Source organism: Limanda limanda, chromosome 23, assembly GCF_963576545.1.
Source record: "Limanda limanda chromosome 23, fLimLim1.1, whole genome shotgun sequence".
In the NCBI taxonomy this organism is placed as follows: domain Eukaryota; kingdom Metazoa; phylum Chordata; class Actinopteri; order Pleuronectiformes; family Pleuronectidae; genus Limanda; species Limanda limanda.
This window is the reverse complement of record NC_083658.1, coordinates 6,337,062-6,478,905: the sequence shown is the minus strand read 5'-3', so window position 1 is coordinate 6,478,905 and position 141,844 is coordinate 6,337,062. Positions and strand designations below refer to the sequence as shown.

The following is a 141,844-nucleotide window of genomic DNA, read 5'->3' as shown; positions in this document are numbered from 1 at the left end:
CCGCGGTTCTGTGTGCTCAGCAGATGTCTCCCACTGATGACACACACAGACCCCAGCGTTAGGCCGGTCAGCTGGCTCCAGATCAGCGTTCAGCAGAATATAAAAACAAGAGGATGTTTGATCTCGGGTTCCTGTGATACCTTATGTCTTTATTTTATACAGCACAGAAAATAAAACCTTCATATTGTTCTTGTGTCACGATATAACAGTAATCTGCAGCTTACATCCAGGAGAACAGGTAAAACCAGGTAAACCCGACCGGTAGTTGGATACAGGTGTTAAATACACAGGCTCATGTGGCTTTATATCAGAAGTCAATGGGAGGAACTTTCCATCCATTCCTCGGTCATCAAGTTTCTTAACCACAGGGGTCTTGGCAGCTGTATCCCAGCATGCATTGGGCAAGGGCAACGCCCCGGACAGGTGGCAAGTTTTGAATTTGCCAGGCCATAAATACACTTTACCCAACAGACAACAATGCCGTCCATGTTCGCTGGCCGCTGTTGTTTACAAGCCGCCCCCGTTACCCACCGTGGAAAAGTTCCTCAGCTGCTCGGAGGCCAACCTGGACCCTGTAAACAGGCTTTTTATACCCATTATTTACAGGGGGCATTAAATCATTAGAGAGCTCTTCCTGTGTGCAGGACACACATCCAAGCTTCTACCCTTCTCCCTTATTGAGCAGCTTCTTGGTTTTCTCCCATGAAAAGTTCTTCGTTAATAACGTGGCGTCCGCAAATCCAGTTCCTCTCGTAAAAGTCTTAATTGCTCCTCCCGTTACTTCCGTGCGACCCCTTCCTCCCCTTTCAGACAATCACCCACACACATTTAATTGTCCAGCACAAGGCCAAATGGAAACACCTTTCAGATAAGATTGCCATCGCTTCAGGCGTGGAGACCGGACGCTTTGGCTTTATACGCAACGTGAACAACAGCCACAAAGCTCTTAAACACAAATAATAATCCCTTTATAAACCTTACAGGACCCCAAATACCAATAATTAACTTAATGGATATCGAGGTCCAAAACCTGCACCACACTGAGGGAGAATATGCAAAATTACATAACAGAGTGTTGAGAGTGCAGCTTTGGCCATCGTGGAGGAAAGTCATTTGCTAAAAAAAGATCTTTCAGTTATGGCTGGCATGTCCCCATGAAAAGACGGATTTGTTCCAGAGCCCTTTGGGGTTAAACATGTCACCGGTGCCACAGTGCAGTAGCTTTAAAAACAACTCAGTGGTACAGAGTTCCTTTATGCTGTGCCAACTCCCACCGGAAGCTAGTTAAGAACTGAGGGAATCGTCATTTAATTATAATACTAATATTATAATACTATACTGACGGGAAAAAAGGTGTTTTGTGACTGTAAAGATGACTTTAAAAGGAATTCTTGGATTTAAACTCCTGATCTTTTAAAAGAACAGTTGTCTGTGACTTCCGAGACAAATGCACAACACAACAGCCCCACATGAAGCCTCAATTACATTGAAGAAACCACAATTTAAACAAATGGCAGCGAGCAACCGTTAAAGTTGGAGGACTTTATTACCTCTAAGGTACAATCATACATATGTTGGCACTATGGAAAGAAGAAGAACCAGTTTCCTGCCGACTTTACAGAACATTCCAAGGGGATTAACCCCATTGTTGGTGAGACAGATAACCTGGGCTCTATTAGCTTCTTTTGTTGGGTCACATATTTGTCGCAGCTCGTTTCCAGGTGAGGCCACATGCCAACAGTGTTTAGCTCCAATACAATGAGCTGTTGCAATTGAATAGTGTTGCAACCCCCCCGATTGTCAAACTGACCCCCAAACCGACGGCAATATTTTGGCTTAATTTCTGGTTAGTGGGAGGAAATGCGTTGTCCATCTTTATATACAGGCTATAATGTCAGCTTGCAAACTGTAGAAATATCTACACACACAAAATATGGGAATTGTTAAGTAAGGGTGAAATAAGGTGAGATTTGTACTATCTTGGATCTGATCTAATACAATTTAAATGGAGATGATCTAATTTATTTCTGGAGAGCTGGAATAGAAGCAACAGCACCTCTGCCATTACTCTGGGGCATTATCTTGTTAGCTGCAGTAAATTAATAGTGTTTATGTATTAAATTCTGTTGTGAATCATTCCGTGTTATTTAATTTCCAGAGAGGCTCCCAGATCACGGGAGGGGCTGACGTCATCGGAGTAATTACTCCTAAAAGCATTTTTCTCCCGTGGCTTTGATTGTCCTTATGGGAATGTTGCTCATCAGCGGTTGTTATAATATTGGCTAAAACTCACCGTTTCGTGTACAATCACAGGGCTCCGCATTCCTCTGTGAAACGTGAGAGCGAAGGAGTTCGAAAAGTTAACAAATAACGCCGCAGCCCGCACCTGACAAACGAGCTGAGAGGGAGGACCACACAGTTTGCGCCCCGAGAAACTGGGCTACGAGATCTATTAACACAACAAACCACTGGGTGTAATTTCCCCACAGATGAGCCAGCTGCTCGCTGCCAGGGAATGTCCTGTGGATGTCGGGAGTAAACCTCAGCAATGCTCTGGGGCCGTGGAGCAGGTGAGGGGATTCACGGAGGGAGAGAGAGAGAGAGAGAGGAGCCGGGGGGGAGAGAAAGCCATTAGCCTCTAATTGTTGGCGTTCATCGGATAAAACCAAACAAAGGCGGAGAGTTTGGTCCAGACTTTTTCTGAACTCTCCTGGTCCTGGCCTCTCCCATTTGAGGGAATGAATGACGGACAAGATAATTATTACCCAATTAACCCTAAATTACAGGCCGTTTCCTCAGCGTTGTAAACTTCAACATCCGGTTTGTGGTAATTGTGTTGGGAAATGACATAATCTCCATCATCGGAGAAACGGCTAATAGCTGTGAAGCTGACTGAAGCATAAATGTACATGTAAGACATCTACGAAACAAAAGACACAAAGTAAACACAAAGACTACAGACAGACCAATTATGAGTCCTAAACACCGCTGAGTCTTTAATCCTCTAGACCACGGGTCAAGATGGAGACGGCCTTCGTGGTGCAGCGAAGACCGTGAAGGCCAAACTGAAATGAGATGGTCTGGTCTTTGGAGGATTTCCTTGATTCGGATCACCAGCTTGCCCCCCCTTACTGCTGTCCACTATAGCAACAGAGCTGTACTGTTGTACCATGGTTGAGTTGAAGCCTTTTACTTAAATCAAATATTTTGGTCTTATTACTTACCGTCGCCAGTATCTCTCTCGAAAATCACTTTGTCTCCGAATTAATTCTGTCTTCGTTGCCTGGGAATGGAAGGACGCATTTTCCGGCTGCTTTTGAATGACCCTTCGAAATGAGACAGTCTAGCAGCAGTTCTTCAAATGCAGCCTCTGAAGGATGTAGCTCCTGTGTAACTATTTATTTTAGTTACACTCAGATAGGCTGAACACATGCAAACAGATGGTGTGTGTTGGTGGGTGAGGATTACTAATATGTCTTGAATGTGAATTTAATGGTTCCCAGACATTTCTTCCATGACTGTTTATTTCTAACAATTTTTTTACCAGCAAGACCAAGAGGAACCCTCCTGTCCTGTGGTTGTTTGATTGTTCACTCAGGTTCTTTGGAATAGCATCACCGGTGAAACATGTGCCAGAGCCAGTCTATCTTCTACAAGGCTCTACGGTGACCTCTGACCTCACGAGGAGCGGAGATACTCAATTTACCTGAAACACATGGTTTTTATTTTGCCTCCCCCGTTATTGTTCATACATCATAGCTGATTGGAGGGAGGCTGGTGAGGTATTCCTTACACAGGATGATTTAACTCTTCATTAGAAGCACAGATCGTACAAAAGGTTTCAGCACGAGTTAAGGAGTTGACTGATGGGTCTATTTCTGTAATACATCACGGCCTATCAGCACCTCTCCAGCTTGCATGTGCCCTCAGGGTGAGTTCCCACAGTTACTAGAAAGAAATATGGACAACAAATGGAAAAATAAAAAAAACTCTCAAACCACAGGCGGTTACTTGAACTTTATGGAGGCACTGAGAATGTGCAGTAAAATATGAGAGAAGGGGAATGGAAAAAAACAGTGCATGGCGCAGATGTAAGAAAACTTCTGAGTTATTGTCTCGTGATAAGTGACGTACTCTCCTGGGATTCAAGGATTTGTATCTGACTCTGATATTTTATGGTCATAACTTTGATTTTGCAGACATAGGATTTGGTCTTATCGTTATATTTTATTAACACAAAACAACATATCACTCGCCCGGGATCTCGGGGCCATCTCGCCCAGTGTGGCCTGGATGTGAGTCAGTCCAACAGGTTGACCCAGATCCAAGTGGGTCTGATGAACACATTTCCCGCTAAATTGCAGGTTTTTGTTTTTCCAATATTGGCAGAGGTGTTCCTCGAAAACAGCTGCATAAATGACCTGCACAGTCTATTTCTGTACCTTAATTGCCGGTGATTAATGCCACATGAAAGCTCGCAAAAACAATCACAGAACCAGCTAGATCAAGTCATTTTCCAGTTTCTGCCTGACTTAAATTACACTTGCTCCAGTACTATGACTGGAGGAAAACAGGATGCCAGGCCTGGTTCCTTGAGGTCATCACAACAACCTGGAGGTAATCCCGGGCTAAGCTCTTCACGTCGACAGGTCGGCCCTGCACGCTTCTTAATTGTGACGGTAAATAAAGTGAGACCTTAAAGGACCTGACACCTCAGGACTTTCCACATCACCTTGGTATTTCCTCGTCGGCTTTGAGCTGAGCCGCGCACCGAGAGTGAGATCATAGTGTTGTTGGCGCACCTCAAATGGCAAGATGTTAATTGACCGTAAAGTTTTTTTTTTTATTGGAAAGTATAAAAAAAAAACATGCAGAGAATGCACGGGTTGTGATGAACATTCACTTCAAAGACACCTGGCTTAGGTATTTATTTATGACAACCTGACATTGCTTTAACCTAGTTTAATCTTTCCTTAGTGATTAGAGTCAATTAAATGTGAGTACACAAAAATGCCTCCTCTAGCATCTATAGATTTTGGGCTGGTCTGGGTGTGTTGCTGGCGCCGACACACACAAACATTGTCATCAGACACAAACCTGAAACTCAGACTTGGACTTTTATTTGCATATACAGCCGGGAAGTAGGATCCGATCACACGGGGTCACATGAGACACTTTCAGGACCCATTTCAAGGCCAGGTCTGAACAGGGTCTTTGTTATGCCGACTTCCTGCTGTTTACAACACCCAGCCCTGCTAATAAGCCAGGCACACTTTGAAAAGAAACCCCACGTCACACACCGTCGGGGTGCCGTTTGGCCGGAGCTGGTAAAGATCAGAGGTCAACGGTCAGTGTCAGGGTTAATGTCAAGATCAGACACCGAGTGGTTTGTGGTCCCGGGTTAAGTCAACGTTTGTTCATCTAAGAAAACTGAGCTCGACCTCAGTGTCAACTGCTTTGGTCTCGACTTTGCTTTGCACCAGTGGGTTGTCACTAATGATAAAATGATAATGTGTCACTTAAAATGATCTTCTATTTATTGAGTCTTTTGTCAACTTGAGAACAACGATAAAGCAGCATTTAGAGCAGCTTTAGATTCTGTGGGAGAAAGTAGGAGCGCTTGTTTTGCTGCCCTTAATTAAATTACAGCAGAATCGTTGTCAATAAGAAATGAGTTCTCTGAGGTGTGACTCGAGACTTTAATATGATTAGTCGTGCATTTCTTCGTTGAGAGAATGAGAAATCTTTTGCCTGTGTCTGTAGGAAAAAGGATTTAGAAAAAGGGAACAGCAGCGTAACAAAATCCTTGTTTTTTATTATTCATTAATTGCTTCCTCTGTGAATTCAGAGTCGCTCCGTCATCGGGGTCTGATGGGATAAATATCTTCTGTTCTTCTGTTTTACGCACCTGCTGCTTTTGGCTTTGTCCTGTGGGAGGCTGCCCATTAGACCAGATTCAATTACACTCACACACTCACACTTTTGAATTTCAGTCATTAGTCACCGCTGTATCGTTTTACTCTCGGAGTGGTCCGAGTCCCTCCTGAGCCCGAGAGGGGGGAGACATTTGGCGACAGAAAAGAAACCTTTGCTTTCATCCTGATGACAATGGAGGAGGAGACTGAACATGTTTTCCTGTAGCTTGTTGTTCCTTCTTCTTTTTTTTTTTTAAATTAGAGGCTCAGCCAGTGAGTTACAAACTCAAAGGAAACACATGAGTCATCTGCTTGGGTTACAAAATGTTTGACCCTGAGTGAAACATTTGCAAAAGTTTGCTGGAGCTTTATGGTTCTGCTCATTAACGTACAAAGACGGGAGGAAAAAAGAGAGGGACGGCCTGGGCAAACTTTAAGAACTTTTATGTGTTTATTTGTATAAGCATAAAAGTGTTTTATTAATGGCAAAATCAAACTTTTTATGAGCAACAGCACCCCCTGCAGCCACACATCGTGATTAATTCTGTTAGAGTGATTAAGTGGTTTTCATGCAGGAGAAAAAGCAAAGTCAATCAATCTCTGTCTGCGTAGTTTCGACTCACTGAACTGAACCATGAATATTACCCATGATCCCCGACCTCCTGAACCTGAAGAGCTAACGATGTAACAAATACACCAAACTCTGTCCCGAATTCTGGATATTATAACAGATTCCCGGCTGAATATCAAATATAAACTCTGGTTTTTAATGACCTAACTGATTTACAGTTCTGAAATGTTCTTGAACTCACTGGACCTGAGTCAGCAACCAAATTGGGAATAAAAGCAGCACCATTCTCTCTTTTCCCAGTCAGTGAATCATCAAACTAATCTTAAAGCTGCTGTTTAATGGTAACACGTTTCATAGAGCTGCTTTACGTTTGGATGGGGGATCAAAACCTGCAGGCGAAATACACACTTGCATTGATGCAGACTTTTATGCGAGTACCACCCTCTAACACCCATTGTGCAAATTGCCTCGTTTTCACCACCCACCACTTCCTCCGGCTCGCTCCGACTGCTTCGCTCCACGTTAACAGGGAACAATCAATCGGGATCATTTCCTGTGCAGAGTGGACGTCCTGTCTCACAGGATGTGGCTTAAGAGGGTCACGGGCACCAGGGACTCGGCGGGCAGGAGCAGCCGAGCCCTTCGGCGTTTCATGTCAGGAAATCTGTACATGCCTACAGAACACTGTGCTGCATGCGTGTGTGTAATGTACACGCAGGCACCTGAGTGCAATAAGGAAATATGTAGAGATTAGTTCTAGTTCATATAAAGCGTGTGTGTGGAGTCGGGAGTTAAGAGCGTGTTTAATGGGATGGGAAATTTGTGTGGTTGGTGCTTGTTAATCTCAATTTATATAACGTCTCTCTCTCTCTCTCTCTCTTTCTTTCTATAATGTGCATTGCCTCCCTTGCTCGTCTCCAGGTCCCGTTCCCCTGCTAACTCCCAGTAATGCCAGGGTGAGAGAATGGAAACTGCACATTAGTGTGTGTGTGGGTGCAGACGGCGCCTTCAGCATGTGTGTGTGTGTGTGTGAGTGTGTGACACAGGCTGCGCAATACCCGTGTCCACCACAGATTCACACACATATGCAATGCAGAGGCAGCTTCGGGCTTTCGGAGCATCTCGTAAACATGGCTTTCCTCCGCCGCCACAGACAAATGAGAGGAACGCCGGATTCCACAGGAGTCCTAAAATAAACATGTTGTAAAAATTAGCGAGAAAATGCTCATTAGGCGAGAAAGTACCACAACGCAGATCTGAGGCCTGGTTCAGACACTTGTAGCTCTTTACATTGGTGGTCTGGAGCAAATTGCATCCGAGTAAACCCTTGCAGAAATGGGGGGGAATCAAGGAATCAGTCTGGCTAGTAAAGAAGTTGAGACAAGTTTCACACCTCGGGAGGATGTCTGCCTGGTTTACAGACGAGAGGGTAGGAAGGTGCACTCTGGTGTCTGACTCTGAATGGAGATCAAACAACCGGGACAACATTCGTTTCACACTCCTCCTTCAATTCTTATTCCAGTTTTACCAGAAGAAGAGCATCTGCTTCAACAAATGGTTCAGGACTGACCTCGGAAATTAATGACGAGTGAATTTACACCCTTTTGGAAATATTACACAACCTTTCAGGGAGGGCAAAGGACGAGCCGGTTTCGGCAGGAAAAAACGAACAGTGGAGCGATTCACGTGAGGCCAAGTTGGGTTTTTTTAATGTGGAGATTTGTGTAGTTTAGAATGGGGCTGGGTTCAGATGCCATATGTGTCCCAGGTTAACCTAATGCTGGACTGGGAGGGGCGGCTCCCCCGGAGGTATTTCCACAGTAAATGTGTTATTGTCAGCCTAGTTTTCTAGAAATGAAGTCGCCTTGTGATTTATGTGAAGTGTTTACAATCAGTGTCCTTGAAGATACCTTAATATACTTACTCATACCACAGTGGCCATGTGTAGGAATTGTAGTCTCTGCAAATTCAGAAACTTCTTTCTAAAGTCCTGGGGGTTTGGGGAAGTCAAGTAAAGCCAACTAAATGGCATCAACATTATTCTGCCGCAGGATCCACATCACAACATGTTATTGAAATATTTGCAGTTTGAACTTTCATCAGCAGTGTGGGTGCAGCTAATGAAGACACTGACTGTCAGTCCCACGCATGCAGGCCAGTGAGTCAGCCACGTGCTGATCCACTAACACAGGAGCCATCAGTCAAACGCGGGACGACTCCCACTCTCACCCCACGGACCAGGCCTGCGATTATCCAGCTGCTGGCTCGCTGCCGCGGACACAGACCCCTGCTCCTGTCCTGGCTGTCCAACGGAGGTGCACAAAGAAACCGGGGGGAGAAAGCTGGAAACTCAATCCACGCTCTGTTAAATTGCCAAGTTCGGCTCAGTTTATAGTCATGTGTTTAAAAAATTACAGCTCAAATCCGTGTCACAACCTTGTCTGCGTTCCAGACATACAAAATAAACAATATGTGCATGAGCTTTGGGGATTTTTCTATGCACCTCGGCCAGTGAGGAAAAAAAACATACAGTCCAGTGTGCTGTGGGAAAGTTGGACGGAGAAACGTCGGGATCTCGACTCCACCTCCTTCAGTTGGGATTTGCAGCTCAGCGCCCAGAAGGAAAGATGGCTGAGAGTAGGTCGGATGTAGTCGAGACTGAAGTTAAGATGGAGAAAGAAGCCGTAGAGGGAAATAAACCAATTAGAAGCTTCATTTTTATTCACCTGGTATTTATTTGACACGTTTAGTGCCGCCGAGAGGAAAAATATCGCCCTAAATGAGACGTATCCATGAAAGTGTATAAATTCCAAATTCGAGATATGACAAACTGAGCCACGGAGCCGGGAGAGACCAGGGCTGCTTGATTTGCACGCCCTCTGGGAGGCCAGAGCGAGTTAAGTAAGAGAGCAGCTGCAGCGGGCAGGATCCGGAGCCAGCTACTCCCATGGAATTCCCCAAACTCCTTCATCTGACTGCAGCTCACTCCTGGGCCCCTGGGAGCCCATCACACCGGGCGAAGGGTGTAAAAAATTTAATTGAAGTCACTTAAAACTCTAAAATAATATCCCTCCACTAATTCAGTCTTTGACGGTCGATCAGAGACGCACATTTTCCGGAGCGGAGGGATGCCAAAGCTGTACCAGCGATCCCACCCAACCATTAGGAACAAAATACGGTACACAGCCTAAAAACGACATTCTTTCACAGCTAAACAGCACGTGTGTTTTAAAGGAAACTAGTGCCATCAGAATGATTTAATCTAAGAGAGATTTACAGTTTAATATGTAATATGTAGGCAATTCTTCACTTAAAAATGACAAGACCTAAATTACATACGTTGGCTTGTGTCCTTACATTATACAAAATGTTCCAACCCGGGAAGCGGGACGTTCAATTTTGGTCACATCTTAATTACATCCTCTTTAACCGTGGATTTTTCTTTCTCTGCTATAACTTCCAGGTTAAACAACGTACAACGAAGGTAAAAAAACAGAATTACAACGTGAAAACATATACTTACATATCGTTAGTGTGACTGCTGACTATTCACTTACAGCGTATTTGGTTTTTATTCTCTACATTATCTGCTTATCCTTGTGTTCATATAGATATATTACTTTTTCCTCAAGTCTCAGTTCTTGACAAGGATTAGTAAAAAGTTAAAAAACTGTTCATATCCTTTATATATATGCACATACAGAGGTAGATTAAGACCAGCAGAAACAGACACTGGAGCAAACTGGCCGAGGCCAAAAAGCCCAGTCAGCAAGTTCTCACTCTGGAGTTTTGTTGTGTCTTTGGACGCCCCGACTGTGAAAAGCCGTTTCCCCCGCAGCCAGCAGTCCAACCGATGAGAGGTGTTCTCAAATCCCACACCACCCTGAACACTCACACACAGACATTAAAAAAACACGCACATTTTATACTTGGACGCACACTTTTCCCAGCCTGTAGTGGGAACACAGAATCTGACATCACTCATGTTACACATTGAGACAGACAGCTCGTCCCACAGGATTAGTCTGGTGTTTCCCACACTCACAACAAACTGGTGCCAGTCGTAGCCATATATAAACTGTATGTGTGCGTTTATGTGTGTCTGCAGGCCTGCTCTTGTGTGTCATACATTTTTTTTCTGCACATTCGTGTTGGTTTTCCCATCAAGGAGAAGGTTGGAGAGGCCACCTGTTGCTGGCTCTGTGAGTCAGAGCAGCGTTCAGCACCTAAAATACCAAGGTCGGTCCAAACTGGGTTCATGGAAAAGTACTAAAAACCTGCCAAAGGTTTCTTGGATGTACCTTTTAAAGAAATAACAGCAAAGTCTTCGTCTCTGTGAGATTGTTTCTGTCTGTTTGACTTTTTTTTATCTCCAGCTCTTTCAAATGATATATTACCTTGAACTTTAAAAGCAAGACTAAGTAACTTTGTAGAAGAAATAACATAACATTTGCGGGTCCAGTATTGGTGTTTACTCGTCCATTAGAATGGTGTTCAGGTGTAAATTTAACTAAATCAATCAACTGTGTCCTCCCGACTCGGAATCTGAATTTCTAGGAATTTCATCCACATCTGGTTGTCTTCAGTGGATGGAGTTTGCGCCGTATAAAACATAATGAAGTCCACGTGGAAGACCATGAGGTTGAAAGATCTGGAAAAGGTTAGTTAGTGGATCTTGCATTTGGACACTTTTTGAAAAAAAGTTAGACTTTTGAAAAATAAACCCAAAGGTATCTGTTGATTCAACAACTTTTCCAGAGCCAGAAATGTGCAGAGGATGCAGAGCTGCAAATAATATCATTTCATTGTAATTTATGTTTTGTTGCCTCACAGCACCAAATACACAACAGTGCTGTATTTCTAGTGTCCCTGGAGTTTGGATTATATAGTGATGCTCTCAACGTGTGCAAACAAACACGAGGAAGACACGGACATGTGTGATTTCAATTTCACTCCGTGCACTCTAACTATTTCCCTCCAGTCTGACTTTCTCTCTCTCCAGCTCTCTGTTGTTTTCTTCTCCTTTGTCTGTCTTCCCGTCTGGAGCAGATGATCCGAGTCAGAGAGTAGAAAGAGGTCACAGGTGAGCGTGGGCTTGCATTTTTTTTGCCTCAAGTATTATTCTCTGCGTACTTTCTATCCCTCAAAGCAAACATCTAACCGAAGTCTATGCTTCGGGGGGAGATATACAGTTTCTGGCTGCAGCCCTTCACACCGTGTTAACTGACCTCGCTGACTGTCTGTCTGGCTCAGCTCTCTGTTTTGGTTTGGACCAGGCGAAAGGATCGTGCACACAAACCTGATTCCATTGTACAGTTGAAGGGAGTGTGGCATATGGATTATATAATCTGACACCACCATAGTCATTTTAGTTATTTACTCAGCAGTGTATCCCATTCACTTTATGGCCTGTTTATTGGGATGGATGCATTAAAGTTCACGTGTAACGATGTACAAGGTATTTTAGATCTACATTCTTAATCAAAAGTGGTGACAGAGTAGTGTGTGTGTGTGTGTGTGTGTGTGTAGTATTTAATGTGGCTTTGCTGACAGACAGGGAGGAATCTCTGTCAGGGTCCGAAAGGGGAGTAGCAACAGAAACTTTACACCCACACATACATTAGAAAAACATGTAGGAGATGGACACACATAAAGACACATGATACTTCAGACCCACACATGACCTGTATCCTCAACTGTTACCTCTGGAGGGAAGAGCACGATAGTTTAAATGAGTTAGTGTCGCAGTTTCATAAAGAGACAGATTTGAAGACGGTCCAAATTGAAACCGCAGGAGCTGAGACATCTTGACTTTGAGTTACTCGTAGGGATTAGACTCTGTCAAACTACATTTCCCACAATGCAGCTTGATAGCGTTATCCCATCAGATCCCCTCGGAATGGGAGCTTTCATATTGCGGATATTTTTTATTTCTTTAATGTCTGGATTGAGGAAGGAAGTTGAGATGTGTCGTCCATCTTTAGTTACAGTTTATGCTTCATCCCCAGACATCAGCAGTAGAGTCAAGTTGGATAAATGTGATTATAATCAATAGAAGGTATCACCAAACCATATACAATCCAAATTGCTCAGCACACACACACACACACACCCTTACATCCACACCTCTTCCACTCAAAACACATTCAGTCTCTTCAAGTGCCGGCCACAACTAACCTCTCACCCTCAGCAATCTGTCAGGACACTCCCTGCTTGATTAGATTTCCTGCTGCACGGGCGCACTGACAGAACTACGACGGTGGAAAAGTGCAGGTCAAAGGGATAGAGGTAGAGCGGGTGGGATGGGGGGGTTGGAGAGGAGAGTTTTGGAAAGAGTGTGAACGCTCAGTGCTTCGTACGTGGGCAAGTCGGCAGCGTTACCGTCTTTCCGTCGTCTCACACTCACTTTCTGTCGAGGAATATGGGTCAGAAAAATACATTCCAGCCTCCGAACGCTCATTCGATATCTGTGAAAGCAGGTGAGAGGGAGGAGCGGGGAGAGAAAGTGCACTTTACCCCACCACGCTTGAAAAGAGGGGTGAAAGGAGGAGAGGAGGACGGGCAAGCAGGTCAAGAGAAGGGAAGAGAAGGAGGTGCACAGATAATCATTAACAGGCTTATTCGGAGCAACAGTTTTCATTTGAGCAGCGACTTTATATCTGAGATAAATTATAAACCCAAGTCCCGTGGAGCAGACGTGCTCTCCTGCTGCTTTAAATAATTTACAAAGTTTCAGCTCAGATGATGGATTGATGATGGGTGACAGATTCCATAACAGTCCCCTGTTTTCCTGACTTTTAAAGAGTTCGGGTTCAACAGCATGTTCTCAGTTTTTCCACCTGCAGCCTGTGTGTGTGTGAGCGTAACTCCTGTATGTTCTTAACCTCTGGCCCCCGGGCCTGTCATGTTGAACTTAACCGTGCACCAGGCTCTGTCAACACAAGTTGCTATTTCAGCTTTCAACAGAAAAATGCTCACACACATGCAGCATGCACGATCTATTTATATACACATAAACAGGTGTGGAGTAGAAGTAGCTCTGCTCAGAGGCTGTATTTACAACTGCTTGTCTTGAAACCACCACAAACTAATTCATCAAGCAACCTGTGGAAATAAAACTAACACCAGAGATTAATACAAACTGGAAACTGCCCCTAACATAGACTGTACTGTATATAAAGATGGATGACGTGTCAATCATGACGTTTCAGCCTGATTTTATTGTATCACAAAACAAATTAATTCCAAACTTACTGGGAAAATTACATAACCATACAAAAGTCTGGTAAGAAGTACCTAAAATCTGACAGAACCCATCTTTCAGAAGAATTGATTTGATATGTACTTTTTAGTTTAACCCATGTCCCATATGCTGACATGGAGGAAGCAGGATTTATGATCTTAACTTGAGATGCTTTGGCTTCACCTTTAAGGAGCCGTCACGTTGTCCATCTTTATTCACAGTCTCCACTCATGAGAAGATGAAAAACACATGAGTGGAAAACTGAAAAACAGTTTTTCAAATATCAGTAGTATCCGAACACAGATAACTGTATATTATAATAATCTATTCTCTCTTGTTGCTCAGGGTCGGAATCTCCTTGATAAAATACAAAATACAAATTTGTTTCTTCAGCTTCAGCGACAAACATGTTGTTCTCGTCTTCACCTTCGTTGAGATTGTGTTTCCGTTGTGTGTTGAACATTGCTGGTGGAACTCTTTTCTCTGGGTGACATCCATCCATCCATCCATTATCTTTACGGCTTTAATAGTGGGCCAGAGGTGAAATACACCCTGGACAGAATGTCAGCAGCGCAAAAAAACTAGGGTAAGGTTCTGGATTAGTCAAAACAAAATTGAGAATCAACAACAAAAAGTTATCTGTGTGGTAATTTCTCAAGGACAGTTGTTTTCCCCACTGTTCACATGTCTTGTAGCTCACAGCAGTTTGTTGAGCGTCTCCTGAGACAAACTTTTATTTTGATCATTTAAAATGTTGCTCACAAGATCAGAAGCAATTTATTTATTCACTTTAATCTAATAAAATGTTCCAACTTCTAATTCTGGAAGGATTTGCAGAAGAGCTTCAGTGCTGTTGCTGCAGTGACTATACCCTACCGGTGCCGGGACTTTGTCGTGGCTAAATCCCTGAATGCATTCTGACGTGTTTAGTACTCGGTTGATGTCGAGGTGCGATGGTATGTGAGACAGCTGATAGAGGCATGTGCAGAAAGCCCCAAGTGACCTGCAGCCGTCGGAGTCATTGATGTTAAACGTCTCGCTGACATGATCCATGTCGCCGCTCTGATGTTCGGCCTGTATTGTATGTAATGAGATAGTGATAACATGTCTGGGTCGCTGCGTGTCTGCTTTGGAGGTCAGGGATCGTGTGTTTAAGATAATCATTTTTCCATGAATGTTGTTTTCTGTGATTTCTGGTTTAAGGGCGACATTTTCCCTAAAATATACACACTTCAAATACATGGTTTCGGCTGCTCTGGTCATTCTGGTTCATTACTGGCAGCCTGGCTGTTGCATGTGGGCGCTGACCTACTTCTCCGAAAGCTCACTGTCCTTCTAGGCCACTGACAATGATTTATCTGTGAACTGGGTGTGTGTGTGTGTTGTGGGTTGGTGGCTCGTGAGTGTGTCAGTGTGTCAGAGAGCTCTGGGCTTTCTCACAGGGGCGGGTGACATATTTTTGCCGGCGAGGCTTAGAGATTGTGTGTCACCAATCCCCATGGAACATACTATACGTAGAGGGTGTGTTGACACATGCGACAGAGATGGCTCTCGTGGTCGGCCGTCCTCCTCGGAGCCACACCCCTCCACAGTGTACTGTACCGTAACTCAGCCAGACAAGGAAGCCCCCCCGGAAGCTGACCTTTGTCCTGGAGGTCAGTGACCATGAGACCCAGACACACAACAACAGGAAGTGCTCCTCTTTGTCCCCCCTTTCGCTAAATCAGGCCAACCCGCCGCTGATCCTGCACGCTCATCTCCACATGCCAGCCACTACAGCACGCCATCATTACTGAGGCCCACAACCTCACCACCAGCTGGCCCGGCCGCAAGAAAACACAAACAAGCCGACTCCGAAATACGGGTGTCTTGTTATCAACCGCACCCACCGGCTTCTTCTTTTTTTCTTCTCTCTTCCTGTTTCAGTATCGTGTTTTTGCCCTTTGAAAATGCAAAGAATGCTTGAATAAACACAACCAGACCCTCGCACATGACAAATGTCTAAAGCTAAGTGGACTTTTGACCTGCAAGTCCAATAACATTCTTTCATGTGGGGAAGCCAAGTCCATAAGAGGAATTCCCACCTGACACCGAATAAACAGCCGGAGTCGAGGGCTGGCACACTGATGGACAGGAAGCCGGATAACTGAATAAGACCCGGACATGTCCACAGCATTTTCACAGCAGGTCACACTCAGAAAGAGCAATCATCGAATTGATACATGAAGCACATCAATTAGAGATGGACCCGTACCTGGACTTAGTGTAAACATAAACTGTAGTCGCCAGGACAGTGTACTGAGTCACACTAGTGCCACCCCTTTCACTTTGTCTAATGCTACACAACCGGAAATCACTTCACTTCTGCTTTGGAGCAAAGAAGAAGTGATTTCTGTGGGGAGGGAGAAAAACACAGTTTCATAGTAACCTATTTTAAAGACGTGGTATCGATGCCTGACCCCGGTATATCCGTGGAGTATCAGAGGAATTTCCGATGCTGGTATCAGAACATCATTATCCGTTTTCTGTCCATGTAAATTTAGTCCACGTTTTTAAATTGTTATACCTTGTCCTAGTTTTGCATCAAACTTTGAGGCTAATGCAGGGATACAAGGCAAAAATCATCCATTTCCAACTGACGTACAATTTCGTCTTCATTTCAAAGAATCCGAATGGGTGTGTTTAGTTTGTTCTGCCATTTGTAAACGGGGGTATTAGCGCGGTGGGAACACGATCCCGGAGGCTGGGGAGCGTCAGAAGCCATTAGAGGAAGGTGAGGGAAAACAGAGCGCAGCCTCTGGACAGTATCACTGTGAGTTCAGGGAGGAGAGGAATGAGAGGTTACAGTGGAGGGTGAAGAAAGAGCGAGTCCCCACGGCCCTGTAGGACTGGAGAGGACACGCTGTATCTGACATGTCAAAGATAGAGTAGCGGTTATAAAGGAAATGTGAGAGTTGTTCAGACCACAGTCCAGTTGGACTTCTGGCGGAGAAAGAATTAATAATATTTTGAAGTCAATTGGACATGTGTGGAGGAATGGAACCACCCATCTGGCAGAGCAGGGTCGTTGATCACGATTACTCAACACGCCATTAAGGCCGCGGCCGGGCCAGAGAAGCATCGTTCGAAACGCGCCCCATATTAAAGAACAACAACGCCATAGCATGAAACATGTCAGCCGATGTCTCGCTGCTGAGTGTTAAACTGCGAAGTGCAGAGTTCATTCCTGAAGTGAGGCGGAACCGGCCCTCCGCGGTGAAGTCATGGTGTGCTTCCAGGATGAGGACATGCAGCTGCAGCTGCAGCCTCTGACCTCGTCCGCTGGCCCTCGCCACTGCAGCAGGGCTTACACACTCCCAATGCAATGCTGCGAGAACGCCGGCTTGGCACCCGCTGCTGACATTGCCACACGCTCATGCAATGACAAAAAAAGGAAAGAAATATCATGTGCGTGTGAGTAAGGGAGCGTTTAAAACACACACACACAGTCATGTACTTGCAGAAAAAGAGGTTGTTATGTGAAACCACCGTGTAAATCACCTTCAGTTCACCGCTAACTCTCCAAGTCATCGCTCCTTCAAGTGCGGCCAGCGCGACCAACCTGACTCATTCTCTCTGTGCAGTTCTGTTACCGGCAACTTTTCAACCCCCTCCGCCCGTCGCTGAAAATCGCACCGTCAGCGTTTAAACATACACACACATAAAGACACAGGGACACGCAGATCGGGTCCAGATGTCTAATTGGAGAGACATTAACAGCCTGACAATGGCGACGGGGGAAAGTCACAGAGTCAAGCAGAATCAGATGAGAGGCTCGTGGCTGCCTGTCTGTGCGGATTAAACATGACTCACACATTCACACGAGCATAACGGCCCATCAGTTTACTTTGCATGATTCTAAAACCATGTACCATGTAACCAAATGTATTTTGAATGACACTCCAGCTGGTATGTGTCATCATGACTCTGCAGGTCTGGTTTTATCAGAAGACTGACAATGACCAAGCAACTTTCCAACAAAGTTTCTGATTCAAATGGTAGAACCAGACCCGTATGAGGCCACTGTTTCAATCTCACGCAACGGCAAAGACGAAACTGTTTCAGGTGAAAGAACCAAAACATCATCAGCACAAAATATGCCATGCCTATATAGACAACATGGCTCACAGGGAGAAGCAAACTGACAAAAACAGGTTTCAAACCCACAAATCCAAACAGAGCATTGTGATAATATCAGTCACTTATATCAGTCTCTTTTGTTTAAACCCTAGCCTGTGACACTGGGTGCAGGTTCACTCCAGCTGATCTGTGTCATCATGACTCTGCAGGTCTGGTTTTATCAGATGACTGACAATGACTAAGCAACTTTCCAACTAAGTTTCTGATTTAAACGTTTATTAGCACAAATAATCCGGAAGCGCATATATAGACAACATGGCTCACAGGGAGAAGCAAACTGAAAAAAATAGGTTTCAAAACCAACAAATCCAAACAGAGCAACGTGATAATATCAGTCGCTCTCTTTTGTTTAAACCCTAGCCCTTCACACTGGGTGCAGTTAATAAAACATATAACTGAAGTCACTTAATACTATAATTATACTTTAACAATAACTTGGCATTTGCATGTATTAAACAAACAGTAAAACTCCTGGACAATGGATTTAATTACATTTGACATTCTGCTTATAACAGCTACAGAAACTGCTCATACACACACACGCAGACGTGGAAGGTGCGTCTCCGGGTGGCGGTGAACGCTCAGGGGTCGGCTGGGTTATCTCTGGAACCAGCCGACTAATGTTGCAGGGAGGTTCTCACAGATCGTATCTGGACCGGGGGAGACAATGAACTCTCTCAGAGCTCCCCATTAAAAAGCTGCATGGCTGGACTTCCTCTGCCCATGTCAGACTCCCTCCCTGTTAAATGGGATTACCAGCGGTTGCTACTTTTTAAAGGCACCCGCTCCCAGATACCTCCTCAGACCTATGAAAACAATCTGTGAGAGCGAGCCCTGTGTTCTGATGCACAGCTGGGTTTTCTCAGCTGGGCCCATTTGATACACCCTCGTCTTCTTGTTAGGCAGAAACTTGTCGGTGAGGAACGGGGCTCCCTCAAATCAAATTTGTGCGATGGCAAGAGGGAGAGCAACGGGTCTGCTTATACTTAGACTGACAGACAGAGCAGAGGTTTAACGTTTTAGAAAGAGGGTGATTTGTATGGCAGCGAAATGATTGATGTCAAGGGTTGGGTAGGAGAGAGGGAGGTCAGGACCTGCTCCTCATGGGGAAGTGCACCTTCAATGAAGTTTGGAAATCCAACCAACAGTAAACTGTCTTCTTTCTGCCATGTTTCAGGCGATGCACGATGGGAGTCGACTCTGTGGAATCCCTCATGCTGAGCGACCCCAACAGGCGCCAGGTATTTTCCCAGCTCCGTTCCAAACCTGATCTCCAACAAACCTCCTCTTCTGTCTCCAGTACCGGCACCAGAGTAAGCAGCAGCACCTTAATGGACAGCAGTCATGCATCAAACCCAACTTGAGCCTGAACCCTGAAAATAGAAATGGATTTTCAATTTTTAACACATTTCCAATGGTTTTCCACTTTCTTCAACATTGCATCATAAGCATTTGGTGTTTCCCTTTGTTGTAACAGGTAAAAATAAATAAAATGTCAACAGTTTTCTTTATTGTTGTTCTATAATTTCATAAATGCAATAATCGACAGATTAGTATAGTATAACTTTATATAAAATTGTATTAGCTTTGTTATCAAATATGTTCTGCGGCTCCAGACAAATTTTATTTGTCGGAAGAGGGGGCAAAATGGCTCTTTTGATAGTAAAGGTTGCCGACCCCTGCTATAGCTCTATAGGAGGGATATCTAATGGACAACCTAAGAACTGAAAGCTAGACTAGTATGCAGTTGTAGACACAACACAGGGGGTCCCTGGACCTGAGAAGGGAAGATAAGGAGTTTAATGTGGCTATTAAATGTGACTAAATCTAGACTAAAATGTAATTAGTTTTCGTCGACTAAAACTAGACTAAAACTAAGAAGGATAAAAATGACTAAATGTGACTAAAACTAATTTGCATTTTCGTCTAAAGACTAAGACTAAATCAAAAATAGCTGCCAAAATTAACACTGATCCTCGTATAGGATTGTGTCACAGTGAATCGTACAACATATTTATTGTATCACAGCATGATTTTAATATAAGTTGGACACAGTAATGGAGCCGAATCCACAGCTGTAACCTGCTCCACTTTTGCAGATGTGTTTTCGTGTCCCACTCAACAACAAGGAGCACTACTCTTAAAAAACCGACAGGCGAGCTGACAGCCACATGGAGTCGGGGGAGAAATGATGAATGGGTGATATAAGGAAAAGGCTCTTGGCTAATGGGAGCAGGATGTTTTCTGAAAGAGAGAAGAGAGCAAGAAGTTGAGGACAGATAAAGATAGATTTGCTCCTCGGTCCCTCTGACGTGGCGAGAGACGAATACTGAGAGTAAGAGAGGAGAGAGGACGGACAACCTGCCAGATGTCATCTGGAAAACATTTCTCTCTCCCTCCTCGACAGATGTGGTGTCGCATCTGAGGAGAGGAGCTGAGGGGAGGGGAGGAAATCAGAGAAAGGAGAGAGACGAGGAAGGAGGGGAAAACACGGCGCGACCACATGTCATTGTATTTATCGACATTATTCTCCCTGGATGGGAAATAAAGGCATTCCTGTGACCACCACGGGAGCATGGACGCCCCCCCGATAATCCCCCCTTTATCGACACCAGGTGCTGGGGGTGCAAGAGGCTACAACACGGGACACACAGCCTGCGTTTGCATGTTGGTCACGGTTCATTCCGGCTTTCACATGTCCGCCGCATCAGAGTGACCGCTGGCCAGCTCTGTCTCTCTGCACCGAGATGACCTCTGACAATGACCATCAATAATAAAAAATAAAATCATCCATCGTTAAATGAGAGTCAGGAGGTGGAACCAGAAAAAAGCAGGAAAACAAGGATGTGTCAGAGGGAGAGAGCCGCCTGGAAAACTACTGCTCCTCACCCTGACACATAGTGAAATATGTCACGTTTATGTAATGCTACTGGTATGATGACAATATGACTCTACTCAGATCTTTTAAAGCCATATGTTTACTGGGAATCGAACCTCACATGTGACGCACAATATTTCTTCCACCCCTTACAAGATAGAAAATGTATGTCCCTTTGAATAAGATAAAGAAAATAGAACTACAACCCACCAGGGCACATTTTTCTCGAACCAGAACCACATGTCTGAGATTTCTTTCTAAGAAACTACCCCTGTGGAAAGCATCAACATTTTTCATGGTCATCTGCGCTGTGAGCTCAAACAGGCCTTTAGTGTCACGTAGGTGAAATGTCGCATTTATAGACGTGGGGCGTAACTATGTCCAACGTGAGGCGGAGGATTCTGGGTGGTTTTAACTAATGAACGGTCATTTTAAAGGAAGTAAAAACCTTGTGACTCATGCATGGGTCCTGCTAACGAATTTAAAAATGCTAATGTAATACGGCATTTGGAGCTTGGGAATATTCTTCAGGAGGTCTGGACTCAGCCAAGTTGAAATTAAAAGTGAAACGCAACAAATCAGATTCCACCGGCGTTGGAGCTGAGGGAGTAGTTCTTCATTCAGAGTCGATTCTTCCACAAGATGAAGAATGGCTAACCTACTGCAGATCAAACACAATGTGGGTGTATTGATATTGGCCCCGTGTGTGTGTGAAAGAGGAAGCTGCTCCTGTCACCGGGGGAGAAGAGCAATGTTTACAGTGTGTCGGTTTCCATGTGTGTGTGTGTGTGTGTGTGTGTGTGTGTGTGTGTGTGTGTGTGTGTGTGTGTGTGTGTGTGTGTGTGTGTGTGAGACCGCAGAAGGATCTCCCTGGCTGCAGCTAAAAGGAACCTTCAACGGCGGGACCCTCCCTTCCAACCCTTCCTCTTCCTCCCCCCACACCCTCCAGAACCACCCAGGCCTAGCTGGGTCCGACCCCGGGAAAGGGCAGCTCTTGCCGTTGCCATGGTTATTCCGTCACGGTTCTCGCCGCGTTGAATGTTGTGACGGTGTGTGTTCCGAGTCTGTGTGCGCACGTATGTGTTCATGCACGTGTGTTGGAGGGTGTGTCAACTCCCATTGGGGAACTGTGGCAGGAAGAGAACAAGGACATTGTCGTCATGTTCATCACAAAGTGTTGAAGTTCAATGACCGTTGGCCCTTCCTATTGTTTGGCTCCTCTTGATCTGAAGGAAAGTTTTCTCTTTAAGGAAATAAGGTATGGATATGACTTCATATTGTGTGCTTGTGTGTGTGTCCATGATCTCCAAGTCATCTATTACGTCTTTTACTTTAATAATCTTACAGTCTTGAGCCAATTCATATTTTTACTGACCTTTAAAATCTAAATACTACCAGAATGAAGTTGTACTTTTAGGCTGGGAACGTCAGAAGATCAGCCTGGCGCCTGCCTCACAATGAGGAATATGGAGCATTTTGTGAAGCAATACTTAAGTATTATTACGCAGATAACCAAATACTATCTTTTCTCACATCAGCAGCACATTATCATAAGTATCAGGACTTTGATTGAAGAGAAAGAACCACACAGGCTTGGAGGAAACTGTCTTTTTTTGTGGAGGATTAGATGTTTAGCTGTGGTTTACTGTGAGGTTGTTTACATCTGCGTGAGGATGGTTATGGTTGGTCAGGTTGGTTATATCCTTATTTCATATTTTTCTTCATTATGGCCACTCCGTCATTTTAGCCTCATCCATCTTCTCTTTCCCTCTGAGTGACTGGTACAAGCCTGGGAGGCGGTTGGAGCAAAGGTGTAGGTGGCTGCAGACTGATGGATTGTGCAAGGAGCATTTCTGTGTATTTTTCAGAAATGTTGTGGGGGGGGGGGGGTGGAGGCACCTCAGACTTTCACCTCTGCTTTTCCCACTACACACGTGCCACCTTCAGAAGATTGTGCGTGTGTGTGTGTGTTCCAAGCTGTGGGAAATGTAGCCGCTTAACATTCCACCTCTCACGCCCAAGGAATCCAAGGCCAAGCTTTATTTTCTCGCCGTGTTTTATGGACGCCACACACACAGGACGCTGAATGTAACCTTATGTAAATCTCATTCAAGAGGAATTATTCTCTGTGTTCGAAACATTCCATTTTTTTATTATTTTAACAGCAATTTTAATTAACTTTTTACTGGTTTTACATTCATCAAAAATCCCCCTATGTTATTACAGAGAGAGTCCAAAAGAGTTAGGAATATTCCATATAAAGAAGCAGTTTCATGTATATTCTGTAACTCGTAACAGTACGTTGAGTTAATTATAAGTTCAAATGTGCTGCACTAAGCCAACAAAACTGGAAAACATGCCTCCCTCCACCCATCCATCTCTCTGCCCCACAGTCTGCTGAGCTCTATACACAGAGACAGGCGGGGGGGTCAGAGGTCAAGCACACACACACATCATCGCACACATGCACTTTTCAGCCATAATAACAACACCGGGCTGCAAAACAGGCCTAATCCCCCGGCAGACTCTAAACAAAACCTCTCCATTGTCCATCTCGTCCTTTGATAACAGGACCGATGAGTGATCTGTGTGTGTGAGAGAGAGTGTGTGTGTGTGTGAGACTGTGTGTGTGTGTGTGCGGTGTGTACCAAAAGGGGGGGCTGACTGTTCACATGTCTCGTCAGGTGATGTATGTTGCCGGCTACCTGCGGCGCAGCTGTAGACGGTTTGGGAGCCCACGTCTGGCCCCAGAACCCGAGGTAAACACACTCACTTTGGGTGGAGGGGGATTAACTGACACACACACACACACACACACAGCTCGTCACGGTCATATATGGAATCTCTCTAATTTGCACAGACGATGCAAAACATTGGCGCTTACACACACGCCACAGAGGCAAATATTGGCAGTGTCACATGCTCAAGCTCGCGCGCGGGTTTGTTTTAATTAGTGAGACGTCAAGATGAGTGAGAGGCGGGATCGTGTTCCCGCCGTCGCTGAAACGTCCAACTTTATTTTTATGACATTAAAGATACTGACAGAGCAAGTTTAGAGCTTGATTTATGATAAACAAACTTTTTAGATTTTTTTTTTAATGTTTTTTCTGTTACTGATGGGACAGCATCAAGGCATTAATCATGGCGTGCTGAAAAGGGGCGTGTAAAGAGCAGGGCGAGCAAGCTAATGTGCAGTGACAAGATGGAGAAGGGTGTTGAGAGTGACGCCAGGGCTGCTTGTGATAAATGAAACCTGAGGAGACGGTTGACAGGGAGCCGGCTGCTTCTAAAGTGAACGTTCCTGCTGTCGTACGACTTGAAGCAATGAGTGTGGAAAAGAGGGATTGTGTGTCAGGAGGGCTACAAACCTGGCAACCGAGATAAGGGCAACAATTCTCTCTTTTGCAGCTCAAGGTATAACAAACACACACACACACACACACACACACAGTCGTATCTCCCCGACTTCAGAGGACATTAAATTATCCTCCATGGATTTCTTGAAGCCTTATTCTAACCCTTAACCCCAGTTAATACTTTTAACCTAAACCTAACCTACTGTATATCTATCCTTATCCTTAACCTAAATATAACCTGTAACTTTCCTTAATTGAACCTAAACCTTTCCTAAATCTTTGGCCTTAAACCTTACTTAACCTCAAAACATGTTTTCACCTTAAAAGTTAATCATTGACGTTATATGGACTTGCTTTGTCATTATATGACTGTGTCTAGCTTAAGGTCCCCACAACACGTGTAATACCTGGACCACACACACACACATCCTTTCTTATATGCTCATTGACATAGCACATACCTCAAGCTCTATTTGATACCAACCTCAACCAATTGTGTTATTTGATATAGAGCTAGACCTACTTCCCTGCCCTAAGGTCTAAAGTCTAACCATAACCCTGAATGCAAGTCTTTACCCTCAGATGGCCCTTTAAAAAAGTGAGGTCCGTCCAAAATGTCCTCACTCCGTATGGTCTATGCTCAAAATGTTCTTCACAAAGACAGAAGTCCAAGTGCACACACACACACCTTCACACACCTGCTCAAACTTGCACCAGAATCATTTGGCTGCAGCCGGTGTGGTTGTGGTCCAGAAGCAGCCGAGCCGCCCGCCAAAGAACATACCAGCAGGCCGTGTAGAAAGTGTGTGTGTGTGTGTGTGTGTGTGTGTGAGATGGATTGGTGTGATCGCAGGAGCATGAATAAGCATTTGGTGTGCGTGCCTTTGAATCGGAGATCACACACACACTCGCAGCGGGTCAGGAGTGTGTGTGTGGGCCCGGACCCCGGACGGCTGAACAGTCATGTCAACGGGTTGATGTGGTGAGGCCTGTCATGAGAGCGCTGTAGGTTCGCACCGTCAGCTGCGCCTCATCAGGGGAAACCCTCACCGCCAAACCGCCTCCCCCCCCCCCCCCCCCACTTTGAGCTTCCATCTGTTTCCCCTCGCCTCCACACCGTCACCTCTTCTTGCCCCGTTTCATTAGGCCTTTTCAGATTCTATAGCACACCCCTCCTCTTGTACATTTCCACTTTTGTATTTCAACAAATCTTCATTAAAAGCCACGCAACATCAACAAGATCTTCATCCCCTATCCTCTTTCTGTTTTGCACGTCACGAACCTCTGGAACTTTTTGCAACCTCTCACCTCAATACATCGCTGGTATCCATGCCAACCTTCGCCAAACACTCTCCTAAATGTGAGCATGTGAGTCAAGGCAGGGGAAGTGAAGGCCCAGTCCACATTTCCCAGAGGATGTCGGAGACTGTTTTTCTCACGGTGGTCTGGGTCGAGCTGAGAGCTGGCACGTCGTGGCACGGGTTGGCAGAGGAAGTGGCTGCCTGAACCCCGCAAGGGATTCCGGCCAGTTCCATTTCCTGTCAGACATCCTCCCAGAGGAAAGGAGCTCCGGGACATCAGAGACGAAACCCACAGGGGTAGAAGCAGAGAGTACCGTGCTCAATATAAATGTTTTATTTCACTTATACCCAACAGAAGTAACGGAGGAATTACCTTAATAAATCTGACAGACCCTTGAAGCCACAGGGATTCAGAAAGAACTTAAGTCGTTCTCTTAAATATGTTTTGTGTTCAAAACATCACTAATAATCTCCCGTAGAGCACATCCAGCTGGCATGTCATAATGTGGTGCGTGGGCTTGTGCAGCATCTCTTCTTATCAAAAATTTAAAAAACAGGAAGTAATACGTTTAAGTGACCTGTTTAGCGTTGAAAAAAAGATTAAACCACATTCACCTCCACTGTATCCGAGTAGAGGCAGAAATCTGGATAAATAAAACCCAAACCATGTCGTGATTATGTAATGATTCTTCATCTGGTTGATTTATTGAGTTTGCAGTAGGGCTATAATTAGAGACAGGGTTTTAATGTGAAGAACATAATGTAATACCTCTGCAGCACGCCCATTGAACTTTGGGCAACTCCTTAAAGTACACTCAGATCACCAACAGCTTGTATATATAACAGTGTCAAATTAAGCTGACACAGTGTTATAAGTTAATCTTCTACGTAAAGTAATTGGTCAGCATTTCCCTGCAGGTGAATTCTTGGAATTGTATTGTTTAAAGGTTCAGATTCCACTGGGCTGACTTCTTCCCTGTCTGGCAATTAAAGTTTACCCTGTAATTGCCGATAACCCGAGGCGTCGCTGCGTGTTTCCTCCGCAGCATATTTGATCCGCTATCTTCTACCGCTGTCTGGCCCTCTGTCTCCTGAGCTCATGTTTTTTTGATTGCAGACATGCGAGACGCGGGGCAGAGTTTGCCTCTGTGGTTTTCAGTCATGCATTCCCTCACTCGGGCATTCCACACATCTCCATACAGCCTTCTCTCTATCCCTCTTTCTCTTCTGTTTGTGTCTGAGGGCCGAATACCACAAAAATCACTGGCTGCCATTAACAGGCGTGTCACAGTAAAAGCATTACAGCGAGAGACTCTACAAATCATGCTTACGGCCCGATACAAATATCATAATTAAGACTTCCAGCACTTCAAATCTGCAAAATCTCCGATCGCGTTGGGATTCCTGGAAGTAGAAACTTAATTTGGGCTAAAGCTATTTCATATGGAGGCTGAAGCGCGAACACCGCCGAGCACAAGGGAGCCACAGATTCACGAGGAAAGCCGTTTTTGGGGTTTTATGACGTGCTAATGTCGAGGAATGCTATTCGCCTGGCTATTAAGGGCTTAGATAGGAAAGAGGCCCTTAACTCCAGGAAAAAGGGAAAAAAAAGAAGCAAGATTCTCTAATAGAAACCGTGAGGGGCGGGATGTCGTGCAAGGTCAATCCCTCTTCCGGTCTAGGATATCTGCGGATTCCAGGGTTTACAGCAAAATTCCTCTGACCTTTGTAAGGGTCAGGATAATTCTCTTGATGTATAGCTGTATTTGTGTCAGGGAGACTCAGAGAAAGTAACAGGGCAGAAACTCCTCTCATCACTGCATCACAGGGAATCCGAAAGGATAAGAGATCTCGATCAAGAAGGTTGCCAGATACAGACCTCGGGTGCCAGTGTTTCCCGGCCCTGAGGAGCGCCATCGCCTCGGCGAGAGAAAGGCGTCAGAGGACAGCGGGGGTCTATTGTGTCTGGGGGCAATTCATCACAAGGGAAGGTAATGAAAAGCCTGGAGCGGGACGTGAGGGGCGACTGTAAATCTAGCCAAGCCGCAACAACCTGCATGCCAGAGCATTAACTCATGTGGTGCCTGTCTGTCAAAGTTTGTAAAAGTCCGTTGTGTGTGTGTGTGTGTGTGTGTGTGTACCTCTAGTTTCCTTATATTATATCTTATTGTCTCTCTCTATCATTAAATTCCTTTAAGCCACTAGAATGACACTCAGAGTGTGCATTCCTCCACCAAGGCCCAACATTCCCCTCATAAAACCATATTTAAATGCACTAGGTCTGCTTTTTTCATGAGATTTGTCGGTTTTCAGCAATATCCATGAATTATTTTCCGAGGAATCAAGGAAAAGTGTTGAAAATGTCCCCTCTAGCCTGACTCACAATTGATTGAGTGAGTTTATTGTTAAAACGTCTCCATCCTCCCAGATTTCTACTGTACAAACTTCAAATCCGCAAGATGGCAGTGGGTCGTCTCTTCCCTTTTTTAGAGTTTTTCATCCTTAACTATTTCCTCAGATGTTTCCATTGTATCAACATATGATGAAGACAATGATGATGATGATGAAGTGTTTCCAGCCTGACTCCCTCACACTCCATATGTCCTCCCCGATCAGCATCTGGGCGCTGATGCATTGCTCGGGCAACAAAGAGATTCATAATGCGGACAGCGTGCAGGAGGTTACCATTTTTATTACGTAGCTCCTTTGAAATGAAACACTCGGGCTTTTCATGAATCACATCTCTGGCTTGGATTAGGACAAAAGGACGGAAACCACACAGGGGCCTTCATGGAGGAGAGCGGTGAGGTTATGATCCTCGATTTGGAGCGGAGGAGCGGAGCCGCCCCTCAGTCCTCAGAAACGACTCCTCTGGCTGTCGGCTGCTTTGATTACGTTCCTTGACACAAGTCTTGCATTGCAATAATCACTAAAGCATACATACAGTCCCAAAACCCATAAACACATCCCTCATTGCGTGACACCTCCCTTTTCTTCTCCGCTCTCCTTTAAATCTGCAGGTTTTTCCAGAAGAGTTTTTAACACACTGCAGTCGTGTTCTGGCAGCCGGACCACACTTGTTGATCACAGCCCTTTTTTTGTGTGTGTTTACATCTCAGGAATCCCTCTGTGCCGTCAGATTCCTCTCCTCCACCTACTCCATTGAATAAGTGATGGTCGTAGTGAAGGAATCTGTAAGAGTTTAAATGACAGTGAATAAGTTGTTAAGAATAAAGATAGTTAGAGAGAGAGAGCTTGAGTTGGCCTACATGACACTCCCTTGAGTTCTTGTTTTGGACCCTACCTCCGGCTGATGTTGGCATCAGAGAAGGAGATATGTGACGGTGTGTCAGGCCGTGGTAAACACTTCATGCATTTCCTTTGTCAGAGGAGGGAAAGTGTGTGAGTGTGTTTACACAAAACACGTTTCTTATTCTCACTTTAATAATAGAGATAAACAGAGGCTGATGGATCTGTTTTTTGTCCGTTTCAGTCATTTGAGTCAAATTTAAAGGAATGGTGTGTCCTCTCTGATTGACCTTTTCCAAATGATGCACACAGGCTGAGGGAAGGAGTTTGTTGATAATTGGCCCCATATGTCAGATGATTTATCGGTTTCACAATCGGGCCGATTTTGGAAGTTATTTATTACACTACAGTCGAAACGGGATGACACATTATGTGTTACTGATTATTCAGGGGCTCACGAGTTTGCGATTGTTTTCTAACGCTAACTAGAGATAATAATACATCGGCCTCAAAATGTAGCTTGGCAGATGCTGGCTGTGGTGGGAAGGACATGGATTTAATCAGTATCTGACAGTCAGGCCTTTTGAATCCACTGGATGAAGGAAACTATTCAAACCACCCTCTAATTTTCATGTTTCCCTCTTTTCTTGCCTCCACTTTGACATTTTATCGACCACTTTTTATTTCCCCCTCCCCTCTGCCACTGTGACCACAATGCTGCTGCGTCAAATAGATTTCTGTTTCTACCCTTCCACATTCCACGTCCCGAAAGAAAAAGACAGCAGAAGGAAAGATAACACAGTTACCAACAACTACCTCACTTGCTTGTTCCGGCGACTTTACCATAACTTTGGAATTCATTCAGCCAAAAATCTGTGTCAGTTTTTCCAGATATTTTCCAGAGTTCTTGCTTTATGTTGTCTCTGTTCTATTTTATCCAATACATCATTTATTGTTCATGACAGCAGCTCGATGAGAGAACCTGCAAAACGCTGAGTATGACAAATCATCTTACAACTCATCTGAGCTGTATAGACATGAATATATCTTCAAAATAAAATGTAAAAAATAGAGCCACAATTGAATTAGACCAAAGGGATAAAAAACAGAGCGAGATGTAGAGCGACGGAGACAGAGCCGGTCTTGTTGCAAAGGGGCCCTGCGCCCATAATGACACACTGCTTTGGCTTCTATCTGTCTCTCTCTCTATCTCTCTCTCTCTCTCTCTCTCTCTCTCTCTCTCTCTCTCTCTCTCTCTCTCTCTCTCTCTGCTCCGCGTGCTGGTGACATTTCTGAAGGGCAAAAGAGGTCAAATTATTATACATATCTTAGGGTGAAAAGTAACAGATGAAGATTTCCACATGGAACAATGTTGAGATTCGAGAGCTTTCGGTGATGTGGATCCGTCGGGGTTCAAAAGCCCAATGAGCACTTCTGCAAGCACTTACAATCCCGAGCAGATATTATTTTGAATATCTTGCAGAGGCCCCTTAAGACTTAAAACTGCTCGGGGCTCAAGGCTTCTTACCGCGGATGTTTCCCATCCAACACTGGCCCCTGGTTCTGTTCACATACCCCCATTATCACAGGGGATGCGTACCTCACTTTATTAACTTCCCCTCATCTTTCCCCCGGGATTTCAAAAGTTTCATTCAAGAAGCTTTGGGTGCAATTTAGCTTTAAACCTTATGATCAGCTCTTGATATGAATTTCATCAAAATTAAAACGCAATAACTTTTTTTATTGGAACGACCTGCCTCCATGCCGTGGTATTTACGTGTGACTCGTTCTCTTATGTTGAAGAAGGAGCAGATTGGTACAGACTGCCGCGCCTCCTTGTTAAGGAGCTTGCCTGCTCCTGCCTGCTCCTCCCTCCTCTTACTCCACTGACACATTGAACTGATTCAGCACCTGGAAAGCCGACAGAGAGCAAAGTGTCGACTGAACCGCCGGCTGGTAGGTGAATAATATTTATTATTATGAAGTGTGTGTGATTCACTTATGAATTATTATTGAATTACCTTTGTTGACACTAAAAAGATAAATAAAGATAAAAAGAATAAAATAAGTTGGAAACAAGTTATATTAACATGATTAATGACGGTAATTTGCAATTTTTCATTGTACTATCAGTGTAATATAATATACAGTGTTTTAACAATATAAATAAAAGTGGCTGGTTATAGGGATATATCAAATCTAAATCCAATATTTGATGTCCACAATCCAAACTCCATTGTCGTGAAGCAACTTGTTTTGTTGCCCGTAGTTTTCAAGTGTACTTGCATCTGAGCAGAGGATCACAAGGGAAGAGATTTACAGCGGAGGATGGCAACTGCAAATACATTCCTCAGCTCCCACGTGTCATTTCACTCCTGTCACTACACTTAAAACTTAAAACCTTGCCACACGGTTGTTCTCCTGCACATCCAGCCTGTTGCGTGTCCACCTCGGTCGTAAAATGCTGTGATCAAATGACCTCATAACTGCATGACACTGCAAAAATGTCAGGGGAGGGAAAGCACACCTTGATCAAACATGTAGAAGTAGATAAAGTCATTAGTCCTTTTTTTATTTTACCTGTCAGACATGTTCTTTAAACCATGTCAAAAATAAAACAGTTTTGAAACACAGTTTCACCCAGTGTGGTTTCCCACAGAGTAAAGATTAACAGTTAATTTCAAGGATTTATGCATTAGTATGATAAGTAATTGGTTTGTATGGCGTTTTCCAAAAACTAGCCTCTAGCAAGTGTTCTAATATTTGAATTTACTTCATAAAATATCGTCATTAAATGCTTTAAGTTTGAACTCAGTTTTACCCTGGAGGCTTTTGTAACTGTGAATATAAAAATCATTAAGCTAGCATAAAGTTAACAATATTAGATTTCTAAACTTCTAAAACGTCTCATCCTCCTCTGCCAGGAACACTTTGTCCTCTCACCGGTTACAGCTGAATAAAAATACTTAAACATTAATCTCCCTTCCTCGACTGGATTTAAAAGTGCACGACTTTTTACTTACCTGTTTCCGCTCATCAACTCAGAGTTCAAACTACCTCCCATGACATAATCCTTTGTTTTTGAGGAACAAAATAATGAAAATAATAATGAAGAGGACATGACGTATTAGTTTTGCTGGGAAATTTCAGGGAAAATGCACAGTTGTCCGTACATGTCCAAAAGCAGTAGTATATTCCCGTAGAAACCTGCTTCACCTCCCTGTGCTACTACAGAATGCTGTCATTTGTTTTGCACCACGTGTGTTTTATTTGTGGTCCCTACTTAGCTGCACGGTCTATGTACGCCTGCCAAAGTCCACCGCGGATATTTCCAACCCTTTCTTCTGATCCGACCGCAGTGCTGAGGCAGCTACTTGGATTTGGGTAAATGCAGTTTCTCTGTCGTCACCGCGTGGCGAGGCTTTGGCCTGCGTTGAGCAATCAGACTCCTTTGATGGGCTGTTGGCAGGAAAGTTAAACACAATAACTGGAACCAGTAACATGGGCCCTGCACTGAGCAGTGGCCAGGATCCCTGGAGTTCCACTGTGTGTTGACGGGACCAGGACAAACCTGACGCCAGGGTATGTTTGTAAAAGTTGGCTTGGGTAGCTGCAGGAGGCTGGGTGGGCTGTATCAGAGAATGAAATGTATTTTTCCCATCCTCCTCTAATGGAGCTGTGGTCACTTCAATGGGGACGTGTCAACGATGATATCTATCATAACCAGCTTTCATCGTCATGTTTGTGATTCAGTACCCTGGCCTGCACACAGGTATATCTCAGCAAGAATCTGATGGACTTATTGCCTTATGGTCATACTTACCTCTGTGCAGGATAACAGATGACCGAATCACTGACAGCTTTCACTGTCAACAATCTGGCTGTAGCCCCGGTGTAAGTAAGGCCAAGAGTCCGGAGTCCGCCTGACCACACCAGAACGACTCAATAACTCTTTTTTTCCCCACCTGCCATGCTTCCCTGTAACGTGGCCGGTCAGAGAGTCAAGGGGCCCCCCCACACATCCACAGTGGAGTAGTGTGGCCCCCCAGATCCCCTTGACCACCATGCTTAACCTCAATTACGTCCCTCGGCCCCCAAGCGTTTGCAGCAGCCCTGCTGTGGAATGCCAGAGCGAGAGCTGCAAAGTCCGCAAAGATCACAGTAATGAAATATCAAATCAGGTTATAATGGGAGCGATGGCCTGTAATGATATAATTACATTGCAGGTATCCCACGATGGAGATGTGTGGGGTGCTCATCCCTGATACTTCATCAAATTAGAATTTTTGTGGGTTTAAAAAAGCCTGTTTCCCTCCAGTTCATATCTTTAATCCTCCACAGGGCTGAAAACAGGAGTCATTGTATTTGCTGTCAGTGGTGGAGGATGAAAGGCTTATTATTGGATGTTTGAGATAATCCTGCGCTGCATTCCTCCATGGGGCAACTCCAGCACAGAGTGTGAAAGTCTGGGAGCGTCAACAAGATTTGATATTTTAGTCACTGCACAACTGAGTGAAAGCTTCACTTTCTCTCTCATCATAAGTCCATATACAGAAAGGGAAGTGTTTCAAACTGTGTACTTGTATGTTTTAGGATATCTTGTACACATTGTTAAATGTAACCTCCTGCTAGTCACACTGACAACCCCTAATGCTCAATTTGCATGGTTTTAACATAAAGATCATTCTGGACATTGCCTCAGGGTTGCTTCTCTATATAAAGTGAGAAACCCAGAAGGGTCCCATGATGTGATTATTTGCCCCCGAGCTTCAGGCTCAGTGAGCAACAGGAATCCAGGTTTGTTTGGCTTGCAGAGATTTGCTCGGGAGCTTTGTTCATCGCAGGCAAAGGCAGAGGGACGGGCGAAGGGAACCACAGGGTCGTACTCACTTTTCTGTAAAATGATCCGGACGAACAGGGTCTTAATTACTCCAGCTCATTATGGTGCTACATTGAAGGCTTAGCGAGGATCCACATCCACTGGAACTGAGGTAAGTTCAGCACGAGGACAGGCAGAGCACAACCTCACAACCTCCCAAAAGCTCAGTACATCATTGTTTCTACATGACTTTATCTATTTAGTTCAACCAGTCAAAATGTTCTGTAAAAACATAATATATAGTTCTGTGCTTTTTTGCCTAGAAGCACATTATTTTCAAATTATATCCAACTAGTTGCGAGCAGAAGCAGAACAATGCAACTTCTTCAAACTATTTGCGGGTTCCTTAAACAGTAATTAAATATACAGGGATTGTTAGTTGGTTTCTTGGTTAGGACTCTAATGCAACCACCAAAATGTGCATCCATGGAGTGGATTAAAAAAGGCTGCAGTCAGTAAACTGACAGAAGCTGTGCTGTCAGACTGTTTTTATAAATCACATTCTTGGTGGGTTATTTTGTTTTTGTCGGTTTAAGCATGGTTTGATTCTCTTTTCTGCTTTTGCTCCCTTTTTTCCTGCCCTCCTTTGATCCCGTGGCGGTTTGGAGAATACGTTGGCTACGTATATTAAATCAATAGCCATAAATTCGGGAAATATGCTCTCTCTTGCTGAGACTTGTATGAGAAGAGTGGTACAACTCAGCAGCATCAGACTGCTAGTTTAGTATAAAGACTGGTTGAGCTGGCTTGGCTTTATCCATAGGTAAATAAAAAAGTATTTTTTTGAGTATCCAATCAAACGAAATACAAATTGTTCATTAGTCTGCTGTTAAATGTAGATCACTCAGCTGATATGAACTATTTTCACAGCTCAGATAATTCACTCATGTAAACCTTGTAAAGACAGTTTATGTCACACTTACATTTCATTGGCATTTAAACATGGCAGAGAAATGTATATATAAATACCTTGGCCTATATTTGTCAAAGTACTTGTGGTGCAAACCTGCCCACAGCTTAGATCTCACGTGTTTCATCACGTCGAAGGAGGGTGGTGGGTAATCTAAGGCTCCGACCCCTCACTGAGGACCAGGAAATGCCACTCGGAAAACATCAGGGTAAGAAAAATATCACAAACCGTCATCGTCTGAGATTTGGACAAATGACCGTAAATTTCCACTAAAGCCCCACAAATCTCCGAGAGCAGCGCTAACACCTCACGGGACGACCTGCTGTGGTTAAGAGACTCGTGGAGAGAATTACCCCACAAAACATTCTCATAAAATCTCCAGGAAAGATTATCAACACCAAATTTCTCACTCACCACAAGCCTCGGGGGAGCCCTGTACAGTGTGGACATAAGGCCAAGGGTTACGTTTAAATGACTCCTCTTTTACAAGGTATGTTTTTCACACAGGTTGCAGAGGAAGGGGGCTCAGCCACAGGAATGTTTACCTATTTAGGGCATGGAGAGTGGAGTGTAGGGAGGAGGCGAGGCGGTGGAGGCCTGATGGTGACCACATCAGGACCTCATTTTTTAAAAAGGGTTTAAACAAGGCGACGGGACCTTTTTGATATATTATCATACGTGTCTGACATTTATCTGTACTTTTCCTGTCATCCTCCGAGGTAATTGTTTTGGAAAATGTCCAAGTTTCTAAGACGTGATTGGCGTGAAACTTGGAAAGACGATGACATTCAAAACCTTTACGGGATAACAACCTACACCGGTGATGATGTGCTGTAAACAAATCCACGTGCTTTTACATCATGTCCCGCCCCCTGCATGCTCTACCCAATTTTCCAGAAAACAGCCGTATAAACAGGATTTCTAAGATTACAGCTGGTAGATTGTGCGTAACCCGACATCCGTTGTGTGCTCGTACCGCCGCGTCACCTTAGCCTTATGGCTGGCGCCCAGGTTTGTTTGCCACGAATGAGCAGGAGGGTTTCAGGTATCATTTCTGTTCATACCCGTCATCAGACACCACGGCTGGACAGCACAATGAACCCGACACCTTGCGCTTGTCCGATGATCCTTTTAACCAAAACCCTCGGCCAACACCCACGCACGCTTTTAGAGAGAGGAAGCTGAAATCGAAGAGCCTCAATACCCATTCTTTATTTAAGCAGTCACAGTTGAACTGTACTCGGCTGCAAACAGCATGATTCTTCTGCAGGCTTCAAAGATTTCAAACTGGTGAGTGCAGCTGCCTCTTAAATTTCACTTTTAACCAACATCAGACTCAATTCACTCGATACTTTTGTGTTTGGTTGGGTGTGTTTCTTTTTGAGTATAATGTGTAATATGAGAAGCCTGTTTTTCTCTTATTGCTGTACTGTAGTAGCTCAATTGCCTGTGTTTTGCCCTCAGGTTTATTAATTTAAATTTTTTTTTTGGCTCGCTTCCTATTGAAAGTTCACTTCTTTGCACTGATACAACAGGGTATTCTCGACAGTGGCGGAGCTCCACAGTGCCTACCACTGTATATCATTGACCAACTGCCCTGAATGCCAGACACCAATAAACGCGGCCATAAAGCACGCTGCAGAAAATTGTGTACAACTGCGCCTGGTCTGAGTTACACCGCGTGGCACCACATTTACAGGGGGCCGCAGGTTTGTCAGGACAGAACAATGGGGACTGTATTGAAGGACCCCCAATGTTGGGGTTTTATTTGGCCCCTGGGAAGCAAAGCAGAGTCTGCAGCTTGAGGGGAGATATGCAGGCTATGTGTGTGTGTGTGTGTGTAGTTTAGGAATTAGTGCATTGTATATGATGCAGGATTATTTTTTTTAACCACTTCCTGACTCTTGACCTATGACTTTTTGATTTTCTTCAGGTATTTCCTCTTCTAATGAGGGAGGGTGAAGCTGCTCATACAAATTGCGTTTTTACTCACAACTCAGAGAAGCATTTTATAGCTTGATGGATGTTCTGTATTGTACAAGGTACAATTTACTGTTGTAGAAGAATAGTTCAGTATGACATAAAGTAGTTGATTTCCAGTGTAATAGTTGTGTAAATCTCCACAGGGTCTTATATTTTTTTATGCTTTGACGACGTACATATTTTGTAACGTCTCCGTGTGTTTCCGATTAATCAATTAACTTTCACTACTCGTTTTAGCCTCTAACTTGGTGTTTTGCTCCGTTGCTGCCTTGTATAGTGTGCAGAACTATTTCCTGTGTGTTCGCTTGCCCTTTCATCTATCAACTTGTTACCATTCACAAGGATCTCATAGTTTCAGCACATAATTACATGCAAAGCAGTGGATATATCTTCCACACATAATTTACTGTCTCTGTACCTGTCACTCTGAATTAGTTCCACATGAGATTGTCGATTGAGCGTGTTGGGATTCGCTCCTTCATTTTTCCAAGTACCTACGGCAGTACTTTACATAAGGAAAGACAAGGTTAAACCTCCTTGCTGGAGGATTTAAAACTACTATCAAGTACTACACGGAACTGATATCTGACAAACACCCAAGTCAGACTTATCTTAGTCAGACTGATCTGTACTGCAGTACAGCCAGCTTTGTAAAGTCTATCGATACCAACTCTCTCTGCCTGGAGATTTTTAAATAACGTGGCATTTCAAGGATTTTGCTTTCCAAGGCATCTTCACCTCATAGGGAAATGTAAGTATTCATATCTATCCTACTCGACACAGGTCATGAATAACATTTTTTAAGAACTTAAAAGGTCTTGAATTGAAATGAACTTGCCAAAACCTGCAGAAACATCGAAGTGAACTATCCAGGTGCTATAAACTGGTCCACAGGACTTGGTTGAGTTCCTTGAAGACGTTTCACCTCTCATCCAAGAGGCTTCCTCCGTTCTAACTGTCTACTGGGAGTCCTAAGTATTTAACTTGTAGGGTCGTTTGGAGGTCGTTGAGGTCACCTGAGAGTCTTGCTGACCCACCCCACCCCCTGTGAGTCATGTGTCATGTAAATTGTCGTGTAACTTCCAGGGGATGGAGGTCAATATTGTTTGTATGTGGCTAATAGGTATTTTCTCAAATAAGTCTTTCTAGTTTGACATAGATGGCTTCCTTCCCCCCTCTTTCAAACCGTATCTCTTCCCCAGTCAAAATCTGGACATTGTTGTCTTCAAACGAATTTCCCTTGCCCTTTAGATGTAGGTGGACTGCTGAGTCCTGACCTGAGGAGCCGGCTCTCGCGTGCTGTGCCATGCGTTTGTGAAGGGAGGGTTTAGTTAATGGATATACTTCACTGCTCTGCTTATCTCTGGGTGTTTTGTATTTTCAATGGACCAGTGTCTGCCTAGAAAGGTTGCTAGGCTGTAATTGTACTGGGACGTGCTGTTTGTTGAACATCCAGTTTCTCAAGTGACCTAAAGGATCACAAAGCTGGTCAAATGCTCAGCCTACGAGCCTGAAAGCTGGTTCCTATTATTCACTACAGCAATGAGAAGGATATGCTCTTTGGAAGAATTTGAGTAAGTTGTTTATCAAGAATCTGAGCATATTTGCATTTATTGTTTGCAGATGAGACTTTGGTGAATTCGTAACGATCCAATCTGCAAGAAAGGTTTGCAAATATCTGCAGGCCAAACTGCGGAGCCCTCCACTTCTGCATGTAGTTAATACTCCTGGTAATGTAACCTAATATGTGAAGGAATGGAATCCAATTTTCTGAATGAAGTCATTGAGTGTTAGCAGGAAACTATGCAGTTTTTTTTTTTTTTTTTTACTGTGGCTATAAATGCTCAGCAGAATGAGCACAGGCAATGACACAGCCCGTTAAAAGTGCTGCGTGCTGCTGGAAGGGGCCTAACTGGTCAGGACGCCAGGACTATTTACAGGACCGGGTCTGCTACATGGGGGCTGAAGGCTAGTGGTGTTCTCACATTACAAGTTATCTCAGCAGATTTAAAGTAGGCAAACAGTGTGATTTAGAATGTGGTTGAACTCCTTTTTTTGTGTGTGTGTGTGTGTGTGACACGAATCCCCCACTTCTCTGTTCTTTGTTTCCGTAGCCATGATTGGATACGCTTTCAGCACATGTGATTCACGCGCTGCAAAACAATTGGCCCTCCGGTCAGCAGTGATATAAGCATGACACCACAGATAGTTTGTCAAGACAATATATTTGGACAGATATTAACGATGGGGATAATTATTATTGACAACACAAGAGTAAGTCTTAACACTCCTTTTCTTCTTAATGTTAATTTGTATAAGTAGTAGTAGTAGTACTGGTAATAGCTGTGGTGTTACTACTGCTATGTGTTATAACCCAGTAATCTATTATATTATGTATTCTTGAAAATTCCTCCTTATACTCTACACTAAATTATTATATCGACATTATTATCTACAGAAAGCTTAACGCACACTCTGTTTCTCTCTCTCTCTCTTTGCTATTTCATTCCATTATCTTTATTTTAATTGTATATGTTTTATTTCTTTAGTTGTATTTTTACTCTTGCACTATTTTTAATACATCAGCTATACCATCATTTTACTCTATCTATCTATCTATCTATCTATCTATCTATCTATCTATCTATCTATCTATCTATCTATCTATCTATCTATCTATCTATCTATCTATCTATCTATCTATCTATCTATCTATCTATCTATCGATCGATCGATCGATCGATCGATCGATCGATCTATCTATCTCAATCTTTAAGGAGACAGGTGGACCTTTACATTTGTTATCTCACTTGTACACAGATGATCTTAATCTAGTTGTGTTCGTCATAAATGACCCAAACGCAGACGCTTTAAACGGGCTGAATCACCATGGCGACCGTGTGCTAATTTCACAATAAAAGTCGGAATTTCAAAATAAGGCAAAAAAAGCAAAGCAAAACGCCGGGTTTTGACCCTGAAAAGCACCCTTATGTGGCTCGTTTGGTAACCTGTTCGCTGCGCGGCGCGTATCAATGCACCAGCCCGGGTTCATCCCAGTGCCTCCAGTGCCCACCATAGACTGGGTTTGAGGCGGAGCAGCGTCGGCTCCCCGCCCCGGAACAGACCGCTCCACCACCGGAGACCACCGGCGGGCAGGGACCGGAAGCACCGCGGAGGTAGGATGAATTATCCGCTATTTGATCTCCCACACGTGTCCTTTTAAAGAGAGTTAGTGTTCGTATGTGTGTGTTCGAGCATCGTGACGCTTCGCCACGCCTCCATGTTGTACAACACATGTGTGTGTCGCACGTTTTACACCCATCACAACACACATGTCTACACAAACACACATCACACAAGTGTTGTTGCATAGGCTCCTTGTATGTTTGTGTACCGATCACCGCTGTTTACCGTTATAATGAACGAGTGCTGATGAGAGGCAGGTGACGTCACTGCCGCGTGGTTACATTGTACAACAGAGGAGGAAATGACACACACACACACACACACACACACACACTGATCACAATGGGAACAATTGAAGTAACATAATTCACAACGGATCAACTTTTAGTTTCTTTATCGATTCATCTGTTGATTATTTCTCTCCATCAATTTATGTGTAACAGAATATTTTCCTCCTCAAATGTCTTGTTTTGAAATTCAACTCACTTCTGTCATTATAACCAGAAAATATTCTCATTTTAGAAGCTGGAATTGGATAATTTTGACTTTAATCTGTTATCAAACTAGTTGGCGATGGATTTAATTGTCGATTACAGATTTATCAATCGATTAGTTGGGTTAAATATAGAAGATGATCTTGTCTTGGTTTATTTACATGTGAGCTACTTGATACATCCACATGTCAGAACATCTGCTCCTATAATAAAAACATGTACAATAGAAATAGTATAAATCAAACGGGATTATATGTTAATAAGAGATGTGTAATGAGTATGTTATTCCTCTGAATTAATTTACTACAAGAAAAAAAAGTGGCCTATAGTGAAACATAACAATCGTTTAATTAATATTAACAAAGAAAGGCAGTGTGTGTATGAAGCAATCGCAGCATTAGCAGTGTTTCCCCCACTTTTACAGCTCTGGGGGGGGGGGGGGGGGCAAACACGGACACAAAAACTTAAAGGAATCATGATGTTAATGTATTGGATTTCGGCGCTGACATGCTATTCTGTGATGCTCAGACGTCATGTGTTTGTCCAGTTTGTCCCTTCTGTAGGACTGGCAGGGAGACTACAAATGGCCGGGTCTGGTTTCCTCTCACAACTGCCTGTTTATGCTGTCTACGTATGCGACATAACATTCTTAAAAACAGTGGTGTATAAAGTACTTGAAAGCCATACTTGAGTAAAAGTACAGATATCTTACTTGAAAGTGACTCCGGTTAAAGTAAAAGTCACCCGTCAGAAAATGACTTGAGTTAAAGTCTTAGAGTTGCTCATATTAAATGTACTTAAGTATCAAAAGTATCTGGTGTTGAAATGTAAAAAGTAAAAGTACAAGTACCAAATTTTATTTCAACTGACTAAAAAAATTATAACAACACTATATATATAATGTATAATTTTACAAATTTTGAACCCCAGATGCTGAGGTTAAAATAGTATTGAACAAGTGCATCTGAACTTCTAGCGACAACAAAGAATCAACCCAACAGAATAAACAAGTGCCTCTTGATTCTACCTAACAACACTAATAGACCAAATTAACCTTTTGTGTCTATTAGCTGTATTTTGCATTTTAACCTGCCTGTATACCTGCCCGCCAGCTTGTCCACGCATCTACATGTAAGCCTGTTTATTTATCATTAGACTATCTTCACTGAATGGGCCTGGGGTTGTGTTTGCATTTGTTTCCAGCAGGGTGACAATACACCTGTAGGGTATCTTGCCTGTAGGGACGACAAAGTGAAGACACAACCCTGGCTGAAGTTGTACACATTAGCCAGTTTGTACAATACATATATAAGACTCAACAGCTTCTAAGTTGTGTTGAGTCAGCACAAAGGGCGTCTAAGGATTGGAATTGGCAATATATAGATATATAATATCTTTGCAAAAATGATATTGGCATTATAGTGAGTGGAAAACTGGGCCTGATTACCCAGGGTTCCATTTGGGAGGTCCATTAAAAAAATGAATTGTGTGCGTGAATATGCAGTAGTCCACGACACAGTGTTTGTTTTTGGTTGTGTTGGCTGAAAGTTGTTTTTGCGTTTGCTTATATAATTGGTTGTGTTGTTTGTTTTTTTTGCCGGTTTTGAACAATGGTCCGATGAAAATAGATTAAACAGTGATAGAAGGAAGTGACGAAGCGGGGTTAATAATGGTTCAGGCTGAGGTTGGTGCCGTTGGGGGGGCGCAGCGCCCCCCTAATAGAATGGTAGGGGAAACACTGCATCCACATGTCAGAACCTCTGCTCCTATAATTAAAACATGTAGAATAGAAATAGTATTAATCAAATGGGATTATATGTTAATAAGGGATGTGTAATGAGCCTGTTAAATGTGTGAAAACATTATAATAAACTCATTTTTTGACCATTTACCATTTTTCTTCTTCCATGTTCTCCATTGAATTAACTTCACTACAAAAAAAAAGTGGCCTATAGTGGAACATGACCAATCGTTTAATTAATAATAATAATAAAGAAAGGCAATGTGTCTATGAAGCAGTCGCAGCATTATAATGCACCAAAGGCCCCAACTTTCTCTTTTATGGCCATTTTCTTTTTCCTCACTCACTTATTGCTGCTGGATTATTGATATGAGGTTGAAGAAAAACTGTTATTTATTCAAACTCTGCTCAAATATGACGGTGGGGGGACAAAAGCCAAACAAATTAATTTAACAGATGTCATCCTCACACACTTTTATTGAAGAGGAAATCCTCAGCCAGACGCCCCATCTGAAAAAAAAAACCCTCCAAATTAAGGCCTTGGCTGTGCTGCAGAGCACAGATAAAGGACACACACCCACATAAGTTTGTCCTTGGGTCACACATCGCAGATAAGTGAGGAGGTCGGACCAACTGTCATTTAAACCCAGCTGCTGAGATGTGAGTGAACCCTGCTTTGCGCTCCAGTCCTTGTTTTTTAAATGTTTCAGCATCCGCAGCTTTTTACATTCTGTATCACCCCTCCTTAATGTTTTTTTGTTTTGTTTTGTTTTTCCAGGGGTCTGTGTGTGTGCGTTGCCGTCTGAACAAGTCATGGCCGACCAAGCTCCTCTGCAGCAAGGGGAGCCGCTGCTGACGAAGCCCCCCGAGCTGAGCCTCCCCAACGGGAAAGAAGCCCCCAAACTGGTCCTGCACGCCCGAGGCCAGTGGGCGAGTAAGGCCGAGTTCCTCCTGGCCGTGGCGGGACAGATCATCGGCCTCGGCAACGTCTGGAGGTTCCCGTACCTCTGCTACAAGAACGGTGGAGGTAAAGCACCTGGGATAACAGAGGGGGGGGAGGACAAGTCATTTAGTAAATTCTGTTATAACACTTCTCCCTTCCTGCTCTTATCTTTTTTCCTCTCTCCTTTTTCTCACTGTCTAAAACTAGGGATTTACTCTTTTATCGGGTCGGATTAGTGACTGGAAATTTAATTTGCAGTTAGGGTTTATAACAGTGGGTTGATTTGGGGTTATTACTTGTTTTTAGAGTTCAGAATCCAATGAAGGTCCTCACAAGCGTCCTCGTGTTTCCTTCCAGGTGTCTTCTTCATCCCTTACCTGTTGTTCCTGGTGCTGTGCGGCATCCCCCTCTTCCTCCTGGAGACCTCGCTGGGACAGTACACCAGCCTGGGGGGGGTCAGCGCCTGGAGGAGCGTCTGCCCTATATTTGGAGGTACGCTTGTTAAGTCATCTTAATATCTGGGGGGTGTGAAAAGCGGCACGTGTGTTGAGGGACATCCAGAAATGACGCTTCTTCTTCTATCCTCTTTTTTCTCTCTCTTGTTTTTGCTGTTGCACTCTTTCAGCTCCTCAGTTATAAACCGTGGCAATAGAGAATGCACTGGGAGTTTATAGTCGGCTGAGGTCACTCCCTGCGTGCACTGTGTGGTTTGTTGTGTCCTTCTGGTGAGTAACGAGGGTACAACAAATTCCACACAGCGGGGATTGGGGGGATGACGGCGATAACATCCGACCTTCAACCTTGCCAGAGTCTCACTCGTCTTTCCTTTTCCCTCGACTTTCTCCCGTCTTTTATTTTCCGTGCTGGCTTCAACCATTCTGAGCATTCCAGTGTCGGCACCAATTCGAAACCCATATAAACAGCGTGTCCGCAATCAGAGGGTTGGCTCTTCCCCTTCGAGCTGCTTGAGTGCGTGTGCGCTTCGCATTGCGTCCCGGCCTCCGTGCGTTTAAGTCGGGAGCACAGGAGGCAGTACTCTGTGTGCGTGCCAATAAAAACAAACGCTTGTTGCTAAATGTCTTGTTTTCATAGGATCCTCCTACTCAAACAAAACAAAACAAATCCGGGTTTTACACCAGTGATCCAGAGCCTGACCTTAATGTGATGCTTCTCGGGGGAAATAAAGTTGTACACACGATCCCGGAAGAATCCAAACCGTTCAGGAATGAAAGCTGGTTTGGAAGATGATGCATTTGGGAGAGAAAACACTGAAGAATCAAAGGAAGGCTCGTGGTTGTTCGGTTGACCATCTCTTTACACTTCTCCTAATTATTACAATGATTATTTATTTAATTGTGAGATGGTTTTTTGGATTTATTTGTTGATTTCCCTCGGAATAATTCGATGCATTTTTCCGAGTTTGCATGCCTCCACTTTCCGGGGAAACTGACTTGGGACATTTGCAATCTGCCTGTCTGGAAGCAGCGATACACACCCGAGAAATGCTTCTGCAGGAATCCATCACTGGTTTGCACATTTAATTATCATCAGATGAAGGCCTGCAGTTCATTAGAGGCCACTGCCAACAGCCTACGCTCCCCAACCCACTCCGGGCCTCATAAGAGCATCATTCATCCCTAATGAAGAAAGACAAGACGTGGGCTGCGAGCGGAGCGTCTCAGTAAATGGCGGCTTTCATGTGAAACGCCAGAATATTTCCACGCGATTCTTTTGAAGATTCTATTCCTGCAACCCTTGGGATTGAGCGAAGCCCTCACACCCTGTCTCTGTCCGTCTCCGCAGGGCTGGGTTACGCCAGCCAGGTGATCATCCTGCACGGCTGCGTGTACTACGTGGTCATCCTGGCGTGGGCCGTCTTCTACCTGGTGCACAGCTTCCAGGCCGAGCTGCCGTGGGCGCACTGTAACAACACGTGGAACACCGGTCAGTGAGCGCATTCAAAGTGTGTCAGTGTTTGAAGAGGCTGCTGTGTAGAACATTAAGGGGTAACCAGGCTGTGTGTGTGTGTCGGCAGAGTCGTGCGTCTTGTTCAACCACCTCAACCAGACCAATGCGAGCAGCCTGCCCGAGAACGCCTCCTCCCCAGTCACCGAGTTTTGGGAGTGAGTGCCTCAGGTTTATTTCAGGATATTAATCATCCAGAATATCAACAGGTGTAAGGAATTAATAACAGTGTGTGTGTGTGTTTTCTAGGCGGGAGGTGCTCCGCCTGTCCAGCAATTTGGACGAGCTGGGTCCGGTCAGCTGGAAGTTGGCTCTGTGTCTGGCCGTCGTCTGGCTCGTCTGCTACTTCTGCGTCTGGAAGGGAGTCAAGTCCACTGGAAAGGTGAGCGAGAAAACAAAACACACACACACACACGCACTCTAACATCACCACACAGCGTGATGCCTTCACCGCCCTGCCCATGTCTGGGAACTTATTTTTGCTTCACCAGCTTCAAGGAGAAGCTGTAACTCCAGAGCCGGCCTAAGATTTTTAGTTTTTTGGATTTTTCTCCTTCTTCAAAGTAATCCAGTGATAGATGTCTCTATATCCAAAAGCAGATTATATAACCTGCTAATATGGCATTCGACATACCTGCACCCAGGCTACATCCTGTAGAAGTGACTCACACAAACAGCGGCTAAAAACAGTAACATAAATCTTCTGTCATTTTCCAGCAAATAAAAAAATAAGCGGCTGCCATCATTTTCTCGTGTCACCACCATCTGTCAACAGACTCCGACTTTCCAGGGTTCCCTCTTTAAAGTGTCTCATGTCAGACGTGTCCTTCCTGTTTTCTCCGTCTCCGTGCCGTCCTGACCACACACCCCCCCCCCTCTCTCTCTCCCTCTGTGTACATTCCAGGTAGTGTACCTGACGGCCACCTTCCCATATGTCATGCTGTTTGTGCTGCTGGTGCGCGGTGCCACGCTGCCCGGAGCGACACAGGGCATCGTTTACTACCTCAAGCCCAACGTCACCCGCCTGGCAGACCCCCAGGTACAAAACACACACACACACACACACACACACACACACACCTGTATAGCGCTTAGCAATAAACAACTAGTTCAGTATTATGAGTTACTCATTCGATACACGATGTGCTCTTACTGTAGATAACGTGTAACTACAGTTTTACGGTGGTAATATCAATAACTTATCTAGTGCTTTTTTTTTTTTTTTTTTTTAAGTTTTTATTAAACTTTTCTTAGGCATGGTACATGGCAAATTAAACATGTTTCTTTATACAGGAACAAGTAGTATATGGTTAAGAATTGACTCTAATAACAGACTTCGCACATATTTGTCTCAAAAAATAGGCAGCTATTACAAAACACAGTGAGTACAAAATGATATCCACTCATACCTTCATTGCATACCTGCACACCCCACCATACATGATATAGCATACATCATAAAGACATGTTGCTGAGGTATACTATCTAGTGCTTTTCTAAACAAGAGTGCTTTACAGATAAGACCATCCATTCATTGTCCTCCACTTATTCAAGATAGTGTCCTTATAATCTAATTTCCCATTCTCTCTCTCTGTCTTTCTCTCTCTAGGTATGGATGGATGCCGGGACACAGGTTTTCTTCTCCTACGGAATCTGCTTGGGAAGTCTCACAGCCCTGGGAAGCTACAACAAATACAACAACGACTGCTACAAGTGAGACGCTTTGTCACGCACACACACGCACAATTACCCAGCAACTACACAAAAGCAGGTCCCAGGCTGCCGTCGTCTCCGGCTTCAGATTAACCGCGTTCACTTGAAATGTAAGATGTGAGCTCCCACTGGTCAGATGGCTTCCAGAAGGAATGGCTGGAATGGACAGAGAAAACACACTGATAGAGCCACACCTTAAAGAAAAGCCCTCGCTGCCATGTTTCCCACACTCCGGGACTCCCACACACACACACACACACACACACACACACACACACGGAGAGAGAGAGCCATGCACTTAACTCTTGGCTTGTATTTACAGTAACCGGCCACAGTTCCACAAAACAGGGCCAGACTCCAAGTTCAAGACCTCACTGTCTGCGCTGCTTTACCGAAGCCACTTTTCCTCTAAAGATTATTAAGTTGTTTGTGTTCTTTGCTTTAAGTAGTCCTCCTAATTCGTCCCATGTCCGTGTGTCCTTCCAGAGACTCCTTCATGCTGTGCCTCCTGAACAGCGCCACCAGCTTCCTGGCGGGTTTCGCCATCTTCTCGGTGCTGGGCTTCATGGCGGAGGAGCAGGGCGTGGACATCGGCACCGTGGCCCAGTCAGGTGAAATAATGTTTTGAGGTGGGAGTGAAGTGAATAGAGCTTTCCTCTACTTAGCCAACAGTCATTCCACAGTGAGGACGGGCAAATAAATGTCACCGTTTCAAGACTTACTGACGAAATAACATTTTCCACATTTTTGTCCGAACTCAACCTTTCCGTTTGTGGGTTTGTTCTTTACTCCCATTTCTGTCATACTTGGCCATGTCTGTTTCTTGCAGTTGAATAAATTAAATAAAAACAGTGCTGCTAAGTTGTAAGAACATGTATTTACTGTGTTTCCTCTCAGGACCCGGCCTCGCCTTCATCGTCTACCCCCGAGCTGTCGCCATGATGCCGCTACCTCAACTCTGGGCTGTCTGCTTCTTCCTCATGATCATCATGCTGGGGCTGGACACACAGGTAGACACACACACACACACCCGCTGACGATGATGAATTACTTTTGATGGAACCGACGCGCTTTGCTTCGTATAATGTGGAACAGACAACTTTCCCACTGACCCTGTCTCCCTTCTGTCACCCAGTTTGTGAGCCTGGAGGCCCTGATGACGTCAGTGAGTGACCTGTACCCGCACCTGATCAGAAGAGGTCACCGCCGGGAGCTGCTGCTGCTGCTGGTCTGCGTGGTCTGCTTCCTGATGGGGCTGGTCATGGTCACGCCGGTGCGTCACACTCCGGATTGATGGATGTGTGCTTGCGTATGAGGTGTGCTCAGGTTTGGTTTTGATGACGTGAACTGACGGAGTTTGTCTGGATGCAGGGAGGTCTCTACGTGTTCCAGGTCTACGACCACTTCTCCTGCAGCGGAGCCAGTCTGCTGCTCCTCTCCATCTGCCAGTCCGTGGCCATCGGCTGGGTCTACGGTACGAAACCCAATCCTCTCCCCTGCTAATCGTTCCCTTTTCCTGTTCGATCTTTTCCAGTTTCCTCCTCTCCTCTTTCTGGCATGTCCATTCCACTACGGCTAAATCCATGCTAATGTGTTTTCCTTTTAAAACCGACTCTTACGATCTCTGTCGACACAAGTGTTTTAGCTCTGATAATCTCAGAAAGACCAAAACAAAGTATTAAAGTCTTTTCTTTAAGATTAATGAAAGTCGTTCCTAAAGTCTGATAACCAAACTCCGACTCCTCCGGTCCCTTCCCTCCCCTCCGTCTGCGTTCCACTCAGAGTCAGTAGACAGTATATTAACATGGCTGCAGCTACCCACTGTTGTAAGGAGACTGGCTCCTGGCCAGGCCCCCGTCTGTCTCCTCCAGGCCCTAAATCAGCCCCCGGGCCCCGGGTCCCGTCGCCTCGCAGTCTCAGGCTGCCGGGCCCCAGGGAGCCCCTATCCCAGGCAGGCCCGAGGCTCTAAAGCATTTACAAAAACATTATCTGTTGAAGTGTGAGATGGGTGGACTGAGCCGTGTGTGCACATCAGGACAATACTAATACGAGCCGCTGTGTTCGGATGATTAACTTGTATTTGGCAAAGAATTAGGACCCAGAATTGTAAAAAAAAAAAAAGTCGGTGAATAGGAATGAGTGTGTTAACAGAGAGTGTGTGTATGAAGGAAGCAGAGCAGAGTAGAGGGGGCTCAGCGGTCAGGACTCCAAATCCACCTTTCACCCGTTTTTACGACTGTGGGATTTTACCGTTTTTTAAGGACCCGAACATACACTAACTCTGCTGCTTGTTACCTCTCCTGAAGGAGGAAGGACCTCCACCAAGGGGAGATGCTTGAGTTCACAATGAGGCTTCAGGGTTCTTAGAGAGGGGACACATACTGCTGCTTTCAGGCATGCACTGAAGCCCGGGCACTCACCGAAGGGGGCTTATATGTGAGAACGCAAATGTCCAAGTCAGTCGCTCTGGACATTTTCTGGAGAGACGAGATTATAAAGAAAACGATTACTGTTACAAAAGGAGTCATTAAACACATGACAGAATACGAATGTAACTTTTCACAATTAATATCCCTTTATGTCCTTTTTGACACAAGTAGGAGTTGAGAGAATGGGACAGACAAGTTCTACTTCCTTTTGCAGCATAGCAGACACAGCTTTTTACTCTTAAAGTATGAATAATGGCAAAGAAAATTGGGTTTTCTTCCAACTTTGGTCTTTGTTGTGTTGTTATAACCGTTGTTCTTCTTCTTAAACCAAACCATGATGTCGAACCCGAACCACAGCCACTCACAGACCCTTGTTCTTCCTTTGGTCGCAGGAGCCGAGCGCTTCAGTGGCAACATCAGGGATATGACCGGCTACAGCCCGCTGCCGTACTTCAAGCTGTGCTGGAAATACCTGACCCCGGCTGTGTGCACTGTGAGTGACCCCTCCCCGCTGGCCTGCCTCTTTAGCGTCTGCACGCTGTGAAACAGTCGACACATAAATGCATGTTTGGGATTTGGTGCGAATTCCTCCTGTCAGTCAATGTACAATCAAACGCTAGTGGCAAACGGACGGTGATAAGTCTAAATAATATACTTTTGACATGCAAAGTCACACCATGTAAAGTATCGAGTTTATCTGAACACAGTCCTCCTCCCACAGGCCACCTTTGTGTTCTCCCTGGTGTGTTGGGCTCCTCTGAGCCTCGGGAAGGGCCTGGTGGCTCCGCTGTGGGCCACCACGCTGGGCTGGATCCTCACCCTCTCATCCGTCTCCCTGCTTCCCTTCTGGGCCATCTACGCCCTGGCGACCACCCCAGGGTCCCTCACACAGGTCGGTTCAGTGTCATATGCTGCTGATGAGATATATTTTGAGTTTGTGTTACTACTTGAAAAGGTTTACGTGAAATGACAATACCCCGGAATAGTCGACTAGACTTCTGCTGCAGTGTTTTCTGTGAGAGAAACCCGACTTGTTTAGGGTAATAAAGCTGCATGATGATTAGGGATGGGGGAAAAAATCGAATCTGTTACAAATCGCGTTTCTTGTGAATGACGATTTATAATCGCCATGCTGCCCCCCAAATCGATTTAAAAAAAAAAAAAAAAAAATTATTTTTTTTATTTTTTAAAAACATATTTATTGGTTTATACCGGGGGGGATATATGGGGGGAGCAACATCACCCCAGAGCATGTTGACCAGCTCTTGTTTTTGCACAAGAATCTAAACATAGCCAAGCACTAGCATTGCATCGCCTGCATGCAAACAACAAAAGCGTACTTTTTGTTTATTTCAAAGTTTATATTTTAAGTAAACTTTTATTCATTCTATTTAATTTACCTTTTATTTATTGTTTAAAAGTAGCCTAAGTGGCGTACACTTCTTAATCTGTCAGTTTGTGTGCAGTTGACAGGGGCTATGCAATAATAGGGCACATCTTATTTATTTTCTTTATTGGCTGCCTGGCAGTCATTAAGTAAATGTTAATATTTGAAATTAAACTGGTAAAGCTCTAAGTGAATTTGACTGTGTTGTATTTGAAGGTATGATTCAACATTTTTCCATGGTCCAGTATTTAAAAAAAAAAAATAACCAAAATAAATCCCAGGAAATCGTAATATCGAATCGCAATACCCACAGAAATCGCAATACATATCGTATCGCCACCTAAGTATCGTGATAGTATCGTATCGGGAGGTCCCTGCCGATTCCCGTCCCTAATGATGATACGACAGTGAACTAACCGTGACCTTTTCATCCCGCAGCGCTTCCAGCATCTGTGCAGCCCGGCCAAACTCTCCTCCTCCCACCACCTCCCCACCAGCACCTCCCCACTGCCCTACAGCCCCCGACTGCAGCTCAGCGAGAAGCCCAAGCAGCCGATTGCAGACGTCGATCGTTTGTCCTGACGACGTAGCGCCTGGGACGCTGCTTAGCCAATCAGGTGGGGTGAAGCTCGGGAGGGTCGAGGTTGATTTAGAGATTTAACAGCCACGAAACAATCTACGCTAGATGTTCATATTTTCTAAAATATTCTCAGCATCCAGACCTCTTTCCCACTTTGGTGTAAAGGTTTCAGAAAGCTGGAGAATACACATCTGATTGGACCTTGAGTGGCTGATCAAGATAAGAACTACCTAAAAAGACTGAAACAAACTTTACTGAGTCCTTTCCACCGACATGGCAGAGGCCAGATTTATGACCTGTACTGCAGCCAGCCCCCCCCCCTGCTTAGGCTGCACTTTTGTTGGAGCAGATTTATCGTCCATCTTTAGATACAGTCTATCGTTCATCAGCACTGAGCCTGTTGTGTTAGCCTGTGACCTCAGCCTGAGCTCTGATCCTCCCCCTAATGTTTCCTTCTCGTTGGGTTCAGGTGCAGGTCTCGTCTGAAGTGACTCTGTGAGTCAGACTGGTTTCATACACTGGGTTTTATCTGGACTTTTTTTTTCTGGATGGTGTCATATCGTGGATTTGGAATGGTTCACACTACGCCTTACACAAGATCTCAATTTTAACAAATGTACATTTTTACTGCCAATATATCAAAGGATCAATCATCATTTTTTCTTGAACACTTCTCGCCGAGATCGTCGGGAACTGAACGGACATAGTTACTCATCATGGAAACTGTTTCATCAATAACACTTATTACTGTATCTGTTTTCATTCTCTTGTCGTTTGGGCAGTTTGTGCAAAAGTAAAAGCGTCGGTGCGTCTTGGCACTGCGCCAAAAATAAACAAGCTGCCGACATTAACAGTAAATATATGAATAAAATACTACAAACTGCTGCTGATCTGGAGAAAAACAGATTTCTATTATTCTATCCTACAAACTTACTCTTAGAATAGATTTTTTTGTAACAAGAAAAAGTCTTATTAAAGCTGCAAAAGAACTCCTAGCACTCCGGTGATGATTCTTACTGGAGCGTGACCAAGAATGTCCTCTATGCTGCAATGTTCATGTTGAAGAGAAATAAGTTCCTGGTGCAAACTGCTGTTTTTTTTTCAGCCGTGGATCAAATGTTTTTTCAAGTTTTCCTCTTGAGATTAATTTACAGAAAAGCAAAGTGATGAATCCCATCTGGTGTCTTCTTTTTTTTTTTATATATGCTTCAATTTTTATAGCTGCTTACATACACGTGCCTCTTGATTGTAGGAACGAGCTTCTTTTGTACATGTATCATTATTTTATTTTTCTCAATGACTATATATTTACATTGTGGATAAAAGAGGTTGTGTTGACTCATTTCATGCTCAGTGTGTGTTTTTGTGTGCGAGGGTGTGTTTGTGCTCATGCACAGGTGTGTGTTTTCCTTCCGTGTAACAGACCTGTGGTCAAGGGGAGCTGTCCCTTGGGAGGTGATGCTCTCTCCCTCGGCGCCATGGAAACGGATGCTAAAGAACACACCTGGTGTCTAGGAAGAGAGGAAAAGAAGAAGGAAGATGTAGGGAAAGACACACACACACACACACACACACACACACACACACACCATCAGCCATTCGAGCGTCACCAGAATAAGTGATTGCCTTCATCTGAAGCGTTTGTTTTATCCTGATGGGAATTACTGGTTTAACATCCATGAAGGGATGGAAGCAAAGAATGTGGGGAGGGAGAGAGCAGGAGGATGATGGAGAGAGTGTGTGTGTGCAGAGGAGGAGAGGGAGTCATGGTGACTAAAGAGGGAGGGAGAGCAGCGGCAGCATCAGCGCCGCCGGGGGGAATTCTGACACCAGCACTGGGATGGAGCCTGGTTATGTAAACGGCTCGGGCTCGTCAATTAACCGTATTGGATTCACTCTCCTCCCAGGGCGCCGTAGGAAGGGGGCTGGTCCCGCACACACGTGGCTCGGCACGCGGAGCTCACACACACACACACACACACAAGTTGTTGACACACAATACTGCATGCGGCCTGCTTTGCAAGTGTGATCCGGGTTACTATGTAATTGTGTGTGTGTGTGGATAAACGGGGGCGGTTTATGTCCATATGGTTGCTTTGGCATACATCAAGCTTTCAGATGACAGGGATTAAAAATGGTCCAATGGGATGAGTGTGTGAGACTGGAAGAGAGGGAGGATGTGTAGGGATGTGAGCCAAAGCGTGTGTGCGTGTGTGTGTGTGTGTGATGCTGTGGAAAGTTGCCTAATTTTTCCTTCAGGCTCGGTGCCACTACTTTGCAGCTGCACTTTTCACCACAATTCCGTCTGTACACTAACACACTCACACTTTTCTGCAGGATAAACACTACACACACACACACTCATTTTATTTGTTTGACTACTTCCAACACACACACACACCCCCGCCCGAGCTTGACGTCCCACTGTCCTGATCAAACATCCTCTCTCTCTCTCTCTCTCACACACACACAGCTACAGTTTGCTCCTGTCTTTATGGCCGTCTCTTTCTTTTCTTTTTTTACTGCAGGTAATACACTTGACAGTTTGGTGTAAAGGAGAAGTGGGGGGGTTAAGGAGGGGGAGAGACTTGAGGACAGGAGGAGGACAGAGAGAAGGGTAGGGGGGGGGGTGGGTGGGAGGTTGCATAACAGCTGATTTGAGCATGAAGTTCTACTCGATTGCTGGATCCACTCTGCAGTCGTCACCGCCTTCAGGTTTGTGGGCGTGCATGGCCGTAGCAAAGATGTTAGGAATCCGGAGGTCATGGCCCCCCCCCCCCCTTAACAAAATGGGACCTCCCTCCTAAATAACCCCCCTAAAATATGACTTGAGCTCCTGTAAATCACCTTTTCCTGCAGGAGGGTTTGAACACAGAGCGTATCCAAGCTGTGGGATCTTTCATTTAACCGGGTGGGCAGAGAGGCTTACGGCGGCGGCGGCGGCACACCATGTTCCGTTTTTCGGCCCGTGCACGCCCACCCCCTTGCTGCTGGTGGGGGGGGAGGCCCTCGGATTAAGGCGGCCATCGCTTTAGGAGAGTCGACGCGGCGTCTCGTCATTTGACGCAACAACGGAGCAGAAACGTTATATCTGTTCTCGGGTTCTGAGAGGCCTCCCTCACACACAGTGCACACACACACACACACACCCCCTACACACACACAAACACCACCACCACCACCACCACCACCTCCCTCCTCCTCTGAGGAAAGGTAATAGCTGTTGGGTGACTCAGCAAATGAGCAGTGTTTTGGAACTCGTAAGACGCCACTCTCCGGTTGGCGCTGAGTGCGTTTGTCCCAGTCGAGGTATGCGTTTGCTAAAGCCCCCCCAAACACAAACACACACACACACAAGGACACACACACACACACACACAGACACACACATGTATCCCCAGAGGAGAGACAGCTCCCACCTGGAGCCACACACATTTCCCTCCTGTACTTTCCTAAGTGCAGCACCTACTGTATGCATGCTCACAGATTTCCATCCACCTCCTCCCCCTCTTTCTTTCCTTCACACACACACACACACACACACACACACACACACACACACACACACACACACACACACACACACACAAACCATTAAATGTCTTACACTGGGAACGGTGAACTCCCACGCTTCTTATTCGGGACTGGCCATAAATTATCCATTCCCCCCCCACCCCTCTAGTTTGCAAGAAACTCTCCAGTCGGGTCCTGTTGGACTTTGAGCCTTCAATTATTAAAGGGAGTCCAAGTGGAGAAACTGTAAAAATAACAGCCTGCTTGTTGGATGGAGGTGAGATCACTGGTGTTGCTCCTGAATGCACACACTTGTTTTTGTGTTGTGTTGTGTCTGTGTGTGAGTGTGTTGTTGTTTTTTTTCCGATGGAGCTCCCTTCTTCCCTCTGCTCCAGTGACAGCATTGTTCTCCTCTGCTCTCCTCCAGCACTTGACTTAACTCTGATTTGAGGGAGAGAGAGAGGGAGGAGAGAGAGAAGAGAGAGGGAGAGAGAGAGAGGGGGTGGAGGAGTGGTGATTGAGCGCAAAGGGGGCAGGACTTTTTCTCTCCGGGTCCTATTAAGAGCAAACTTTGTGTTTTTGTTCTCCAACTTCAGCTCAGTGCTCTGCAGGCTGCACACAGGTCCTCTCTGCGTCTCTCTCTCTCTCTCTTTTCTCTCCGTTTCTTTCCCCTGGACGGTTTCTCTCCTGCTGGTCTCCACTGGTCCAGTTCATGGGGGGTGCGGACTCTGGGAGGATGCGCTTTCTGGAGGACGGGTCCGGCTGGTTTTAGAGGATCCATAGATGCGCGTCTGGTTGGAATGAACAATGGTGCGGCTCCTTGCTGCTGTGGCCGGGGACATGCGGCTCTGGTTTCTGCTGGTTCTGGTCTCGGTGGAGTTGGAGCTGGGATCCGGGGTCTCCACCTTCCAGGGGTTCTACCTCCCACCTGCGAACGGGTCTCTGCTCGCACCTGCCCGGAGGACGGACGGGGTCGTGCGGACCGTGGACCGGATCTACCACGGGGGGGGAAAGGTGGGCTACCTGCTGTACCTGGACGGGCGCCGCTTCCAGCTGGACCTGGAGCGGGACCAGGACCTGGACCTGGACCTGGAGCGGGACCAGGGGGGGGAGGGGGGGGAATGCGCGTACCGGGGCACGGTGGACTCGCGCCCGGAGTCCCTGGCGGTGATGCGCCTCTGTGGGGGGGGGCTGGAGGGCTTCTTCGCCCTGGAGCACGCGCGCTACACCATCACCCCCATAGTCCGGGCGCGCGGGCACGAGCACGACGCGCGCGCCCTGCAGGACGCGCACGCGGAGAGCGCGCTGCACGCGTTCACGCGCGAGAGCTTCCGCTTCGAGGCCGCGCGCGAGGGACGCGAGAGCTGCGGGACGCGCGATCGGCGCAGGGGTCGCAGGCACGCGCACGGGGGGTCGTCGCGCCGGCACCGGGGGCGCGCACGGGACCAGGACGCTCACGGACGGACGGAACCGGAGCCGGGCGCGCACAGGGGGAAACGGGACCGGCACCGGGGGCGCGCTCGGGACCGGGACGCGCACGGACCGGAGCCGGGCGCGCGCAGGAGGAGGTCGGTGTCCCGCGCCCGGCACGTTGCGCTGCTCCTGGTGGCGGACGCGTCCATGCTGCGGCAGCACGGCTCGGACCTGAACCACTACCTGCTCACCCTGGCCCACATCGCCTCCAGGCTCTACGGACACGCCTCCATCGAGAACCCGGTGCGCCTCTCCGTGGTCAGGGTGCTGACGGTGGCCGAGAGGGACAAAGGCCTGGAGGTCTCCAAGAACGCGGCGGCGACGCTCAAGAGCTTCTGCAAGTGGCAGAACCAGCAGAACCCGCTGGACCACGACCACCCGCAGCACCACGACGCCGCCATCCTCTTCACCAGGCAGGTAAACAACCCCCCCTCGCCTCCTGCACCTCCTCCTCCACCTGTGCGTAACTCTCTGCTCCGCGCGTCCTGGCTGGTGCCAAAGTGACGCCACGGTTTGTTGTGGTGGAGTAAGCGGTGGCAGCTGGTTGCCTGTAAGCTCCTGGCAGGTTGATCCTTGGCTGGGGGGTGGGGGGGCTTATTGCTGATAGCCTATAAAACGCGCAGTGTAATAAAAAGCCAATGACACACGTCACCTTGTACCGTAATACTTTCTGCGCGTAACGGCCCAACCGCGTGTTATTCTGTCATAAAGCGCTAATTTTGGCTGTGCACCATTCCACCACTCGAGTCCCGGTCAATCAGGTGTGAAAACTACACAACCCGCTCCTCACATGTCCCTGTCACATCCACCTTTCTTTTCCGTTTCTTTTCTCCATCCCTCTCTTTCCTGCTCCTCTGCTTTTTTTGCAGAATCTGGCGTGCGTAAAAGCAGCGCCGACGTCTGCGTAAAACAGCCGTAAAAAAATGTGTTTCCTGCGCCTGGTGTTGTTCTAGGCAGGCTCTTCTGTCTCCAGGGCTGCACCCCCCACCCCACCCCACCCCCCACTCCCAGTCCCCTGGTAGTCCCAAAAGCCTGCGAGATGTGAGGCGCGTGCCCGCGGCCGTGCACGCACATTCTTCCCAGGCTGGGAGGCTTGAAATCAGCTGCTGGGTGCATTGCAGAAATATGTCTAAAACTCCCTTGAAACCGGAGTTAATTGGGTAGACATCCCAGCATTGTGAGCCTACACTCCCCCCCCCCCTCTCTCTCTCTCTCTCTCTTTCTCTCTTTCTCTCTCCTCCCTCTCTCCCTCTCTCCACTCTGCACATCTTTTCCCAGCTACTCCTCCAGTGTCTGTCAGCCGGGCCTGGGAGCTGTCAGGAAAACAAACAAATCCACCCAGCGAGAAGCCATGCGTTTACCCCGACCACACTCGTTTATCCCTTCTTTCACCGACCCCCCCCCCGATCCATCTCTCTCCCCTCCTTCATCCTCCTCCATCCCCTCCCGGCCTGGTCCAAAGCCGCAGGGCAACAGATCCACGTGCATTTTTTTTCACCTCCTCGGGTGTGGCTTCATGGTTGGCTCCAGTTGACGTGTGTCAGATCGCTTCTCCTTGGATTGCGGTGAGTTGGAGTCATGCGAGGTCTTGTCCTGGCCCAGGAGAGAAAGTAAACACCAGGGGTATTACCTTGGATCTTCTGCCGCTGGCGCCAACTTGGCACCGCCGTGCATTGGCGAGGGCAGCTGGGGGCACATACCTGAGGTTGTGGCATGCTGGCAAAGTGGCCCGGTTTCTCGTGTGCCATCCACCTCCTGGCCCCTCACCAGACTTGTTGCCGCTGCACCTGCCCGGGCGAGTCGGAGAGAAGAAAGCCGGTGCCATGATTAGGTGGGTTTGGCAGTGAGCGCAGGAAACAGTTATGTGGATGCTCCTCAAGCAGCCGGAAAGGAGGGCAGAGGTAACACGGACCCGGAGCTCTAATGAAACATGACAGGCTGTTTACTCTGAGTTCATCTCGTCTTCATTTTTAAATTCCCCACGATCACCCTGCCGCCTCCGGCTCAGACATTTACCTCATCAACCTTAACAATACATCACTCGGCAATTAACTAGTGTGTCACCTGCCGCGGCACTTGCATGATTCATAAATCTGTCTCCTCTCTTCCCTCCACACACGTCTCACCTCCGTTGAGCCTGCAGGTCGCACCGTAGATTAAACCTGTCAACACGCTGTGTAATCATCGCCTGCGGACCTGTGTAACGCGAGAAGCCTCCTGCGGTGGGGGTGCGATTCTTATCTGTTGCACTTATTGACAACAAATGAGCGTAATTGCGGCTAAATTGAGTGCAAGCGGCGTGAGCACATTGCTGTTGCACGACTTTGGTTTAGGGTCGTGACCTTTATGCTGCAGAGGTGAGCGGTTAAGCCAAAGAAAGCAGCCGCCACCCTATCTTAACTTTGACCTCTAAAGTCTTTTGCACTTAAAGGTTGTTATTATCAGAAGGTTGTGTTTTGGGCTGAGGGCTCAACTCGGCGCTGCCAGGCAGACGAGCGGTGCTGAGGCTGTGGACCTGAACACCTGGTGCGATTGGGGGGGAAAGTGGAATTCCAGAAACCGCATTCTTTTGCGAGAGTCGTTTTCCTGAGGGATTTCCACTCGTGGCAGCAAACGTGTGATGAAGGAACAAAAAACATAGAAGGTGGAGACGCTGACAAACAGGACAGAGGCATTAAAGTTTTTCCACTGACAGAAAGCCAGCGAGGAAATAACTCTCGTTTGGCTCGGGGATCTCATACCGTGCCGCGAAGAGAAAAGGAGGGTGATACTTTTGGTTTTTGTGGCGCAAATTGCAGCATTAACAAAGAGCGACAAACTTGGATGGGCTGCAGATTGGGTTCACATGTGTAACAGGAGTCGGGCCTGCCTGGTATTCCATTGTGCTGAATGTCAGAGGTAACCTAATAGCCGCAGACGCCCTCTTTCCTCTTTGCATGTCCAGCGGCTCTGGAGTAAATAACAGGCATTTTTGTCGTCTGTTGAACTAGAACCGGAGCTGACTGAAGACTTAGTGACTGTGGAGTCAGACCACATTAGGGTGGGGGGGTGGGTGCACAGGGTTTGAAGGGGACCGTTCTCTTTGTGGTCGGGTCCAATTACTCCAACCCACCCCTCCTCCGTACCCGCAGTGAGCTGACCCGTGTGGCGGTGACACCCGGTTCCACACATACCAGCACCAGAACAAAACAACAGGCCACATTGAGAAAGGGGGGGGGGTTTCTGAGTGTGTACATGGGAACATTAAATTATATGCATGGCTGTGTTCACTTGTTGTGCAGCGGACAAAGCTCCAGTGTGAGGCGGCCGGAGGGAGATGTGTTGACGTACATGTGTGTTCTGCAGCCGCTCAAATATTTGGAGAGACATCGCTTCGCGGGAACTTGTCACAACGATAATGTTGACGTGATGACCTCCTCGACCCGGGGTCACGTTCGGCCACTTTCACTTCGCACGTGCTGCCTAAAGATGTTATTTTTGTATTTTTCACATTTTGCATTTATATTTTTCCGCTGACCTCGACGTCCGAAGGGAAAGTTGACGAGTGCATGAGTGAATTCAAATGAAATTCAGTTCTCTCACTACACTGAGATATCGCACCGGGAGAAATAGAGAAAAAACAAAGATCGCAAATATAATGTTTACGTTTCATTTTGAAAGAAAAACGCCTTTTCCGATGGGAAGTTCAGATAAGATATTTCTTCTTGTAACTCATCGATAAATAATAAACCAATCATCGTGACGTTCATGTCCAAACAAACCAAACAAATCTGCTTAGTTACTGATAGAAAATGTGAAACCACAACACCATCAGGTCATCGTGAGTCTTGTGTAACGATGATGGATGTGAGAATCGCCGCTGCACCTATACACAATCCATTTCCTCCACCTGTGTTTAGCACTCCAGCTCTCCTCCCCCCCCCCCCCGCTGTACATTCAAGTGTACATTTCCCAGCGCTCGCCCCCGTCGCAGCTACTCCCTCTATTTGTTTTAAATGCCCCTGATATTTCACACGTGCTCTGCCTGGCCGGCCACATGTTGACAACCTGCGGACGGCTCCGTGGATCCTGTCCACACACACACAACCGGCCCGGAGAGTTCAGCGTGTCCCCGTGACAACACGTGAGGCAGTGGCTTTGAGCTGCTCTCCCGTTTCCTGTCAGCACTCAACTCGGGCTGGTTTGTGTTTCCATGCATTGAAAAAAGTGGAAGAATTGCCTCAGTTCAACTTGGGCTGATTTCTCCTTTTTAAAATCACGTAATCGGAAAGTTCCCTCGTGTGAATCTGATGTCACATCTCTCCTGATGGGAGCATTCAATATCATGCTCTTAAGAACATTGCTGGTTCCACTGACATAATGCAAAGTGTGGTGTCCCCTGTTAGGTGAGAGTGAACCAAAATAGAAAAGTTGCACTTTTCACTCAGGTTGATCCATTATTAATATACAAATATCGATTATAGGGGCTTCAAGTCCAATTCTCAAGTAAAGTACAGAGTTTCTCTCCTTCACTGGATAATAACCAAATTGTGTCTCATGTAGCTGATGAATCAAACTGGCTAAACATCCAGTAATAACCCAGGAGGCAACTGGTCCATCACTGGTAGAAACTCTGGTTTTTGTTGCATTTCATTTGCAGTTCTGCTGAAATCGGCCTGAAGGGGAGTTTTTAATCTAACAGGCAGAGCTGGACTCACTCTGCCAGAGGGATTTTACTGAGTGTGTGTGTGTGTGTGTGTGTGTGTGTGTGTGTGTGTGTGTGTGTGTGTCTGAGTCTGGCTGGCTGTTTGTTTAACACTCACCTTGGCTTAGACTGCAAGTGGTCTTGTAGTACACACACACATACACACAGACACACAAACACACATGCTCCACTCTGATCGTCTCCTGACCTCCACGACCAGCTTGCCACCTGTTCCCTTGTTATTTCTGCCAATAGTTCTGTAACTCCTTGTTCTCTCGGCTCTTCTCTTAATTTCCGGCATCCCCCCCAACCCCCCCACCCTACACCATCCTTTCGACCCTGCGCCTGTTTCCTGAAATTCCCTCTCACTCCCTCCCTCCCTCTCTCCCTTGTTTTCTTTACATGTGCAGAGGCCCTTGGATGAAAACACAGTGCAGAGGAGAAGAAAGGAAACTATATGTAGATAGGGACGTGAGTTATGGGATCATTTTCCCCGTGTCGCTCTTTCATTCCTAACGGGAGATTAGCTTGTTTCTCTGTGCCGCACCGGGCGCAAGCTGTGTATACATGAACAGGGAGAAGGAAAAACTGTGCCGATGAATGAATAAATAAATGAGACGGAGGTGTAGAGGTGAAAGAGTGTGGGAAACAGGGGGAAAGAGCAACAGTGGAAATATGAGGGGAAGCGTCTCTATATGCTCTCGCTGTCTGATTCCAAACAAACAGGGAAAAGAAAAGAGACAACGGAGAAGGAGTTTCATTCAGTCGGCTTGTGCGTGTCGAGCAAGGTGCTTTTGCCATGTATTTACCGTAAAACTGTATATATAGAGGTTTTTACATACGTTTATTTTCATCTACTTATTTATAGTTGCGTGCATCCGTGTGTGTGACAAAGAGACAGAGAGAGAGAGACAGAGAAAGAGAGAGAGAGAGGTGGTCCCAGCCAGTCAGTCATGTGTGTGAGCAGCGAACACAAGGCAGTTTGTTCCAAACCGATCGGCCCAGAACGGGTAAACACCCCCCCCCCCCCCCCCCCAAGCGCTTCACACACATGACCCAGCAGGCCTGTCATGACGATTCATCCTCTCCACGGGACATGTGTGTGTGTGTGTGTGTGACAGTGTGTGTGTTCATGCATGTGTTTACCCTTTTTTTTTTAGATGTGCACATGCCTGCGATTGTGTTGTCATATATTCACGTGCACTTGTTGCACCGGGGAGTGTGCACGGATGTGACAGCCTGATGAGGCGATTGATCCGTGCACTCAGTGGGGACGGGCTGCCCCCCCCCCCCCCCCCCCCCCCCGAGGCCTCGGCTGCATGGACATGTGTGGGAATCAAAACAAAGATCGATGGCGTGCACTCCGGCGCCCCGTGAGGCACAGAGAGAGAGAGAGAGAGAGAGAGATGGTGGAGGCACAGGAAGGAAGTTCAAAATGAAAGGGGCACGGATCCAGTTTTCCTCATCGGAGTCGGCACAGCGAGAGAGAGAGAGAGAGAGAGGGAAACTGTTGTGTAACGTCTTCTGTCTCGCCCCGGGAGGCTTGATCGATGACAGGCAGGTTGCATCATGGGAGGTGTAGTGAACTGTTTCTGAAGCTGTCGGAGCTTGGGAAGGAGGATTTCTGGAATCCTGTCTTGATATAAACATTCATGGACCGGCTGGAGGGGAAAGAGGGATAAGGGAGGACGTGCCTCCCTTTATTAAGTGTCATCACAATTTTACACTTCTTCATCACCGATTATATCTCAGATTTCACCAGAATGAAGTCGACTTCCACTGCAGGAAGAAGGACGGAAAACATGGCAACAGCTTTGAATAAAGTAAAAACACATTGTTTTTGAAAGGGAAGGAAGATCAATGATCCCCAATGCCTCAAGGGCAATTTATAACGATTATTTGGCGACTTGGGATGAAGGATGTTTAATCTTTCACCCCTTCTTTTACTGAATTTAATGTTTTTGCTAATCTGTTTCCCTTGTGCAGGACCTCTGCGGCCACCACTCCTGCGACACCCTGGGGATGGCCGATGTGGGAACCGTCTGCACGCCGGAGAGAAGCTGCGCCGTCATCGAGGACGACGGGCTCCACGCTGCATTCACTGTCGCTCACGAGATAGGTCGGCATGGCTACACACACACACACACATGTAATTACACACAAGCCAGGGCATGCACGTTGCACTTTGTCAGCACGTCTCTCTCTCTTACTGATTAATGTCACGTGTGGGTTGTCTGAGGTTTTGCACCTGATGCCTGATTGATTGGTGTGTTTTCTTTCCTCATTCTTGCAGCAAACCTGAGGCGAGTCCTGTTCTCTCAAAGGAAACCCTGCACATTATGTGACTGTAATGTTCTCTCCCTCCCTCTCTCCCTCTCTCTCTCTCCCCTCCAGGTCACCTGCTCGGCCTGTCCCACGACGACTCCAAGTTCTGCGAGGAGCGCTTCGGCGTGAACAGCGACAAGCGGCTCATGTCCTCCATCCTGACCTCCATCGACGCCTCCAAGCCCTGGAGCCGCTGCACCTCGGCCACCATCACCGACTTCTTCGACGACGGCAACGGTGAGCGGCGGAGCAATAAAGGCGCTTGTGGTTTTTGCCAACATCTGCGATCCCGTTAATAGCGAGAACCCTTTCCAGCGAGTCGAGGTTTTTTATTCTCTCCCTCCGTGTGAATCCGACCTCCTGATGGATGTTGTCCCGCGGTACACATCACTCCGAGCTCTTTACGACCCTGCAAAGATGTAATCTCGAATTTACAATCCCATTAAAATGTTAAAGAGCGCAGATGTAGTGCAGCCAGCCAGAGGCGAAATTGCTCGCAGGAAATCGAGACGTGTCATACTTTGCGTTTCCGATTTGTCAGGAAGTGTCTTTCACGACGGCCATAAAGCATTGTTGTTGACGTTCTGCTAAGCGGTGCCATCGCTGGCGGCATCATTTATATAGCAGCATGCAACATTTCTGGCTTGACTGCATTCTGGCTGCCGCGTAGATTACTACAACAGATTTTTACACGCCCTGGAGCGCCGAGAGCGTGCAGGTAGCAGACTCTTTAAGAAAACTCTCCTTCTTCTTCTTCTCTGCCGCAGCCGAGTGTCTCCTGGATTCTCCTCGCCAGCCCCTCCTCGGCTCCGAGGAGCTCCCGGGGCAGAGCTACGACGCCGTGCGCCAGTGCCGCCTGGCGTTCGGCCCCGAGTACACGGTCTGCCCGGGCATGGACGTGTGCGCCCGGCTGTGGTGCGCTGTGATCCGCCAGGGGCAGATGGTGTGTCTGACCAAGAAGCTGCCGGCCGTGGAGGGGACGCCCTGCGGGAAGGGACGCATCTGCCTGCAGGGGAAGTGTGCGGACAAGACCCGCAAGAGACTCTACTCGGTAAGAGGGAGCAGGAGGGGACGGAGACAGGAGGTGTTTATCAAGGGAGACGAATCAGAAATAGAATAGACTTTTTATAGTTCCAAGATATTTTAAGCACAATGTACAAATTTATCCGTGGGAGACAAAGACGAGAGAGAGATGCAACACTAATTTAATATAACATTCATTACCATATTGATGAAGAGTAAAGAACGTGGCTCATAACTCCACCTAGTGTTTTAAAGCATCTTGGACCTTGCAGGTATATAAAGTATATATGAAAAAGATAACACCATCTGGTGGGTGCTGCTTCTGGAGTCATAGCTCAGAGGAGATAACCTGCCTCCCAGCTCTGCATTCTTTTTGAATATCCAGGAAAAAGAATTTGAGACACAACTGAGGGGATGAAATTACTCCTGAAAACACACAGCACGGACATTGAGAGAGAAACAGATGGAAGCAAAGACATTATTGATTCCTCGTTGTGTGGTCTCCGTTGTTTATGACACTGCTGATCTACGCTGTTTGTTCTCTTGGCCTCACTTACGCAGATCTAAATTGAATTTAGCGTTGACGACTCAAAACACCAGATCTGCCCTTGGCAAGCTGTCGGCATCATGTGTGTGTGTGTGTGTGTTAGAGAGAGAAAAGAGAGTGAAAGAACAGGAAAGAGTGAAAGAATATTTTCTTTATGTTTATTTGTCACACGAGTTTTGAAGAGTCTGGACTGGATCCCTGGCCGGCGACCACACGCCCGCGGCTCCGGCCAAGTTCCGTCTGGCTCGGTGTCCCGCCTCGTGACGACCAGTCTGTGGCTCCGGGCGACTTTAAACCCGCCTCCGTCTCAGACTTTTGGAACTTTTATACATTTCTTTGCAGCGTTCCTGCAGATTAAAGAGCTTTTACTGTGGAAACAAGATGTATCAGCAGTGGAAATCAATGAAAAGCTTGTTTCCAAAGAAGCTCCAGGATTATAAAATCAAACCCAAAATAAGGACAGAGCGTTACTTTGAGATTTTCTGCTCCTCGCGGGGGGGGAGCATGTGAGCTGTGGCTTGAAACACATTGGAGTTATTATCACATGAGTTTGGCCTCGTTCCTTTTGTCTCTCTCTCTCTCCACGGGGCGTCGCTCTGTGACACGTGGCTCGGCCAGAAGCTTCCCACATGTCTGATCCGCTCTAATTGTCCCCTCTCATCTCTCTTTCTCTCCTCTTCATCATCTTCTCTCTGATCTCTCCTCCTCTTTCATCTTCCCCTCTCCTCTTCTTCTTCTTGTCACTCCTCATCCTCCTTCTCCCAGGTGTCCAACCATGGCAGCTGGAGTTCCTGGGGTTCCTGGGGCGCGTGCTCCAGGACGTGCGGAGGGGGGGTGCAGTTCGCCCAGCGCCTGTGCAACAACCCGCCACCGCGGAACCACGGGCGCTACTGCACCGGGAAGAGAGCCATCCACCGGTCCTGCAGCGTCACGCCGTGTCCTGCGTCCAGTGAGTGAGACAACCTGAGATCACATGATTATAATCTCACAACAGGGGGTTAAACACAATATGTCACGTGTTCTCCTTCAGGTAAGAGTTTCCGTCAGGAGCAGTGCGAGGTGCGGAACGGCCCCCAGACCGATCCTAAAGGGGTGAAGACCTTCGTGGAGTGGGTGCCCAAATACGCCGGAGTCCTCCCCAAGGACGTCTGCAAGCTGACCTGCCGAGCCAAGGGAACGGGATACTACGTGGTGTTCGCTCAGAGGGTGAGTCGGCTAAACACCGGTGCAGTCTATTCCCTGAAGAAACTCGTTGCTCCTTCACTGCGAGATAAACACTCATCAAAATCACGACTGTTTGCTGTTCTGGCTTCTAAATGGTGGAATGAGCTCCCAATCGACATATGGACATCAGAAAGTTTACACATCTTCCGCCGCAAACTAAAAACACACCTCTTCAGACTATACCTTGAATAAAAAAATAAAAAAAAAAAAAAAAATTACTAACAATTTTTGAAACTAACAATTTAGTAGCACTTAAAGGGACTCTTACCTTTGTTGCATTTGAGAATTACAGCACATTCGAATCATCCCGCCTTCCTCCAATGCCCCACCCCCTCGTTCCCATCCGCGGTGTTTTTTCTTTTGTTTTTCCCCCTGGGAGCGGCTGTTTCAGTACGCCGTGGACCACTTTGGTCTGCCATCGTCAGTCGCTACGGTCGATACGGTCGCTACTCGCTACTGTCTGCCGTGGAATCAAAACAAACCCTATAGTTGAGGACGCGCCTTGATGACGCGGGCCCGAATGCGCCACAAGAAGCAGACGGGCTTCCTGTCTGTTTCCATGCAGCAAACACACAGGTCTGTCGGCCAATAAGGTCCTTCGGTCCGAAGAATTTTATTGGTTGAAGTTTTCACTAAATATTACGAGAGTGAAATAATTGTTTGCTTTAACTCCTGGTGGGTCTGTCTTGCATTTTAGAGTGTCATTACCTTATTAATACCAATTTAACCTTATCCACAAAAAGTGTAAAAATGCAACAAAGGTAAGAGTCCCTTTAAATGGCACTTACTTATAGCATTTTGTAGTTTTGCTTTATTTTTGAAGAATTTGTACTTTCTTGGTTCTTGTTGTTCTTGGTTTGTACCCCTCGGGGTTGAATGCACTTATTGTAAGTCGCTTTGGATAAAAGCGTCAGCTAAATGTAATGTAATGTAAACTGAAAAAAGAAAAGGGAGGGATGACATTGTGACTGTGTGTGTGTGTGTGTTCAGGTGGTGGAGGGGACGGAGTGTCGGCCGTACAGCAGCTCGGTGTGTGTGAAGGGGAAGTGTGTGAGGACCGGCTGCGACGGCATCATCGGCTCCAAGCTGCAGTTCGACAAGTGCGGTATCTGCGGGGGGGACAGCACCGGGTGTCTGCGTGTGATGGGCAACTTCACAAAGAAGAGGTGAGAAGACGCTTACACATGTTGACATTGTGTCAGCTCAAAGGTTTTCTCCATTTTATGCACCGCTCTAAATAGTGCACAAAAGCACCTTCTGACATACGGCCTAATAAGGAAGAAGAAGAAGAGAGGTCCCTTCATTTAAGCATTGGTTGACTGATTTGACAGACACCTTACATTTGGAGAGAATTCGATTTATTCTGAAAGACAAGTTGAGGGACTTTGATCAAATCTGGCGAACTTTGGTCTCTCATCTCGAAAGAGAATCTGATTGAGTCCCTAGTTGGATGCACTCCTTAGGGGGGTGGGGGGGTGATGGGAGGGTACACACTGTTGTCTTTCTTCTTTTCTTTTTTGTCCTGTCCTTTTTGTTTCATCTGTTTTGTTGATGCAGGGCATTGCTTGTTCACTTGCTATTTTTTTTTGTCATTAGTCTTTTTTGTCAGGGATTACTTTTTCACCTTCTGTAAAAAAACAAAGGAAACATAACTGTCGACTGTTAAATTCTCTGTTATGTGATTGGTTTCCCAATAAACATATATTTGAAACATTTTATGCACCGCTCTGATCTCTCCTCTCTCTCTCTCTCCGAGCAGTAAGGGCTACACCGACGTGGTGAAGATCCCGGCCGGCTGCACCCACGTGAAGGTTCGCCAACACAAGGCCAAGGACCAGACCCGCTACTCCGCCTACCTGGCGCTCCGCCGGCCCAACGGCGAGTACCTCCTGAACGGCAAGTTCATGATCTCCACCTCGGAGACCATCATCCCGCTCATCGGCTCGGTGCTGAACTACAGCGGGTGGAGCCAGAGGGACGAGTGGCTCCACAGCATGGGCCCCGGGGCTCTCCAGGAAGCCTTGGTGGTGCAGATCTTAGCCACGGACGCCAAGAAGCCTCTGGATGTTCGTTACAGCTTCTTCATGCCGCGCCGGACGGCCCCGCCGCCGCCGTCCGCTCCGCTCGTCCCCGTCCCGAAGGCCATCACCACGCAGAGCACCACCACGGTCTCCACCACGACAAGAACCACCACCACCACCAGCACCACATCCTCTGTCCTGGACCCGGGGCCAACCACAGCTCCGGGGCCCTCCACCCCGGCCCCGGGGCCCCAGTGGGTGACAGGTCCCTGGATGAGCTGCACCCGGACGTGTGACACCGGCTGGCAGAGCCGGACGGTGCAGTGCAAGGACCCGGAGGGCAAACTGTCCAAAGGATGCGTCCTGAGCGCTCGGCCCTCGGCCTTCAAACACTGTCTGGTGAGGAAATGTTGAGGAGGCCTGAGAGCTGGAAAAACAGATTTACGTGAGACGAGAAAAAGACGTTTTAACTTCTGATGAAGGTCTCAAGTGCTGGATGTAGGACCAATGAATGGACCAATTTGAACCTTAAACTGGACAGTGAATGTTGGCGCCTGGACTCGTCCGACAGACACTCACAGACACGTTGGCATGGATGTACCCGACTATATGCCAGAGGGAGTCCTGGTGGTTTCCCTAGGACAGAGACAGGTGCTGCCCTGGCATAGCTAAGAACTTGAGTTGCATGTCATCTCCACACGGACAACAACTGATTGTCTTTACCTCCGATCCCCTGGAGGCTCAGTGTGTGTTGCCCTGTAACAGCATGCATGTTGTGCGTGTCTTTTTGTAATGCTATTCCATGTGTTGTTATCACTGTGGGTGTGTGAGAGTCGACACCTTTGTCTCATGTCGTCTGAGACCAGAGCCCAGCAGGTTGGAAACCCTCTTCCTAGACTGCTATTCTACATATTCGGGGGTTTAGTGATGAAAAGGTTTGTTTACGGGAAGAATGTTGAAAATGTGGAATCACTGGGTGGGAAACAATCTTTATTGCAACTTAAGCTAAGGAACAAAAACACCAATAAAAGTCTACCGATGTCCACGGAGTATATGAGCATGATGACAACAGGGATCTCCTTCGCTTCTTCCTGTAAATATTTCTAAGAGCTACTCTGTGACTGAAGGTCCTGGATCAGGGTAACAGTAAAGTTTGGTTAACGGGATGTTGCATTGCATCCTGGGAGTATAATCGGTCGCGCCAAGAAACTGCAGCTTGGTGTGACGGGATGGGCGGGGGGGTGGGACCAACTCAACGACAGTGAAATCAACGGAGGGGCAACGTAACCATGACACTCCCTAACATTTAAGGAGGCTGATGAGGAATCAGATTTGGGGCTATGCTTGATTTGTGTGTGTGTGTGTGTGTGTGTGTGTGAATGCATGTGTGTGTGTGTGTGTGTGTGTGTGTGTGTGAGCTTCTTCACTCTCAGTTCCACTTGTATCTGTTATTATGCTGGTGCTGGGAGGTTTATTGTCCCCATGTGTTTTTGTCTGTTGTTGTTTTTGTGTGGCGGTCAATATGTGTTAGTTTGTCAGTTTATCTGTTTAGGAAACTATGCTAATATGACAACGTGTGCCCTGGAAACTCGCAACGACAGCAAGAGGACACACAATTTACTCAACATCCTGTATTTGCTAATCATCCCTTCACCTCGTCTTCAACCCCGGTGGGTGGAGTTTGCCATAATGCCACAATTCATATGCTAATATTATACAATATGACCACGGAGGAACTTAAATAACACAAATGTACTGTTAAAGACAATATATAGAAGATCATTGAAATTTGAGTAAAAAGTACTTCAAATAAATGATGTTGCTTCTGTATCTAATGGACTTTAAAGAAACCTGTAGTTCTGATTGTGTTAAATCTTCTGGCACCAGTCGTGTTTCCCAGTTTGGCAAACTTCCCCCATCAGCCTCCTGTGCAGCAGACACCAACAAACCACTCGTACAATCCGCTCTCCTCCTGCCTCACACATTCACATTTATTTACACAATGTAGACTTTTTTTTTTACGTGAATAGATCTTTCATATATGTGTTAGTTATCAACCATATTTACACAGTTTCACACGTACAGACACACACATTGAAACAATCCATCAGGTACAACCATTGTGCGTTTTTCAAACCCGCACACACACATTCACACAACCTACTTTGACTCTTCCAGGGGGGAAACCCCCTCTCGCTGAACGACAGAAACACAGCACTGAACTTGTAATTTATTGTTTGTACAACTGGTATGTGTGAATAAAAACAGAACAATGAGATGAGTTTTATTTATTATACTAATTTTGTATCAAATTACTATTTAACTTAGGAATTTGACTGTGCAGAATCATTCCTTTGTAAGAATATAGTGTTTCTTTTTTCTAGCCATCCACATGAATATATGTACATAAAATCTATATATTTAAATGCTCTTGTCTCTTGTGTGGTTTGTGTTTGTCGTTGCACTGAAACATTTATATTTCGCTGCACAGAACCAAACAGGAAATGAATAAACCTGCCTTGAAAGTGGCAATTATATAAGATAAAATACATTTTTAAATGATATATGCATCACACTGCAATGTTGAAAATCACACGGAACAGTGTGGTAGCCTTCATCAGGCCCAAGGAAAACAAGATAAATTCAGAATTACAGGAGACAAAACATGGACAATATCTATAAATATTGTTTCTCATATCACAGTCCCTACTTTATATATTGTATGTAGGTTAAAAGGTCACATAATCTATCATCTGATCATTTGTGGTGTGAAATACTAGCAGATGTCAGATAAAAGCAGTGGTTTCCGGCCACAGAGCATCACCTGCTTGTTGCCCTTCTCAACTTGACCCAATGACCCCAAACTGCACATTTCTGCACCAATACTGCCCCCTGGCGGCGAGTGGCCTCTGTTTTACAGCTCTGCAAACTGATATCCGTCTAAATGTGATACAAAGGCGCCCCCTGCCGGTGTGAAGTGTGTAATGTTCCACTTAAGACATTGATATTTCTCTGCAGTGCACGTCTGCCCTCTGCTGGAATATGATGGAATTACAACCGAACACTTTAGTGACCTGTTGCTCTTAAGGTGGACTTCAACGATGTGCCCCTCAGAGGCTGATGTTTGTCAGTGAGCGAAAGTACGCACAGCAGGATCCAGACAATATTTATGTACTTATTAAACCAATAACACAGTAATGTTGATTGTCTTAATTGATGGTATCTGAATACGTTATATTCTCCTTTGTTTGATCATTATTTATATTGATTTGGAGCTTTGCTGTGCGTAAAAACGTCCAAACGATCCGTGCGTAAAAGCAGTTTATTCGTTGCTGTGAGTGGACTTTATCTTATTTGTGCTGCGTCCACTGTGGATGATAGAATCTGTGAATTGCCAGTGGCTCTTCCTGCCTGTTGGAGAGGAGGGAGGGCCGGGCGGGCGGGAGCAGCAGCGGGAGGACAGGGGCTCCTCCTGCCTGGGTTTGAGCGAGGAGGAACGAGCTGGAGGAGCAGCTCCACCTTAAGACCTCGGCGGCCCCTCTCTGCTCCCTCTCCCCGGGGAGCAGGCTGCGGATCCCGGGCCAGAACGATACGGTTCCCGTCCCAGACCTGGTGCCATGGCGCTTCTCCTGTTGCACTGACACCACACCAGCCTCGTCCCCTTCATTTGTGTTGGAACAGTCTGAAGTTTAATAAAGGCACAGAGCTCAGTGACTTAGAAAGCAGAGCAGGAGTCTCACTTTTTATTTGGGCCACTTATATAAATTAATAGAGTAATATAAGTTCAGTAATAATCCTCTAGTGTGTGTGTGTGTGTGTGTGTGTGTGTGTGTGTGTGTGTGTGTGTGTGTGTGCGTGTGTGTGTGTGTGTGTGTGTGTGTGTGTGTGTGTGTGTGTGTGTGTGTGTGTGTGTGTGTGTGTGTGTGTGTGTGTGTGTGTGTGTTTGTGAACATCCTGTAACAGACAAGCACAGAGTTTGAAAAAAAAAAAAAAGCGGGAGTCCCTCTGCCAGATCCTCTGTATACTCACCATGATTGATTATTATGGCAACGCTGGTGCGTTTTCATTGCGTACGGGATTTGGCCCCTCTCACTTCAAAGGGCCCTCAGGAAAGGGGGTGGTCCCCGGGCAGGGGGATATATAGGAGGGACCGGCTGTGTTGGGAGCAGTGAACAGACTACACGGGCCACAGAGCAAGAGCCTGCCCCGGACTCAGAGAAGAAGAGCCGAGCTGGAGACATCTGCTGAAGAGAGAGAGAGAGACTCTGTTGGAATTTACTGCTGAGCTCCAGATTTCTATCAACGGGCTTTTTGCAACAAGTCAGAAACTTCACGTAACTTTAAATGAGTTTTGCACTGGATTTTGATCCTTCTGTAGATTTTTGTACGCGTGGGGACACTTTTGTGGAAGTTCCAAGACTTTGGGTTTTGTAGCTTATAGTGGAAAAAAAGCTTTTTAAAGGATTTACTTCTTTATCAGTTTCTCTTCCCACTTGTCGGATTTCACAGTTTAATGATGTGGTTTTTACGCGTTTCCATTGGTTTGATTCTGTGCGTCGTCGCGGCGCACGGCGCCTGGGAGGAGAGCACCGTGGTGCCGGTCAGACTGGACCCCGCGGCCCGGGCGGAGAGCCAGTCCGAACCGTGGAGGACTCTCTCCGCGGAGGAGAAGGAGAAGGAGGCGGAGACCAGGGTGTACCGGTTGGACGTATTTGGGATTCAGCTGGTCTTGCAGCTAGAACCCGACCAGACCTTCTTGGCTCCGGGTTTTGTCTTCCACATTGTGGGCAGTCCCGAGTCCGGACCGACCCAGGAGCCCAGGAGCGGAGCCGAGCCGGGCTGCTTCTTCTCGGGGACGGTGAACGGAGAGGAGCGGTCCGCCGCGGCCCTCAACCTGTGCCAGGGGCTCCGGGGCGGATTCTACTTCCAGGGCGAAGAGTACTTCATCCAGCCCCTGAACTCCAGCGGCTTCCTGGGCTCCGAGGAGGAGGTGCACACGATCCGCCGGAGGGGCCGGGCAGCTCTGGCGGAGGAGGGGAGCTCCAAGTGCGGGGTGAACGAGGACGAGGATCGGGTTCCAGAGAATCTGGAGAAAGAGGCGAAGAAAGGAGCAGCTGACCCGGAGCAGACAGGTGAGGCTCGGGAACCCTGTGCGCATTTTACGCACTGGTATCACAGACAGAGGGAATTCTCAGACCTGCAAACTTAGAAGTTACGAAGGAAACAACGAGGAAAGTGATTTAATATATATTTAAAATGTCGTTAATCCTATTATCGACATGTAAGCAAACATTTGGAGAAAGTAGATCCTCGGTTGAGCTGCTGTCATCTGGAGACGTTCCTGTGCCAGAGTGCGCAGCGTGCGTAATGGACTCAGCTCCTTTTTTCTGACAGCGCGCTGGCGATGAGGAGGGGATGAGGGGAGGAGAGGAAGGGGGAGAGAAGGAGAGAGGGAAGGAGGGGGAGTGCTTCCACTGGGGGAAAGAGAGGGAGGAGTGAGGGAGGACGGGGAGGGGGGGGCGGCGGGGTTGGAGCCAGCCACAGCCCGGCGGTGCTGAGACGTGTGAACGCGCCTCCTGGTACTACGCGCACCGGCAGGAGCTGCTTTTTTTTTTTTCCTCCAGAAAGGATTTTCTCCTTTCGTCCTTTTTTCTTCCAACCCGCAAAAAACTTTCCACCACATAAGGTCAAATTCGGAATGTGGACCCCGAGGAGGAGGAGCTACCGGTGGAGTGACGCTGAGTCATGGTAGCCAGGCTCCCGCAGGCACATCCGGAGCTCACTGGAGCCTGGACGACAACTAATGATTAGCTGCTATTTAGAAACCAGGAAGAGCTCCGACTGCTCCAGATAAACATCACTGTCAAAAAAACAAGTGCAGTAGAGTTAGGATCCACACACACTGTTGACCTGCGTGACCTTTGAACCCAACATGGTTTGACCTCTTGTAATTCTCTCCCCTCAGCAAACCACAGGACCCGGCGCTTCGTCTCCACCCCTCGCTACCTGGAGATCATGCTGGTGGCCGACCAGTCCATGGCCGAGTTCCACGGCGCCGGTCTCAAACCCTACCTGCTGACCATCATGGCGGTGGCGTCCCGGCTCTACCGCCACCCGAGCATCCACAACTCCATCAGCCTGGCGGTGGTGAAGCTGCTGGTGGTGTACGAGGAGGAGCGCGGGCCTCAGGTGTCGTCCAACGCCGCCATGACCCTCCGCAACTTCTGCCAGTGGCAGCGGCAGCACAACCCGCCGAGCGACCGCCACCCGGAGCACTACGACACCGCCGTGCTCTTCACCAGAACAGTACGTTGGCTTCGTGTAAAGTCCAGATGCTGAGAGAAGAGTAAGAAAAGTAGAATTCCAGACTTTAACTCTCCCTGTCTCCTCAGGATCTGTGTGGTGCCCACTCCTGTGACACTCTGGGCATGGCGGACGTCGGCACCGTGTGTGACCCGGACCGAAGCTGCTCCATTATCGAGGACGACGGTCTTCAGGCGGCGTTTACTGTGGCACACGAGCTGGGTAAGAACAAAAGAGTCAAATTACATGCCAGGTTCTAGTTTTTCTGAAATCACAGGGCAGGGGTACTTAAGTTGTTGTTGTTTGGTCTCTGTCCTCCAGGCCACGTCTTCAACATGCCTCACGACGACGCCCAGCTCTGCTCCGGGGTCAACGGCGCCCACTGGGGCTCCCACATGATGGCCTCCACGCTGTCCAACCTGGACCAGCAGCAGCCGTGGTCGCCCTGCTCCGCCCTCATGGTCACCACCTTCCTGGACAACGGCCACGGCCAGTGCCTGCTGGACAAGCCGGTCAAGCCCCAGCCCCTCCCCCTGCCCCTCCCCGGGACGGTGTACGACGCCGACCACCAGTGCCGGCTCACGTTCGGCGACGACTCCCAGCACTGCCCGGACCTGAGCACCACGTGCGCGGCCCTGTGGTGCACGGTGACCACGTCCAACGGTTTGCTGGTGTGTCAGACCAAGAACTTCCCCTGGGCTGATGGCACTTCCTGTGGGCACGACAGCTACTGCCTGGCCGGACAGTGTCTCACCAAGAGCCAGGCCGCTAAACACCAGGTAGGGAGCCGATCACAATCAGTCTGGTTTACTTCCTGTTGGTAAAATCAATGTTTGGGTCTAATCATTCCGTCCTCGGTGGTTTCAGACTCCTGTCAACGGCGGCTGGGGTTTGTGGGGCCCCTGGGGCGACTGCTCCCGGACCTGCGGTGGAGGAGTGCAGTATTCATTCCGCTCCTGTGACAACCCGCTGCCCAAGAACGGAGGGAAGTACTGTGAGGGCAAGAGGATCCAGTACCGCTCCTGTAGCACGGAGGTCTGCGCCGAGAACAACGGTGAGAGACTCTAGTTATCACGTAGAAAAACATGGATTCGTTTGTGTCCTAAAAAAAACATCAAATAATAACATCAAATATAATCTAAATCTAAATCTGATTTCCTGTCCTCCCTCAGGCCTGTCGTTCCGAGAGGAGCAGTGTCTGGCCCACAACGACATGTCGGCCCAAGTGTCTCTGGGGTCGGGGGAGGGGGTGGAGTGGGTGCCCAAGTACGCCGGCGTCTCCCCCAAGGACCGGTGCAAGCTGGTGTGCCGCGCCAAGGGGACCGGATACTTCTTTGTCCTCAAATCCAAGGTGAGGGTTGTTTTAAATTTGTGTTCTTCTCTTTTAGAATTGTGGCAGAGAATCTCATGAAAGTCTATTTACGTGTCGAGCTGCAGAATACAGGATCAGCTTTGTAATTTCTTTCAGCCCTGAAGCTGCAGCCGGGCTTCACCTTCTGACTCAGACTCTTATGTAACACCGGCACTAGACATAACTCTGTATTTCCATCTGTGTCTCTCTGCTGCTCCCAGGTGGCCGACGGCACGCCATGCAGCCCGGACTCCACCTCAGTCTGTGTCCAGGGCCAGTGTGTGAAGGCCGGATGCGACCGGGTCATCGGCTCCAGCCGGCGCTTCGACAAGTGCGGCATGTGCGGCGGAGACGGCTCCACCTGCAAGAAGGAGTCCGGCTCTCTGGACCGCGCCAGGTAAACATCTGACCCCCCCGAACTGTGACGCTTCATAACACACATGTCACGTGACCTTGTTTGACGACCTTGTCTCCTTGTTTCAGGCCCGGTTACCAGGATGTTGTTACCATCCCCGCTGGCGCCACCCACCTGGACGTGAAGCAACGCGCCCCAGGCAATGGTCGTCACGACAACAGCTACCTGGCAGTGCGTCGCCTGGATGGAACCTATCTGCTCAATGGCGATTACAAACTGATGACCATGGAGACGGACATTGCCCTGCGGGGGGCGCTGCTGCGCTACAGCGGCTCCTCCGCCGCCCTGGAGCGCCTCCGCAGCTTCGCCCCACTCCCGGAGCCCCTGGTCATCCAGGTGCTGTCGGTGGGAGAGGCCCCGAGACCCCGGGTGAAGTTCAGCTACTTCGCCCCGAGACCCAACAACGCGGCTTCAGGCTCGAACACCAACGCAGGCCGCCGCCATTCCATCAACGCCATCCGAGAGGTGGGAGGAGCCGAGTGGAGCCTGAGGGAGTGGGGTGCGTGCTCCCAGACGTGTGGAGGAGGAACGCAGCAGAGGGAGGTGGTGTGTCTGGACTCTCAGGGGCGGACCTCCAGAGACTGCCCGGAGGAGCTGCGGCCCTTGGCCTCGCGGGCCTGCGCCTCCCAGCTCTGCCCCTCCTGGCTCCTGGGGGAGTGGTCTCTCTGCTCCAAGGCGTGCGGCCGAGGCTTCCGCAAACGCCAGCTGAGATGCATCGGCCACGACGGACGCACGCTCACCCACGACAGCTGTGACCCCAAGAGCCGGCCGCGACCCCTGCTGGAGCTGTGCAACAAGGGTCCCTGTTAAGGACTGCTTGGACTGCTTCAGCTTCCCCTAAAGATCGAAAGAGGCCGATGAATGTTTACATCCAGAGTGCTGCGGGTCTTCATGGGTTCAGGACGTCCACCGGTCCCACGGGTCAGCCACTGACTGACAGTTTATACCCAGTTCCCCCCCCACCCTCCATCCTGGGGCCAGACGTTGAACCCCGGGGGCGAAGGCTGACGACGTGTCGGCCCCTCAGCACATTCCTGATTTCCTAAAGAAAAAAAAGCATGCTGCTTACCGTGCCAATGTCATGCTTGTGTGCGAGTGTGTGTGTGTGTTTGCAAGCGAGTGTGTGTGTGCGTGAGTGTGTGTGTCTCAATTTTTTTTATGCATGTAAATAGTGTCTGTCCAAGCTGGGCTGGACAGACACACGAGGCTGTGGGAGGTTCTAGCAGAGTATATAATTAATCTAATGAAAGAGAGTAGATCCTCTTCTACTTGCTCACCCCATCAGGTATGGAAACTGAGATCAGCTTCGTAGTCGTAGTGTGTTTATGTTCAAACACTTTTATTTATCACAAACCTGTAGCACTTCAGCTTTCTTGTTGCCAGTGGCACATTTCTTTGGAACACCTGGTTGCCTTTAAATGCCTCAGTGCACCGTCCTTCAGCCATATCTCGCCCTCGCAACCTTCTATGAGGGAACTCTTAAAAGACCAAAGAAGAGTGTGTGTGTGAGTGTGTGTGTGAGAGAGAGAGAGCGAGCATGAGAAAAGTGTGTGTGGAGACCTAAAGAGGGACTTGTCTCCTCCTACTACTTCATAAGGAAGTCTCTCCTGCCTTCTGCGAAGGCCCTTTGTTTTTTTCTATCAATTTTTCTCTTTTTGTACAGAATATCCAAACATTATTTATTTTTGTACAGCCTGTTAAATATAATCATGTGGCTTTTTTTAATATTATTTTTTATTTGTTATTGAGATCACAGAAGGAAGTAGAATATATAGAGTATTTATACAGTGTTATATATATATATATATATGGTCCTAGGTTCATGAATAAAGTATCACATTGACTTGTGCAGCTCATGTCTCCAGAGTGTTTTGTGATGATGGATGGAACTTTACCCCCCCACACTTTCCCGATACTGCCCCCCCCGGTCTTCTACAAGGGAAGCCGATCCTCACAACAATTACAAGCCCATGCACATGTATAGTGAAGCTTCTTGTCCCAGGGGGCGCTGTTAGGCAGTACTTTAAGAATTATTCAGGAGATAAAATAAACTTAATGTAATAGGAATACATTTGTTGTAATTCAGGTTTAGGCCACCAGATGTGGCTGTTGTCAACACATTATTCTACAGTACATTGCAGGGAAGTGGTCGTGGCATTAATCTTATAATTTGGGCCTTTTTTGTAAAGTCTTTGTACATTTTTCTTGATTTGTTGAAAAAGAAGTAAAACAAATAAGCATAATATAAAGACACAAGAATAATTATAAGTATAAATTGTCCTACGAGTCACTGCTGAGATTGGAATATGAATTCTGACTCAGTGCATTTGCGTCACACCAAATCATCAATACTAATAAACAACTGCCATACTTATATATACATATATGCATATAACAAAATTCCTCTAATCCAAACTAGTAAAACCCTTTTAAATTAAGCCTGAGAAATATCCCTTAGAAATAACCCATAGAAATCATCCTTGGAACTAAACCTTAGAAACATCCCTTAACTACACCTCCACCCTCTTCCATTTCTTATTATCATGTTTTAATTATATAAGTCTCTGCATCCAGGGACTTTCTGTGCCCTAGTTGGGACCAGACACCACTGTACGTCAGCACTGCTGCTAAAAAACCTTCGCCCCGGGTGGCACTTCCTGTCGGGCTCCGAGGAAGATGGTCCCCTGCCTTGCTGGCTCCCAAGCAGAGCAAAGGAAATCATTATCCTGTAATTATAGATGGTTAAGAAGAAAATTGGCCATCTCCGTAATCTGTATAATAGCATAATGTGCCACCAGGACTGTACGTCTAAACAACCGGTGGCGGTAGAGAAGTATATGCTTCATGTTCTGTTTGAAAAATCCAAATCAGTGAGGAGGAAAATGTGGCATTAATGTGTCCACTTGCAATGAAACATGTTTTCTACCTGGTTGTTTGTTCATGTCTCAGCATCACATCATTTAGAAAAGAGAATCATCTGGAAGGCATCATGAATCCCTGCAGCTCCATGTGGGTGGCATTTCGGAGAGCTCAATTATCCGCATCCTTCTGCCACCCTCACTCGGCCACAACGGTTTGTTTAGATTATGTTCAATTTGATCCAGTCGTCCAAAAGAAACCGTCTCTGAAGCTTCGTCGGAGTCGGATCCGTGCAGAGAAACACAGAGAAGACGTGACTGTGGTTGCAAAGAAAGAGCATAAATATCTTTAAACATCGTCCTGAGTTGCATTGATCTTTCATATTTTTCTTCCAGTCTCCACTTATTGTGCTACAGTGAACTTTAGTTCATGTTTACAGCCATTCAGGGACCGTTTCTAAAGTATGATTCACTTCTTTAACGATCACTTTTATGGGTTCACACAAGTGGCGTTTTGGATTTAAGTGTTCCCAGCTCTGAGGGAGGTGTGTGGGGGGGTTGTGGTTGCTCAGCCCCTGCCCCCTTCTGTCCTGGAGCCAATGTTAATTGAGATTTTTTTTGTTATCTCACATGTTTCCGGACAAAGACACTGTGCCCTGAAGGGTCCCATTAGTGCCCCTCACTGTGAGGTAATCAAGGCCCCTGGTCCGGACTCTTTCCGCTCCATCTGTACAGCAGTGTGACGTCCCAGGGCCGGAGCCAGAGGGCCCAGCTCAGACCTGGGCCCCAGACTTACTGTGGTGCGGTTTGATTGGATTTGAGAAAGAATATGCAACAGATGTGACAAAACGAAGGTTTTAATCTAAAAATTGTATCCACAAATATGTCTGCAAAGACAAGATCCAAGGTTCTTCTCTGCAAGATTCTCTGCAAGATTTTTGGTGAACTCAGTCTTCTCACTGGCATGTGATGAAGCTGTTGCAACAAGGTTTGCATTTGACAGAAAAAGGTATAATAATATAATAATTAAATAAAAGCTAATTTTCCCCTGCTATTTAGTCTATAGGGTTTTATATTGTGTTTTATTTACATTGTATATATTGGTTTGTTTTTGTCATGCACTGATTGCTGGTTGTACATCAAATTGCCCTTGAAGGATAATAAAGATTTTCTTTATGGACAACTTTACTTAATCATAAGCTGCACAAACCAAGTAAGAGCAGCAGAGGAACCCAGCAGCCAGCAGGGGGCAGCCCCAGGACATCACATGCAATATTTGGTAAGAATTTTAGCATGTTAAAGTCCTCAAAAAGCCAATTAATTTGCATGAAATAATAATAATCCTTACAATTTCAATAGGGCCTCACTGTCTGTCAGTGCCTGTCAGTGCTTGGGCCCTAATAATAATGACAAAATATACCATTATTATTCACTCTACTGGCTTTTAATGATGGGCAAAGACACTGTGAATGTAAAATACACATCATAGTCACACTGAAATATACACATCAATTATTTTTAGGTAAGATATTAATAAAAGCGATGAGAAGAGTTTGTGTTGATGTATTTTTTCAAGAGAGTAAGAAGACAATTTATCTGGCATATATAGGCCTTAGTTTGAATCTTATTTTGAAAGACACCCAAGTTTCCCACTGTGGCTGACTTCATACCTCTCTTGCCCTCCCCCCTCTCTCTCTCTCCCTCTCTCTCTCTCCCTGGGTGTCAGCTCAACAGGGAAATGTGAGCAAATGGGTGACGGCGGGGGGAGGGGAGGCAGCGCTCAGAGCAGCCAGTCAGTGGGAGGTGAGGGGGGGAGACGCAGCAGCAGAATTACGCACAGCGCACACGTGGAGGAACAACACCGACACGTCCTCCACAAGTCTCCGGGTGTAGTTCCTCCTCTGCTGCGGTTCTCTGGAGCGGTCAGCTGGGTGAGAGAGACACCATGCAGCTCGCAGAGTCCCTCAGGTGACGGCCGGAGCAGGACGCACAGGGAGAGACGCTTCTCCTGGAGGTTCCTCCTGACAGACAAACCTCATGGAGAACCTCTGGAGGAGGAGGAGGAGGACGCAGCAGCAGGAGCGCAGATGGAGCTGGCTGAGCAACTCGCTGCTGCTTTGCTTTTTCACCGGTGAGTTTCTAAAACCCACTTTTACGCACCAACATGTCACCAATGTGCCTTTTGATTTCTGCTCCAATGGTTCCTCTTCATGTTGGGTTGATGATGGGGCTGCTCCAGCTCCAGGAAAGTGTCGTGGGAAACATATTAAAAGTCATAGATTGTACATTGTTTTTGATTTTGGGAACTATTCTAAACATGACGCACAGCCAAAAGAGCTGGAAACTTTTAGAAGACCTCAGACCTCCTTTGAACCAAAGCCTGGTCCTAATGAGGCGGCACTTTAATTTCTGAGGTTCTGGTTAAGGTTAGAGGTCAGATGTGAATTGGGGGGGTTTGTTTGGTGGTCCACAATAAATGGAAGTCAATGCATTTTGAGCCTGGACCTTTTTGGGCTGCTCCTCTCTTCTGAGGGCTGTGAGGGTTAAGACCTGCCCTATAGGGTTTAAAAGAGTTACAATTAGAGTTAGGTTGGGGTTAAATCACTAAGTGTGTGTCATGCAAGCAAAAAAAGTCAGAGAATAATACAAATTAAACCAATTGAATGTTCAAATATAAATATACAGGGCAGGGGAAATGAAGGAACTCTCAGAGGAACTGGCAGGGTTAGGGTTGGGTTTAAAACCAAAGTGTCCTCACTCAGATAGAAGTACAAGTGTGTGTGTGGTTAGTTTGTATGTGTGTCTGTGTGTCTGTGTCTGTGTGTGTGTGTGTGTGTGTGTGTGTGTGTGTGTGTGTGTGTGTGTGTGTGTGTGTGTGTGTGTGTGTGTGTGTGTGTGTGTGTGTGTGTGTGTGTGTGTGTGTGTGTGTGTGTGTGTGTGTGTGTGTGTGTGTGTGTGTGTGTGTGTGTGTGTGTGTGTGTGTGTGTGTGTGTGTGTGTGGTGGGGGGTGAAGGACATGATGCCATTGTCTCCGAGCGTGTGGAGAGACAGGAGCCAGGACCTCTGAGGACCACCCAGCGAGTTTGCTGATGGGACCTCCCCACAGTCATTTACATGGAAATCTCACAGCTCTTCAAACAGGGATGTCGTGTTAAATTAGATTAAATCTGAAAAAAGAAAAGAAGGTGGGTTGACTGTGACCTCCTGCCATTGAGGGAAACATCCATCAGAACTTGTTTGGTCCACTGAACAGCAGGTTTTCCTCGTATAACTTTATTTCCTATACCTGGAAATGTGCACATGAGCCTCCGGGCGCTGTGTGAGCGATGGCTGAGAGAAAGCAGACACACACACTCATAGGAGCACAGAGCTTGTTTTCATTGCAGCGTCCTCCTTCATTTGAGCTGTGCTGGATTGTGAAAGACACAGAATCTCCCACGAGGGAAGCAGGAGGAGGTGGAGGAGAGGGAGGAGGGGAGAAGACTTCAGATGAGACGGCCTTGTGTCGTGCACGGCGGCAGGTTGGGACGAGTCAACGCAGAGGCACAGCTGTGTGTACAATGCTTTTGAACACAAGCATGTAACAGACCGTGCAAATGCCAGGTCTGTTCCTTTAGCAGGAATAAGCAGGTCGGGTGGGAAATGAGTCGTGGCTGGGCTGCGGTGGGAAATGTCAGATCTTAAATCATTAAATCATTTTAATTTGTCCCCACGTGAAGAACATGGCAGTCACACTGAGGCTCGATCCAAAGGCTTCCCACTCACTCGAGTCCTTTGAATCTGTAGTAAACACTGTACCCTACACTACCCACAATGCAAATCTGCCCATGCAAAACATCCAGGTGGCGGTCCAGATGATTTGGCTTCACTTTTTTGGGCTTCCATCTTTATATACGCTCTATAGATTTGAGACAGATGCTTTTCTTTAAAACTCTGCAGTCAACTCTGTGTCTTTACTGATTTCCATCCTTGATTTATTTTCTAAATACACCAGGTACATTCTGAGATTATTTATTCGAGGTAGCATCAACAGAACCAAACCCTTTTTTGTTTTACATATTATATCGTCCGACTTGAAAGAGCAAGTCACTTCTGGCAACGTGGTCCAAACTCATTATCGTCTCCAGCAGAGGTGCTAAGTTTTCCGGGCTGCGTCACAGATCATTAACCGGTCGGCCTGAGCCACAGTGTTGGATTCAGCTGCTCCGCCATGTGGGCCGCGTCCCTCCTCAGTCGTGGGGAAAATAAATCATGCATGTGCACTGTTGAATCAGCGAGATGCTACATAACCGTCACGTGGCCACGGCTGCTTTCTGCTGAGGAGCATTATATCATATATTATACAGTAAGTGAGCAGACGGGAATTTGAGAAGTGGAGAAAATCCTTTGTGTCTTTTGGGGTAACACTCCTTTTTTTTCTGTTCCTGTTCTAAACTTATTTAATTGTCCCGATCTGACTGATTTATGATTATTGATTTATCTACTGTTGATTATTTTATTGGAACAAAACATGAGATCATCCCAGACATCTTCTTATTTCCTCATCTGTGCAAATGACCTTCCTGTCGGTTTTCTAGCTGCCAGACCCCGGGGAGGAGAATTTCTGGTCCCACAGTTAAAAAACTTTGTGCATAAGCAGATTGTCATGAGTGTGTGTGGATGTGTGTGTTGCAGGTGGCACCGAGGCCCAGTGTGAGGGCTGCTTGGAATACTGCTGCAATGGATCGCCGCCTTTCTGCTGCTCCTACTACGCCTACGTGGGGGACGTCCTCTCGTAAGTCAACGCACGGCTACTTCAGACCAAGTAGATCCATTTGGAACAATGTTTTACACCACTAATGACAAAATACGGCTCTTTATAGACATGCAATCTGGAAAATTGGACGAATCAAACGTTTGCGTTCTCAAATACAACTACTCAATAGATTTTTAGGGAAAATAGCAGTCTTGTGCTGTTTTTAAAAAGCCTTGACGTAGGACAATCTCAGACAAACTTACTTACTTTGCTTACTCGAGCAGCGACAGGGTACAACAGGGTCAAACAGCTGAGATTCCAGGCTCACTGCAGAGATCTGTTACAGACTCCGGCTACAAGAACCTCCTTTAAGTGTTTTGACGTCCAACGATTTGTGTTATTCTCTGTCGGAATAAAAGTCCAACATGAGCTTTAAGTTGAAAACGGCGAACGGCTGATTCTAATCTTTTAGAAAAATGAGGTGATGCTAGTCTTTGGACAGAATGCTGACACGTTCACTAGATTGCTTCGGTCTGTAACTCACACACCAGCTGTCTTTTCCTGTGACTCATCAGAAGATCTGACCCTCTGACCTTTTCCTAACTGGATTCGGCCCAGCTGCTCTCACACTTTCACCTTTTTCTCAGGAGAAAAGTTGTCACAGTAATAATGATCTTTGTGTTCAAGTAGAACATATACACTGATTCTTGCAAATTCTTGGACCACTTGTAAAAAGTCGGTTTTGGAGCCGGGTGTATCTGACTAATGCCAAAGACCAAGACGCAGCACATCTGTTAATCATGCATGTTCTTCTGCAGTGCAACGCCACACACATGAACACACATCACACACTGAGTTGCATCAGATGTTGCAGTCCATCTCCATGGCAGCAACTTAGTATCAGCAGCCTCTCTGATGGAGACAGCTGCCTCCTCTCACACTCGACTGGGTGGCTCACTGCTTGTGTGTCTCTGTGTGTGTGTTCCAGGGGCACTGCCATCTCCGGTATCGTCTTCGGCGTGGTGTTCTTGATGGGGGCGGTGGCGGCCTTGTTCCTGTGCGTGTGTATGTGCATGAAGAATGGCCGGGGCGCCCGGGTCGGCGTGTTCAGCACCTCCTACATCAACACTGTGTCCCAGGGGTATCCAGGTGGGTCCACAATGCACACACACACACACACACACACACACACACACACACACACACACACACACAACCTTCGAATAGTAAGACTTCATGGTACCTTTTTGTTTAACACTTGCACTTTTGGGAGAAGGGCCAGGGAGAAGAAATGGGAAATTTCGATAATAAAGTCATAATAATAATAATAATAATAATAATAATAATTTGCGATATTACAAGATAAAAGTTTATATAGCTGATTTGTAGGAAACGTATTTATAAGTGGCTTCATGAGGACTGACGACCTATCACATTACAAACCTCCGGCTGCCAGAAAGGGAAAGAAAAGAGCTGATCCGCCAAACAAGGAAGGAGGAAGAGAAAAAGACAGAATAGGTGTAAGGTGTCCACCTTGGCCGTGCCACTGTAACCTGAGCTCTCATCCTGAAACCACCGTCCTCCCACTTTAACACATCCTCTACTTTTCTCAATCAAACCCCAACACTGTGTCCCTATCTCCCTCTCAGGTGCTTTGCCTGCACATCCGAGTTTGTACTCTGTGACTCTCTCCAGCCGGGGGGAATTCAGTTTCCTTCTTTCTTTCGGGGCCTCATCATTTATTTATCGCGTTTCATTCTCCTCGGTGTATCGCGCTACGCTGGACCGCCACTCTCCGCTCTGCCCTGCAGCTCCGATCATGTTGCATAAACAAGCTGGAACATACAAAGCATCGCAGTGTGACTGTGTGTGTGTGTGCAGCTACAGTGGTATGAATTATTCTGCATCCTGACACCAGATGTGAGGGCCTGGTGTGCAGTTATTTCCCTGCTCCATCGCTGCCAAGACGGCTTTATCTGTATTTCTTTATGATTTTAGTTGATTTTGTGATTCGTGCATACGTTGTTTATTTGTTTTATTTAAGTATCGGCTCATTTTAATAAGAAAAAATATAGATTAAGCTGAAGTTTTCTTGCAAAATATCAAATTTTAGCTTCATAACAGTCAAATCGGCACTTAAAATGTTAAAACAAAGCTTCGCCTTTAAATAGTCTGCGAGTTATAATTAATAATAAATGTAAATATAAATGTGCGTCTCCCCTGATGAAACGTCAGTTTGAAGTGACTTCACTCCTCATGGCCTTCATCTCTGCTCCTGTGATGTCTCGGTGAATAATGTAGTCGCCGTGGTGACGCGGATGCTTTGTGGTCGACTCACTGTCTCCTTGGTGACGTGGTTTTTGACCCTTTTTAGTGTTAGTTATTTCAAGTCCCTGCCCCTAGAGAGTGAAGTTCCACTGTTCAACCATAAGAGGGAGTAACTTTACTATCAAACTCCTCAATGAAATGGGAGCAAGTATCCTGAGCTCAAATGGGCCTTATTCCCTCTTTAAATTTACCAAAGAGCATGTGAGCGTTTGTGATTATGGAAAGAATAAATGCCTGTGACCTAATTTTTGTATTTCCCCCCCATCCAGGTCCTCCACCTCCGTACACCTACGACTACGAGATGTACCCTCCCTCGCTGCACCCCCCGCCTTACACCCCGACTCAGCCTCGGCCGTCCAATTGCTCCCCTCCACCTCCATACCCCGGCTGCACTCGCAAGTAAATCCCCCCCCCCGCTGCTCCGGTGGCCTGGAAGATGTCTGTGCACCTCTGGCCTCTAAAGACAATTCTAAAGGAGCCAATTAAAACAAATAAAAGAGAGGCTCAGTGCAATTTGTGTTCAGCAGGAGTGTGGACCAAATGCTTGGGAAGGGGGGGTAAATAATAATTTCACGAGCTGTGGGTCAGGATGCTCAAAGAAGGCGCCGCCATGTGCAGGTCCTGATAACTGTTAGCTCGCCGGCGGGAGGTACTCCCCCCCCTCCCGCTAATAACCAATATCCTTATCCATCCCCGCCTGTGCACATCAAAGGCACTGTGGCGCTTTGATGAAGGTGAAGACCACTTTTTGTCGGCGTGGACGGGGACGTGCACATCACTGGAGGACAGGGGTCTCTCCAGGAGACAATGCAGTTTCAAATAAACTTTATTCATATCTCTGTGCCTGAGATGGAAGCTGATGATTAAAGCTGTGTTTAACAAGTGTAGTCCGGACTTGAACATAATGCACGACAACACTGACCTTACCGGCACAGACATGGGTGATTATCTTACTTGAAACTATGTGAGGGGTGAACTGGGGTCAGATTGTGCTCAGTCTGAACCAACAAATGGAATGTGAAGTGTTTTTTTGCTTTTTCAGGACTTGAGACAAATGTGAAGCCTTCATTTGAAATGCAGTCGTAGGTGAATTGTGATGTTGTGTAGGAGAGAAGCTGCTTGAAGGTGTGTGTGTGTGAACGTCCGAGTGGGAGCCTCCGGACTTCCTGCAGCAGCCGGTTCTCTGGCCTTCCTCCAGAGGTCGTGAAGAAGAAGAGGAGGAGGACTGTGAATGACGGACTTTTGAATCACGTGCCGGCTGAAATGATTTTCAAGTGTTGCAGCTGTGTTGTAAGTTAAAGACGTCAATAAAAAGTGACCTTTTCTTTTTTAAATTGTGAACGTGTAGTCTTTATTCAACAATGTGTGTGTGCACTGAATAAATAAACCTAGAAATTACGTTTTTTAATTTTTTTTAATTAAAGCTATTTTTGTTTATAACTTGTTGATTTTAATTTATAAATAATCTGTGTTATTTGTAAGAATACAGATGTATATTAAATATGATTTAAATATTACTTTTATTTACAAATTGCAAGTGTGGGTGTGCTAGTTTGGTGTGTGTCTCTCCCTCTGTGTGTATATGTGTCTGTGTGTCTCTCTTTTTGTATTTGTGTGTCTGTGTCTCTCTCTCCCCTTCCTCTGTGTGTGTATGTGTCTCTATGTGTGTGTCTCTCCCTCTCTCTTTGTGTATTTGTGTGTCTGTGTCTCTCTCTCCCCTTCCTCTGTGTGTGTACGTGTCTCTATGTGTGTGTCTCTCCCTCTCTCTTTGTGTATTTGTGTGTCTGTGTCTCTCTCTCCCCTTCCTCTGTGTGTATATGTGTCTCTCTCTATGTGTCTGTGTGTGTCTCTCCCCTTGTGTATTTGTGTGTGTCTCTCTCTCTCTCTTTGTGTATGTGCGTGTGTCTCTGTGTGTGTCTCTCCCTCTCTCTCTCCCTCCCTCCCTCCCTCTCCCTGTGTGAGTCAGGTGACCCGGCTCCCAGCAGCTGTGCAGCCTCGCTCTCTCTCTCCATCACCAGACATCGTGAGTCTCCGGAGCCGTACACACACACAGACACACACTCCGCTCCTCCGGCCCGACGCTAACCCTAACCCTAGCCCGCAGGAGCTTCGTGTCCTCGGACCAACATGTGGGACCGAGTCGCTGTGCTGCTGCTGACCGTGGCGGCCACGGCCCTGGCTGCCGAGGTAAGGAACCACCGCTTGTTGCAGGTTTCACATCGTTCTCCACCATATTGTTGCTGTCAGGTGAAGCTAGCTGCTGTTAGCCGCTGCTGCACCGGAAGCGGAGCGGCTGTCCCTCTCAGAACACAGGCACGGAATGTGTTATAGAGTGAGATCATTAAAAACCTATGCAATTAATGTCATGTAAAATCACCATTAAATTGTACTTACGAAATAACAGCAATTGCGCATGACGTTTGATGTATTTATCGGCTTGTTCTGTGCGAATTTGCAATGCAGCAAATCCAGATAAATAACGATATTTATATCTTAATGACGCATGATATGGCAGAATTAGATATTTATGCTAATGCTAACAGGTTGTGTTTTCCACATGTAATCCTATTAAGTGTGTTGGAATAGAAACTACGCCTTTTTTGTGTGCTTCTCGTTTTACTGTGAAGGTTTCAAGCGGAAGTGTCAGTGAGAGGCACTGATTGTGAACACGGCTATTTGTTAACCAGGGAATAAACGCGTTTTAAGCACAATATTACGTAACAAATGTATTTGGTTCGTTTGTATATAGTAGCTTTATACGCAATTTATCCCGGGATAAGGATAAATAACGCGTATTTCAATCTAAATACGCAGTTTCTTGTCTCTCAGACCCCGTCCTGTCTCCGGTTAAAAGCCTGTAGCTGCTGATTTATCGTTACTATGTAACAAAAGAAACAACGTCTGACTCCATTTTCTCGATCTGTTGCTACAATGTAACATTGTGTCTTTGCGTTACAAACAAAAGTATCTTTTCTCTCGTTAGAAATACGTTACAAACTAGTTCGGTTCGTCAACAAATGGCGAGAAACACGCTGCGCAAATGTTGCTTGAACGCCACCGATTATGTCGTTGTTGTTATTGTTGTTGTTGTTGGGATCGTGTTGAATAAAGGACAATATTGTGTTATTTTCCATATCCCGAGGGCTCGATTTGAGGGAGTGGGCGTGTTTTTCTTTATTCGGGGAACGACAATAAGCCCGTTGTTCTCTAGCGATGACGTCAGGTTCTGATCCAAGCGGAATAAAATGAGAATAAAACCCGAATCGTCCGCTCGAATCCAGGATTATTATTGCGGAAGCTCTCCCACATATATTCCAGTCAAACGGGAGAGAATGGAGAAGTAAGATGGCGGCGGTGCACTGCAGCATTTACAGAGGGGTCGTGGAAAACCTGGAGCTTTTGACACTCTATTGTTTCCTCCTGTGCTCCTTTCGGATCCGTTTTATAATCCAGAGTCACACCGGCTGCGATCTGAACGTCAGATTCGCTTCAATAAAGTCTGGACAGCGGATCTAGTCTCTTATAACCCCCCCCCTCATGCATTTATAAAGGCTCCTGTGTTTCTTTGTGAACATGCACTGCAAAAAATCATATCTGTATTTTTCAACATGGCTGTTTTTATTTGATCCTGTTCTATAAATGTGAAAATTCCCACTTGTTTTCCTCAATTTAAGCCATTTTCCAGCGATTTATCGTAAAAAAATGTCATGTCATCCTTATTATCGTTATGTAATTTTATTAATTCCGTGATCCAATTAAGCTTTAGGGCCCGTCCCAATTCACCACTTGGCCCTAACCCTTCGTTTTCCCTTGTGGTCATAAAGGGTTGTCCCATTTATCTATGTGATGTAGGGGTCGTGGCCGTCTAGCCCCTTCAACCGCAGTGTATTCAAGACCCCCCCACTCCCTAACAACAAAGTGGTTTACGGAAATCCCAGAATCCTTTACGAATGGACGAGTCAATCGACATGGCGACCTGCTTAGCTTTAGCCGTCCTTTGTAATCACAGGAGATTTCCCTCATATTTTAAAACAGCTCATTCCGCTAATGTCCCTTTGCTGTAGCTGGATATTATTTACAGTGTCGGGAGATGGATTACACATTCCTGTGGCCACCAGGAGCCACATTGTTTCAGAGCAGGACGTGGGATATTGTCTTTATGATCTCTTGTTCAAACGATTATAGCTGAAACAGGTTTTATATAACAGGAAAATGGATTCAAACTGAGGTAATTATCCTCCGTTTAGGCCTCTGGTTTTGAATTTTTCTTCAGTAAGATGTAGCAGGTGATATGTGGGGTGAGCTGACCTTCATTTTTCCCTGCTAGCAGCCTATAATCAGTACAGTCGTAATGAACAGTTTGGGCTCCTCATCAAGCAAACCGCTTGCTTTGTTCCCAATCCGCTGCTTACTTTGCTTAAGTCAATCTTCCCCCTTTGAGTCCTGCGTTTACATTATCAGAGGTTCGAGTGATGAAACGGGGTCGAAGAAGTTGTTTAAAATCGGAGGGATGATATCGGCGAGATTAAATCAGACTCGAAAATGAGATGTTGCAAGTTTTTGATCTTGTTTGGGCTTGTTTACAGCCTTCATTATCGCCCCATGAAAACACACACACACGCACTTCTAAACACACAACTCGGGGAAGCTGCTTTTCCTGATGGGCCCGCCCTTGAACACGCAGGCCGTGGTGTGGAGCGTGGGAGCTGGATGCCAGCCTTTGTGTGTTTGTAAATCCTTGGGAAATGGCCCTTGGACGGGTGCAAGCAGTCTGTTTGTGTGCATACTGCAGTTTTTCAGCCTGGGGCGGACCAGCCTTCTCCCCTTATTAGCGGGGCCCTAATGCCATTATGCCTGTTGGCACTGCCAGTGTCTCTCTCTCTCTCTCTCTCTCTCTCTCTCTCTCTCTGGCACCTTCTCTGCTGCTCACGCCCGCAGTTCAGATTTATCGAAGGAGAACCCCGACACTCGTATATCTCTGATTGCTTTTTATTGCGACTTCTTTCCCCAGCCTCACTTTAACTTTGGCTTCAGTTTGTCATTTGCCTCTCAACAACCTCTACGCACAGACTGAAGCTTGTGCATAGCTCCCGTCCAAAGTGATTAGTCCATAAATAATTAGTAGCTCGATGGAGAAGCACAGGCAATTATTTTACTGATATAAAGGACAAAAATCAATGGTTTCTTAGATAGTAAATTGAATAAGTTTGGATTTTGGTTTAGAAAATTGTTGCAGTCAGTTGACCCAAAGACTATTATATATATATAATATGTAATTTTAATACATGAAAAGCTGCCAAATATGCTGCTATATTTTATAGATTATATGGGCATTTTCAAATAATTAATCCTTGAATTGAAAATAGAATTAATAATAAAAAGCACTAGCCGAGTTTGTCCTGCTCTGTCTGTGCTTGTCTCTTGGTAAACACTGAATATTGTCGTGCCTCAGGACAGGATGTCCTCTTCACAATGATTTGTTTTTCTAATCCCTCATGTCCAACTGGGGTTGCAAAGATTGCCTCTAAAAATTCCTCGTCTGACCGGCGCACATTGTCAATCTTGGTTGTGTCAACAACAACAATGACACTGCAGCGCCCCCAATTAATGTCCCCCCTGCATACCCCTCTGTCTGTCCCGGAGAAAAGAATTCCTGACCTTTTGATACTGTTGTTTCTATTGTACCGGTGCCTGGAAATGAGAGGACGCTGATGTGATTGCTGTGTTTTGGAGCGGCCTGTCCGTCGCCTCTCTGGCCAACTGACGTGGTGTGAATCAGCTGTTTATGAACACTTTTAAATGTCAATCTTTGCCTCTTCTTTGCATCCTAACTTGAGTCATTTCAGTCGTTATTCTCCCAGTCCCAAGTCTCCGTTGTGTGGTCGTGTTTTTCCACTGAAAGGTGGTTTTCATTGCATCGTAGGAATTTGGTCGGACTGATTCCAGAGGTAACAGACCGGTGTGGAGCTCAAAGGCCTCCTTTGTGCAGAACAACCTGCCTTCTGAATGAAACACTATGAATATGTGAAGGAACAAAGGCTCGTATAGATCAAACAAGCATCTAATAGTATCAGAAGAAATCGGTTGACAGACAAGTTGTGGACGGAGATGTTGCTGAACTTTCCCACTCAACCACAGGTGTGGATCCCTGGGTTCGGACCAAAAATTTGAGACTCGGGTCAGGTTCCACATAAAAACAGAAGGCATTTCAAATTTGGGTGGGGCTTGGATAGTTTTTTCTCGGGTTCGTACAGAAAATGGCGAGCCTCTACTTGATGACATCAGTATAGGGGTCATCTCCTTGTAAAGACATAATGTTTCTCTGAGGGGTTGTAAGTCAGTCGTCCAGTTGAAAACCCTCCTCTTCATCTTTCTCACCTCGTCCTCTTTATGACTGGCTCATAATTACCAGTAATGGGAGCAAACGTGGAAACACAACCCCAGCTTTATTACCTGCTCGTCTTTAGGCAACCCAACACAACCCTCTCCCACTCCTCCCATTAGAGCGACTCTCCCACCAGGCAGCACCATTCATCACCACCGCACTCCTGCTCCTTCGGTAAATATCAGCAGTGCGCCACCGAGGACGCGCTCCTCACGTCACCGCTGCTGAGTAAGCAGGCGTTGATACAGGATCTGAATAATCAGCCGGGAAACAAGTCGCCCTGATCCACGCAAATTACTCAGCAGCATTGTGTACAATCCAGCTTTCACTTCATCAGTGAGGAAGCTCCAGACACACAAAACCTCCATCTGAAAGCATGTTACATCTACATTATAAGTGGCATGTGTCACTGTTGTGGTGTGTTGTCCTGTATGTGGGTGAGACTGATTTCCCTCTGGCCATTACAGGCTAATACAATCAAGTTCTAACCATGGAATTGCTTTCTAGTGTACGATCAGTTTCTGTGTGCTCACCTCTAAGCTCCTGTTAAAATGGAGAGGAGCCCACTCTCAGCTTTGTGCCAGGAAGGGTAGTTTGACATTTACTCTGGATCCTGATCATTAAAAGACTCAGTGTAGAGATACTTCCTGGAAGCCAGCGGCATACCACACATCAGGTGCTACTGTCCTGCTGCAAGATGGGCTTGAAAATGCATCTCCTGGAAATGTACAGAGGAGAATGAATCAGATGCTTCGTACATTTTTCTGGAAGCCCATGTGAGGATACAGCAGGAAAATCATCTCTCTAGAGTGTTCTGGTAGGGTTGTGGCTCAGATCCAGAGAGAATAGTCACAACATCCCAGCTTGAGAGATATAAAGTCATATAGTATCCGTCCATCACACCTACGTTTCTAAAAAGTGTGATAGAATAAATTAATCAAATATTCACAGGTTTATTAACTGAATTTTAAAATGAAAAGAAAATGTCTTTAGTGAAAAATGCTGTTCACAAGCACAATCTTTCCACAACTCTTTATTTCCTCGAACCACAAAGGAGAGCTCTCTTTCTTCCAGTTTTTCGACACCTTTCTTTTTTTATTCAATAAAAGGACATATTTATGGATGATGGTGCTCAGAAGTCACGCCTCAGCGCATCTTTGATTTCCGTGAAGGTTGCTGACTCATTATTTTAAAGACGGGGAAGAAGTGAATTATCTCCACCTCTATAAACTCCAAAATACCCACGGGGGTCTTTGTTTTTCCAAGGTTCTATTCCTCCGCTCGCAGAAATGATCTCCTCCCTCTCGTCCCCTCTCTCCTCTTTTCCCGTGTCTGTCCTCCCAGGTGTTCAGGGTTGCCATAGCAGTGGAGTCTTCCCCTGGTGCCTGGTAATTGGACTATAATTAGGGCCGCTGTGTGTTATTGCTGCCGTCCTTCTCACCCTCCTCAGACCCATCAGAAGATTTTCTCACTCTTGTTTTTTCTTCTTCCTAAGGCGGTGTAGTCCGTTCAGTATGTTACTGATACGCTTCCTGCCCTCGGCTTGAGATTCACAGTTCAGGGGGTTTATGGAACTAGTACCTCTTTTGAGTCGGGGCGACACTCCATCAGTTGTGGGTGACAAGTCCTCTCCGAGTGTGAAATTGCAGTGCTTGTCGGAAATGCCAAAATCTGTGTGTGTGCGTGTAGCTGGTGTCGGGGGGGCTGCAAACGAGACTAGAGATTTCCGAGTGTTCCTGACTGTCTCCTGCTATTTCTGTCTCCTTTTCCTGTTTGGTCTTCACAATAATAGAAGACTTCCTGTGTTTGTTTGACAGAAGCGATGCAGTATAATGTGCGTACAGGAAACAACCTCATGTTTGAAGTGACTTTGCGGAAAATTCCATTTGGGATTTGTAAAATTGTAATTTCCCATTGTGCTGCTCTGATATTAATCATCATCACTCGGTATTATATCAAGAGTTTTAATTCCAGCCATTTAACATTTAATTAAATTAAAATCGAAGGAGGGAAAAACAGGATTCCTTTCACGATAGAAACGTTCCGCTGGTGAGTGTGTTGTTCGTATAACAACTAACGATGATTTCCAGTTACACACACCCATCAGCCCCAGGGCCCTTGTTCACAATTGACTTGTAATAACAACTCTGATGAGGGATGACCTCAACTCACAATCAGCCATGAGGCAGTTTTCTTTGTGGCAGTAAACATGGTTACTGGGCTTCTGGTTAATTCCAGCGTGGCTCGAGTGAAATCGGCGAGGAAAATTGTTGTACTCTTAATTTGCTGCTGAAGAAACACATTAGGAAAAACATGTATTTTTGTGTTTTGCCAGCATCTGACACAGATATTATGAAAAACCTGTCTTGGTGGAATCCAGCTGAGAGAAGACGATGCTGATGCAGTCCAAGCACATTAACGCTGGACTTTAATGGGATATTTAGAGTCTGGAATCTGAGGATGGTTCATTATTACGACAAGGTGGAGATCCCTGTCTGCAACATGCTTTTAATGATGCAGGATGTTGATGCATCTTTCACTTTGGGCACAAACAAAATCCTTGTTAGCATATTTTTGGGAGAGATTACGACGAGATTTGCATAATTTCAGATCTGAGTAGCCCCTGTTCATGGTGCGACTGCTGAGTCCTTGGGTGTGTGTCTGTGTGTCTGTGTGTGTGTGTGTGTGCATAGGTGATCACAGCTCCATCTGTGTGTGCTGGCGGTCGACTGCAGAGTTATTCCCAGCTGGATACCAGTGAAGTCAGAGCCAGGTTAGCATGCTGGTGCAGAACGAGTCGACCGTTGCACTGGGTGAATTTTCCTAGGTGCACCGTCAGCTAGACGAGCAGATCACACACACACACACACACATGGACACACTAACACACACACACACTAACCTGATGATGAAATTCCTTCTCCCAGATGACTTGGATAATGGTGTTGCCTCAGGTTGCCACAGCAATGACACAGGGAGGTTTATGACAGGCGGGTCTCCAGGGGACGAGAGCAGCCTCCGTATCCATGGTGATAATAACTAAGGCAACCAAGAGTCCCTCCTTCACGTCCTGGCAAATTAAGTGGGCAGAAGTCAAGACTTTCTTTCTCCTCTCACACCCTTTAGATCAAATTTTAAACAGATTTGTCTCAGATGCTAATTCCCGGGGAGCCACCAGACACAACGATTTAATCACATTGAATATGAATGAAGATGAAACTAAAATTCCTCTCACATAGGCAGTGGGAACTTGGTGCAGTTTATAATTTGAGGTTGATCATCTACAGCCAGGCGTGTTTACAATTTGAAAGGAGGAAACATTTCATTGCGTCAGTTTGACCTTTTTTAAGTACATACAAGTCAGGAAAATCAATATTGATCCCAGACCGACTTGGATCTATTGATTTAAGAAACGCCTGAATGAAGTCGATGCGGCGCCTCTCGAGGTGCTCGGGTTTCATCATAACCTGATTCACCGCAACCAAGGCTGTCACCGCTTTAGAGGATGAGCCAGAGCTTCTGTTTTGCCCCAGAACTTTTTTAAATATTTTTTTGTAAAGAAGACGTTCTGTCTGGTCTTTATATTCTGGTCTGTAATTGAACTTCTGGCTGGCTGGGAGTGTTAGGGGAAGGCAAGAGGGTCTGGCTGCCCTGTAATCAGTGAATCACCCTATACCCACTGGATCTGCTTCCCAAACATCCAGTGCAGATAATATTACACACACAACAGAGTGGGATAGCGTTGCACACACACTCACGCCCAGGTTACACTAGTTCCTCTGCGTTTGGGCCTCTCGTTTCCGTGTATCTGTGCGTGCATGTAAAACAGAGCATTCACCAGAAATAACTACAACATGTAAATATACACAGATATTTTGTAAAACGAAGGTCGTGTGGAAACTGGGGAAAATATCCATTCCAAAAATATATCTGCAGTGCTGTAGACGAGGCCAAGGTCCAGTCAAAGACGATTTAAGAGTTTTAAGTAACGCCTGCTTATGCAGCGTGCACGTGCACGAGGGTTGAGCATCACTTGTCCCCTCGCCAGCCTTATCCAATTCTGCCGTAGCACATCCTCTCAAGCTAAGCGCACAAATTCCCACAGCCGTGCACCTCGTAAACAACCCGCACTCACTCGCACGTCAGCTCGATTCCACCACGACTGATTGATGAACGACCCAATGGGAAGCAACCTAAGATTACTGTATCACGTAACGCATTATCCCACTCGTAAACATCTACAGGCTGCCAAGGAGAGCACGATAAAGACCTGATTCTTTGCACTGTGTCACAGGACTTTCCTTTTCATTCCCGTCACTGCGGCGATTGTGTGTCTCGGCCATTGTGAGCCATCTGCAACACTCGGTTGACATTATCTCGCGTGTGATACGGTATGTTCCAGCCAGGACAATAACGCCTTGTCTTGTTACAGCTCCTGGTTTGGACACAGCCGAAGATCCCTGTGAGAGATGTGTCCTCCAGAGAGAGAGAGGGAGAGAGAGAGTGTGTGTGCGTGTGTGTGTGCGTGTGTTGAGCTCTTGCGACACATCTTGCTCTCCAGGGAGTTTCCCCCTGGGGACGAGAGCTGATCTAAGGCACCACCACCACCACCCACCCCCCCCGCCTTTGCCCAACTTCCCATGGCAGGCCTGGGCCACTCAGATAAGACTGTACAATTAATAGCACCGCAGGACCAGCAACCCACAGGGGCACTTCAAAGATTGTGTGTGTGTGTGTGTGTGTGTGTTTGTGTCAGGAATACATTCAGTCCGTTTCTCTGCCTCTGTGACTGAGAAGATACATGACGCGTGTGTGGGTGTGTGTTCATGTATGTACTTGCAGGGTGTGTGTGTGTGTGTTTGATGTAGTAATTCTTGTTCTGACATCCCCCTCCATTTACAAGTAATTGGTAATAAACCTCTCCCTGCGTTTTTAGTGCTGCTGATCACATCTCTGAACGGAGCCGCTTCCCTCACACATATCACTGCATTTTACACAATCACTTTGAGATGGGGAGTGGTCGGGCAATTTGCAGGGAGAGAAGAGTTATTATGTCTTTGAGAGTCACACACAAGTGGAGAGCCGTGCAGCTGCGTGGATTGATGAGGATGCTCGTTCCTCGGAGAGTCGAGGCTGCACCTAATTTATGTTGTCCGCCATAGTCGAGAAAGTCGGAAGAGGTGACTCAGACACAGATTCATAATTTATTTTTTACAACTTAAGCTTTATTCCTATCATTTTATGTTAAATAGTATCCCCAAAATACGTGTTATAATCAATTAATTGACTTCTCATTCCAGCTCTAATCTTTCCCGCATGGGATCCCAAATAACAAGACCTAATTTGTCAGGAATGCACCTTTTAAGGCAGAACATGTGATATCAGACGTCAACGATGGAGCAGTGATTCCATCTGTGAAAGTGGGTCACCTGTCCGAGATGAGACTTGTGATTTGAATAGCGACGTAACAAGATCACTCACACACTCACACACACACACACACACACACACACACACACACACACACACACACACACACACACACACACACACACACACACGGAGGACGGATCATGCAAACGGCTACAGCGAGCTCGCCGTCCTCTCCATGAACCATCTTGGTTTCGGGAAACCACTTTATCGAATTGCAGCAGCAAATAATCTCACTTCAATCGCTTTACTGCTGCAAACTTGCATGTTATTGCGTTGCATTATTAGATTGTCGCTCGGCTCTGTTTGTGTTCTTCTTGTGTGTCTTTTATGCGTCTCCCTTGGGGCAAAACAAATTCCATTTCCTCCTTAAATCATTACGGCGTCGTTGCTTTTTATGGTCTATGAACCAACAGTGTATGCCAAGCTTTAACAATCTGGACAAGGGCTGCGTGTGCAACTTAATTCCGTGGTCCTGTACGGGTCAGCAGGCGCTGGAGTGGCCGTCTGTGTTTCCTTGCTGTGACTGACTCGAGCTGCAGCTTCACCCGGCTCCGGCTCCTGAGGCCCGACCGTCTTAATTTCTTCTGGGAGAAGTCGCACGCCGGGCAACACGCGAGCCGGGTGTCTGCTGCCTTTAATTGAACTATCTTCTCGGGGTCAATCTTTTACAGCATTAGCATCCGCTCCTCTGGCTTATTCCCTGCTGTTGACCGCGATGGCTATCATGCCAGATTTAGAGCAAAGGGGGATATTTCTCCTGACCAGGCTGCCGTCCTAATCCTCAGTGCCCAGATTACTGCTCCCTCCCCTGCAGGACGACCGGCTGGCCAGGCCGAGCGGCAGGACAGGGAACTATGGCTGAGATGGGATAAAGACACACACACACACACAGCCTGGTTTCCGTCTCTGTAATATACATTTGCCGCTGGTGTGTTCCGCCATTTGTTCGTCTGCCTTTTCTCGGTCCATCTGTTGCTCGCTCAGCGTAGATTCTAGCTGCGTAGCACTTAACCTTTTAGTCTCCGGATTCTTATCTGTTCTTTCTGGGAGTATTTGGAAAATTAAAATTGTAAAAGATAAAAGATGAAGAAGGGTAGAGATTATTATAGCAGTATAAACAGTGGCGTTTGTGTTTGTCAGGACGATCTTCACTTAACCCACGTTGACCTTTGCCTACAGAACACGCACACACCCTTCTTCTCTGAGCTGCCTCTCTCCGACAACAGAATTACTCATCTTTTCTCCATTAAGCCTTCCCTGATTTCCTCCAGACGCCCGCTCAGTCTCTGGCCCTTCATCCCCTCATCCTTTTTCTGTTTTACAGAGCGCTTGACCTTCTGCTCGCGCCCCGAAGGCTTATTGTCCAATTCATCTGTCCTCCGATCTCTCCCTGCCTCCTCGCCATTGTGGTTATTGTTCTTTTCTCTCACTTTCTCCTCCCGCTCATGCCTTTGCCACCATCCTGGGAGTCAGATTTATAAGCTTATAGCGAAGGCTTGGCCACTCGCCTCCTCCTCCTCCTCCTCCTCCCTTCCTTGGCTAGAAGACAGACTGGTGAACAGATAGCGGCGGAGAGGCTGAGAGGCAGGAAGGAGAAGAGAGTGTGATGGGCGAGGATATGATTTGCCAGCCAAAAGAGGATGACACAAAGAATTTGAATGTCAGAGAGCCACTGGAGCAGATTTGCGTACCTATGCCTCCAGCAGGGAGGAAGTTGGTTTATCTCTTTCAGAAAGCGACAGGGGGGGAGGGCCACAGGGTGGGCAGATAAGGTCAGAATGAAACTGGGCACCCAGAAAGTGAGTTAATTAAAAGATAGCATGCCATGCAGAGCGACTTTTTTAAAGATTATTTGAAAACTTTCTGCTCTCGGCCTGCCTTGGGTTGTACTATAAATGAGTGGTACGGGATTTGATCTCTGCCCGGTAGCACTGCTCACACACAGATGGCGGTGTGGGAATCGAGCGTCACAGCCCCAAATAACCCCATCTGGTGCTCTGTGTCGAGACCGATGGCCACCAGTGTTAAGTCGCCATGTGCTGGGGGCAAGAGGGGATTTTACACCCTAATTTGTGAGTGTGTGTGTGGAGGGGTGAGGGATTTACTGATTTCCGTTCTACTACAGCTCGCGGCTCATCCCGTTGACCTGTTAGGGGTGTGAACATTGCTGATGCATATTTGACCCATGGGAGTGAAACCTGATCTGTGTGTGTGTGTATGTGTATGTGTATGTGTATGTGTATGTGTATGTGTTAGTGTGTGTGTGTGTGTGTGTGTGTGTCAAATGTTTTAACCAGAGTACAGCCGTACCTCAAATAACTCATTACTTCTCTTATTTTGGACCATTTTAAAATTAAATTTAAGATTAACCACGCGGAGGTACTGAAGGTAAAGAGGTCATATTCTGTACTCAAAGATATGATATTAAACAACATAGACATCGACTGTTTTTATTCCATGGGTCAAATATGCATCAATATTTCATGAGAATATGGAAAAATCGGAACCATTAGCAGATCTAATTACATTTCCCTGAAATCTAGGGCGGAGCTGCATGGATCGCTGTGGTTTAAACTTTGTCGAAGTTCCTATGAATCGATAAAACCCGTCACATATTTGCTGAGTTATTTATGGTCGGGCGGTTTCTGAATTCACAGGCTGTAAATCATGCATTCTGGTTAGACTCCAGTTTCTGAACAGTTATTAAATCAACTTGACACAGAAAATATGAAGATGAACTCTCACATTCCTGGAATAACTTGGTGGCAACATTACCAGTACAAAGCAGGAAATGCGAAAAGTTTATTATAGTTATATTTCCTACTATGTATTATAACTGTTTATTGTGGAGACCGTGATGTTTCAATATTAGATTTACAAATCAGACTCTAAGAATATTTTCTGTTAATTTGTGGAATCATAACTCAGTTCAATAATACAGCACTTTTTATTGAAGGCCACAAACAGGACAGAGCTAGTTATATGATTGGCCTCTCATTCAGACCAAAGCAACAGCCAATCAAATAGCTGTCCCTGCCCTGTTTATCTATACTGCAGGTAAAGACTTTGACCTTGTTTGTATTGCGTTTATAATTAAAGATATCACATTGTTACAGTTATACAGTTATTACCAGCTTGGTGTTCACTGTTAGGGAAATGAATTTGTATGGCGTGTTATTATCCACAGAGGTCATTCAATGTGCTTCACAGAAATAAAAGAAGCATAAAAGAACAGATAAGAAGCATAAAAATGTTAAAAAGGGGAAACATTGTAAAGAAACCGTTTAAAAGCACAGATGATAAAACAGGTTACGACTAATTAAAGTGCTGGATTAAGTGATTAAATGAAGGCACAGAAAAACAGATTTGATATCCGTCGTAAGTGTGACTCTGTAAAGCTTTTTTCTACTGTGGAGAATTGGGTTCGTACGATTTCAGGAGTTTGATTTTCACATAGGAAGAAAGCAGGACCTGATTGTCCGGGTCAGACATGTTCACAACAACAACAAAAATGTCTGGAACATAAATGCCAGTTTTTTGTTTACTGCACACAGATTTGGACCTCAACGCCAAAAGCTCTTTTTTCCAAGTCGACATCTTTGTTTTTAAGTGTTTGTGGATCTGATTAATTGCAACAACACTTATCCGTTAACCTCTGGGGGCTTTTTAAAATCTTATCCGCACCCTAAAATATAATGCAAAGCAATAAAACTGCACCACTCAACAAAATTATCACATCTGAATTATTATGCGTCCCTTTCACAGCCTCCAACGGATCATTACAGGCCTCACAAATGTTAATTTTCTGTTGCACAATAGCATTGGATGGCATCACATTGTACACGTGTAGGTGATATTGCATTCACCTCATGCTTGTGTAGCCCAGCAAAGCTTTTCTCCTCTGCTTAGCCAGTTTCTGTGAGTGCAGTCAAGTGTAGATGGAAACAGCGGCAGCAAGGACCGACTCATTCGTCTGCCAAATGTCACTGTTGGTAAATGGAATATAATGCAAGCTGATAAAGTCCATCTTCCCGCCGATGCACTAGATACATGGCTGTAAAATCGACCCAAACATTTTGGTTTTCAGCTTCAAATTTAATCCGAATTGATCGCCCCATCAGCTTCTCTCGTTTGTTGGACGAGGACTTTATGCCCCCAGCTGCTTGAAGAAAAATCAAGTCTGGAGGAAGGAATATGCTATCCATCTCACAAAACAGCATTTGTTCGCCTGCCAGGGCCTTGAAAACCATTAACACGATTAGGCAGCACACAATGGCAACACTCCCTCTCCTCCCTCCCTCTGTCTCCTTCTCTTTTTTTTCTCTCCCCCTCTCCGTATTCCCTCCCATTTTGTTCGAGCTCATTTGCCAGTACAATGCAGACATTCACTGGTTTGTCTGCACCTCTTCTCCTGGGGGAAGTTCGGCACAAAAACCTCCGAATTCATGCAGATACACACACAGACCAACGCACAGGAGCATAAATTAACACAAAAATTAATACATTCATGCCAAAGGGGGACTCACACACACACACACACACATTTGCTCGTGCACACTCCCTTTGCCTGCAGCCAACCTGCTCTTATGCGCAGGATGTGCTGCGCTAATGGAGAGAAACAAACCAAAAACAAACCAACAGAGGGTTATATAAACACTATACTGTCCTGGAAAAACTTGGGCATGGGCACAGAGATGTACACCCGCTGTTCCCATATAAGCAGCAGAGCAGAGGATTGGATGTGTGTGTGTGTGTGTGTGTGTTCATCACAGAAAGCAGCGGGTGGATTGCTTCAGGCCGGTCGTTTGAGGCAATTTATTCCTCTGACATTATTGATTTTTCGTGTCCATCCTTTTGTTCCGTTCTCCAGCATTTTTCCGGCGGGATCGTTTTGCTCGAACACACAGTCGCAAAGAGGCGTTTAGTACGATGCTCGCCGTGCCATGACTAAGAGTTTTTTAAGAACACAGAAATCCAACCCAGATCCTCGTCTGTGGCTTTCCTCCTCCTCTATCCGTTCTATCTCTCACTCTCTCTCGCTCACCTCATCTTACTTTTCATCTAACATGCTAATCTCCTCTCCTCTCCCCCCTTTATCCGAGCAATAAAATTTAATTGCATCCGTCTTACGTTTTTTTCAAGTGCTAAAGAAGTTTAACATGAGTGGTAATTCTCATTAAATCTCTCTCTCTCTCCCTTTTTTTTCATCCGTCTCCCCCCCACCCACCCACCCCTAGGTGCCTACAGATGTTTCCATGGGTCTGTTGGCAGAGCCCCAGGTGGCCATGTTTTGCGGTAAACTCAACATGCACATCAACGTGCAGAGTGGCAAGTGGGAGCCGGACCCCTCAGGCACCAAGAGCTGCATCGGAACCAAGGAGGGCATCCTGCAGTACTGCCAGGAGGTAAGCTGTGTGTGTGTGTGTTTGTGTGTTTGTGTGAGATGCTGGGAGATGCAACAGAAGCTGCTTACCTTCTGTTCCTTATGTAAAACTGTTTATTTCCCCCCCTGAATCAATTAACGCCGATATTACACCGTTTTAAAGCTGATATGAATCTTAAGTGTCTGTAATGTAACATGCAGCAGCTGGATGTGGCGTAGTGAAGGTGGGGAACATAGATATTGAATGTCAGGGGTTGTTTTTGGAATGATGATATCGTGAAGGTGAAATGTTTGGTCTTGGGTTTGCAGCGGGAGTAAGAGGTGTCGTTTCCTCCCCCAGACCAATCCTTCTCATCAATCATCCTAATTTGTTACGGCTTCACAGCTTGAAAATGGCTCTCATTGAGCTGCGTGCCTGTTGATATATGGATTTCTTAAACAGTAATTACCCCGTGTTTATGTAGTTTTGAGCGAGAAATAATCCTGGATGATAAATGTTTACAGTCGTGCCATTTAAGTTGGAGTTTTGGGTCGGATGATTAACACTTAAGCCATTAAACTGACACTCTCTGAGAAAATAACAGTGATTGAGCAGGTAGCAGTGGAGCGTCTTTATGGAGAGGAGAGTTTTCCTTTCCAGGGGATTTACAGTTTTATTTTGCAGTGTTTGTGCAAGTGAGAATAATCTTTAAACGTGTGTGGTTCCACACAAGATAGTACAGAGATTATTTCTAACTTATTATTATCTGAACCAGCTGCAAGATGATACAGCGAAACACAAAGTATTCGAGGCAGTAGAGACACAACGGATCACAAAACTCATGATTGGAATCAGCTCATGGATTTTAGTCACGCATCGGCTCGTTTATCGGATCAACACGAGATATCTCTCTGTGATTGTTTTGCCCTGTTCTGTCTGCAGCGCCATTTGCCTCATGCTCGCTTGTCCATATAGTTTTTACCACCCACGTAGACAGTGAGTCCTCATCCTGCGTTCCTGCAGGTCTCAGCATTCTATGCAGTTCTCTCACATGGAGGGAACTTGTATTTCCCTCTCTAGTCAGTATACCTGTCACTCAGTCTGTGTTGCATGTGAAATCAAACTGCATACTGCCAGAGACCGAAACAATATTGGGAGGAAACACTGGTCTTCTGTGCTGGTGCCGCCGGGGAGCCAAAATGTGCAAACAGATTTGTTTTTTTTATTTGCCAAACTCCCCCACTTCGGCCGAATGACACATTGCCAGAACTCTGCTCAGTAAACAAGCTGCTTATGCCCACATGACCTGATGTTCGAAGCTCTGGTTAGTTTGTTATTAGGTGAAAGCTAACCAGGTCAACCACCACACAGTGAACGCCTCTGTTCGATGGATTAGCTGTTGTGCTGAGTGATTTTATTTTCATTTACTGCAGCATTTCATTTGGTAGCAGTGTAGACGATCACCGCACTGTGTAAGACAGGAGTGTTAAAAGGGAGTTGTCCGATAATAGGAAGTGATGCATTATGAGTTTATGAGTTTCTCTGAAAAGCATTCAAGACAAGCTCAAAGGAGCTCATCCTCCCTGTGTTACCAGAAATAACAAACCCTGCAAAGACAAATAAATTATTTGGAACAATCTGTCTCGGGTCCCAGAAGTTGAACTTTGAAAAATAGACGACATGAAACGTTTCCCCCTCAAAGCCGAGCAGAGGAACACGGCTTGACAAATGCGAGAATAAAAAAGGAGCCAAGAATTTGATGGAGTTATTTTTTGTGCATGAAGGGAGAGAGGAGGTGTGGTAGAGAAGGATGAGAGGAGTCGGCACAGGGACACGTTGAATATTGTGCTGAGGCAGATGTCATGCATGGCTGAGGAGAACACAGAGGTAAACACAGAGTCTACCAAGCAGAGATGGCATCGACTAGCACTGCGGTAATGTGAAGAGAAGAACATTTAGTAGAACAAGGGCCGCGGAATGTTTCATCAAATTAATAATCAGTCTCTGTAGAAAGCAAGAGCAAAGGTGGCCTGAAGAAAGAGCTGCAAGGCTACGAATAAGGATCTGCGATGGTGAGGGGGATGTATCAGTGTAAAATGAAGGAATGAACATTTCTTGCACATTGCACAAGAGCTGTTTGCAAAGAGAACAGAGTCAGAAACGTTTGTAATTGATTATCCATGTTGCGTTCTACACGGGAGGTCATGCGATAAGAGCCAAAGACGATTCAGCAAAGGCCAAATCAAGACAACATAGATCCAAGAAGATAAAAATAAAACTTCTCTCTTTTAGCAGCTGTAAAACTCTGGAGTATTGTTGGACGGCAAGGGTATCCGTAGCAGAGTTGATTAGTTTTGAAACAAAAATGTTGCAGAGGAGGTTCTGAGAGCGAAACAACCGCAACAAGAGCGATGTATGGGTAAAAATACAAAATAAATGAGCAGTGTAGGAGGATAAATGGGTCATGCACGTTTGAAAGTGTGTGTAGGACACCGAGAGGGCGAATCCACGCTCATTGCATCTCTGGTTCCCACTGTAGAGTAGGTGCTAAAAAGGTTTGGATGATAGATGAAGAGGATAACCCTGTATTCTCTCATTTTATATTATATAATGTATATTCCTGTCGTTGTAGGTGTACCCAGAGCTCCAGATCACCAATGTGGTGGAGGCCAACCAGCCAATCAGCATCCAGAACTGGTGCAAGAAGGGACGCAAGCAGTGTCGCAGCCACATGCACATCGTCGTGCCCTACCGATGCCTGGGTGAGTCCGTTATATATTTCACTGACTCACACTTTTGAGCGCTTTTCCTGGAAACCATTTCTAGAAAGTGGTGTTACCATAGCAACCAAGGAGTCAGGAGAGTCAGCTATGCTCACTTTGAGTCTTTTTTTGGTGTTGGTTGAGATGTGTCTGGGCTGTGCACACTTTCTAAAAATGGATGATGTTGTTTTTGTTGCTGCTGCTGCAGTGGGAGAATTCGTGAGCGACGCCCTGCTCGTCCCGGACAAGTGCAAGTTCCTGCACCAGGAGCGCATGGACCAGTGCGAGAGCCACCTGCACTGGCACACTGTCGCCAAGGAGGTGAGCACATCCACACACACACACACACTCGACTTCACACGTAGTTAAGATGAATATTGACTAATCTAGAGTCTATTTCTCACTTTGTCTTGCTTTCTGTAGTCCTGTGGAGACCGCACCATGAATCTCCATGACTACGGGATGCTGTTGCCCTGTGGCATCGACCGTTTCCGAGGAGTAGAGTTCGTGTGCTGTCCCGCTGAGGCGGAGCGGGAGGCTGATAGCGCCGAGCAGGACGCTGATGATTCTGATGTCTGGTGGGGCGGTGCGGAGACCGACTACTCTGACAACAGGTATATACACACTCACACATCCGCACACACACACACACACACACACAGATAAATGAGGGCAAAGGAGCAGCAGAGTAATACATCAGTGCTCAGATGATCATAGATTCTACCACTTTCATTATCAACGCTGACATGAAGATGAAATTTCTGTCCTTGAGCGCCATGGTTATAATTTAGAGTCTCTGTCCTCATCTCCTCCTCATTTATTCTCTTTGTCTTCCTCATCCCTCTTTCTCTGACACCACTCCTTCCCATAATCGTGCTCATTGGCTCCATATGTCTCACCTTCTCCCCCTCTCCTTCTCTCCCTTTTTCTACCCCTCCCTCCTCCCCTCACAGTATGGTGCGGGAGCCAGAGCCAGTGGAGCAGCAAGAGGAAGCCAGGCCATCTGTGGCGGTAGAGGAGGACAAGGAAGAGGAGGTGACTGAGGAAGACGAGGAGGAAGAGGAGGAGGAGGACCTTCTGGACAATGACCAGGACGGAGACGGGGAGGAGGATGAGGAGGCCGTGGAGGAGGAGGAGGACGAAGAGGAGGACGGCGACGACGGCTTCATCGACGCGCTCGACGACAACGAAGATGCCGACGAGCCCACCACCAACGTTGCCATGACAACCACCACCACCACCACCACCGAGTCTGTGGAGGAAGTTGTCCGGGGTGAGGAACTTGCCTTGTTTCGTTGTACTTCACACCTCCTGTTTTAAATTTCGTCAACAGGGTTTGTGAACATGATGAACAGATAACGTGTTTCTTTGTGTTCAGATTAATCTGGAACAAGCGGCGACATGTAAAAATGTGTTTTCCCCATTTTGTTCATGCTTTGCTAAACACAGCCGAACCTCGCCCTCCTCACCAATTAATTTCCTGCTGTCATATTTCTTATTGTGCTCATTTGTCATTTCACAGCGCTCATTAGCTACGTTCCATTAGAATCAGAATTGGTTGTACCAGCTTTGTTTTTTCATTTCAGTGTTAAATTGCTCTTACAATCGGTTCTGGCTTCCTTCACACATCCTGTTGTAGCGTCATGCATTTCATATCTGTAACATGTCCTTTTTTTATAGGTGAACACAAGATCTTTACATAGGAACATGAGATTAAGCGTGTGTGTGTGTGTGTGTGTGTGTGTGTCGTCCAAGATGTGTGCTGGGCCAACGCAGAGACCGGGCCATGCCGGGCCATGCTGCCACGCTGGTACTTTGACCGACAGGACGGCCGCTGTGCTCAGTTTATCTACGGCGGCTGCGGAGGCAACAGGAATAACTTTGACTCAGAGGAGTACTGCCTGTCTGTCTGCAGCAGCGTCAGTAAGTCCTGCTCACACCCGACCGGCAGCTCGCCGCTCTCAGCAGCCGCTTCCCTCTCTAGCTCGCCCCTAACCCTCGTTCTTCCTCGCTGTCCGCTTGATATTAACAGCAGATCGTTCTCGCCTGGTGTGCTTCTCCTGTCGACTCCTTTCCTAGCTAACGTTTACTTATTCCTCGCCGTGTGTGTGTGTGTGTCTGTGTGTGTGTGTGGTTCATCCAGCAAATAAAGCTGTTTGCTCTAAAAATAGACCTTACCTTTCCCACAATCCTTTGCAGGTTCTTGACGCCACCGTCCTGATCCCCTGTGCACTCACTGTAGCCTTTGCTTCTACACCCAGCTCTGTTGTGATTGGTGATTTAAATACATTTATAAATAGTGATCCAATATCACAGCAAAAGCAAAACTGAAAGCAGATTGGTAAATAAGAACTTGGAGTTTTTTCCTTTCCTCTTCTATTAATAATCTCACAACCCCTCAGGGCACGAGCACGTACATTAATAAAATAGATTAAGAGATTGCTGAACGAAAGGAAGTAGTGAACCACTGCCAAACAGCATGTTCCAGTAATAGTGCTTAGATACATAGGGTCATTTTCATGGGCAATTTGCTTCAGTGGCCGACTGGCACAGTGGATTCTTTTACATTACCATGGTGACACAGTTGTTTCCCTATAGAGCATGTATAATAACTATGATCATCTCCGCGATTACAGCCGTTTCACAGGCATCGCTTCACACTTTAGCATGAAAATGAGCCGTAAAACCGTCCGAGCAGGAATTATTCTTTGCAATAATCCTCACCGCACGGCACATTATCCTTTGCATTCCTCACACGTGGCGGGCTCGCTTACATGATTCCGTCCTTATCACCGAGGAAACGCGTTCAATTGACTTAAATCGGGTGTCACATTAGCCTCCTGCAATTTTGAAAATGTGAGACATTTCTCAGGCAGCGGTAAAGGAAGAACTCATCAATACATCATTACCGGCTCCCAGCGAATACCTGCCTCCGACATCGCATCCTGATGATTGATTAGCGGGAAAATGGGGACGACTGCTGGAGGATTTTTCTCACGTTGTCATTGTGTTTGGAATTTCTTAATAACAGAGACTTCTCCGATCATTCGGTCACAAATGGAACTGATTGGATTTGAAAAGTGTGTGTGTGTCTGTGTGCGTGTTAGCTTGTGTGCAGATGGGGGCTGTATGTGATGGCGGGGAGCAGGAGACGGTTTCAGTGTTCACTGCTGCTGATTTCCCTCGGTGTGAATGTGTGAGTCTCATTCACAAAGTGTGCGATCTGCCCTGCAGCAAAATGGAGTCACGCTATATGGAGTCCCTATATTTGGATCCAATTCTATCCTCTGTGTGTGTTTGTGTGTGTGTGTGTGTATTAATATGCATGTGTGTTTGTGATAAGGGAATTCTGCCCTTCATAGCATAGTGGAAATGAGAAACTGCTGCAGTGTCTAACCCACGCCAACACACACACACACACATATGTTGTGTCAATTAACATTCAATCCCAGTAAGTCTTAGAGTAAAATGGAATTTATTCATATGACAGATAATCACATGATAATAGTAATCCATGTCATTTTTACACAGCAGAAAAAGGCACTTTTCAGTCTTTGTTCTCTGTGTTTGCTCCAACATTATAATAATTCAGTCTTTGTCCAGTTAATGACAGATTTGTCTTTCCCCCAAATCTCTCTCACTCTCACTATTCCCCTCCTCAGTGATTCTCAACCTGAGGGTCCTAATCCCCACGGGGCTTGCAATTATCGTAATTTGTAGGCGTCGCCAGATAGTGGAGGAAAACATGACGTAATTTATTCAAAATAAACATGTCATTGTCAGTGTGTTTGTGAGAGTCAAAGTTGGACCCTAAATCAGGAGGTCAGTGCCCGGGATTGATCATTTGAATGTTTTTGACTCTGCATCTATTATAATCTATCGTGGCATGTTTTTTAAAAATTAATTTACATTTACACACCACGGATGCTAAATAATTTGCTTCACAGATTGATTTTTGGAAGGCGTCCATATAAAATGGTGCAGCAGGAAGAGGCGGCAAATAGGGACCAAGAAAAACTATGTCACAGTGCTTTGATTTGTGAAAACTATAGAGTGCAGTGGGAACGCCTCACAGCATTGACGAAAGAAGAAAGTGGAATAAGTGGATTGACACTTGAAGGGTTTACCAAATAATATTTTATTCTCGGATTATGTAACAGATCCAGATTTTTGCCTCCTCTCAACCCTTTGGAGTCTGTGGGTTTTTGAGTCTAATATGTTGAAATACTATGTGAAAGTGAAACATTAAATGTCTGCTCATATAGACAATGCTGTGCTTTAAAAAGGTACCAATCATTGGGATGGTAAACATCTCTTATTGTGGTAAATAAAAGACAAAATCCAAATCGTTCAAAAACGATTTAGCCAGCCCACGACTTCTATCGGGTTAAACACAAATTTCATCAATGTCCTTGTCGCTCTGGATAAGAACTGCGTGCTCTGGGGATTAGGAGACTTTGACAATACATGTTGCTTTTGAGTTTTTCCCATTTAACTTTCCAGCACCACAAACTGACCTCCGTGATGCTGAGCTGACGGCAGAAATCCGACTCGGATCTCTAATCCTGGGCGAATAAAACCGTTGTCGTGATACGATCAGAATAAGAGAGGAAACTGTTGTTTTAAAAACAAAAATGTTTTTTAGGAACAGAGAGTGACACAACACTCGGGTCCGAGTGAAAACATCTGTCCTTGTGCTCTCTCATCAGACACAACCATATCCACATGACGTGCGACCTTCACGCATATGCACACGCGCGCAAACACTTCTAACAGCACACTCATGGAAGATAATCAACTTTCCGCTGATTAAAACTACGTTTCACGCAATATAATAAGATGATACAGTTCGCTGGCGAGTTGACCGCAACTCGGTCTGTTCTCCCGAGCCCACAGCCTCCGTGTTTTTTGGCAGGAGAGCGATCATCACACTTTGAATGAAGTTATATAAGTGAGAGACAGGTTTTTGTCTCTTTTCTACAAAGGACCCCGGGTCAGATGAGGCGTTCGCTTGTTTGCTCTTGGAAGGTGCTGGCTTCCAGCTACAGCCGCTATCTGATTGTCTTTTCTCTCCTTTTGGTCCAACACTAACCCTTTTAACCCAAATTCGGCCTCTTGTGATCTCTGTGTGTGTGTGTGTCCCCGACCGACCAACTAAAAAAGAGAAGATGCATCAGTGAAAGGCTTTTCACCTCTCTGTCTCCTCTCTCTCTTTCTCTCTCTCTCGATCATTCCCTGCAGTACCGACCGCCACGCCCAGCTCCCCCGACGCCGTGGACCACTACCTGGAGACACCCACAGACGAAAATGAACACGCCCACTTCCAGAAGGCCAAGGAGAGCCTGGAGGCCAAGCACCGCGAGAGAATGTCCCAGGTACTGACGGTGAAGGGAGAGGAAGGATTTTTTATTCATGGTTAATACTTAAAAACTGATCAGAAGAACAGAAAGCAGGATTTTTTTTGTCGCAGGCAGAGGACACAATTTTTTTTATGAATAGAATAGGAAGAGGAAAGAGGTGTGGCGAGTAAAAATCGAATAGGTGCGTTTGTTAATCCCTCCCGGGTAAGCCGACTGAGCCATTTCGACTTTAATTGTATTCTTTAATCAAGCTGCTCGCTCTCCGGCAGAGAGCCAGATGGTCCTCGGCAACATCGCACATTTCAAAGCTCCAGACTCAGAACGCTAACATCCTTTCACGGCCCTCAGAGCAACCCCTTATTTTTTGGTTCCAGAGTCTGTGTGCCACTTTGGTTTCGGTCTCTTTGTTTTGCTCGGGGAGTTCCAGACGCAGCGTCCTGATTTCACACACTTGACTTCGCCCTCACGGATACTGCTAGGTCATGTCTGAAGAGGCCCGAGCTGAACGAAGAAAAATCCCCAAGTGAGTCAGAGAGGATGGAACTGAGGAAGGATGTACAGGAAAATTAAAGGGGAACTGAAACTGTTGATCTTAGACTTTAAACGCTTTGAAATACTTCACTTTAAACCGGAGTATAATTCCAAACAAGTTCCTCGTATCAGGATGTAGAATCTGAATTGAAAGCCGTGTAAAACATCTTGTTCTCTTCCATTTAGCCCCTGTCCAGCCTCATTTAGATATTTAGCAAAAAAAATGTTGCATGGGCCTCTCGTCCAAATGGCTTCAGACAGCCGTAACAGATCCGATCAGTGGCACAAAGAGTAACGAGAGGTTTCGCTCAAGTGTAAAAACAGCCTGTGACAGAGCATGCGAAAAAGAAAAGGTTGATTGACGTGGGTAATTAATGTTTCCTTCCTTTTCTTGTCCCGAGGTGATGAGAGAGTGGGAAGAGGCCGAGAGGGAGGCCAAGAATCTCCCACGTGCCGACAAGAAGGCCGTCATCCAGGTAGGACCAGCACGAACCGGACATTAGAGCAAATCACCCGAGAGTTCTTTCTCCGGGCCCATTTCACCGCTCCATGTTGTGTGTGTGTGTGTGTAATCATGCAGCGTTTCCAGGAGAAGGTGGAGGGCCTGGAGCAGGAGGCGGCCAGCGAGCGCCAGCAGCTGGTGGAGACCCACATGGCCCGGGTGGAGGCTCTGCTCAACGACCGCCGCCGCCTGGCTCTGGAGAGCTACCTGACCGCCCTGCAGCAGGACCCACCCAGGGTACAGGAGCTTATGTTTAGTAGAATTAGACAAATGTGTTGGATTGGTAAAAAAATGTGGCTTCCTCAAAGCGCCAGCCATCAAACCCAGGACATGTGTTGTCAAGCAGTTGGTAAATGTCGGCTGTCAAATAGGAGAAAAACGACGTATCTGACAGATGAACAACTGTGGGATTTGTGTCCTCGTAACAAATTACAGCTTCAGCTCGTTGCTTTCTGATCCAGACCACGTTTATATCCATCACTGTCACGTTCTCTCCTCTCTCCACCTGCAGCCTCGTCACGTCTTCAGCCTGTTGAAGAAGTACGTGCGTGCCGAGCAGAAGGACCGGCAGCACACCCTCAAACACTTTGAACACGTCCGCATGGTGGATCCCAAGAAGGCAGCGCAGATAAGGCCCCAGGTAAGTTCACCGTGTTGACCTCATTTCAGAAGGAGGAGAGAGGCGCCGGCGGTTCGATCCCCAGACGCGTGTTTGCTGTGTGAGATTAAAAAAGCACAGTGCGTAGCAGCTCTGTATGAATGTGTGTGAATGGAGAGAAGGGGGCTTCATGAATTCATTCCATTTATCACCCATTTAGTAAAAGATCAGTCAAATATGATTCTGCTTTTAAGTTATAACCACAACGCAAACAACCACATTCTTTCTGTGTGTGTATAGGTGCTGACCCACCTGCGTGTCATCGAGGAGCGTATGAACCAGTCTCTGGGACTTCTCTACAAGGTGCCCGGCGTGGCCGACGACATCCAGGACCAAGTCGGTGAGTTGGCCATTTCGACTCTTAAAGACACACTGAGGCTTTTCCTTCGATTAAAGAAATAATCAACACAATATCCAGACGAGTATAAAGACAGATGGAAGTCAAGAGCACTCTCGAGAGACACTCTGTCCTGTTTGTGCTACGTGTGACGGAGCGAATCCTCCAAATTCCAGCCCCGGAAAAATACATTTTATTTGTAGATAAGGGCATTGGAGCCATTTGCCCTAATCCCTCTGTTCAGAGTCAAATGAAACTGTTCTGCCGGGAAGATAAATCCCCTCGCCCCCCCCCCCCTTCCGTCCTCCCTCAAACGTCCCTGCATTTGCTAGGTTTCTGTGGGTGTTTTGGGTTTATTGGAGTTGCGTGCGTCACGCAGCCATCTGTGTTTCTGTCTTGGAGACTGTCACAGTCTGTGCTGCCCGGCAAAACACACACACAACCACAGGAGCAAACATACTCTGGGAAAAAAAAAGGCACCGTTCAGGCATTACTAGGCACCAAGTCTAATAAAGAGATTGGACTTAACATTCCGTGGAGGCTTTATTTTCACGGGTCAGTGCGGAGAATTTGATTTTCTTTCAGCAGAAATATACACACTGGCCGTTCTTTGTTATTATTACCGAATATTTCTTATCACAAGCAATATTTTCATCATACTGAATATTTTACGATGAAAGAAATTGCGAGTGATTTGAGGTTCGGGGAGCTGAGTAAAAATGAAATGGACATCCTGAAACATCCCTTTCTGTTACAGGTTGCAGACTTAGATTTGTTTGTACAAGGAGGTTCCTGAAATACAAAATGATAGTAAATAAATATGTAGAAGTGTGTTTTTTGCACAATGCTGTCTCTATTCCTGCTGTTGCCATCCATGCATGGTAGCGCTGCCTTCAGATCACCTATGTTTGAAGCCACTGTGAAATTCACGCATTCCTCATGTCCGTCCATCCAGAGCTCCTGCAGAGGGAGCAGGCGGAGATGGCCCAGCAGCTGGCCAACCTGCAGACCGACGTGAGGGTGAGCTACGGCAACGACGCCCTGATGCCCGACCAGGAGCTGGGAGACGGCCAGACGGACTTCCTGCCCCAGGAAGACACTCTGGGCCTGGGAGGCGTCGGCTTCGTTCACCCTGAGAGCTTCAACCAGCCCAACACCGAGAACCATGGTGCGTACTGACCCTCAAACATGAATAAGATCATCACGGAGCAGCAGCTACAGTTTGGTGGCTTCAAGGTTGATTGAAATGCTACGAGGGAGGAAGCGTTCCTCTTTTGGCCTTGAAGGACGAAACCGAGCTTCCAAACAAAATGAATTAAAAGTTAAATCTCTCTCTCTCTCTCCCTCTAGTCGAGCCAGTGGACTCTCGTCCTAATCTTGAAAGAGGCGTCCCCACACGACCAGGTTGGTTATATTGTTGGTAAAAGTATTGTGATTTTAAATTAGAATACACATTTAGATCACGAGATAGCCGGGGATAAGGCCTGTTGATATTATACTGTTGACTTTGTCACATTCTCCTTATCAGGTTGCTACAGCAACTGTGGCACATTCTTTAAAACCCCTTATCAGTGTTTGCTTACTTGGGCGTAGAACTGCTCCATATTAAGAAATGCACCCCCTGGTGGCAATACTGGAGGCCACATATGAGCCATAGGATTAAATTATAAATACATAAGAAGCTCTACTCCTCAGATCCATCAAACAACTTAAGTGAAGTCAGGAAAAATATTTTTCTGCCACGTCGCCCTCCTCCAGCTTTTATTTGCCCACAGCCAGCTCCACTTGACCTCCATTGAGGCGCCGGCTGCGGTTGTCAGGGGATTTCTGATGCAGCTGCCGGGTCTGTGCATACTGCGAACTCTGTGCAGTATGTGCCATATTCATTTCATGCCTTGGTAACACCCGGGGCTCCTCCAGCGCTGTCAAGTCCTGCTCGAGCCAGCGAGTTTGATTTCAGCAAGTTTGTGTGTGTGTGGCGGGATGAGGAAGCGGCTGAGTGTCACCATCCATAATGGATACAGTACTTTTTCCTTCGCTTTGCCAGTGACTGGAATGAAGATGGACGCGTTCCCTGAGCTGCGGATGGAGACGGAGGACAGACAGAGCACTGAATATGAAGTTCACCACCAGAAACTGGTAAACCGACACACACACACAGACACACAACCGCACAGCAACAAGCTCGCACTATCATAGACAGTGCAGGTATGCAGACTCATCTGAGTCTCACTGATGTGTGTAAATATGCAGGCTAATTAATAAACATGGAGAAATCGACAAACACGCGAGGATGCTTTTACTGACACATGCACACACACACACACACACACACACACACACACACACACACACACACTCTCAGATCCATGTTTCCACTTTGTCCTCCCCGTCAACTCCCAAGGTTGTCGCCATGGAGACAGGTGTCCATGGAGACAGCCGTGATCATGTGCGTGTCATGCTTTCTCCCCCGTCCTCTGATCACAGTTGAGTTTTGGGCTGTTTTTTCACCGGTCAGCCACAGGTTCTTAAACGGAGCGTAACAAGGCTCCAACCTAGATCTGCGTTCATTCATTAATCTCGTCCAATATTGTAATACCAGCACAAAAAAAAACCTCAATCCATGCTCAGTCGAATTATAATCCACGTACTTTATCCCTTTCACCTAACGCCTTTAATCCCTTAATCCCCGTTTTTTATTACATATCACATTTCTTGCATTCACAAGGAGCAGTCAGTGTCACAGTGTGCCCCCCCCCCAACCTCTTCATTTCATATTCACGGTTACCCTGATCGGCGTCCTGCAGGATTATTGTGGAGGACGCGCACAAGCCTGAAATTAAGTCCCGGCTCACCGACACAAAGAGGGTGTTGAGATGTTTGACGCTTTACTGATGTTGTGGAGTTTGTGTCGACACAATAGACGATATATATAAAGATGGACGACGCATCACTGCCCCTTCTCCAGTTTCTGAAGGCAGACCTGGATCTTAACTGCATGTTTTCCTCCTTTCTCTTAAAAGCGTTACATTACTTTTACACACCAGGGGGCACTCAAGATGGTTTGGCTTCATTTTTTGGGACCTGTCATGTTGTCCATCTTTATATATAATCTGTGATTGACACAAATGGCCAGACAGGTGGAGATGTCACGCGCCTGTTTGCCGTCACAAAACGCCACCTGCTTCTATTTCTTCTCACACAGAAGAGCCGAAGCACTCATTCGTTTTCAGGAAATTGCCCATAATCATTTGTGTTATGATTGTGTTGTGTGGGAGTTGAGTCATCCTTCTTTATGTCATAAATCAACTGAACGAAAGAAAAAAAAGTCCCCACCAGGAAATTTCCTCTCAAATAAGTAATCTTCCAGTTTTTGTTATGTCCATGTGTTTGTATGTGTTGCTCTTTGTCCTCCAGCAGCACCATGAGTTATTTTGGGGCCTCGTTTGACTCTTTTATGATGCAATTTTAAAAATAGCAAATGTAATTACACAAAGAATCCACCGCAAAATTAAAACTGGGAAGAAACAGTAGCGTGTGAGCTGCTGAAGCTACAAGAAGATCATTTTCTTTCGAGGGAAGCTACATTAAAACCATTTTTCAGCACAGTTAATGTTATTATAAATTCATTAATCTAAACAATTTATCAGTTGTAGAAAAAAGATATGTAAGGAGGTGTCATTAATGTTGTTGATATATAAAAATCGCTGTCATTTTATTAGAAATCCTCCAATTTAAACTCTGCCGGCCGTGATTGGTCGTTGCCGTGTGACTGACCCCTCCTCCTCCCCTCCATGCCCGCAGGTCTTCTTCGCAGAGGACGTTGGCTCCAACAAGGGCGCCATCATCGGCCTGATGGTCGGCGGCGTCGTCATAGCGACCGTGATCGTCATCACCCTGGTGATGCTGAGGAAGAAGCAGTACACCTCCATCCACCACGGAGTCATCGAGGTGAGAAACGGCTGACCTGTGTGTTTGCATGTGCCGCGTGTGCAAGCTGTTCCCCCCCGAGCGGCGTCAATCTGCCGTGTGGCGAGCGTGATGCTGTGCGTGCACGTGTCTGCCAGGTGGAGACACTTGAACCGGGGCGTGTGTAGATGGATCTGTGGATGTGTTTGTAATTAAAGTCTGAAAACGAGTCAATATAAAGAGACAAATTAATTTCCTTCTTTGCTTCTCAAACTAATTTACTTTGTCATTTCATAGCTTTTGTGCTGTTTAATTAAAAAACGCACTATATAAGTGTGTGTGTGTGTGTGTGTGTGTGTGCGAGACCCTCTGACCCCCTCCTCTGGTTCCCCCCCCCCCAGGTGGACGCGGCCGTCACCCCCGAGGAGCGCCACCTGTCCAAGATGCAGCAGAACGGCTACGAGAACCCCACCTACAAGTTCTTCGAGCAGATGCAGAATTGAGGAGAACACACACGCGCGCACACATAAACACACACACATGCATCTCCCCCCCTCATCACGCACCCCCTCTCTCCCCCGTCCTCCCCCCCTCCCAACTCGTCCCGACGTGGCTTAGATCATAGAGTGACTGAAATAGTCCGTTAGGAGCGGCTGCAGCCGGGGGTTTGTGTCTCTGCCTGGGCGGAGCCAGTTTGCACCACGTTTGTTCACTTTACCGGAGCAAGTCGCCTTTTAATTAAAGAAAAAGTGGGTCGGGCGGGGACGAGGGGGGGGGGTTTATATGTCTGCTCCGTCTGGGCCTGCTGATGTATAGAAGAGAGGCCCCCCCCGCCCAGTGCATCGAAACAAACCCACCCACAGGGGAAGGAAGCGGCTTCTCTCCACACTGATTCAGGGCCAGTGTATAGTTGGGGTTTATTTTATATTTCTTATTTTGTTTCTGGCTTGGGAAAAGTTTTCGGTGTTGACTTGTGTAGAAATCTGACCTCTGATCAGTCGGACACGAGGTGCACGCTGACCTGGGCCTCGTCTGCAGGAGACTCCCCTCCAATCCTTCCACATTGGTTTGTTCCTATCGTGATTTGTAATGTAATAATTATATAAAGAAATATCAATTTGAACCAAGCAACGTGATTTCTGTGGACGAGGCCCCGTGGTTCCCCTCAAACTGCACCACTACTGCACTCACTCTACAGTCTGCACTGGAGTATAAGTGAACCTCCTCTCCCTCCCCTCCTCCTTCATCCCTCCCTCATCCCTCCCTCCATCCTCTTTTTTTTCTTTCTGTGCATTCTTACGACAGCTGGGCTGTGTTAAGCCACACAAGGCTCTTAAAGGATATTCGGGGATGCTGATGTTACTATGTTTTCTGAATGAGCTGTTTTTAATTTTGGGGTTTTCTCTCTCTCTTTATCGTTTCCGGTTTTTGTTTTTCAAAAAAGAATGGAAAAAAAACGTAGAAAAAAAAGAAACAAAAAAAAGAGATCAGCCAATGTAAAGTCCTTTTTTTAAATTGCGTGTAATGTTAACTGACGTACTGCTCAAGTCTTAGCTGTTCCTATGTAGTGCATGACGACAGGATTTGGAAAAACTGAAAAAAAACGAAGATCTTAACGCTGCTCTCTCTCTCTCTCTCTTTCTCTTTCTTTCTCTCTCTCTTTCTCTCGCTCTCGAGATCCTTTTCTCACATATAGATTGTCATTCTAGCAAGATTGTACATTTAGTATCTTCTCGTGACCACGTGACTTCAAAACAATGATGAAGAATATATATAAATCTAGATGAACAGGCTCTGCTTTGATATCATGTAAAATACACATTTAAAAGAGATCTGTGATTTTGGAATTTAAGTGTGTTTTGTCATTTCTTTTTAATTATTATTATTATTTTTCGATCATATCATGCTACGTTCCTGAAGCTGCAGGAGAGGTGGCGGGGGGGTTGGGGTGCTGGCTTCATCTGTTTGTATATTATTCTTTTCACTGAAATATAATGTGTTGAAAATCCTCACGCATAGGGAGCGTTCACCCTATTTAATTTTTTCATGTTGGCGTGATTTTTTATTTTAAAGGTGGTGTTACGGGGGTGAAGGTTGTAAGGAGTGGGGGGGGGAATGGATAAATGAGAGAAGGCAGGATGGGGGATGGGTAAGAGTTATCTCTGCGTGTGCGTGTGTTGTCATTTTCCGTCTAGTGTTTCATCCAGTTGCAAGCCGACGTCGTTCCTTTTTCATTTTTGGGGTTTTGTAATCGTTTCGCTTTCCGCTGATAAAACAGGTGAAGAGCCGAGAGGAGGAGGAGGAGGAGGAGGAGGAAGGAAGAGGAGGAGGAAGGAGGGCGAGGTAGAGAGGAAATGACTTGCAGTTCCGGATGGATAGCCAGCCAGGCAGGCAGTCTGTGTATATATATAATGGATTTTCACTTCCCCCAGCACCTCCCTTCGCCTTCCTCTTCCCTTCAGGCACGCTGCTCACCTCTCGCCATCAACGCACATGCCACAGCACTGAAGTTTCTAGCTAATGGCCGTCGAGAGAGCTGAGAGCGAGTCAGGGGGTTAAAACCAGGGATCAGATGTTGGTCTGAGGTAAATTCACGCTTGTAAGCATTAACTCCCCCCCCTTCGTTCATCTCCATGCACTCAGCTCCTGCCACAGAGTCAACACCATCTCAGCATCACAGGAAGTAGTGCAGCGTGACCTCTCACTCTGTTTATGCATCTAATGGCGAGTAAGAGCTGCGAGGAAGTGGCGTGAACGTGCATGTGGAGGCTGCAGTGAGGTGGTGGTCTTTTCAGAGGGTGCTCGATAGAAGCCCAGCAGGGGGCAGTAGAGTAGAGGAGGAAGCAGGATTTTTCTTTCCATCTCTTTATTTTTTTTTCACGTGGGTAATATATTGGTTTTGTTTTCCACTGTGTAATTTTGTGCAGGCCATTTGCATTGACTGGGAAAAACGCTTTCTACACTGTATTCCATAATAAAGTTTTGAATGTACATACAGATGCTGTGTCTGCTTGTTTGTTATTCAATTTACACAATTTAGTGTCCTCATGCATCTTGTTTTATTCGAATAATACATTTTAAGTGCTTCAGTGGTACATTAAAAATAAACACGTAATATCACAATGTAAAAATACTCCATCGTGGTTACAACCCTTATCAAGCCTCATTAGCCAAATATACTTAAGAGTAATTTTGCTCCCTCTGACTGATATACCTATCATTACATGTATATTGTATTTCCAGATTTTAAATACTACTGCATAAATGTGTGGAAAATAAGATGTGTAGGTCATGTGCTTCCCACCTGAAGGCCATGACCCTCCACAGGGTCAGATGATCTGAGGAGTCACCATATGACAAGTGAGAGAGAAGATTTGAATGTGGATAAAGAGTATTGGAATAAAATAAAATTATGATTAGTAGGTGGTTCAAGTCCAGCCAATATTAGGGGTTCAATATCTTGCCAAGGACACTTCGGCATGCAGATGGGGAAGAGTGAGGATTGTACCACCAACCTTCTTTTTGAAGAGCAACCACTCTACCCACTAGACCAATCCTGTATTAACATTACGAATTGGATTACATTTAGATTGACCTGAGAAACTAAGCACAGGAAGAAGATGGACACATTATTGTGTGTGTGTCTGTGTCATTCTATGCGGCTTTTGATACACATTGTATTTTCTACTTAACTACATATATTTGAAAGCTTTACTTAAAAGTTACTTTTATATTTTGGGATTTTAGTTATTATTATTATTATTCAGGCAAATTAATTGGCTTTTTGAGGGCTTTAACATGCTAAAATTCTAACCAAAATATGCAGAAAATTATTCTATCACCACCAAACTTCTGTCTCATGATCAGAGTCCAAACCTGAACAGCTCTATGTCTCAATATTTCCTCAGTCTTTATTTATTTCAGGCAAAACGCTTCAACATGCATGTGCTCGGGCCCGCCCAATGCTGCTTTGCAGTCCCAGAATTTTTAGTTTTGCTTGAAATTTGTTTGTAAATATTCAGAATTTGAATTATTTTCTTTTTATTTAGTCTCTGTGTTGTTTGAATGTCCCTGTGCAGCAACTTCACTTTCCTTCCGTGTATAAAATATACTTAATAAATAAAACGAGCTTTCCTCATTTAAAAATGTACATTTAGGTTAATATTCGCAATTATAATAGGAACCGATGTTTTGGATTATTTAAGGTTCGGGACGAGCAACACGTATGCACCGTACTGACGTCAGTTTCCGCTTCACCCCCTCACCACCACATTCCCACAATCCACTGCGTGCCCTCCACTTCCGGCTCTCGTACTCTTTGCGTGTCAAATCAAGGTTAGTGCAAACTTCTAACATAAACGCTGAGTTCCCTTCTTCTGTCGACACCTCGAACACTTAGAAGCACGACCTGCTTTCTCCAGTGAGTGCAGCGTTAGCATTAGCACCGCAGCTAACGACAGGGGGACACTGTCTGAGAGCCCTGTCGCCTCGGCTAATGCTAGCTTAGCTTGTTAGCCCTAGCGGGTGTTTGGGTCGTTGCGGTGAATGAAGTAAACACGTAGCTTAAGGTAGCACAGAGCGAAACCAGGCTTGTTTATATGCACTATTAAATCGAATCGACAGTTTGAGCAAAGTTGACAAAGTCTCTTTATACGTGTAAACAAGTTAACCTATGATAACTGATGCTAATGGTGCTAACAGAAACTTAGCACCTCCAAACATGAGGGGATGTAAGTTCTTCTATATGTTAAACGTATAAATCTCAAGGGCAGTTCGTTGTTTCTATTTCATTGTTGTGTTTTTATTGTGTAGCAGTTTTGTGCTGATGCAGAGGTCGGATCACACATGAGCCTGATGCTGTTTTCATCCCAGACACAGAGTTGTACAGATTCAGTAGATCTCAGTTTTACAGAATGATATAGTTTCCCATTCCTCTTCATGGTTTACATAAATGTAGAGTTACCGTTTCATCATAAATCAGCCAAGTGGAGGCTGATCTGTTCATTACAAGGCATATCAACATTGGAATGTTTGTGCTGGTGCCCTTCATGTGTCGGAGAGATTATTTTCACCTTTGAATTAAGTGCTTCCCTACTAGGATCAGCTTATTGACCAGGAAATCCGAATTGTGAATCCTTCTTTATTACTTTAATCAAACTCATATTCAGAGGGTGTAATCACACATGCTCCACGGTCTCACTGTGCCTATGACAGAGGACCAATCCCAGCCGCTTGTCCTGGGATGACACTAACCAGAAGCCCTGTTTTCTCCACCAGATGGCTCTTCACCGGCTGTTCCAGCTGTCCTCCCTGCTGCGCTCCGCCGTGAGCGTGACCCTGCGCAGGAACCTGGGCCTCTCCGCTGTCCTCCTCAACCGGACCAAGGAGCTCGACCCCATCCAGAAGCTGTTCCTGGACAAGATCCGCGACTACAACACCAAGAGCAAGTCAGTTGATGATGCACAACATGAACCCCCCTCATTTCTGTGTAGACAGTCATTTGGATTTTACCTGAATTCTCAAACTTTATCTAATGCCCTTACTCTCCCCAGGGGCTCCGGAGGCATTGTGGAGGCGGGGCCCGCTTATCAGAAGAATCTGTCTGAAGAGGTCCTCAAACTGCAGAGACTATACGGCGGCGGAGACCTCATCAAGTTCCCCGAGGTCAAATTCACAGGTTCGTCAAAGCTCATGTTACATTGAGAAGTCTACTGACCTAATTTTTTGTTTCGATCAATAAAACAAACAAATCCAAAAAGGGGTTGAAATGAATCAGGATAATTCTTCATTTATTTGATTTTGTAACCTTTGCTCAAAAACAACACAAAGTGCACAAACTATCCCTTAGAATTTAGATGTTGTACCATATAGTTTATTTATTTTGGCCAGTGTTCAACTAAGGTTTTTTTTACCATTGTTGAACTACTATCCTGCATTCTCCTATGCGAAGCTACAATTATTTGCTAAATACTGCTGCAACTTGTATCTCATTGTCAGATCTAATTGCAGGTATTGTTAAAAAGCTTCAGAGTTTTTCATTTCAAAACGTACACATGGCAACAACCACCACTATCAGTTATATTTTCTTCTTTTTTTTCCAGAGCCCAAGCTTGAAGAAGTGACCAAGTAAACACTGTCAAAGTTGTAAATCCCCTACTCGTCATCAATATGTTGTATTTAATAAAAATGGTAATGGAATGAACCTTGATTCACTGGTCATCATTTACCAATCATATATCAACACACCGTCAATAAAGTTTTCAGGTGCTGTGAATCATTTGCATTGTTTAACTGAGGGTGAAAAAGATTGTGGATGTTTTACTGCGAGGTACTTTAGTTTTTTTAAAGACTCATTGGCTGGATGAATGCCTCAAGATTCAAGAATAAAAGAAGCCTCCAAGACAGATGATGGTTCTGAGCTATTCCTACAGGTAAAGGGGAAGAAATTGTTCTTTTATTTTGATATTAAAGAGCTGAAGTGCAGTCGATGTACATCCTTTCCAGAATGGTAACACACCTGAAGATATAATAATATATAATGGTGTAATGAGTTTACATCATCCACCTCTTCAACATCCAGATTAAAGTTTGAAAAGTAGAGAACTGCGCTTAAAACTCTAGTGTGGTCTTACTTTAGATTTTTCAGAGCTTCTCCAGACTGAAAGGTCACTCGTTCAGATCATTGGATTTTCAAATCTTCTCTTGGCACTTTTAAATCTTAACTTTTACATTTCAAATGTCCCAGAGCCTTATATAAAGCAAATCTATGTCAAAGCTGTGTCTACTCACATCTTCATAATTACCAGCCTGCTGTCTTTGGATTGGCCAACCAAGGGTTTATAAGGCAGGCTTCTAACAATTTGAGCCATGCAACTGGACAATTGTCTCTTCTTTCTATCTATCTAACCGTCTGAGCCACTGCATCAGTCACCTGATTGAAGTTATTCCATTGGTCTTCTGTAGTGTGGAGGTACTCCTAAAGGTCTTTGGACGAGAAGGTTTCAATGACTGTATGGCTCAAATGGTTTCTAACAATTTGAGCCATGCAACTGGACAATTGTCTCTGCTTTCTATCTATCTAACTGTCTGAGCCACTGCATCAGTCACCTGATTGAAGTGATTCCATTGGTCTTCTGTAGTGTGGAGGTACTCCTAAAGGTCTTTGGACGAGAAGGGCTCAATGTCTGTATGGCTCAAATGGTTAGAAGCCTGCCTCATAGACCCTGGGACCCGGGTTCAAGTCTCATTTAGAGGATCTACTGATACATCGTAGATTGTGGGTCCTTATTTATGTGCTGCAGTAAATTTATCAAGATTGACATACCAAGTGTAAAGTTAAAAGAGCCAGGAGAGGAGTTCTGAGTGCCGATGATGCTCAGTGGCGTGGGGGCTTTGTGAGTCGGCTATGGAGCCGGACGGCCAGTCCAGGAGAGGCTTGTTCGAACCTTGCCTGAGTATCTGTTGCACGACATATCTCTAGGGGACGTAGTGGATCACAGTGGGAGGATGTGGTATACAGAGAAGGAGGAGGTAGTTAGGGTAGGAGGAGGAGTTCATAGTCAGAGTGGGAGGATTTTTAAATGGGAGGAGTTTTTAAAGGGAGGAGGTGGTAGTCAAAAAAAAATACTGATAAATTAATCCAGATAAAGTTAGTCAGAGTGGCACACACGCTCACACGGTGTGGGTTGGTGTGTGGGTTGGTGTGTGGGTTGGTGTGTGAGATGGTGTGTGTGTTTGTGTGTGCGAGTGTGTGAGTGTGTGAGTTAATCTGATAATACAGGAGGAGATTAGTAAAAAGAGTAGGAGGAGCTTAATGTAGGAGAAGGGGTCAGAGTAGAAAGGTAAAACAGAGATATGTTTTGTAAAAAATCTTTCTGAAACATACCACTCTGACTAAAATCTCTTCCCACTCTGACCCCCTATCTCGTCTAACAACATATCTTGAAACAGTTACTCCGGCAGGGTTCGAACCGGCCTCTCCTGGACTGGCCAGCCGGCTCCATAGCCAGCATGCAAAGCCTTCATGCCACCGAGCATCCTTCACTTCTGAATTGCTTCTCCTGGCGGTTTTAACTTAACACTTGCTAAGTTAATTTGTATAAATTTACCAACATTCCAAGTGTAAAGATAAAAGCGCCAGGAGAAGCAACTCAGAAGTGAAGGAAGCTCGGTGGCATGAAGGCTTTGCATGCTGGCTATGGAGCCGGTTGGCCAGTCCAGGAGAGACTGGTTTGAATCCTGCCTGAGTAACTGTTTCAAGATATGTTGTTAGACGAGATAGGGGGTCAGAGTGGGAAGAGATTTTAGTCAGAGTGGTATGTTTCAGAAAGATTTTTTACAAAACATATCTCTGTTTTACCTTTCTACTCTGGCCCCCTCTCCTACATTAAGCTCCTCCTACTCTTTTTACTAATCTCTTCCTGTATTATCAGATTGACACACACACACTCACACAAACACACACACCATCTCACACACACACACACTCACGCCCACACACCATCTCACACACCAACCCACACTGTGTGAGCATGTGTGCCACTCTGACTAACTTTATCTGGATTAATTTATCAGTATTTTTTTTTGACTACCACCTCCTCCCTTTAAAAACTCCTCCCATTTAAAAATCCTCCCACTCTGACTATGAACTCCTCCTCCTACCTTAACTACCTCCTCCTTCTCTGTATACCACATCCTCCCACTGTGATCCACTACGTCCCCTAGAGATATGTCGTGCAACAGATACTCAGGCAAGGTTCGAACAAGCCTCTCCTGGACTGGCCGTCCGGCTCCATAGCCGGCACACAAAGCCCCCACGCCACTGAGCATCATCGGCACTCGGTACTCCTCTCCTGGCGGTTTTAACTTTACACTTGGTATGTCAATCTTGATAAATTAACTGCAGCACATAAATAGAGAACCCACAATATCTGATGTATCAGTACATCCTCTAAATGACAGACTTGAACCTGGGTCTATGAGGCAGGCTTCTAATCATTTGAGCCATGCAACTGTACCTAAGCCATGCTGTCTTTGAACCATTGGCAATTTGCGATGGGTTTTTGCATTGAAAATAGCTTGGCCGATGCAAGAATTGAACCCATGATCCACAATCTACAGGTTGACCATTTAACCGTCTGAGCCACTTCATCAGACACCTGCTTGAAGTTTTTGTAAATATTTACCTATTTGAACCCACATTCTCAGATGTATCCGTACCATAAATACTTTTTTTCCAGTTTTCAGACGACTTACTAACCTATTATATTTGGATTGGATCGTTACGTATTAGGAATCCCTTCCACTGCAGCGTAACTAAACACAACAATAACAGCAGTGTAGTTTTGAATAGAAAAAACTTTATTACTGATACACCATTCAAATAAAACTCTGAACAATCCATTCACACACTGTCTAAAAACAGACACTCAATTTTTGATAAACAGTGGCACAAAAATATAAAGACAGAAAAAAGTAAGGCAAATTCTTTACAAAAAGCTGTGTTTCATAGATACATGACAGACAAATTAAAAGGCACAAGGTATATATATATTTATATATATATATATATATATGTATATGTGTATAAAAAGACCATGCAGGCACATCAGGATGGAATGGGGTTGGTCTCAATAGAATTGGCTGGAGCGGCTTCCTGTTCTTCCGGACTGGCTTTGTCTGTGTTTGTATTCTTACAAGACCACAAGGGTCTTTTGTGGCACTGTGGCCCCTGGGAAGTATTACAGAAGACAATACTGGCTGAGGTAAACTGCATTAATGTTGGAGTCGACTGAACTGGTCATTCCCTATGGCTTTAACGAGAAATCCCCATGTGATGATTCACTTTTTCAAACAAAGATTCTAAATGTCCTTTTAGATTTAACTGTCAGTCTTTGGTAAAACAAAACAGACGTAAATAAGCGGCCTGCAGAGGGAAGAAAAGTGAGTTTAAGTCTCCAGTAGTTCCTGTATCTGACCACCAGGGGGGAGCAGAGGGCCATGAAACTACTTAATCCCATAAGAGCAGAACACATCAATGACAAGAGTCGAGCCACACAGCAAAGCAGGAGAGTAAGAAGCCTTGCAGTTTTGCTTTTCGTAATCTCGTCCGAGAGGGAGCGGTAGAGGAAGGAAGATTGAAATTAGCATGTGGTGGAAGATCAAGAGCTCATTCAGGGTCCAGAGAAAGAAAAGACTAAATCAGAGAATCCAGTGTTGGCACCTTTTTCACGAGGGTGACGTCTCCTCAAAGAAAGGCCAGCTTCTCAGAGCATGAACGACTGGGTGTGTTTAAAATCCTGGGGCACAGAAAAGATAAGGGTTTGAAATCTGTTGTGGTTTCAATCAAAAACAGTGACAGGAAAAGAAAGGAAAGAGGAAACACTCACTTCTTGGGGTGGAGGGACGTAGTTGACATTGGACCTGAAAGACAAAAGGCCTGGTAAGCACATCGGACAGTTTGACACGGTTGCAGAGAAGGGGAGAAACCCGAGGCGGACAGCTGTATCCTGACTCATATCTTTCCCCGCATAAATAATGCACATCATACACGGCAAGCCTCCCATTGGGTAAAAAGAAGAGCCAGACTGAGCAGGACAGTGTTAAAGTGTGGAGAGCGGCGTTTGAGGTGCTACTTTTAATATAATACTGTGTGTACGGAGGGAAAAAGACGAGTTATTTTACTCTAGAAAGGTGTAGAAAACGTCCCAAAAATGCCAAAGCTATACTCTGACGTTTTATTGATGCCAAAACCACGTATGAACATCATAGTATAGATATGGCCTTAAAAACATAATAGTATAGTAAAAAAAGGTCCAAAACATGTGTCTTGTTTAACCCATACATATTTTCTGGGGGTTATGCACCACCCAATTTCTTGTCTTACTGACAGGACCAGTAGCCCAGGTCGATTTACTCAAATCAAACTTTTCCTTCCTGTATTGAGAGAACTTGGCGTTAACCCGCAGTTAAGATTCAAAGCATCATTGCTGTTAGTTTGCCCTCGTCCGTCTGTCGGCTTGTCTGTGCGTCACACTCACGTGTCCTCTGTTCTGTGCAGGGTTTGGCTGCTGATGTGGGCTGCACCATGACACTGGGAGATCCAAAAGGACCTGTGGGGGGGCCAGCGTGTGGGCTTTAAAAAGGGTCAACAACAAGGGTGTCGAGTCGGACTCTCACTGCACACCATGCTTTTATGAAGTGGTATGGAATATCTGATCATTCATAAAACGGTGTGCGTTTTGTATTTTCAGGTCGTGCAGGTTTGATTTGTTTGAGTGTGAATTTCAAGGACTTACGTGTTTGCTTTACATGTTTTTTTGCATCAAGTTTGATTCTACAAGCTGCAAGGAGATAAAGTGTGTGTTACTGCTGCTCTTCTGAGACACTGTATCCAATACGTAACCAAGCAGTATAACTGTGAATTGTCTCTGCACCCACAGTTTTTTTGTCGTTGCAGCTCGCAAAATCAAGATTGAAGACACGGATCTGATTGGATAAAACCTGTGAACCGCATTTTTCCGACAGAAAACTTAAAAAAATGACAAACCTGCAAACTTGAATAGACGAAACAGAAATCACAAATTCAAGCATACCTTCATGAATGATTTAATATTTCAAATACTAGCGGCAAAGCTGTACAGACATGCAGCCAGTCATAATTTAGCAGAGCCGAACTAAATGCTACGGTGAGCAGGTCAAGTGGTGAGCCAACACATGCAGCAATCCAGCCCCCAACTATTAAATGTCCGAGTCCTTTGCAACTTTCAAGACTTTACTGCAGCTGTCAGTGACATTCAACACCTACATATTGAGGATTTCGGTTTTTAAAAAGGGTATTTTATACACAGAATTCTACAAAGGCTGCAGTTTGGGCCCCTTAAAGATCTCAGTAATACAATCAGAAATCGGTGTAATGAACAAAAAGCTCTCATCGGTGTCTTCTTTGAAATATAAACCATTTGGAACTATTGTTTAAAGCGAAAGGAATTGTGTTTTCGTCTATAAAACACCATCAGCATTTTAACGAGATCCAAAATGACAATTTGAGACCGATTCATGGTCCGTCTCCAGCATGATATAACATTCGTGTGTCGAACCACGTCCCCTGGACCATTTGTCACTAAAAGGCAGAGCTCCATCCCAGATCCGCATTCATACTTTCTTCACTCCCTGCGATTGGTGCATCAGAAATCATGTCACATTGTCTTTGAGTCTTTGTGAAGGAGCCCGTTCTATAAATAGGAAGTTGACACTGACAGCTCCAGTTAGCTCAGTGGGATAAGCATCAGACTTTAACCTAGACAAAAGAGCTTTCGCATCAGCTTCAAGGAGAAGCTCCGCGCTGACTCTCCATCAAAACGCTGCGCGGTAACAAGCCAGTAATCAAATAACATAAAGTCAAGCGAGTTGGGCCAGTCACACGAGGACACGCATTTATGTCTCGGTGGTTTCTGGCTCAGCGGCTACTCGAGCATCCAAAAGCTGTGACGCCCACTCTGGTGTGTTCTCAGGACAGGGGCTGTTCTACTGTGATGCTGCCGTCTCATTCCTCAATCACTTCAATATCCAAATAATCCATTTCACATCAGCCGCCCCAATCAGTTTAATTGCCTGCTGCAAATATTTTCCCTCCTCCACTGATTAACAGCCGCTAATTATTCCATAATTGTGTTGCGCAGATTATTTCTCCTCCTGTAATTGTCTGCATTTTTTTTTGGGGTGGGGGGTGGGGGGGAATCAAATCTCCGGTTACATCTGAGCGAAGAAAAGAAAAACAACCTTTTTCCCATGACTTTTACATCTGTTGGCGCCAATCACAGGAAGAGTAGTAACAGTGGTTCGGAAAACACACACACACACACACACACACACACACACAGACACACACACACACACACAGACACACACATGCAGCCACAGCTGTCACTCTATACAGTCCTGAGTCAGCACACAGCCACGCAGTCTAAGTGCAACAACAAGCCACCCGCCCTCCTCTCCCTCCTCTCCCTCCTCTCCCTCCTCTCCCCCCTCCTCCTCTCCCTCCTCCTGTGCGTGTGGGGTATTAGCCTGTGTGTGTGTTCACATCAATGTTAATGCAATCACGGAGCTCTTACCTTCCTCTGTGTCCTGCTGATGGATGAGTCAGGAGGAGCGTGGAAGAAAAAAAAAGAGAAAGACAGTGAAATTCACTTCTTTTTTGGAGCAGAGATTAAAGACGATATCTCGATTAATCCAACGCACAGATCACGCTAGACTGGGAAAAAAGGGCCGAAACCGAAGAGACAAACTTACGGCTGAAGAAACCGTTGCGGTGCAGGAGGAGCCCGCCACAGCTGCACACCATGACCAACAGGGCGACCACCACCACGGCCGCCACCACGGCGGTGATGTTGACATCCTCTGCAAGCGAGAACAGAGCAGAGACAGTTGTGATGTATCGCCCGCAGGAAGTGGTAAATATTCAATAAACACTCCAACAGTAACATTAAGAGCAAGGTCATATTTAATGTAACTACCCGTTCCTGCACTCTGCTAATATTTCCTATAATTTATTAAGAGCGTAAAAACAATTTCTTGCATTAACCTAAAAGACATTATATAATTTATTAGTAGAGTTTAAGACACGGTCGCCTTAAACATGTTATGTAATTTGTCCTGAAAGATCTTTTTTTAAAATGTTTTTCCAAATGTAAGATGCAGGTTGAAGGAAGTTTCGTGGGTTTTTCCTCTTCACTGCATCTCTGATCTTGTCTAGTGCTGAAAGGGCGTCAGGGGGGAACAGGGAAAGGATGTGGAGAAAAGACACACACACACACACACACACATACACACACACACACACACACCTATTGCCATGTGCTTGGCCTCGCAAGTTTTGGGCGGTCCCACCCCGTTGGATGCCAGGCAGCTGTACCGGCCGGTGTCCTCTTTGGCTACAGCTTTAAACTCCTGCAGATTAAAGACAAAAAGAGATGAGGAGCATTTTTACAGCTGCTTTTAGAAAAAAAGGTGATTTAAATGGCTCGAGTTAAAGTATTTATTTGTACGTGTCCTTGAGCGAACCTCAGGAACATTCCGGTCTCTACTTTCTGAACAAGACTTTCTTACCAGTACTCCCGTGTGTGAGTTGATTAGATAGGTGGCGTTGGCGTGGCGTGGCGTGCTGATTGGCAGGTTGTCCTTGAACCAGGAGTACGTGGCGGGCGGGATGCTCTGCTGGTCCCGGCAGCGCAGCTTCACCACCGAGCCCGTCACCGCCGAGCTGGGGATCTCGCAGGACGGGGTGTGGGGGGGCACTGGAGGAAAAAAAGGACAAAGGTAAGAATCAGACGAACAGAATGTCTCCAAAAAAGGTGTCAGATATTTCTTTTTCCCAGAGTCGTACCGAGGACTTTCAGCGTCACGTTGGTCTCGCCCAGGGTGACGGAGTCCTGAGGAGCACTGATCTCACAGCGGTAGTCGCCGGCGTCCTCCTGGGTCACCCGCTGCAGGGTCACCGTGGCGCCATCAATGGTGGCGCGGCCTTCGAAGGGAACTAAAGGGACAGAGGAATAGGGTTGAAAAATTCCGGGAATATTCAAAGTTGGAAACTTTCCATGGGAATTAACGGGAATTAACGGGAATTAGCGGGAATATACGGGAATTAACGGGAATGAACTGGAAATGTTGTGGGTAATTTATACTAACTGTATTTACCTTGTCATATACAGACAGAAATATAAACATTGTTTTGTCATACGCTGATTTGAGCCCTGACGAAACTTTGGGCACTTGACTATATCCTTCTGCATCGTTGTGTCATTCTTAACATAGGTCTTTGCACAGTATTTGCAAATGTACACAGCCTTTACATCTACATTGGATGGGGTGAAATGTCTCCACACATGAGAGAGTGCACGTGGCATTGTTCTGTAGAATAAGATGAGAAAAAAGTTTGTAAAAAAACACTAATGCAATGCCAGAGATATAAATAGTTCGCCAAACAATTGGAATCGTCTGTAAACATATTTTACAATTGATGGATAAATGAATGGAAATAGGCTAGATGAACAGAGGAACAATCCTCAATCAGCATGCTCATATATTTTCCCCAGTAATATCATCGAAACTTACCTGACTAGTCCTGTACACTACAGCAGGCCTCAGTAGCCCTGCTGTAGAGTGAAGGATGCTGGGAATTGCAACCCTACAGAGGAATCCAGGAATTTGACATCCAATATCCATTTTCACTTGATTTCTCATAGAATTATTCACGGATCTTTATGAGGAATAATGTGGTGTATATATAGGGACTGATATTGTTGAGTGTCTGCAATTTGGTGTGGCTAAAAGGTGCATTTACAGCATGTGCCAGCCAACGTGTCACCGCAGGGCGCCCCCTACTGCCAAATCCGGCCAACATGAAAATTTAAGTGAGATGCCTTTTCATGATTTACAACCCTACCTGCTGCCAGCGTCTGCGTCTTTATTTATGTCACCTTTTAAGTGAATCAGCTGTGGCGTTGCTAATGAAGAGGAGGCGGCGGCCGGTCAGAGGCATTTATGAAGCCTTGACATATTTGATGGAACCCCCCCCACCCACCCCACCCCATGCTAAGAGCGCCGTCTATAAAAAGACATTCTCGTGTGATGCATTATTTATTTCGCCCATTAAATCAACATCCTGGAGCATAAAAGGTGAAAGATTAAGGTTAAGAGACAGGTTCAACTTCTCGGCCTTGACCGTGCCAGAACATCTCTCACTGTTCATCCATCCGTCCTGTTTCCACAAATCACAGCAGCTCTGTCTCTCATCCTATGTGGCAAACCCCCCCCCCCCCTTCCATCTGGTGCTGCAAGCTGATTAAAACAAATGCCCTGTCTGTCAGCGAAGGGGATAAAGAGAGAGACGGCCGGCGTGGTCACCTTTGAAGTTTCCGTCAAAGTACACGAAGGAAACCCCTTTCCCCTTCTTCTTCCACTCGATGCGCGGGTGCTGGTCCTTCTCCGTGCGGAACTGGCAGGACAGCACCGCGTCTGGAAAAAACAGAGAAACGGGACCAGTCAGGTATTTTTGGCACAACTACGACAAGTCTGATCTTTTTTTTTTTTTATGTTTTTCAAACTGCTGGGTCTATTTATAGCCTCGTGGTTTATTCTGTCAGGAGAGAATGTGAGAGGAGCTGCGTTTTTTTTCCGCCTCACCTGAGAACTCGCGCACCTCCACCTTGGGACTGTTGGTCGACACGGTAACGGGAACAGACGGGGAACCTGGTGATGATGGAGAGGAAGAGAGAGACAGAGAGAGAGAGAGGGAGGGAGTGGGAGATACAAATGAAAAGAAGGGTGAGAGCAGATCAGAACGCCATATCGCTCGTCCTCCATTAGGGGGCAAGGTGATTTGGGTGAACTGCTCCACAGAGGAGAATGCTTAATGGCCGCCACTGGTTTCTCCTGCTCGACGCTCGGAGCTGAACGCAGCACTCGGAGGCCAAGTGGAGCTTTCTACAGGAGATCTGAGACAGAGGCGGGATTACTCCCTCCTCTGCTTTAATCCTGCCGGGGTTAAGGAGCATCCGGCCGTATGTTTACTTAAGCACAGGTTAGGACAAGGTCATCGAACATCTCAACAACGACTTGTCCAGATTAACCTGCTGCACGAGGGGCATTAGGGAGAAGCGGACGACTGTTTGCGTCGGTTTCTCCCTTCCGCCTGTGCGTCACTGATAACCGCATCCAAACAGGAAGGGGAAACCGGAGCTGCCTCTCCTGTTTGATTGGTTTAGAGGGCGGATTATTGCCCTGTTGTCGTGGGTGAAGGTTACCTGAGGGAGAGACACGCGGCAGGAACATTAAAAACGCTCTTAGGGTGAAAGCCCCGACATCTCCCAAGCGTCTGCAAATTAAGAAAAGTGGGGGAGCTTTTTTGGAAATTACGGCTCATAATAAATGTTGGATGGGCCTCAGGGATACTAACTCAGAACATTAAGGGCGACGGAAAACTTCCAGCAAACTTCAGACTTGGCGCAATGAAGATGTCACCTTCACAGACTCCTGAAAGCAAAATGCCAGATAAATAAATTAACTCGCTCCTGCACACACACACACTCCGTTTTACTGCCGCTGTTCCTGCAAATGTAACGACGGATGTAGATCTTCAGCTTCCTGTCGGCCCATTGTTAGTCACGGAGGTTTTTTCCGCCTGCAGCGAAGGAAAGGGTGACGTGGAACAATGAAGGGCGAGCGGTGACAAAGGGGGACAGGAAGTGTGAGAGAGAACAGGAAGGCAGCCATGTTGGAGCGCTACACAAAGCGGAGCAGCAGAAGCAGGGCCTCTCTCGCTCGAATTTCCACGACGGCTGCTATTTTTAATTTGGCTTTTAAATAAACAAAAGCCTGACATACAATAATAATGTCATCTGCCAAATGCAGCATAACTAACGTGTTTTTTTTTTCTTTTCCATCTCCTGACGTTGGCTTAATTTACGCCCGCGTCACTCGGTCAAACTCTGAGCTAAGCGAATTAAAGCTGCACACTCTCCCTGCAGACGCTACCCCCCCCCCCCCCCCCCCCGCTGCATGTTGACTCGTGGCACAGTAACGGGATTACCACGACTGCCTCGGCCCACGCTCCTCGACACCCTCCTCCGAGGAGCTGCGTCTCACCGGGAGGATGAACAAAACTGGGGGGAGGAGGAAGATACAATGAGATTAAAAAGGGATGAGAATAAACGACAAAAGGAGAGAGAGATGAGCGGGATCGCTAAGAATAGAAAACACACAAATGAAATGGAGTGGAGTAAAGACTGGAGGTTGGCAGAGGGGCGGAAGGGAGGGGGGGGGAAGGGGGGGGGGGGGGCGAGGGACCCGGAGAAGCATGAATAAAAGAGAGAGTAGCGGGAGTGAAGGCGAGGGAGATCCTCTCCGACAGTGGGACTGTAAATGGGAGTCGCTCCTGTCACACAGTGTGAGACCCGGCGGGCCGCCACCTTGAAGGGTGTCTCTGTGAGGGAGAGGAAGTGACATCACTTAACCGCTGAACTGACTGACACACACGTCCAGAACTGAGCAAGGACGTGTGTGTGCAAGGTCCCCGCCCACTTCAATGGCCTCAATTAACTGCGAAGGCGTCGAGGCGGACAAGGAACACATGGCCGCTCCAGATCCCTTCACAGCCGCCTGGTGGTTCATGTTCACGTGGTGCGGCGAACGCTCCGCTGTCCAGGAAGTCACCGGGAGACGTTAATCACATTTAGTAGGCGAGGGCCAGCGAGCGTGCTGAGGTTGACCCGCTGAGCCCTGGACGCCACCTCGGTGTTTCTCCTCCGCCGCCGCTGCTCACTTGTGGCTGGTGGATCTAAACAATGAGTAAACAGCTGTCGGATATGCACGAGGCAATCCAGATATAGAAATATGATAATCCTACAAGACGAGCTGTACTCTCCAAGGGCTGGATAATGGTTTTTCCAAAAATACACGTCAATGCAGGGGGAGAGGAGAGGAGCATTGTGGGTAAATGACGGCGCACACCTGACGAATCTCGACAATGAGTTGTGTTGAACTGAGAGTGAAGAAACTCTGGTTTAGAGGTGAGTTTATAACGGAGAGGCCCAGGAGGTTATGATACGGGTCAGGGGGAGAATCCATTGGAGTACAGTTCAAGTTTGTTTAGCCACAAGCCAGAATGTTTGAATGTCTGTGACTGGACATAAATATTTTGAATAATTTGAGGTTGGAATATGCTTATTTTCTTTGAAAATGATATACCATAACTCAAATCTTTAGGTTTTTCTCTCTTTATTAATTGTTTCTGTCTTTCATGCTTTTATCTTTTATCCTGTATTATTTTATTGTAAGGAGACCTTGGGTGACTTGAAAGGCGCCTCCAAATAAAATGTATTATTATTATTATTATTATTAAAACCCACATATCTTCCAAATGCAGATAATCCGACTTAAAATCATAGTTACGTTACGTCTAAATAATCTCAGATTTGCTAATAGAAATCCATTTAATGTAATGTTATTCATTAGCTGGCCGCCTTGGGCCCAAACCCGAGCTGATCTTTCCCTGTTCGGCTGCTAGACTTGGCTCATCCGCTCCAGTTGGCTGCAGCTCTACCAGAGTTGGGCCAGTGTTGGCAACTGGTATCAGCTCCAGATCCTGGGCCATGACCCAGCGGGCCGGAGTCCAGCCAACAGATAAGATGCTCACCGGCCACGGCTGAGCTGAGGCCTTTTGGCAACCGCTTAGCTAGTTTGAGTTTATTCTTTCTATATTTACTCATTAAGAAATATAAGAAATTTCCTAACGAGCATGAATCAAACTGGTGCACGTGTCAGGAAACAGCTTCAGTGAAGTTTTTAATGACGTTTATCGTTTGCTTTGCCGCAGCAGGTCCCCGGTGGCCCCCTCCGATATGGCATCAGATACGGCCCCTGCGGTAATTAAAATGCTTCTACTGAGGCATTGTTGTGCTTCGGGAGAAAAAACACAAACATGTACTCAAAGCCGGCAACAAAGACAACACACACGCGCACACACACATTCCGTGCGTGGCATTAGCATCAAACCCAAACACTGCGACAGCTTAAAACTCACAGAGGAGCAGCCACCCTCCTGCTGGAGCAGAAATAGAAAGATGGCACGATTCGCTCCTTGGCACGAAGCGTTACTCTCATTACGGGGTCCGGACTGAGTGTTACAGGGGCCGCGGCGGGGGGTGGGGGGTGGGGTTGTGTTGCCAGGACTGTGCCGAGGTCAAACGCACGGGCGCCGGTGATAATTAAAGGCACTTATTCAAATTAACAGGGAACAAATTAGACGAGGAAGGGAGATGGACTTGTAGGAAGTGTCCTGTGTGATAGAGATAAGGTGGAAGTGGGCAGGGCCACACGTTTCAAGGCCGGGGGGGGGCACAGGGACAAACAGGGAGAGGACGCTGTGTGTGTGTGTGTGTGTGTGTGTGTGTGTGTGTCTGAACAAAGCCTCTCTGTAACCCTGTGAGCAACAGCTGTCTCAGTCAGACATGGTGTGTGTCTGTGTGAGTGTGTGTGAGTGTGTAAGACTGAGATGGGGGATGTTGGGTCTTTGGCCACAGAGACCCACCCACAGTGTTTCCTCCTGGACTTTAAGTCTATTTTTTAAAAAACAAAACAGTCCACAGACGTCAACACATTTCACACTGTTGACATCCTTCACTGACCTGGAGGATGAGTGATTTCTATCAGTTTGTCCACAGCAGGACTGGACACACACAGACAGACACACACAGACAGACACACACAGACAGACACACACAGACAGACACCTTTGTGAACTTGTGACCTGACAGGTGGCAAAACGTCAAATGTGCATCACTCACTCTCACTGTCTCATCGCATCCGTGTCACACTGCTGCTGCTCCCCCGGTGTCCCAACAACACAAACACTCCCTTCTCCTGCAGCAGCATCATCATCATCACCAGGGAACATTAGAGTCTGTGATTCTCCATCCAAACACAGTTTATCTCAGGTTCTTCCACTCGGATTCCCCCTGTTCTCCCTCCAGCCGCCTGCTATGATAAATCACAGAGTGACGTTTTCTGGTTACAGTCCAGCCACTGACCTCATAGGTTACACAGAGCCACCACCGGTTCTGCCAAGAGAAACACGGGTGTGCACACCCCAATAGGTGGCATCCGGCCATGTACAACTTTTGCTTTGGGCCAACTAGTGGGGAACACAACCTGGCAGCACCGCCAGCCCACTGTCACAGATGGGCTCTGAAGAAATACTCAAAAAATAAAGATTTCATAAGATTTTGTGATTGAGCCACAAACATTCCAGTGGAATAAAGTCAAAATACAACAAAAACACGTTAAAAAGCAAGAAAATCTTCATTTTAAAGACATTTAAAGTCTCAAGTGCTGTTTTAAATTAACTCTTTATGAGATAAACCCTTGATCCATGGGGAATTATTCTATATTTCCTGCCAAGCTGAGTTAAAACACATTAAACTCACTGGAATCAGCCTTTTTCCTATCATATTTGACCCAACACAAGTGCACACACAGAGCAACTGTTGTTCTCCTGAGTGAATACTTTCCATTTAACACTTACATTGCATGAGTAGAACCACAACAGGCAGATACAGGGACGTCCCCTCCATCATCCTCCGTAGCTCGGGCTCCGGAGTCTCTTCTTCCCTGGCCGGAGCAGCGAGGAGCCGACGCTTGCTTCTCGCACTTGTTCCCAACTCCCCGATAATTCATCCAGCTTCCAGGGAAAGGACCTGCTCTCCAGGAGGGAGGAGGGGTGGGGGGGGGAAGGGACCGGACCAGGGGGGGAGAGGAGCGAGGCAGCTGGCGGGGATGAGCGAGGCGTGGAGCGGCGTGGAGGAGGCTGGAGCCGCCGGTGTCCTGGCTGCGGGAGAGTGGCTGTGCTGCCTCGGTGACTCGGGATGAATGACTCCTCTCTCTCTCTCTCCCTCCCTCTCTCTCTCTCCCTCCCTCTCTCTCTGGCTGAGATGGAGAGAGAGGGAGGGAGGGAGGGAGGGAGGGGGGGGGCGGGGTTGCGCCTTCAGCCCGAGAGCGCAGCGCCGTGTCCAAGACGCGCACTGCACCGCCACATGGCACCGGCACAGGGGGTCAGGCGGGCAGGACCACAGGCGCACCTCAGCCGGGAATCGGACCCGGTTTGACCCCGGGTCTGTTTTCCAATATAAATGAGTATCAACTTTTAAAATGTCTAAACTAATGCGATAGTCAGATACGAGCGCCACAGTAAAGTAACAACCATTAATCTGAGTTCATTACAGTCAGACAGGTTCAATATCCATCTTCTGTTGACCTCTTGTATTATAACTGTAGAAGTTTAACTCTTCAGGTGGTTAAAGCTTCATTTCAATAAAAACTAAACACATGACCAAGTACTGCAGTTATTTTCCACCGTTTTAGTGCAAGTCCCTAAATAATCCCAAAGAAGTTGTGTTATTTAATCTTGAATTCATTCAAGTCTTTACAAACCTAAAAGTGAAATCTAATTTTATACATTTTACTCTAAAAGCAGCAGAAAGTGTGACTTTGTGACATATTTTCATTTTTTAAGATGGAACATAGTGGACAGAGCGACGTGAACTGAGTTTTTCCTGCAGATTTCAAATCCACAGTTTTCCTCCAAACTGCAAAAAGCAAGATTTAAACATCGTTTATCTCCGACTTGAACGAGTGTGAATCAATGAACCACTTACTTACAGGCTCCCTTATAATTAATAGCTTTATTAGAATCTTCACAAATCTATTAATAGAGCTATTAATAAAACCAAACTTTGGGTTGCCAGGTTTAAAACCTCTTAAGACCTACAAGCACTTACCTTTTGGCAAAGGGCTGCAGGCAATATGGACCAAACCCCATTTGTTGAAAACTTAATGTATAAGCATTTACTAATGAATTCCAACATTAAGCATTTTTACAAAGGGTGCCTTTGATAGTAAGTGGTCAAATATCAACAGGAAATCACAAATAAGTAAATGTAAAGGAAAACAGAGTTGAGATAAGTGTGTAAAGGTTGAAATGGAAGTGGTGTTCATCCCTTCCCAGGCTAAATACTTATAAAATACTATATAGTAGCAGTAAGTTTCCTGTTAATAAATGTGAAATACCATCAAATATCTTTTACAATGTGGAGCTGTGACTACAAACGTGAGAGAATCTGCTTCCTGGGGATTTGAAATGGGAGCAGCTCGGTATCCAGTGATCTGATGAGGTTTGTTAAAAACTTAATGTATAAACATTTACTAATGAATTCCAACATTAAGCATTTTTACAAAGGGTGCCTTTGATAGTAAGTGGTCAAATATTAACAGAAAATCACAAATAAGGGAATGTAAAGGAAAACAGATCTGAGATAAGTGTGTAAAGGTTGAATTGGAAGTGGAACTAAATCTTGCCTCCTTACATCATCCCTTCCCAGGCTAAATACCTATATAATACTATATAATAGCAGTAAGTTTCCTGTTAATAGTCTGAAATATCCAAAATATCTTTTAAAATGTGGAGCTGCTTCTACAAACGTGAGAGAATCTGCTTCCTGGGGATTTGAAATGGGAGCAGCTCGGTATCCAGTGATCTGATGAGGTTTGTTAAAAACTTAATGTATAAACATTTACTAATGAATTCCAACATTAAGCATTTTTACAAAGGGTGCCTTTGATAGTAAGTGGTCAAATATTAACAGAAAATCACAAATAAGGGAATGTAAAGGAAAACAGATCTGAGATAAGTGTGTAAAGGTTGAATTGGAAGTGGAACTAAATCTTGCCTCCTTACATCATCCCTTCCCAGGCTAAATACCTATATAATACTATATAGTAGCAGTAAGTTTCCTGTTAATAATATCTTTTACAATGTGGAGCTGTGACTACAAACGTGAGAGAATCTGCTTCCTGGGGAGTTGAAATGGGAGCAGCTTGGTATCCAGTGATCTGATGAGGTTTGTTAAACCAACTGTCGGCACAGAGATAAACCAGCGACGGCTTCATTTACCCGACTCCTGCAGATCAATGACTCCCCGGTAAATTACTATTGACCGAGCACGTGTGGGACTGAACCCCAGATTTCATTAGGAGCATTCCCACCCGGCCTCGGCACCTAGACAAACAGTTTGTGAGTCATTCTAAATTCACTCCCAGGAACACATTATCCCTGTTGTGTTAGGAAACATTCAAATGGAATCATGTTGGAGCAGCGGCGAGAAATTCAGGGCACCGGTTCAAACATCTCAATTGGTGTGACTGGCTGTAAGTCCAGGGGGGGGGCAAATGTGCTTGGGTGTGTCTGACATACAGTGAGTGGTGTGCCGGGGGTGGTGGGACGCCGGAGCGGGGGGGAACAGCTGCACAGCGGGACTCCTCCGTCCTGATTGTTTACTCAGTTTGAGAAAAATAACGTTGGTTTAAGTGCAGAGAAGAAAGTTTCTCCATCAGTGAGGAACAGCTTGTAGAGGCAGGTTGGAATAAAAGAGGTTTTTAAATTGGTTCTAAATGAACTTTTCTTGTTCGTACACACACACACACACACACACACACAGACACACACACAGACACACACACACACACACACACACAGGGGCTCGGGTGTCAAACCTGGGGGAGGGGGGGGACGACTGCTCAATTTTCTTGATGTCATTGGTGGTGATTAAACATAAGCAGCTGTCTGTGCAAGCACCTGTACTGGGAACAAGTGGTGAGCTGACTGGTCCACCATGTACAAACCTCTGAGTATAAAACGTTTAGTTGCTTAAGAGGTCATGGACAACAAGCATGTGTTATTAGAAATTTTCTTTATAAATGTTTGAGGTATTTTTTTGTGTCATTTAAGTTTCACATTCCATTTATATGACTTATGAATGACTTGCCCTATGAAAAGTATACCAATTGCCTTTCCATAGGGAAGGGAACACACAAATAAACTAAATGAAACAGTTTCCCTATAGGTGGACAGTGTGTGTGTGTGTGTGTGTGTGTGTGTGTGTGTGTGTGTACAAGTTACATTTGTGAGTGGGGGTCTTTTGAGAGTTTGTGTCCCGGGTCCTGATGTCGTGATAATCCATCCATTGTGGTCTCTGCAGTTTTGAAGCCTCTCCTGATAAACAGGGGACCAGGGAGGAACTGTGAATTTGTTTTGTTTCACTTTTTAATTATTATCAACATTTGTTATTAGAGATTAAACTTATCGAGACCTAAAGGCGTCTTATTAGAAAGTTGTGCCAAACTATGAGAGCCTCCCTGTCCACTGAAGGTTTAAATCAGTGGGGATGTTTTTCTGTGTCGTCTCCAACTCGTCAACACGCTGGAATTCTGGGAGAAAAAAAAACAACCCCAGTGAAAAACAAACCCTGAATCCACACTGGGAGGACTGGGAGGACTGGGAGGACTGGGAG

The 141,844-nt window shown here is 46.0% G+C and overlaps 7 protein-coding genes and 1 long non-coding RNA gene across 10 annotated transcripts; 6 read left to right on the top strand and 2 right to left on the bottom strand.

Annotated features, from left to right (window-relative positions):
- Nucleotides 1-28,119: 28,119 nt before the first annotated feature.
- On the bottom strand, nt 28,120-31,925 carry LOC132996618 (uncharacterized). The gene is made up of 3 exons (XR_009677122.1): nt 31,716-31,925; nt 28,748-28,822; nt 28,120-28,635 (listed from the first exon to the last, which is right to left on the bottom strand). It is a non-coding gene; the product is annotated as an uncharacterized LOC132996618 (long non-coding RNA).
- A 150-nt stretch (nt 31,926-32,075) lies between these two features.
- On the top strand, nt 32,076-51,787 carry LOC132996617 (sodium- and chloride-dependent GABA transporter 2-like). Its single transcript, XM_061066929.1, has 15 exons — nt 32,076-32,274; nt 42,664-42,912; nt 43,186-43,320; nt 44,632-44,772; nt 44,864-44,951; nt 45,043-45,175; nt 45,698-45,832; nt 46,403-46,506; nt 46,993-47,117; nt 47,404-47,516; nt 47,642-47,779; nt 47,878-47,980; nt 49,328-49,428; nt 49,657-49,827; nt 50,761-51,787. The coding sequence occupies exons 2-15, from the start codon at nt 42,699-42,701 to the stop codon at nt 50,902-50,904; spliced, it is 1,845 nt and encodes a 614-aa protein (XP_060922912.1). The 5' UTR covers nt 32,076-32,274; nt 42,664-42,698; the 3' UTR covers nt 50,905-51,787.
- A 3,435-nt stretch (nt 51,788-55,222) lies between these two features.
- Nucleotides 55,223-69,079, top strand: LOC132996713 (A disintegrin and metalloproteinase with thrombospondin motifs 5). Its single transcript, XM_061067046.1, has 8 exons — nt 55,223-56,305; nt 62,559-62,691; nt 62,967-63,134; nt 63,665-63,948; nt 65,233-65,416; nt 65,498-65,673; nt 66,682-66,857; nt 67,451-69,079. Exons 1-8 carry the CDS (start codon nt 55,223-55,225, stop codon nt 68,124-68,126), a joined length of 2,880 nt encoding a protein of 959 aa, XP_060923029.1. The 3' UTR covers nt 68,127-69,079.
- A 2,815-nt stretch (nt 69,080-71,894) lies between these two features.
- Nucleotides 71,895-77,594, top strand: adamts1 (ADAM metallopeptidase with thrombospondin type 1 motif, 1). Its single transcript, XM_061067156.1, has 8 exons — nt 71,895-72,844; nt 73,678-74,018; nt 74,105-74,237; nt 74,337-74,794; nt 74,883-75,069; nt 75,188-75,366; nt 75,588-75,763; nt 75,850-77,594. Exons 1-8 carry the CDS (start codon nt 72,226-72,228, stop codon nt 76,589-76,591), a joined length of 2,835 nt encoding a protein of 944 aa, XP_060923139.1. The 5' UTR covers nt 71,895-72,225; the 3' UTR covers nt 76,592-77,594.
- A 3,082-nt stretch (nt 77,595-80,676) lies between these two features.
- cyyr1 (cysteine/tyrosine-rich 1) lies at nt 80,677-86,105 on the top strand. Its single transcript, XM_061067325.1, has 4 exons — nt 80,677-80,770; nt 83,314-83,413; nt 84,363-84,523; nt 85,972-86,105. Exons 1-4 carry the CDS (start codon nt 80,677-80,679, stop codon nt 86,103-86,105), a joined length of 489 nt encoding a protein of 162 aa, XP_060923308.1.
- A 1,572-nt stretch (nt 86,106-87,677) lies between these two features.
- appa (amyloid beta (A4) precursor protein a) lies at nt 87,678-119,939 on the top strand. Of its 2 annotated transcripts, none has more exons than XM_061066890.1 (17): nt 87,678-87,889; nt 102,758-102,925; nt 105,516-105,645; nt 105,854-105,966; nt 106,069-106,259; nt 106,599-106,918; nt 107,401-107,568; nt 110,887-111,020; nt 111,938-112,012; nt 112,126-112,275; nt 112,550-112,678; nt 112,937-113,036; nt 113,989-114,201; nt 114,384-114,437; nt 115,081-115,172; nt 116,838-116,984; nt 117,344-119,939. In XM_061066890.1, exons 1-17 carry the CDS (start codon nt 87,830-87,832, stop codon nt 117,443-117,445), a joined length of 2,346 nt encoding a protein of 781 aa, XP_060922873.1. In that variant the 5' UTR covers nt 87,678-87,829; the 3' UTR covers nt 117,446-119,939. The 2 variants fall into 2 exon arrangements, with proteins under 2 accessions (XP_060922873.1, XP_060922872.1); XM_061066889.1 differs by having other exon boundaries at nt 112,117-112,275.
- A 1,275-nt stretch (nt 119,940-121,214) lies between these two features.
- atp5pf (ATP synthase peripheral stalk subunit F6) lies at nt 121,215-123,144 on the top strand. The gene is made up of 4 exons (XM_061066888.1): nt 121,215-121,277; nt 122,220-122,389; nt 122,495-122,619; nt 123,044-123,144. The coding sequence occupies exons 2-4, from the start codon at nt 122,220-122,222 to the stop codon at nt 123,070-123,072; spliced, it is 324 nt and encodes a 107-aa protein (XP_060922871.1). The 5' UTR covers nt 121,215-121,277; the 3' UTR covers nt 123,073-123,144.
- Nucleotides 123,145-126,320: 3,176 nt separating this feature from the next.
- jam2a (junctional adhesion molecule 2a) lies at nt 126,321-138,220 on the bottom strand. 2 transcript variants are annotated; one of them, XM_061066885.1, is made up of 11 exons: nt 138,025-138,220; nt 133,128-133,193; nt 132,849-132,959; nt 131,329-131,478; nt 131,052-131,239; nt 130,790-130,892; nt 130,236-130,343; nt 130,058-130,073; nt 127,982-128,053; nt 127,331-127,364; nt 126,321-127,240 (listed from the first exon to the last, which is right to left on the bottom strand). In XM_061066885.1, exons 1-11 carry the CDS (start codon nt 138,074-138,076, stop codon nt 127,208-127,210), a joined length of 933 nt encoding a protein of 310 aa, XP_060922868.1. In that variant the 5' UTR covers nt 138,077-138,220; the 3' UTR covers nt 126,321-127,207. The 2 variants fall into 2 exon arrangements, with proteins under 2 accessions (XP_060922868.1, XP_060922870.1); XM_061066887.1 differs by having other exon boundaries at nt 130,058-130,070; nt 138,025-138,219.
- Nucleotides 138,221-141,844: the final 3,624 nt, after the last annotated feature.

Bases quoted from the DNA above. Each gene is read 5' to 3' on its own strand.
- jam2a (XM_061066885.1), bottom strand. From the start codon at position 138,076: ATGATGGAGGGGACGTCCCTGTATCTGCCTGTTGTGGTTCTACTCATG. The intron at 130,344-130,789 runs GTGTGTGTGTGT...TCTCGCTTGCAG, and splicing joins GGCCAAGCACATGGCAATAG to AGGATGTCAACATCACCGCC. The intron at 127,365-127,981 runs GTGAGTGTGACG...TTTGTCTTTCAG, and splicing joins CTGCACAGAACAGAGGACAC to GTCCAATGTCAACTACGTCC.
- cyyr1 (XM_061067325.1), top strand. From the start codon at position 80,677: ATGGAGAACCTCTGGAGGAGGAGGAGGAGGACGCAGCAGCAGGAGCGC. The intron at 80,771-83,313 runs GTGAGTTTCTAA...TGTGTGTTGCAG, and splicing joins GCTGCTTTGCTTTTTCACCG to GTGGCACCGAGGCCCAGTGT. The intron at 84,524-85,971 runs GTGGGTCCACAA...CCCCCCATCCAG, and splicing joins TGTGTCCCAGGGGTATCCAG to GTCCTCCACCTCCGTACACC.
- adamts1 (XM_061067156.1), top strand. From the start codon at position 72,226: ATGATGTGGTTTTTACGCGTTTCCATTGGTTTGATTCTGTGCGTCGTC. The intron at 74,795-74,882 runs GTAGGGAGCCGA...CGGTGGTTTCAG, and splicing joins GCCAGGCCGCTAAACACCAG to ACTCCTGTCAACGGCGGCTG. The intron at 75,367-75,587 runs GTGAGGGTTGTT...TGCTGCTCCCAG, and splicing joins TCTTTGTCCTCAAATCCAAG to GTGGCCGACGGCACGCCATG.
- atp5pf (XM_061066888.1), top strand. From the start codon at position 122,220: ATGGCTCTTCACCGGCTGTTCCAGCTGTCCTCCCTGCTGCGCTCCGCC. The intron at 122,390-122,494 runs GTCAGTTGATGA...TACTCTCCCCAG, and splicing joins GACTACAACACCAAGAGCAA to GGGCTCCGGAGGCATTGTGG. The intron at 122,620-123,043 runs GTTCGTCAAAGC...TTTTTTTTCCAG, and splicing joins CCCCGAGGTCAAATTCACAG to AGCCCAAGCTTGAAGAAGTG.
- LOC132996617 (XM_061066929.1), top strand. From the start codon at position 42,699: ATGGCCGACCAAGCTCCTCTGCAGCAAGGGGAGCCGCTGCTGACGAAG. The intron at 46,507-46,992 runs GTGAGACGCTTT...GTGTCCTTCCAG, and splicing joins TACAACAACGACTGCTACAA to AGACTCCTTCATGCTGTGCC. The intron at 47,780-47,877 runs GTGCGTCACACT...GTCTGGATGCAG, and splicing joins GGCTGGTCATGGTCACGCCG to GGAGGTCTCTACGTGTTCCA.
- appa (XM_061066889.1), top strand. From the start codon at position 87,830: ATGTGGGACCGAGTCGCTGTGCTGCTGCTGACCGTGGCGGCCACGGCC. The intron at 105,646-105,853 runs GTGAGTCCGTTA...CTGCTGCTGCAG, and splicing joins CGTGCCCTACCGATGCCTGG to TGGGAGAATTCGTGAGCGAC. The intron at 112,013-112,116 runs GTAGGACCAGCA...GTAATCATGCAG, and splicing joins ACAAGAAGGCCGTCATCCAG to CGTTTCCAGGAGAAGGTGGA.
- LOC132996713 (XM_061067046.1), top strand. From the start codon at position 55,223: ATGGTGCGGCTCCTTGCTGCTGTGGCCGGGGACATGCGGCTCTGGTTT. The intron at 63,135-63,664 runs GTGAGCGGCGGA...TCTCTGCCGCAG, and splicing joins CTTCTTCGACGACGGCAACG to CCGAGTGTCTCCTGGATTCT. The intron at 65,674-66,681 runs GTGAGTCGGCTA...GTGTGTGTTCAG, and splicing joins ACGTGGTGTTCGCTCAGAGG to GTGGTGGAGGGGACGGAGTG.